Source organism: Carettochelys insculpta, chromosome 8 (genome assembly GCF_033958435.1).
Source record: "Carettochelys insculpta isolate YL-2023 chromosome 8, ASM3395843v1, whole genome shotgun sequence".
NCBI classification, from domain to species: Eukaryota; Metazoa; Chordata; order Testudines; family Carettochelyidae; genus Carettochelys; species Carettochelys insculpta.
Window position 1 is genome coordinate 34,348,397 of NC_134144.1, and position 144,179 is coordinate 34,492,575.

At 41.9% G+C, this 144,179-nt stretch overlaps 2 protein-coding genes across 3 annotated transcripts; one reads left to right on the plus strand and one right to left on the minus strand.

The window, feature by feature from the left end:
- Positions 1-16,422: 16,422 nt before the first annotated feature.
- LOC142016863 (zinc finger BED domain-containing protein 5-like) lies at positions 16,423-34,067 on the minus strand. Of its 2 annotated transcripts, none has more exons than XM_075001276.1 (2): positions 33,964-34,067; positions 16,423-18,727 (listed from the first exon to the last, which is right to left on the minus strand). In XM_075001276.1, the coding sequence occupies exon 2, from the start codon at positions 18,710-18,712 to the stop codon at positions 16,895-16,897; it is 1,818 nt and encodes a 605-aa protein (XP_074857377.1). In that variant the 5' UTR covers positions 18,713-18,727; positions 33,964-34,067; the 3' UTR covers positions 16,423-16,894. The 2 variants fall into 2 exon arrangements, with proteins under 2 accessions (XP_074857377.1, XP_074857376.1); XM_075001275.1 differs by lacking the exon at positions 33,964-34,067 and adding an exon at positions 33,334-33,601.
- On the plus strand, positions 33,054-77,812 carry SP3 (Sp3 transcription factor). The gene is made up of 7 exons (XM_075001274.1): positions 33,054-33,325; positions 33,622-33,746; positions 33,926-34,039; positions 45,520-46,882; positions 59,828-60,020; positions 74,339-74,535; positions 75,314-77,812. The coding sequence occupies exons 1-7, from the start codon at positions 33,319-33,321 to the stop codon at positions 75,628-75,630; spliced, it is 2,316 nt and encodes a 771-aa protein (XP_074857375.1). The 5' UTR covers positions 33,054-33,318; the 3' UTR covers positions 75,631-77,812.
- Positions 77,813-144,179: the final 66,367 nt, after the last annotated feature.

Below are 144,179 nucleotides of genomic sequence, written 5' to 3' on the forward strand. Positions count from 1 at the left end.
CTGGTTGAGTTTACCCCGTGTGTGGTCAGGCTTAATAGAATCCATTTTCAGACCTATTATCCAAAGCAGTGGATGCATTTTGTGAGTGCTCTCTTAACCGGTAATTTTAAAAAGTTGGTGATGACAGTAGAATGATGCTGTACATTGCTCCTAAATACGGTATATGTGTGTTGGAAGAGTCTTATCCTCCCCACCTTTATAGAAGACCAATGGCCTGGCTGACGTCCCACTAAAGGGCCGAGCAGCCCACCCCCCACTAGCCTTTTTCCACTAGAAGCTACTGTAGATATGTGATGGAAGGAGGTTTGTGAAAGGGTCATATGAACCTGTTGGGTCAAAGGAAATATATGGGGAAACTGGGACCCAAATTTGCTAGTTTGGGCCTATCTCCACTTTGTATCTATATGTGGAGTGATTGGTGAAGACATAACTAAAAGCAGTGTTTTCCAATTAGTTTTAAAGCAGAACGCCATTGGTGCCCTCCACTCGTGATCCTACAAAACCAAACTGGAAACTTAAGAGGAGAGCCATTCTGTCTACTGGCCCTGACCAGACAGCCTGGGCACAAATCACACTGCGCTGCCCGCTCTTGTTGTATCACTATCTGCATTTCACATTTTCTTTGCACTGTTGTAAATAGGCGCACAATGCAATAGTGCAACGTGCCTTCCTTTCTTGGGCTTGTGTACTAGGTGTGTCCACTTGGCAAATTTATAATTGGGGTCATTGTTTATGGATCATTCATTCTTGTCTAGGGGAAGAATGAAATTTTTTTCTGCTAGCAGCATCCATAGGGTTCAGGCAGATTAGGATTCCATTGTGCTGGCTTCTATACTGACCAAATTTAAGCAACAGTGCATGCCCTGAAGAGCTTAAAGTAAATGATTTCTCCATGCCACTTAAGTAAGAGAGAAGCAGAAAGTGAAACGTGACTTAGTTCACAGAAAGGTGTCCTCTCAGGGCCAGATTTTTTCTGCAATTACTTTCCATTTCAGTGGGCCCAGAGAGAACCAGGCCAGAGGAAAAGTTATATTGTGGTGATCTTGAAGCCTTTATGTGGTGACTCCCTGCCACCACTGTATATTGCAGGAAAAGGTGCATCTAGAGGAAAGAGGCTTGAATCTATGAGATCCCGGGCTGTGGCTTTGACCCATTGACTAACTTAGAAGAGTGGTGAGGCTACTTTAGCTCCATGGGGTAGGGAAAGGGAAACAAGCCCAGCAGAGAAACTCCAAGTCAGTCTGGAAGATTTGGTACCCTAATAGATCTCACCCCATATTCTGGCCTAGAGTAGCTTGATCTCGCCCTCTTTGTGCTGTACTATAGTCCATTCATTCTAACCCCACAAGTGTTCTCCCATACTTTCATATAGAAAAGCAATAAAAAGAAATATTAATTTTAATAAAATCAGCTCCCTTAAATCAATTAAAAAGCAACTCATTTCCCCATTTCCCTTTGTCTTCTTGTCTTTCATCCTGCAGCTTTCTTTCCCCTTTGTCCTGTGTTAGTCTGTAGGGAAATCTTTGCTACAGGCCCACACAGACATTCTATCCTTCTCTGCCTTTCTCAGTCACATAATATGTATCCAAAAGTGGGGGGGAAGGCTTTTCAGTGGAAAAGCAGCGAGGAGTGACAGCAACAAAATACAGAATAAAGAAAGTGAGACAAAGGCGAAACAAAACTCCTATAAATACCAGCCAGAGCTGAAGAGTAGGAAAAAACACAAAACTAGAAAACAATGAAAGACGTTTGAGGAAAAATTGATACATAGGATGAGCTAAAATATTTAAATTTTGTTCTGGCAACTTTGTGACCTACTGAGTGGGTTATCTGATAAATTGCTGTGATCAGTCATCCCGCACAAGTTCAAGTAAACACGTCTTTTTTGGGGGGGTCAGTGTTATATCATTTTATTCAAACACAAGATTCTTTTTCACGTAGATATGAGTCAGTAATCTAGTAGTTGTAGGACACCGAATGGGAGAGGGGCAGTTGACACCCTGAGGCTGTATCTACATATCAGCTGGGAGGTACGATTCCTAGCTTCCACAGACAGGCCACATTAGCTCTGCTGGAGCTAGAACAGGATTCCAACCTATGGGTCGGGACTGAGAATAGATTGTTAAGGGTTGCCAGCAGCTCAGTGCTGCAAAGGGCTCTTAAAGGGGCCATTTGCAGCTCCTTACCGCGGCCCCATCCAGCAGCTATATCAATAAAGAAGCAATTACCCATTGCAAAGACAGCTTCTCCACCTTTGATATGCGTAGACATCCCAGGCAAGCCACTTACTAGACTCTTGTAGTAAGTAATTGTCGCACCCCTCCACCCTTCCCCCTTTTTGACCCCCTCTGTTCTACTTAGCTGATTTGTCAGTTTTCACTGTTGACAAAAAAACTCTGTAGATGCTCCAGGGGCCCTTTTTGTCAACAGTGGATCAAAAGATCAATCTGCTTTCTCTTCCGACAGTAACTTCTGTAAATAGATGCTTCTAGTGTAGAGGTAGCTTTGCTGTAACACTTACATTGTTCTTCTAGGAATCTTCATCAGAGAACTAGGGGAAGAAGTGGTATGCAGCCAAATTTGTGAGAGGCATACTGTGTTCAGTGTGTATGTAAAATGAAGATACGATGGATTTTTGGTTCACCTGAGCTAGATCCAGAATTTTTACTTCCAGGATAATAGCATCAATGTGCTTACTTTTAATTCATCATCTTTCAGATTATATGACCTGCGTGTCAGCAAAAGAACAAAAGTGTGCAAAATACTGGCATAGAGAAGATAGTGTGTGTGTGTGTGTGTGTGTGTGTGTGTGTGGATCTGAGTCTGAAAAATATTACCACAATAATGTTTCAAGTGCAGTTCCTCATACAAGTATGGCCAGACCTTCGGTGCTCAAGCTGTAAAACAAATGGTTGCTTGTCTTCCTCTTCTTGGCTTTTTCCTCTATTCAGCCAAGCAGCATAACCACCTCTCTGTGCAGATTGCAAGTGTTGTCTTAAAAAAAACATACACAGCCAAAATGCCAGCAGATACTGGACATATGAATGCATTGTTATGATATCTCTTTTATTGTTGTTTTTCTAAGGAGCCTGTCTGTCTCTAGGAAGCGTGGCCATTTTGCAAGGTACAGTTCATACAAGCATGTATATGTTAGAGGAGATACACATTGTGGTGGATTGGGGGTCACGGTGTTATCTGTACACCTAGTGAGAGGGTGTCTTGCTTGTGATAAGTGGGTGTCAACTCCTGATGTTGCATAGGAGATACACACTATGATAGATTGGGAATCACTTTGTAGTAAAACAAAACTAGGCTTATTTAAGAGAGAATAAAGATTTAAGTAGAAATGAGAGAAACTGATGGCATCAATTGGCTACAACTCCATTTGGACCGATGGTTCTTATGCTCTCATACTGAAACCGTCTCTATTTCTAGTCAAAGCAATCTCCTGTCTGATGTAATGTTCCTTTTTGCTTCCATATTGGTTCAATGATTTGCACTTGTTTTATGGTTTTCCTCTGACTGTTCTAGACTGTGGCAAGGATAGACAATACAACCAGCATTACCTTACTGGCTGTGTAGGGAGTGTTGACAACACACTTTTGCTTGAGTGGGTCACCACAGAAACATATTGCCTCTGGGGACCAAGTCCCTTAAAGCAGTGATACTCAGCCTGAGCTTTGTTGAGCCATAAGGGGCTCTTTAATGTATCTCTTGTGGCTCTCTGTAGCACATATTAAAATACTGCATGATTTAATTACTAAATGATCTAAGCTATCACTCAATCAATTAATGTTATCAGGATGTTTTCACTATGATGATATCAAATTGTGGTTGATAAAATAACACTTGGTCAATCATTTTGCCATGAAAATAATTATATAGTAAAGGAAACAATGAATTCACACGACTATAGTTCTTTTAGAGAGTAATGTTGATTACCAGTATGGCCCCTGAACCACTGTGGTTTGAGTACTGCTGTTCTAAAGTATACTTTCTACATACAAGTATGATTTCTTACAAATTATCCATACTTTGAATCTTGGTAAGTTGAGCTTTCTGTAGATTCGTTGCTCTTTATGGGAAAGTAGACTGAGTGTAAGACGTGTCTGGTATAATGAATTTGTCAGGACTGCAATGAAAGTTATTTGGAAAGAACTGAGGACCTTTGAAAAATGGGTCTCTGTGTTCCAGGGCTCACTTACATAGATTTTGCTTCTTTACATTCTTGTTTTGTTTATTTCTAGTTCTATTTTCAGCCTGAATTACTCCTCATTCTGCTTCTGGATGGTGACTATTGTTCTGTGTTTATCTCAGAAAATTCACAATGGGCTAATTGACTCTCTTAATAACCTTTTTTAAATATTCAAGTGAATAAGGATAAAACACGCATTGCGTACGTTATGGCAAACAGTGTATTTTTTTCAAATATCTTATGTTAGGGAGAACTTTAACATGAATGCATTATGGACGGGAAGCAGTAAGGTGAAACTGACTGGAGTTGCAGATGCTGAAGCTTCTCAGGCCTGACCATCAACAGCAAAATTCTAAGAAATTTTGGTTTGCTGCTCTCCTGCCTGCACATACAAACACATGACAAGAAAAGTAACAGGTGAAAATTGCACAAGAACAGGAGGAAGAGCTGGAAGAAAGGGAAACTGCACAAAACAGACAGGGAGAGCAGAGAATATAAGCGAAGAAAAATCCTATGTTGGGAGGGCACTTGAACGTGGTTGTGGGTGCCAGGTGCCTAAAGACACTATTGAGCCTTTTTGATGATGTCATAGCAGTACTCCTGATTCCTAATGGTTCACAGCTGGGACATGGCTATGCAGTCTGAATGGCCATTCTGTCAGATAGCTGCAGAATGGGAATCGTGTTTATTCCTAGTTTATGTTTATCCCTATTCAGTCGGTTTCAAGTGGAATGCCACAAGGGTCGGTTCTGGGACCAGTGTTGTTCAACATCTTTATTAATGACTTGGATGATGGACTAGATTGCACCCTCAGCAAATTTGCAGATGACACTAAGCTAGGGGGAGAAGTGGCTACGTTGGAGGGTAGAGATAGGATCCAGAGTGATCTGGATAAATTGGAGGATTGGGCCAAAAGAAATCTGATGTGGTTCAACAAGGTGATGCGTAGAGTCCTGCACTTGGGATGGAACAATCCCAAGCATTGTTATAGGCTGGGGACCAACTGGCTAAACAGCAGGACAGAGGGAAGGGACCTAGGGGTTATGGTGGATGAAAGGCTGGATATGAGTAAACAGTGTGCCCTTGCAGCCAAGAAGGCTAATGACATATTAGGATGCATTAGGAGGAGCATTTTGAGCAGTTCTAGAGAGGTCGTTGTTCCCCTCTATTTGGCACTGGTGAGGCCACATCTGGAATATTGTGTCTGGTTTTGGGCCCCCCAATATAGAAAGGATGCGGATGCACTGGAGCAGATTCAACGGAGGGCAACAAAAATGATTAGGGGTCTGGAGCACATGACCAAGGAAGAGAGACTGAGGGATTTGGGCTTGTTTAGTTTACAGAAGAGAAGACTGAGGGGTTATTTAATAGCAGCCTTCAACTTCCTGAAGGGGAGCTCTTAAGAGGAGGATGAGAAACCATTCTCAGGGGTGTCAGACAGCAGAACAAGGAGCAATGGTCTGAAGTTACAGAAGGAGAGGAGTAGGTTGGATATTAGGTAAAACTAGTTCACCAGGAGAGTGAAGCATTGGAGTGCGTTGCCTAGAGAGGTGGTAGGTGCTCCATCCCTTGAGGTTTTTAAGTCTGGGCTTGACAAGGTCCTGGCTGGGATGACTTAGTTGGGGGTGATCCTGCTTGAAGCAGGGAGCTGGACTAGATGACCTCCTGAGATCCCTTCCAGCCCTATGATTCTGTGATTCTAAAGGGAGTCTGTGGAAAGATGTGAGGAGAAATGGTGAGACTGATAGGGAAGGACCAAAAGAGAGAGTGTCAGTTTTAAGCTCCCTGATCCCTCTCAGTGGCATTCCATGGGCCTCTAGTGCATGAAACTATAGGTTTCTTTTTATAGTAGAAAATGATATTAATATGGCTTTTAAGGCACAAAAAGCTGCTTAAAAATTCAACCTGGTTCCCAAGGCACTTAAGGAGGGGAAAGGGATCTTAATAATTCAGAAAATATAAAAAGAGTTAGTGACAGTGTCACTTTTCCTCCTTAGTCTGATTCTTTCCCAGCAAATGTTTTTTTTTTGTGGTGAAGAGGGGTTGTACTGGCCCTTCTGCAGGTGGAAGGGAGGCAGGTCAAATGGCTGGTGGCCCCCTGACCAGTTGCCTCTGGTTGAAGGTATACATAACACTTCCTTATTTAATTTTTCCACCTCATCCATGATTTTATAGACCTCTGTCATATCTCTTTTCCAAACTGAGAAGTCCCAGTCTCTTTAATATTTTCTCAAATGAATTTTATTCACTTCTCTGAATAATTTCTGTTGCCTTCTCTGTATCTTTTCTGAATTCAATATATCTTTTTTAATGAGGTGATCAAATCTGCAGAAGGTATAGGATATGTGGGCATACCATAGATGAATATAGACACTATGACATTTTCTGTCTCATTATCTGAGCCAATATTCTGGGTTTTTTTGGAATGTCGCTCAATATGGAGCAGATATTTTCACTCAGCTATTTGCAATGACTCCAATCTCTCTTTGATGGGCTCAACTAATTTAGACCCCTCTCATTTTGTAGGTACTTTTCAGATTATATTTTTCCATGTGCATAACTTTGCATTTATTAACATTGAATTTCATCTGCCAACGTGTTGCCAAGTCTCACAGTTCGTGAAATCCCTTTGTAATTTTTTGCAGTCTGCTTTGGCCTTTTCTGTCAAAATTTACAGGTAGTTAACTGTTTACCCTTCTTTTCAAGATCACTTATGAATGTGTTGAACCAGCACTGGTCCCAGTACAGACCCCAAGGGGACACCACTCTTTACTTCTCTCCATTCTCACCACTTATTTTCTCTGTTTCCTATCTTTTAACTGGAGCACCTGACATTGGTGCTTTCAGGAGCATCTAATTATCCTTATTTAATGTCAAGACTTTTGTTCTCTTAATCACCGTGGCCCTATTCATAAATAAACTCCTTGCAGAAAAGCTGTGCTGCTCCCAGCTTCTGAATTCATCACATCTCGCTCTCAGTCTGTGTTGTGAGCTCAATGCAGGGGTAGAGTGAATAGACCCCAGTACAGAATTGTGTGTGGCAGAGGGGACACACTTGGGGCTGCTACAGTGAATGCACAGAAAGATAGGCCTTGCCAAGAAGAGCCTTTATGCTAGGGCCCAAATCCGTAACCATGTACCTACCTGAATAACGGGGTTCATGGGAAAAATGTCATTGAAGCTGGTGGGACAACTCCGATTAGTACCCTTACTGTTGTTCGTGTGACTGTGGGATTAGGCCCTACCAGCACTTACAGTTTCTAATGTGGTACATGATTAAATTGTACCAGGCATTTTTCAGAATTATCTTTTGCCGCCTTTTTTTAGGTACCTCATGTGGAGAAAGTAGTATTTCTTGAAAGAATAGGTTCTCTATTTGGTAACGACTCAAGGCAAGAACATGTCTGTAAGAAAAAGACTTTTTAAGCAGCATGCTGCTGGCTCAAAGGTTCCTCAACAAATTCCATCATGTTCTGCCTCTCAGGCATGTTGCCCTCTTGCCAGCCTGAGGCATGAGGGATCAATTTGGGAACTGCTTGAGACTGCACAATATGCTTCAATGTACTCTTTCCTCTCTTGAAGAAAGATGCAGGAATATGTCAGAGAGAATTAGCAACTTAGATGGGCTGGGTGGTTAGAATTGAAAAACTGTACGGAGATGACTGAGAGCAGAACATTCTTGCAGAAGTCTTGTGGCACCTTACAGACTAACTCTAAGGTGCTACAAGAGTTCTTGTTGTTCTCAAAGCTACAGACTAACATGGCTACCTCTCTGATTCTTGTGGAAGAAAACAATGGTGGGGTTTAAACAACAGTGGTGGGGGTTTAAACATTTTTACACCATATTACAATGGTGGGCTTTAAACAACATTTTTCAAGTACTGCCATCCTGCCCCCACCAGAAGAAAAATGCAGAGTGCGCAAAACGCATTTTATACTGCCTTCACCCTTGTATTGCACTGCAAATGGCAAAAGTGTGTTAACATAGAAACTCTGCAATAAGAAGAGAAAATGTTTTAGTAAAACTGTAAAGAAACAGGTTGAAATAGGCCCCATATTTAGGCTGTATTAACAATGGAAATTTATACATAAAAATAAAGTATGTTAATGAAAGACCTTTAGGTAAAACCCATCACTGTTGATGAAACTAGTGTACTAAGGTGTATTTTTAGTATATGTATGTGTATTCTGAATGAATTTGCAGGGAATTAATTAATTTCATGCCTTGCTAGTTTTTATTTTATTTGGTGTAGGACATCTAACTATAGCAGCAGAAAGTTTTCATGAAAGGTGAAACAGAGTATTTAGTTTATTTTGAAATGTGTTTTATTAAACATAAAAAAGCCCAAATAGCAATGTAATTTCAAGTCCTCTAATTTGTCTCTGTGTGGGCTAAGAATAATGATCCAGTGAGTGACTTGGACTTGAGTGACCAGGGTTCAAGGGTCACAGAACTTCCTGAGTAACCTGAAGCAAGTCCCTTAAACTTCCCTTGTGCCTCAGTTCCCTATCTGTGAAATGGGGACAATACCCTCCCTACATCATGTGAGCATTTTGAGGATAAAATCCATAATGGGAATGAGGTGTTTAGCTACTATGGTAGTTTGTTATGAAAGCAATGACGTCAGATTTCAAGCGCTTCCAGAAAGCTAAAGTGTTGGTCTTGTTCAATAGTAATGTATTGTGAGAGATAAGAATATTTTATTTTGCCATCTGTACACATGAATGTAATTGTCTTCAAGCATGTTTAATTGCAACGGTGAAGAGCAGTTGGAAATGCTCAGATTTGTATCTCCTCATATCAGAAACAACTTCATATAAAATTGTAGTAAGTGATGTGAGATGCTCTACAAGCTTACTTACTTTCCCTAGGAAAATACTAGCCTAGAAGCAGTTTTGGGTATTTGCTGAAATGTCTTCTGTGTTCTCTTGATGGATTATACTGATGATCAAAGTGAATTTGGACAAATGATGGTTGATTGAATGAGAAAATGAAAGAGATGAATAGAACTTAGCTCATTATCATGCTGGCTTCCAATTATTTTGATGTGTGCTTGACTGGTACTAAATGAAGTGCTACAGTTAGCGTTACTCAGTATTTTCCACAGGAAGGCCAATTAACAATTTTAATTGTTATTGATGTCTATTTGACCAGAGCAATGGCTGATTTTTTTTTTCAGACGTTAGCTTGTACCATTAATTTTTTTTAAAAATTGTAAGTTTCCCCCAAATCAACGAAAAACAGTTGACAAGATTTTATGGAACATTTAGAAACTCAGATTGCTTTTCATCTGACTTACTGAAAGTTTCTCCTGGGTGCTGCTTTTTTATTTCTTGCAAATTAGTGATTAATCTCTTGACATGTACAACATGATGTAGCATAAGGCTCTGGACCCCAGTTCAGGAGAGCATTTAAGCATGGGTTTGACTTTGAAGTGCACACTGAGGTTCCACTGACCTAGGGCCTAAGCGCCTTGGAAGAAAGAAGCACTTCAAAAATACATTGTCCCTTTCTGCATCAAATTACCTAGCAGATTTAATTGACTTATTTTATTCTTGTTTGTCTTTCTAGTAATAATACTAGAATGGTTATCGGAGACTATAATGGCTCCAGTAACTAACCTTAGTGTCACTAAAAAAGTAATACTGCTAAATATCTAAGGCTTTATGGTAGTATTTAACTTAAAATGGCTTAAAATGAAAGTTCATTTGTTAAATTACATATCTACCTATTCAACAAGATCATTGACTATAATTTATTATATCCTTAACTGCAGAATTACAGAGTGGAAAGAAAAGACCTTCTATTCTAATTTATTTTAGGCCTGTTTTAAAACCTTCAAAAGACAGCTGCAATACAATGGAAAGGATAGATATTTATTTTTCTATAAAATTACAAAATGTAGCCAGTTTAGAAGACTGTAACTTAATGTCATTGCTTGGAGACATGAAGAGTCCTGTTCATGCCAGATCATTATTATTCTTTCAGCAACAGATTAAAGAAAAACAATCAAAAATTCATAAAAGCATCTCAGACTAACATCATACATGTTTAACAGCAAGAGTAGCAATAAGGCTACACCGTACTTACCTCTGGTGCATTGTCAAAAATGGATACGTCTTTTGTGTTAAAATTAATCTTTTTCATAAGAAGAGAGAAATAGTGAGATTTCGCTCTCAAATTCTTTCATTATTTCTTTCTTTTGTGCAGGGTATGAAGGACTGTGAATAAGAGCAGTGGTAGACATGGTGCTGACATCCAAGGGAGTATAGATGCATTGATTTCCTAAGCACCTAAGAGCCCAATTGCTGATCTTGAGAGGCGACTTTCTCTTCCACACAAAGTTTAAAAGAATAAAAAGTTCAGGGATAATATTTTTAGAGAGGCAAGCATACCAAACAAAGGGGGATCTGAAGTATGTAGTGTAGAAGATAGTTGTAGATAAAAGGTAAATTACTGTGGAGAGCGAAGGAGAAAGAAAGGCAGAGCCATCCAGAAGAGACTGCGAATATTGAAGTGCAATAGTTAAGACAGTTCCTTAGTCCTGTAAACTCTTGAAGGCAAAGCAAGAGTGCTGAAATTATCAAAATCAATCACCCCATCAAACATGCCCTGACTCAGGAAAAGCGTTGGGTATTATAAAAACCAAGCATTAAAGTAAGTGTGGGGGGACTGTGTGTACTTGGAAAACTAAGCTGTACAGTATGCAGTCTCAAGTGTGCATTTCTCAGTTTCCCTTCAGAAATCTCAGGTAGAACAGAGGCCAGCATAGAGGAACATGTGCTTAACTGCAGCTGAAAAGCACCTGTTAGTTCTGGTTTGTGTTGGAACCTGATGACAAAGAAGCAAGACAATGGTTTTTATTTAGGTTTATATATGCTGTAATAGAAGAGTCCTGGTAACCCTGACAACTTTAAGAATATGAAATAAACGAAACAGAACTTTCAGTTCCCAGAAAGCAACTCAAAAATCCCCTCACTTTGTCCCACACTCCCAATCCCAAATGCCCATTTCCTCAAAGAAATTCCATCCCTCGACAGCACTGGTATCTTTGGAAGTGCAGTCCAAGACAGGAGACTGCCTTATTCTGTGGTTCCAAAAGAGCATGACTGCTGCATCTTTCTGGGAGAGTCTCCACTTCTGATAGCTCAGCAGAGCACTGGTGCTGAGAGATGCATACTGCCCCCTGAAGAATGGGACATCCTCTAGGGCTTGGAAGCATGGGATGGCCCAGAGATGCATCCAAATTGCACACTACAGGAGCACAGGTCCAACATGGGAGTGTGCTGGGTGGTTTATCCCTGCCCACACCTTACTGTGGCAGTTCCTGAAGTCTAAGGGGCTCCTTTGCCATTTCCTAAGGCTGGAGGTTGAAGAGGTCATTGCATACATGAAAGTTATACACTAGAAATGTGGCCCACCCAACTTGTTAGCAAATACATAAAAGAGAAAGAGCACTATTTTTTGGGGCGGGGGGGGGGGGGGGAGGTGAACAGGATAGATTCATAGGCAGTTTGCCTTCAATATTTGGAGGGGCAGCTCCAGTCGGGATCGTGGGGCCCTTTGAGGGGGAGAGTGACAAATTCTGCATTTCCCTGAGACTTGCAGTTTGGGAAAGTAACACCTGCCCTGCCCCTCCCCAACTGAGCCAGATTAAACCATTCTAGGGAAACACTGTTAAACTGCCTTGTATAAAATTTGAACCTTAGGTGGAGCACTCCCAATCCTTTAAAGTGCAATTTATGCTGCTGAAAATCTGACCTGGAAGTGTCGAACAAAGGATGTATTGAAAAATGTGTCCTGATCCTTCCAATACTCATGCCAGTGTTTACCTTTAAGCACCCACAAGTAGTCCCATTGACTTTGCGTTACTTCTGCATGTGCCAAAATGTTGGTGGAATTTGGGTTCTGAGATAAAACCGTGTCCCCATTGAAGTCTATAGGTGGTCTGCAGAAGTCTGTTGGACCAGGATTTCACTTTAGTTTGCAATTAACTGATAACATAATCCTAGGAAGAATGATGTCATTTTAGAAAGGTGGGTTTTTTTTAATGAGAACAAAGTATCAATGATATACTTAAATAATGTAGACAATAACTGGCCATCATGAAAAAGAACTAATATACTGAACAGTGACAGAGAGGTAGCTGTTAGTTTATATCCTAACAAACCAGCAGTCATGTAGCTCTTTAAAGACTAACAAAATAATTTATTAGGTGATGAGCTTTCATGGGACAGATCCACTTCTTCAGAAAGCTCAGCACCTAATAAATTATTTCATTAGTGTTTAAAGTGCTACATGACTGCAATATATTTAACTCTTTAAAAATAATCCAGAATTGTGCTAATTCTTATTACAATAATTTTTGGAACAGAACACATGCAGAACATAGACATTTGAAAGTGATATTAAAGTGTGGAGGCTGGCTAATAATGCTGGAACAAGATCCATTTAAAAGGACTAGGATTAGAACATGGTCTGAGAAGTAGCACGAGCAACATAGTCAATGGTGGTCTGCAGAATGATAGGGGAGAAGTTGTTTTTATTGTATGTTTTTATGTAAGTGAGATACACAGAAGACCTGAGATTGTATAGGAGTTCTAATTCCATTTGCATTTTACTTTACTGAGGCCAGCGTGAGGTTTTTCTTGCTTTTCAAGTCTTTCAGATGTGATATTTTCAGTTCTTAAGGATGATGCTGTGTTTTCTTTGTCGTATTCAAAGAGAATTTTTTTTTGTTGCCATCCATTTAACTTTGACAAAACACTTTATTTTATGCAGTAAACTGAACTTGTCAACCTCTGTCAGGTACTTCTTGGCACCTGATGATTGTAAGCCTGGTAAACATATGAATTACTAAAATGTCTTCCATTTAAAAAACAGCACCACCAAAACACACACACACAGAGACACAGCCCACAAACAAAACAAGAAAACCGACTTCATTCCCTCCCCAAAACTTTCAGCTTACTTCATAAATCATAAAGCCACAAACAAACAAAAAACAAACAAAAAAACCCCACCAACCAACCTTATTCCTTTTCTTTTTGCTGGTCACGTTTAAAAGAAGAGTACTGAATAAAGTAGTAGTGAAAATAGCAAAAGGTTTATATATTAAGGTCTTACACCTGCAACAGGAGTAGACTTTTGTACCTGTGCAGATCAGATTGCAGTATCGAGGCGAAATGTTCACAAGCTTCAAAGAGCTGTTCAAGAACAGGAACTGTAGTTGGCATTGGACAGAAACTAAACCCCTCAGTTCACTATTCTGCACAGATAGGAAAATGTATAGAAAAATGGAATTTATAAATGGCAGGGGGAAAATTTATCAGAAAAAAAGATGTAAAAATGTTTGCTACATTTGCACAGAGGACACCGTGCACAACTTTCAATATAATTAGTGTCTGGGAGGAAAAATGAGGTAGTACAATGACTCTACGAGACATCATTTTGAGAGTTAACTAGTTTATTCATGACCAAAGAAGTCTCCAGCTGACTGGTAACCTTTGGTTCTTTGCTTTACCTACATGTCTCTTTCTGTTCTAACACCATGCTGTGGATTTGGAAAGATCGACTGTTTTAAAATGGAGGCCATGTCCTGTGAGTGGCCAGCCCTCAGTTGATTGTTCCACTCCAACATAGAAATGTATGTGTGTAAAGCACACACACACACAATTTCTTACAGTACCTATTGTGTACAAAGCTCCACTGGAAATGATTTAAAACTCCCAGAAACTTAGTGTTCAATCTTTCAGATTCTACTCCTTTCTGGGACCTACCGGATAAAATTCTCTTGCTAATATGTGTTTTGATTATTTTTGAATGAAGAGTCGTCTAACACATCAGGAAATGAGTATATGTCCTCCAGGGTGGGATGCAGAGATAAAATTTCTTGATACAAATGACTGCTTTTTGGAGGTCCTGGTTCAGGAACCCACAAAGGGAGAGGCAATTCTTGATTTAGTCCTAAGTGGAACACAGGATCTGGTCCAAGAGGTAAATATAACTTGACCACTTGGAAACAGTGACCACTATATAATAAAATTTAACATCCCAGCTGCCCAATACTGTGGAATTTAACTTCAGAAATGGGAACTACACAAAAATGAGGTTAGTTAAACAGAAATTAAAAGGTACAGTGCCAAAAGTAAAATCTCTGCAAGCGGCATGGAAACTTTTCAGAGACACTGTAACAGGGGCTCAACTTAAGTGTATACACAAATTGAAAAAAAAAAAACCACAGTAAGAGACCCCAAAAGTACTAGCATGGATTAACAACCACATAAAAGAAGCAGTGAGAGATAAAAAAGCATATTTTAAAAAGTGGAAGTTAAATCTCAGTGAGGAAAACAGAAAGGAGCATAAACTATCCAGTGTAAAAACATAATAATAAAAGCCAAAAAGGAGTTTGAAGAACAGCTTGCCAAAACCTCAAAATAGCAAAATGTTTATAACAGAAGCAGGAAGCCTGTAAAACAACGGGGGGTTGGGGTGGGGTGCCAATGGATGATCAAGATGCTAAAGGAGCTCTCAAAGCTAAGGTCACTGTGGAGAAACTAAATGAATTCTTTACTTTGGTCTTCATGGCTGAGGATGTTAGGGATATTCCCAAACCTGAGCCATTCTTTTTAGGTGACAAATCTGAGGAATTGTCCTGGATTCAGGTGTCATTAGAGCAGGCTCTGGAGTAAACTGATAAGTCTGATAGTAACAAGTCACAAGGACTGGATGGCATTCACCCTAGAGTTCTGAAAGAACAAAAATGTGAAATTGTGGAAATATTAACTGTGGTTTGTAACCAATCTTTTAAATCAGCTTATGCAGCTCATGACTGGAAGATATGTAATGTGATGACAATATTTAAAAGGGGCTCTAGAGGTGATCGTGGAAATCATAGACCGGTAAATCTAATGGCAGTGCCAGGCAAATCAGTTGAAACTATAGTAAAGAATAAAACAGTCAGACATGTAGATGAACGTAATTTGCTGGGGATAAGTCAACCTGGTTTCTGTAAATGGAAATCATGCCTTACTAATCTACTAAAATAACTTCTAATGGGATAAGAAGTCTCCTCATGGATTGATAACTGGTTAAAAGACAGGAAACAAAGGGTAGGAATAAATAATAAGTTTTCAGACTGGAGAGTAGTAACTAGTGCTGTCCTGCAAGGATCCGTACATATTGGGACCAATTCTATACAATGTATTTATAAATGATCTGGAGAAAGGAGTAAACAGGTGGCAAAATTTGCAGATAGATATTAAATTGCTCAACATAGTTTTAAGAACAAAGCGGACTGTGAAGAGCTTCAAACAGATCTCACAAAATTGTGGGCAACGAAGTGGCAAATGAAATAGACTGATAAATGTAAAGTAATGCACATTGGAAAAAATATTCCCAACTACACATACTAACTGATGGGCACTAATTTAGCTATAACCACTCGAGAGATCTTAGATCTTGGAGTGATTGTGGACAGTTCTCTGAAAACAACCACAATGTGTAGCAGCAGTCAAAAAAAGCGAAAAGTATGTTAGGAATCATTAAAAAAGGGATAGAGGCACCTGGAAGCACAGCAGCCAGGCTGCCCATTGTTCCGGCTACCACGTCTGTAGAGAGATGCCCCCCTCTCTGCGAGCATCCACGCAGCTTTTTTGTCGACAGAATCTGTCGACAGCAGAGTTATGCCTCATGGATGAGAGACAGCATGCTGCCAGCAAAAGTGATGAGTTTTGTCGACTGTTGACAAAATGCATTTTGTGTGTGAATGTTCTACCGGTTTTTGTCAGCAAAACTCACTAGTGTAACTGTAGTCACTAAGAATACAGTCATTTTGATAACTTTTGGAAGGTACAAATTGAAAAGGTATAGAGATATCAATATGGGTAATAAGGGGCTTAGTGGTTAACTTCTAGGAAGTTGGAAAAAACTAGATTTGTTAATTTACCGGCGATTACAAGGTAAAATAAAAGACGTGCAGTATCCTGACTTCTGTGATCTCATATGTCAAAATATAGAGGGTATTTTTTTTCATTTTTGCTCAATAAAATTTTCTTATTTCATCCAGGAAGTCAAAGGAGCATAAGATTACTTTCTTTTTGTAGAAATCAAATTGTTGCTTTGCTTTATCTGATAATGTTACTTTGGACAGTTTTTCCATCTATTTATAATAATAATAATAATAATAATAATAATAAAAGGCTGCTCAAGTTCAAGAAAATAAGTTATGCACTCTTTATTTACATGCATTCATACAGAATCAAAACCAAGCAACGGGATGAATAAAAAATTCAACTTTCTCCTTAACATCAATCATATGCAGCTTAACGGTAGGAAAGAATACTTTGGCAGCTACTAATGTTTACTTAGAGAAAGAGATGGTGCGCCAGTCAAATTAGGAAACAATCTACAGAATGTAAACCAGAGAAGCATAATTATTCCTCAATTTACTTAAAAAACCCTAGTAAATAAAAGGAACAAAACTTGTCCAGACTCAATAGTTTTAATACACTAAGGCAGTGCTCCCCAAACTTTTTCATCTCGTGGCACACTTTTAAGATCCCAAATTTTTTGTGGGACCCCAAAATTTAAAAAAGTCAGTATAAACTATTGCAAGAAATAACTTATTTAAGAACAAAACATACATATATTACAGTATTAATGAAAACAACGTATGACTTCACATTTTGACTAGAACTTTAATGTGAAACGTGGGCTTGTTTTAATGAACACAACTGTTTAATATTTGGCTCAATACTGGAAAGAGCTACACGGAGCTCCTGATCCACACTTTTTAAACATGACCTCTTCTCATTTTTTATAAGTGATAATGAAGAGAAGCAAAGTTCACATAGGTAGGTGGTTGAAAATGGCAGTAGAACAAGTATTGCTTGGTTTGAAATCAATGGATATTCATTTCTCACTTGTAGCCAAAATTGATCCAATGGAATCTCTCTAAATTTGAGCTCAAGGGTGCGATCGTTCCTAACATCCAAAAATTCTTCCTTTTCCTTCAAAGATAAACTCATTGTTGATTTTTCTGAAGATGGCGCAAAAGGATTTTGAATCCAATCAAACTGCTCTGTTCCAGATGATCTGAAATAATGCCCGAGCTTGTCCTGAAGCAAATTCAAATGTTGCTCTACAAGTGGGAGGAGCCTTTCATTTTGATCTGAGCTAGAAGCTCGCTTGAACATCTGGAGTGAACCATGACCTACTTCTTCTCTCCAAAGCTTAAGTTTTGATTGGAACCCCTTTAACTTGTCTGTGCATGTTAGTATGTTCTCGTTGCGTCCTTGGAGCTTCCGATTCAGTTCATTTAGGTGCTCAAATACATCAGCCAAGTAGGCCAGTTTTCCCAGCCAGTATTTATCTTTCAACAGATTCATATGCTGGATCTCACTGGGCATAAATTGCTTCAGTTCTTCCCTCAGTTCATAAACTCTTGACAGAACTTCGCCTCTTGAAAGCCAGCGAACTTCAGTATGAAGGAGAAGGGATTGATGTTCTGCTCCCATTTCTTCACATAAAATAGAAAAAAGGAGCGACTGAAGTGGTCTGGATTTGATGAAATTGACCATTTTCACAACTTCATTTAGTGTCAATCTCAGCTCAGCTGGCAAACTATTTGAAATGAGAGCCTCTCTACGTAGAAAGCAGTGAGTGATTTGGACCTCCGGATTTTCATGTTGTACTTTGGACACAAAGCCTTTTACATTCCCTGTCATTGCTGCCGCGCCATCTGTGCATACGCTTATGCAATTATTCCACGAAATTCCATTTATTTTGAAATACTCATCTGTCACCCTGAATATTTCCTCCCCTGTTGTTTTCTGTGGAAGTTCCTTGCAGAATAAATAATGCTCTCTCAAGCTGTCCTTCTCAGCAAGCCGAACAATTGCAATTAGCTGTGCACAACTGTCAATGTCCGTAGATTCATCAATTTGCAGGGAAAATTTTCCTGCCTCTTTGATTTTCTCAATCAAAGTTGTTTCTATATCCTTTGACATGTCTTCAATACATTTGCTGATGGTATTACTGGAAAGGGGAACTCTTGATACCTCGTTTGCTGCTTCTGGACCTATCATTGTGCAGATAATTTCTTGGCAGGCTGGCAAAATAAGAGTTTCCGCAATAGTATGTGGCTTTTTGGCTTTAGCAATCAATCTGGCAACATTGAAGCTGGCCTCTTGTGTTCTCATGAAACAGCTTTGTTTTGAATTTTGTTCTTGCAACCATTTAAAGTAATTGATGTCCTTTTGAAGGTAAGTTGGGTGCTTTGTGACGAGATGTCGTTTCAGTTTGCTTGGAACCATGGCTTGATTTGATAACTTAACCCGGCAAATAAGACATTCAGGCAGAGGAGCAGCAAGATCACCAAACCAAGTGAATCCAAATGCCAAGTAATTATCATGATACTGTCTGTTTAATATCCTAGTCTTCTTTTTTACAGGTTCATTATTTTGCAAATCCACCAGATCCTCTGATGGAATCTCTCTTTTCAAAAATTTGTCCATTGTCGGTGTGAATTTCTGCAAGAAAACGGCATTCAAACATTTAAACAAATAGACAAAGCATAATCACATTGCATTTTTAGTGTTTAAATATGGTAAAAAGTATATGAACTTAAAAGGAACAAAATTGAACAGAGGAAAAAAAATTGAGCTGTCACGCCCACCAATTAAATACAATTTAGTACAGGTGATAAATAAGTATAATTGTAACCGCTTCAAAGTGCCATGAAAGCTGGTATTTTCCCTGCGCTTGTGACTATACCTGTATTGCTCTTGGCAATACATTGACTGCACGTGCAGCTCAGGAACTGAGGTGACCCACGCATCCAGACAAACAGAACCCTATTTCTTGGGTAAATTATATATACACAACCAATAATATATAGATTGTAGCTGTTGTTTCATGCTTTATTAGAATATCTTTCTTTTAAGAGGAAAAGTAAGCCTCAGCTCTTGCTCTGAAATAAACTTTTCAGACCAAATGATATGAAATCAACTTTTCTTTACAAGCCACGTGTTGTGAAATTAAGTCAAACTAGCATCAGTCATGCATGTATATGTCATCAAACTACTCCCTGGTGCAAATTTTGACTTGTGAGGCTCAGTATGAGAGCACTGAAAAAAGGCAGAAATTACAAATGTATCTAGGAGAATCTTTAAAAAAAGAAATGAAATACAAAGAATCTAATTAATAAAAGATTTACTTTACTAAATAAAAGTTCTCTTAAATATGGCACAATTTCTGCGGCACACTTAAAACTCCTGGCGCACACAGTTTGGGGACCACTGCGCTAAGGAATACTTAGCTGCTGGGGCTGAAACAGTGTACCAGCTGATAATCAGACCTTTATTTGCAATATATAGTCTGAATCAGAGTCTCTGAAGGTCCTGGTCTCTGGAGATCTGTACTTTATGCTGCCAAAGGGTCAAAATCTCTTCTTTGCAGATAAGTATCAGACAGGTAGCTATGTTAGTCTGTAGCTTTGAGAACAGAACCACCCCCTCCCCCCACTCATGCATCTGATGAAGCGGGTCTTTGCCCACAAAAGCTTATGCTCCAAAATATCTGTTAGTCTATAAGGTGCCACAAGACTTCTTTGCAGATAGTATCCTGGGAATGAGTGTGATCCCATCTTATTCTGTAACAGCAACCAAGGGTCCTGTGGCATCTGATGAAGTGACTCTGTGCTCACGAAAGCTCACGCTCAAAACTTTTCTGTTAGTCTATGAGGTGCCACAGGACCCTTCATTGCTGTTACAGATCCAGACTAACATGGCTACCCCTCCAATACTCGACATCTTATTCTGGTTGCCAATTTTGATTTTTCCTACCTTCTGGCCAGCCCCTCACTGAGTCTGAATAGATGAAATGGGAAAATGTTGCTCTTAACTGACTGCATGGCTACTTGCTTGACACATGGGCCAACCTTGCCAGTGGCTTTCTCCAAATGCAAGAGTTCTCCTTGATCCACTTGCGAATACTAAGTCATGGCCCTTGTTCACTAGCAAGGGAGAGCAGTTAATGCTTTCACAACTGTCTTCTCCATTCAGAACAGCAAACTATCCTTCTAAAAAAGAAAAGTTTGATTACCCCGACTGGGATTTTCCTCTTGCAGAGAGAGCTCCTGTATGAGCTTTAATTAGCAACCTACTTTCTTTGGCTCCTTTCTGACATTCAGGTGTTTCTAGGATGGGTGGCATCCAAACACTTAGAGACTCAACGCACACTGAATACTGAGGTGGTGCTTTTTGACGTTTCAATATCATGATTACCTCAATTACTGTAGCATCCAGGACCCCACTATGCTAGATGGCACAGAAACACAACAAAAAATAGTCCGTGACTCTCAGTGCTGCCTTAATCTCAAATCTGCTCACTGATCACAAACTTTCTGCTCAAATAGTAACTTATCATTGGACACGTGGTTGACTTCTGGGGACCTATGTTATGGTCCTGACCGACAGTCCCCTCTGACTTCCTGACTCCCACCTCCAGAGGGATCTTTTCTGTTATTTCCTCAACTAAAACCAAATCTTAAGGCCACTGAAGTCAGTTGAAAGACCCCTATTTTTTTTTTAATTGGGTTGCTAAACTATTGGGTCATGCAGCTGCCTCAGACCACTTGCTGGCTTCAGGAAGCCTTTACAGTCAGTCTGGTTTTGGCCCCACCAATCTCTCTCTCTCTTTGGAAACTGGTCTTTCTCCAACTTTAGTATGCAAACAAGCTCCCATCTAATGTAGAAAGGGAGAATATTGAGAAAATGGTAGCTAAAGGCTTTCTCATTTACTACAACCAAAGGAAAAATATTGGGAGAAGGGAGGACTGAAATTCAGAGTTGGGCTCTGAAGTCTGCCTCTGAACAACATCGCTGCTTTGTTTTTTTAGTAGTGCCGACAGCGTACTTGGCAACACAAAAGAATGCACAGTCCTGAAATGCAGGCAGGTGACTGACAGTATTTAAAAAAAAAAAAAAAAGTCTTCATGTGGTATCTGTCCCTTCCTGCAATGAGAAACTTCTTTAAGCACACCATTTACATATCTTCTGCATTTTCACCTTTTAGTAGGAGCTGTGTGATTTATGGTGATAATGAATTGATTTCCTACTGATTCTTCAACTTCATCTTAACTTCCAGGCTTCAAAAGTAAGAGACCTGGAAGTCAGCTAAACAGCATATACCATCTCCAAATTTTTTTTCTTTCTCATCTTATCTGGTTGCATTGTAAGATGCTGCATGAAATGCACTCATCTTCACTGAGGTATAGGGTAACATGGATATCCCAAAAGTGTGAATTGAGCAAGTATTAAGTCTTTAGGAGGCATTTCTTTAAATAAATGTTCTGTAAGAATGGGCCACCAAAAGATAGCAACATAAGCTGCAAATGGGTTTCTGCAAAAAAGCTAGGTGCAGGTAGAAAGCCATTTTCAAAGTATTAAAGGTGGAAGAGTTAGATGGCTGCTTACTGGAAGTCATGTTAAGCGTTGCTCTTCTAGCTGAGTTAGTACTGAGCTAATGTTCTAGCACATCTACGCTTGCTTCGTTGATTTTCAGAAGGCATTTGACAGTATAGATCATAAAGTGACTTGGGTGGTGTTGGAGTCATTCAGAGTGAATAGCACACTGACAAAGTTGTTGAAGGATATCAACAACAACACAGAAGAAGCAGTGAGAAAATGCAGAGAGTTGGGAAGTTGGTTTAGAACGAGCAGAAGTATCTTCATCACTCATCTAGAGAGAGCGATGGACAAGACCAAGAAAGAGGTAGAAGGGATATCTGTGCAAGGGGTAAGAATTAACAACTTGAGGTTCACAGATGGTATAGTTATCACTGAAGATGAAGTGAAGCTCGCGAAAACAGTGCAGATGCTAAATGAGGTTTGGAAGCAGTATGGACTAATTATGAACATCGATAAAACAAAACCAATAGTATTTGGAGATAAGGAAATAGGAAGGAAGATCAGTGTAGATGGGATGGAACTACGGAACACAGAGAAGTTCACATACCTGGGGAGCAACTAATGTATGATCTAGACTGTAAGAAGGAAATATCAACTAGAATAGTGAAAGCAAGAGTGAGTTTGAAGGTGATGGATAAGATCTTGAAAAGCAAAGCCATTAGCCTAGGAATGAAAGTGAGCATCTTGAAAATGTGTGTATTCAGCAGCATGTTGTACGGATGTGAGACATGGGTGATAATGAAAGATTGTAATAGTGGCTTTCGAGAGGAGTTGTTATAGAAAGATCCTGAAAATAGGATGGCTAGAGAAGGTCACCAACAAGGAATTATATCAGAAAATACAGCCGAAAGAGAACCTACTGCAGAAGGTTACACAATGCAAGTTACAGCTATGTGGGCATATTTGCAGAATGAACAAGGAACGAAAAGTCAAGATACTGCTATGCAGCATAATGGGCAGTTTGAATAGGAGAGGCAGACCCCAAAGAGAATGGGGAGATGATATAGTAGATTGGTGCAGAGCTAGTCTACAAAAACTAAGCCACTCCACACTGGACACAGAGGAAGATGGAAGAAAATAGTGAGAGAGTCATCAGACAATAACAAGCGCTGAGCCCACAGTTGATGATGGTGATGATGATAATAATGTTCTAGTATGTTGTTATGCTGCTGTAAAAGCCATAGATTTGATGACGCTTAAATAATAAGCGTCCAGCATGTTGCTTTGAAGTGACACTTCTGTGAAAGTGGAGGTGTTTTTTGGGTCCTATGTATAATTCCATCTTACATAATTATGTTTGACTTTTCTAAGCTTCCTCTTTAGTTCAACGATATGCTTCACTTCCTGTCCTGAACTCACTGCAAAAGAGCTGCTCAGTTCACCCTAAAAATGCATGTATTTCAGAGATGAAGAACATGAAATCACATAGATATTTAATTCAGTCCTGAATTACATCTGCTTTCTCCTATGTTGTTGTAACCCGTTAGCAGAAAATCTTTTTCAGCCTATTGCAGGGGGCCTGCCATTGGCCAGAAACAGCTAGAAACAGAGGCACTAGTTAACTGGTTATGGCCAAGTTGTCTGGAGGACATGATGACTCACTATACCTATTGGGTAACCACTGTTGGCTTGATTCCTATGGACTCCAGTTTTCAATTCGTAGCTGCCCTTAGGAAGCTGTGGGTGAAAACACTACCTACCATTCACTGAGGATGAACCCCCCTATTAGACCACAGCAGCCCCTTCAGTCTTGGGAGCACTGCACTCCCTCTTTGTTCAGTGACTAAAACTCTTAGTATGTTAATGCCTTTTGGGGGGAAGGTCACTCTATAAATTGCTGTGTAACTCATTGTCTCTTCCTGGAATATACAGCTACAAGATATAAGAATTAGCAAAAGAACTTTTTCTTTTTTGAGCGTGATTTCCTTGTTTCCTTTTCTTGAATTGAAATTTGTCTTCTCCTGGTGTGACTATTATAGAAAATACTTAGAATTTAACAACAGCTGTTTATAATCAATACATTTTTCTCTTGCAATTTTTCCTTTTTAAAATACACTTGACACATTTCTTAGCAACTTTCCTTTCATTTCTCAACTTACCTTCTTTAACGCTCATTTATCCTTTCATATTTCCAACCCTGATTATCTGATTTTTTTTTGGGTATACTTCTATAGTGCCCCAGTAGTTTTGCTTGCTCTAATAGAAAAAGTTACTTCTATTCCTTAAATGGTCAGAAGACAATCTGAGGGAGATTGATCCCAGGACTGAACATTGATATGGGAATATTCCAGTTAGAGTTTAGTTTAGTTGATAGTCTGGCATTTGGGCTAAAGTTTTGAGAGGACATGAAGACTGATACAGTGAAAAGACAACATAATTGAAAGAGTAAAGAGAAAGCAACTCTTACAAGACAAGCAGGGAATCAAGCACTATAGTAGTGGAGAAAGAAGAAAGTCTAGAAGACTAGTTTACAGTTAGGTAAAATAAAAAGTAACTTAAAAATAAGTTTGACCTGTACTAAATCAAGCTGCTAAATAGAAAAAGAGCATGAACAATATACAGTTTTTATAATGAGCAGGACTACCCTGGGATCAGTAGCCCCATCAGCAAAATGGCAGCAAAGAGCCTGCCATTAATAAAACTTTTACCTGACAGGATTTAGTTTGCTGACTTTCTTTCTCTAAATTAACTTGAGCTAATATTGTTTTCTGTGACAAATATCTAGCCACCTTTGTGCTGACCTTTCATTTGTACAGCATCTTGAACAAGGAGAGAAAGGGGTCTCTAGGAACTACTGATGATATGTATATTAAATTACAGTCTGTAACCACTTTCTGACCAGTGTTATGAAGTCAGTTTGTATCTAATGAAGTCTAATACATACTCCATTAGGTACACATAGTAAATATTGCATACAGTGTCACTCACTTGCTGTAATCCTTATTTCAAAGAAAATTGGACTTCTGTGGGAGGAAGATACTTGAAACATTAATTGGACATAGACTATTGAGAATAATTTGGTTATCTGAAGGATACTAACCTAGATTATGACCTAGGATGATCATTTCTATCTTCAAGTGTGTTGCTTTGGTCAAGGAATACTTTTGCACTTCATCAGCAGAAAATGTGGTCATAATTTATTTTGGATTTCACACATTGTAAATTAGTTTGTATCAAAATATTTGCTGAACTCCTGTAGTTAAGCAATTGGATCTACAGCGGACCCTAATTTCACAGGGTCATCTGTGAATCTGATTGCAGGACCAATACCCTGTATATCAGAACTAGAATGGAACATGCTTTGGGATGGAAGGATTAGACCAGTGTTTCCCAAACTAATTTGGCCATGGAACACTTTTGGGCTTGGAATATATTGACAGAACACATTGATGGAACACACACATACTGGTCAGGTGGGGACAGGGTGGAGGGTTTCATACTGAAAAATTGCTGCGCATAATTCTCAAAAGCTGATTTAGAAGATTTAGATTTTTTGAGATGTTTTTTATTTTATGGAGAACAAAAAATAATAAGAGAAAATCCTCTGGATGAACAAATAATGTCCTTCTGAAAGGAGGACGGTTCGCAACCCTGTAACTAAGTATAAAAATTAAGTACAAACCCAAAAGAAAACATCAATATAACAGCCGAAAGGAGGATGGTTAGTGTCGTTCTTTTGTACAAAAACAGAAAGGATAATAATGTTCAAAAAAGGATTGTCCTTCCTTAAAGCTTAAAAAATTGTTTTGTGAAAAAAATGAAAAACAAATTAGGTGTGAAAAATATTTTTAAATTGTGTTTTTATAATTTTTTTACAGAAAATTACTGGAAAATAAAAATAACATTTGACTGTTGTTTTAAATGGGAAGAGTGTTTATTGCATAATTTGCTCAGAAATCTGCTTAATATTAGGAACGATGCTGGAGAGTTGGATCCTCATATCAGGTGCAGCATCACATGATTTCTCTGAACTGGACTTGTGCCAAACAATCCAAATTAACTCTGATTTGTTTGGCAGAAGTTGCATAATAACAAGTATACTATTATGAATATGGTATAAATATTCATATACCTACAATCTAAATACTATTCAAATACCTTAGTATTTTAGATACACACTATTTCATATTTATTTTAGAAAGAAAAATATCACTAGCATCAACATTTTTTCACAGAACACCTATTCACATTACGTGAAATACTAGTGTTTCATGGAACATAGTTTGGGAAATGTTGGATTAGACCATCAGCCTAAAGATCATCAATGAAAGAGCATACAACAAACATAACAGGGGGTAGGAACAGGCAATAAAAAGGAAAAATTAAATGACTTGAGTAAACTAGCAACATATAAAAAATATGGGTAACAACATAAACAAATAGAGTAAGTATAAGGGAGGGACAGGGCAAACAAAACAAAAATATTCTAAATGGAAGAAAGTATGCAAATACCATGTAACAAGTCATGAACTGGAACATTATTTAAATTAGAAGTAACCTGAAAAAGGAGAAACGTTTGGGCTTGTTCCTTTCTTTTCTGTCTTATGATACAGGGCAATCATTTAAAACCATTTCAGACTATTGTTCCCCTTTCAGGAACCCAATTTGTCTTGCATATCTCCAGTTTCACCTCTCTTAAAAACTACAGTAAACTCTTTCATATCCGGCAGCGCCGGTACTGGGAGGTTGCCACCTGTTAAAATATTCTGGATAATAGAGAGATATACGTAGCAGCGCATAAAACTAAAGTAAAATAAGATTAAGTATTAAGAAACAACCAAATGTATACAGAGGACTTTATTTACCAACAACAGTAGTATGGTACACTGTGAACTTATTCTGTATTTACTGTACACTCATCGCTCGCTATACAAGCACAATTGGTTCCCAACTTTCTGCTTGTAGGCAAAAACTTGTAAGAGGGACATTAAATTACCATTAAAATACATGTAAAAGTGTCTGATTGGTTCCTAATGCTCCAAACTCAGCGAAGGACGGGCAGCAGGTGTTGCTGTTTTGGAAAGGTAAGTTAACCTTGGGTTGTGGAGGGAAAGGGGAGGTGTTGGAGAGGGTTAAAGGCTGGGAGCAGTTTGGGGCCATGAGTGGGAGGGAGGGTGAAAACCTGAAGGTGGCTCCTGTGGAGGAGGTGATGGCTTGTTCCTCCCAGCTGCAGCAGAGGTACCTGGGGGAAGGGGGGGGTGCATAGCAGGCAGGGAGGTTTGGAAGGGGACGGGGTGGGTGTTGGGAGTGGGCTGGGGAGGGCGATGTGTGGGGAGCTGGGGGAATGTTAGGACCGGGTGGGGCGGGGCGGGGCGGGGAGTTGCCACAGGAGGAGTGTTGGGATTGGGCTGGGCGGGACTAAGGATCTCCCTGTGCCCCGGCCAGGGACCCTGGAGCTGCCTCAGCTCCAGCTGTGGGTCTCCCCGCCCCCTGGCCAGCTCAGTTCCAGCCACGGGGCTGCAGGTCTCCCCGCCCCCTGGCCAGGAACCCCACAGCAGGCTTGTATGAGTGGAGGAAGTTCACTTGGATAGTGAACGTTGGAAAGTATACGCATCCCTCGTTTTAGTGACTACTCGGAAATAGAGTACTCGTTAAACAAGGAATGAGTATTTATTTGTATTTACTTTTACTATATTCTACTTACAGAAAACATAACTAAAATTTACTTACGGTTAAAATGCCAGTTATTTAAGAGTTCCGAATGATAGAATGATGGACATGAGTTTATTGCACTTGCTTACAAGAGCAGATTTAAAAATACAGAAGTGTCATAGTACACTTTTTGAAAAATTACTCTCATTTTACCATCTAGTTTTGAAATTAATCAACTGCAATATAAATATTATACTTACATTTCAGTGTATAGTATATAGAAAAAGTACACTCATCCCTCGCTATACAAATTTCTGCTTGTAGGCAAAAACTCAGAAGAGCAACACTATATTCCCATTAAAATACATGTAAAAATCTCCAATTCATTCCAAGTGCTTTTAACTGGACATAAACCAGTTGAGTTTAGGTACTCTTCTGATGTGTTCGAATAGTTTGGCACCAGAAATAGGATATAGTGTATGTATGTAGAGCAGGGATTCCCAATCTATGGGTCGGGACACAAACATGAGTCCCATTAGATTTGTTAAAGGTTGCCAGCTGGGCAGTTCCCAGCTGCATGTGGCTGTGAAAGAAGCCATTTGCAGTTTCTTAACACGGTTCCCTCAGACAGATATTTATCAGCAGAGATAGCTGCTGGAGATGGCAGCTATCTCCATCACCAGGGATAGCAGTTATGCCTAGGTGCTGAAACACTTGAGTTAATTGCTGGGGGCAGGAGGAGCCACGCAGCCTAGCAGCCCGGGTGAAGAAGCTGTGGGAAGAGGAGGAGTGTCTGAGGCTGGGGCTGTTTAGGGATGCAGGGGGCGGGTCTAAGACTGTGGGAAGTTTGGGGCTCATATAAGAGGGAGAAGGTCACTCATTTAGTGACTAAAGGAAGGTATATATGTTCCTTGTTTTATTGAGTACTTGTTAGTAAAGTACTCGTTAAATGAGGGATGAGTGTAATTGTCTGAAATTTTAGTTTGTACTGACTGTGCTGTCCCTTTTTACATAGTGGCCATGTCTACACATGCCCCTCCCTTTTGGAAAGGGCATGTTAAGTTAATGAGGCACTTTGGAACAGGTTAATGAGACGCTGACATACATATTCAGCACCTCATTAGCATAATGGGGGCCAGTCATGCTTCCAAAGTGCTGCTTTAGAAACCCAGACTGGTTGTACAGATGCGGGCGCTTTGAAATAAGCGCCACACTTTGAAATTTCCTTATGCCCAAAATGACCTGGGAATAAGGGAATTTTGAAGTGTGGTGCATATTTCAAAGCGCCCGCATCTATACAGCCAGCCTGTGTTTTGAAAGCAGCACTTTCGAAGCGCGACTGGCTCCCATTATGCTAATGAGGCACTGAATATGCATGTCAGCGCCTTATTAACCTGTTCCGAACTGTCTCATTAATCTGCCCCTTCTGAAAGGGAGGGGCACGTGTAGACAAGGCCAGCCTGTTGTAAAACTAGGCAAATATGTAGATGAGTTGATATATCCCACTGAAGACCTCTGATCCCAGGAATATATGCACTGCAGGCTGAGAACTCTCTCTCTCTCTATATATACAGGTATGGTACTTTTCTCCCTTCGCTTGTGTCTTAAATAAGAAATTCAGGTCCTGTCCAGGCTAGTAGAGCGTACACTGTCTACACTGCAAAAATAATTATAGTTTGACAATGGGGCTGTACCTACATTAGCACCCCCCTTTCGAAAGGGGGATGCTAACGGGACATGTTGGGATATACTAATGAGGCACTGCAATGAGTATTAGCATAATGGCTAATATCGCGTGCAGCTCATCTGCACAGGGTCCTTTTTTGGTTGTAGAAATAAGGGGATTTCAACATTTGCAGGGTCCTTTCAAAAAGGACCCCGTGTAGATGAGGCATGCATGATCGAAAGCAGCACTTTCAAAGTGCTGCAGCTGCTATTATGCTAATGAGGTGCTGCATATTCATTGCATCTCATTAGCATCCCAGGAGATGATAGCGTAGACATATTCTGAGTGTCAGAAAAATGTGATGACGAACTGTAGCTGAACACTAAGTACAGACAAATACAACAGCTCAACTCCAAATCACACGTCAGCATTAGTGTGAAGTTTCCTAATTTCAACTGATTTCCAAGAATGTTCTATTCAGAAGCTATAAAAAATATTTACTCAAAATCATTTTATCTAATTATATACTGAATGTGTTTTTTTAACTTTCCAACAACAGAGTCAAGTAGCAAATTCCCACAGAAAAAGCAAAACAATTAAAAATTCAAAATGGGAAATGTTGCTTGTGTCTGCATTTGAGAAAAATGAATTGTGAAACATGGTTTTGGAGTTTAACTGCTTACTAGTAAAATATGAAACAAGTACAGAAGGAATTCTCAGCATGATGACTGTGAAGACAGTAAAGACTGGAAATATTTTTTTAAATGCAGGTGGAAGGTGGAGATGTGGGGAATAAGGCTATTTTCTCTGATTTTAAAGTGAAGTTTATCTCAGTGGCCATGGCCACACTAGCCCCTCATTTTGGAAAGGCCATGGTAATGTAGCACTTCAGAATACACCAATGAGGTGCTGCCAAGCATATGCGGCACCTCATTAACATAATGGTAGACAAGCGGGCTTCGGAACTGACAGTTTCAAAACACATAATGACCGTGTAGCTAGGGCCCTTTCGAAACAGCCCCCTTATTTTGAAAGACCCTTCTTCCCATGGGGTTTTGGGGAGAAGGGGCTTTTGAAATCAGGGGGGATTGTTTCAAAAGGCCCCCGGCTACATGGTCACTGTGCTTTTTGAAACCAGCAGTTTCAAAGCCCACGTAGCTGCCATTATGCTAATGGAGGTGCTGCATATCCTGGCAGCGCCTCATTAGCATATTTTGAAGCACCATGTTACCACAGTCTTTCCGAAACAAAGGGCTACTGTGACCATGGACAGTAAGTTGCCTTGGGTAGAAACTACTATAGAAGCTAAGCCTTTCCATAAAATGAGGACTAAAATCTCCAAGAAAATGATGTTTGGTCTCTTTAAAAAAAAAAAAAAAAAAAAAGTCAAGAAGTATGTCTACATTGCTGGAAACCAAACACCCACGTTTCAATTTTATAGCCCTGCAGCCTGAGCCAGTTGACATGGGCCAACTGTGGTTGTTATTACAAAGGTGTAGACGTAGCCCATATCTCAAGATTCTGACCAGGTTTCTGGACTTGCTAATAACCTGTTTTTTCAGGGATTTTCTCAGTATGACTCCGGACCTTTAGAAACTGCATGCACAGATTCTAGGTCTCTGCTCTGTACACCCTGTATCTTCAAGCTAATTAATTATCTGTGGTTTACATTATGTCAAAGTCCAGAACAGTTTTGGGCCTCCAAGTGTATATAATTAGTTTTGCTGGCCTTTCAGGCTGGTTTGTTCCCAATAAGAAATATTTATGTGTAGGGGGGAGATGATGTATTGAGGTGTCCACCTTCCACATCAAATGCCTATGAATCTCTGAGCGTAATCAAGAGCTAAGCATTATTTTTAACACGTTACCGTATCCTTATATGGTGGCTTATGGAGTAAAACACATTCCCTGAGTTCATAATCTAAGATCTCTAAAAAGGATAAGCTTGTTCTAGAATCACAGAACTGGAAGGGATCTCAAGAGGACATCAAGTCTAATTCTCTGCATGCATGGACAGTGTTGCTTCTCCCTTTTTTCTCCATGTACAAAATAAATTCTATGTACACCAACATGTGCATTTTGCACCACCAGTACAAACACATGCTGATGGCTGTGGGTGCTATGCTAACCAGCTGGTAGCATTTGACTGTCTCCTGGGTGGCCGGCCACGTGAACACTCAGCTTATAGAGAGCACCATTCCTGGCAAGACCAAGCACCATCTAAACCATCCCCAACAGATGTTTATCTAACCTGCTCTTAAAAATCTCCAATGACAGAGATTCCACAACCTTCCTAGGCAATTTATTTCATTGCTTCGCCACCCCGACAGGATTTTTCCTTATGTCCAACCTAAATCTCTCAAGCTGCAATTTAAGCCCATTCCTGCTTTTCCTATCCTCAGAAGTAGAGAACAATTTTTTCCTGCTCCTTTGTAACAACCTTTTATGTATTTGAACATGGCATATTAACACATGGTAATGTGTTAATAATGCTTGTTCTTGTCTTTTCATTTCTAGACTAAGCTATCTTTTCAACCTTGTCTCCCAGGTAACGTTTTCTAGACCTTTAATCATTTTTGTTGCTCTTCTCTGGACTTTCTCCAGTTCTTCCTACATCTTTCCTGAAAATGAAAACCCACAATGGGACAATATTCCAGGCCTAATCAGCACAGCCTCCAGTTTAAGTATCACTTCTCATGTTTTGCTTATGACACTCCTGTTACTACATGTCAGAAGTTTTGTTTTTTTAGCAACAGTGTTATACTTTTGACTGCTATTTATCTTGTAGTCCACTGACTCCTAGATCCCTTTCCACAATACTCCTGAGACAGTCATGTTATATTGCAGCTGATAGCTACACCAAGAATAATACATGATCAGTGTCAAGAGTGTTTATGTAAATAATCTTGACAAAGGATATAAACTTGAAAAGGCATAACATAATCCAGTACTTCTACAGAATCTAGCAAATGATAGTGGCATTAAAGAGAATACTAAACATTTAATGCTTTATTATGCTTAACAAATTCCCATACAGTTATCAAATCCTATTCAGAATTGTTTTGAATGGGCTGTATTTTACAGAAGCAACAGATTGGCTAGCCTCAAGTACCTTGACTGGATCTTTTTGGAGTCAGAACTAGTATATGTCAACCAGATCCAATCAGATGTGGGTTTGTTACAAGATACACAATTTGTGGCAAAGTAAGAATTCGTCTGCCTACTGTGATTCCTCTGTGAAATCTACCTTGACTTTGAAATTCAGTTGTTCTACAGAATAAGGTGTAATCCTTTGGGAGCATGTCTAAACTTAAGAGGAGGATGAGCAAATGAGGCATTTATGACCAACAAAGTTTCCCCCAACATCATGGCGTTTGAACGCTACAACAAAGAGGAAATGCCCAGACGGGGCTTGTCTGTTTGGGCCCAGCCATTTTTAAACGCGTGCGACTGCCACGTTAGGAGTCACTAGCCTGACGCTTGAATGAATCCGCTCCGGCGCTAACAACGCTCCTGCTGCATTTCAACTGCACTAAGTTCCTTGCGGGTTTTTGTAAGGCGCTGCCTGCCGCCGCCTCATGGGACCCGCTGTCACGAGCTGTGAGTGACAACGCGAACGAGGGAGATTTCAAACCCTGCTACGGGAGAGCGGAAACGTCTCCCCTGAAACGCGCGCCCGAGCCCCGCGGGGAAGGCAGCGGCCCGGAGCCTCCGGGGCCTGCCAAGTGCCCCCGGCGAGCAGCAGCCGGAGCGGGGGCAGCAGCGGCGGCAGCCACCCGCCCGGAGCGCTGGCTCCGAGGCGAGAGGCCGCCAGGCGCCTCCTGCCCCGAGGGAGCACGGGGCAGGCTCGGGGATCGCGGCCCGAAGCCGACCCCCGCCCTCAGAAACGTTCCCCGAGCGGCCGCGGGCGCTGAGCGCGCCTGGGGCCGGGACAGGCCGGGGCCTAACCGCCCAGACCTCTCCGAGGAGCCCGCTCATTGTTTCTCACACAAACCCAGGCAAACAGGAAGCCACCTCGGCATGGGGGGGCCCCCCCGGCCGGGTGAGCGACAGGCCTGTTGGCCAGTGAGAGTGGCGATGCTGGCACGGCGCAGCCAATGGGAGCCTGCGAGCGGGGGTAGGCGGGAGTTCCGGGCTTGCAGGCGGGCGGGCGGTGGTGGTGTCGGCCGGGCCCCCTCTCCCGCTGCAAGCCCCACCTTTCGGCTTTCCCGCACCGTCAATCAAAATAGGAAAAAAAACCCGGAGTGGGCTCGGGCCGCCGCCGCCGCCGCCGCTTCAGCCCGTGAGCACAATAAGCATGTCCCCGTTGGCGGCCGCCTAGCCCCGGCCGGCGGGGCCTGTGTGCGCGCCAGCCAGCCTGCCTCCCGCCCAGCCAGCCGCTCGCACTCACACCATGACCGGTACGTACGCGCAGAGCGAGCCGCCAGCGGGACTCCCTGCCGCTCCTGGTCCGGCCCTGCGCTCCCCTCCGGCCCTGGCGCGTCTGCGTGCGAGCGAGGCGAGAGCGGCACTGAGAGCAGCAGGAGGAGCAGGGGGAGGAGGGAGAAGAGGGGCAGGGGCAGCAGCGCGGGGAGGAGGAGGAGGAGGAGGAGGGCTCCGTGCGGGAGGGCGGGGGGAGCGCTGGGGTTAGGGGGGAAGGGAGGGGGCGATCTCTCCCGTCAGTGACTCTCCCCTCCCCCTCCCCGCTCGCCCGCAGCTCCCGAGAAGCCCGTGAAACAAGAGGAAATGGCTGCCTTAGACGTGGACAGCAGCAGCCACAGCGACTATCTCCAGCACGGCAACGGCGCGGCCGCGGCCTCCGCCGGGGCGGCCGCCTCCCAGGTAAGCGCAGGCCCGGCCGGGCCCCCTCCCTTCCCCCCGGGTGACACGTTGGGAACGAGCGAGCGCGGGACCCGGTGCCGCCGCTTCCTGTGCGCGAGTCCAAGGACGGGAGCCCCGAGCCGCTGCCCCGCACTAACCGCCACCCACTTTCTCCCTTTGAACCCGCCCACTGTGGGTAGGACGCTCAGCCGTCACCGCTCGCTCTGTTGGCGGCCACCTGCAGCAAGATCGGCCCGCCGTCGCCGGAGGAGGATGAGGCCGCCGCCACCGCCGCCGCTCACTCTGCCGGAGCGGTAAGTGCCCGCCCCGCCGCGCTCGCACGGCCTGCCGGGGGGAGAGACCGCGCAGCTAGCCCGCCCGCCTGGGGGGAGGGACGGGACACACGGCACTGCCCGCCCGGGGGAGGGACGATGGCAAGGCCGACCTGCCAAGCGAGGGGTCCCCAGGCTCCCCTGCCTCTCCAGGAGGAGTCCGGCTCGCTCGGGGAGGCGGGAGAGCGACTACCCCGCCTCATCTCTGAAACCGGCTCCTTCTACTTTAAACGGGGGGAGGCGGGAAATCAGCCCCCCCTCCACGAGACCGGCACAATCCCGCCCTTTCCTCCCCACAAAACAGAGAGGAATCTCCCCTACACCTGAGCGCAGCCAACCCCTTTTTCAGCTGTCAGCCTGGAACCCTTCACGGAACAATGCTACAAAATGAAGGCTGGTTGAAAGGGAGGATGCAGTTTAAGACTAAGATGGCTGTTTAGAAATGATCTGAGCAGTGGAAGCTACCTGTTTATATCAACTCTTGTAGTGTACTTATCACACACCTTGAATTATAGACCAAGTTTGTGGTCTTATCTCTTTCCTGTGCTGGCTGTTCTGAAAAGAGGCTTGGTGACCTTGGATCCCCAAATGATGAGCTGGAGATCTGGTTGTAGACAAGAAAGGCACTCCTATAACACCTTTAGCATCTAAATAGCAAGAGGTGGGGCGGGGGGGGACGGACAGGATGGACAAGACTTTATAGCTTGTTTTTTAGTTGGCCAGACTGAAAGAGTGACTTGAGTGTCTTCAATTTTTTTCTGATTTTTTTAATGTATATTAAGAAATATATGCTTCAGCAGTTGTACATTGTACATAGGCATAGGACATCTGTTACCTTTAGGTAAGGAGAGTTACTCAGGACTGGAACTGATTTAACACAAATATTAGTGTAAGGATGTATTTTCCAGTCTTTAGGGAATAACAAGCACTTGGTGAGTAAGTAGGATTACCAGACTTTTAAAAGACTTGATACCAATATGTTAATGGTATCAAGCTTTTATTAATTATTTAAACGGTAAAGCATTAATTTTAATACTTTGATGTTTTATTAATACATTTCAAAAGCCAGTGAACATTATTTCTTCTTTACACAAGAAGAAACTGAGTCCCAGCAGGTTCCTAGTGGCTGAACTTGTAATAGATCAAAATTCTTCTAGACGTTTGGCTTTTTAACCTCTGTGTACTTAACAGCCTCTTTTAAATATAGGCTAATTTGCAGCACAATGTATTATACAGGATTTAATTTAAGTTTTTTTTTTTAATTTAACTAGTTTTACAAATCTGATTGGTAGTTTCAAATGTACATAGTGTTTTGCAACAGGACTGCCATGAAGATATATATTTGAAATGTGATGGTGCTAATATAACTTTTCTCTGTTTGTCTACTTTAACAAGTCTGTCACTGTTTTATTTTTCTGGAGCAGGTACTGTTTGTGGAGTGGTATTGGTATAGTACTTAGTCATACAGACCTGATTTCTGATTGGCACTTTAGGGGTACTCCTGCGGTATAGATAATACTAATATAACTAACCTAAAATCAATATTCATTTTTCAGTCTTTTGTTATTTCCCTTTTATGTGCATGTTTTTCTGGTAGGTAGACTTCCTGATCAAGAAGATCCACCAGTTTAGGAGGGACTTAAGTCTTGATTGCAAACAAAAAAAAAACAAAAAAAAATACTCGCCTGCAATGTTTTCCAAGATTAAAGATAAACCATGCAATGGAGAGGATATAGCCATTATTTGACACCCAAGGTTTCAATTTAGGAGTGATGGGGAAAGGGGCCTGGTTAGATTTCTGCTTCCTTCTGGGTGAAAAAGCAAAAAGCAACAGAGCCCAGTTGTTGGTACTGTGGTGTTTTTTTTGTGGTGTTTTTCCTTTTGTTTTTTTTTAAATGTGCATCACTGGGCAGTTGTGATCATTACATAAGCTTTGTTACTGGCATTTATGCTGGTTTCACCTCTAGATTAGATTTCTGCCATGCGTTGTATAGGGGGCCACACCTTAAATTCAGTCAAAAGATGAAGTAAATGTAGAAGGAGGCAGCTCACTTGCTAATTGGAGTGTTTTACTGCCGTGCTTATGGACACCAGCACTTTGTGATCTACCTGTTGCTTTCTGGGCTGGGTTTGTGTGGTTTGGCTTTTAACATACAGTGCCCTGAATAGCCTGACTTGGTTACCTGAGCATCTTTCTCCCTGTGTCATCCAGCTACAACTGTGGCTAGCTGAGACATTTGAGTTGGTACCCCTTCCATATAAGCTGTCTTCAAGGTCTGAGAGAGCCTCTCAGTTTGGGTGTTAAAAGATCTCTGTGTGGTCCAAAACAGCCAGATTGTTTTTACCATCCTGGCACCCTGAAAAGGCTTTCTTCCCTTCTTTTGGGAATGAGAGGTGTGGGAAACTTGCAGTGTAGTTCCTGACCCAGTGAACACTTCACACACCTGTTTAAGCTCCTGAGTGGTCCCAGTGAAGTTATGGCATGATGTGGATCCTTGAAGTTGAGCATCTACGTTAATGGCCTGTTTTTGTTCCACATTAGTTTTCGTATTTGTTACTTGATGCCAAGAATGCGTACAGCCCGGGACAGGTTCTTTAACTTTGCTTCTTAGCATTGAAATAAACCTGTAGTGAGAGTGCAGGGAGTATGTCACTTTTGTGGACCTCAAATGGCACATAGGTTTGCCAAATTAAAATCCCTTCTGTGCCTCCCTGCCATATCCCTTTATCCCAGCTGCTGCTTCCTTCAAAGTATGTTATTGGCCCCCTGCCCAGTGAATGCCTCTGGGACATGTCTAGAAGGGAATTTTTGAAAAGGCATGACTAATATGGCAAATTAAGGCAATATGATGGGAGGTAGAATGAGTACTTGGTTGGTGGAAATAAGAATGTTGGCTGAATTAGAGATTTGTTGGTTTTGACCTTGGTCAAATGATAGAAGATGTCAGAGTTGTGTGCCCCATTTTGTACTTGTGAGTTGCATCATTTGTACGGGTTCAAGTCATGCTAGTTCTTCCTTCCACAAACTTTCAAGATTGTTCTCCAGCAGTATTTTTCCACATACTCAAGGGCTTGAAAATTAGTGTAACTTCTATAGTGTAGACACGGCCTTTGGTTTTTGGCTTCCTCTGACAACGGGGAAGAGAGCAGCTTCCTGAAAAATAGTGTTGCGAGTAAGATTACTAAGGGATAGGTTGATCCATAGAACTGGCCTTCAGTGCTTAATGCTGACTGAAAATCTAGATATGTTAACTTCAAACTATGAGACAACATTTAAAATTGTGTTGGAATGAATTTGAGTAAAAGAACTGGTGGGGGAAGAACATCAATAGAAATTTAAATGAAAGAATTTTAAAGCTCAGTATTTTGCAGCCTAACAGGAAATGCATGCTTTAAACCATTGGAAAGGTGAAAGTTCCTCTTTTACGATTCAGTAAATAATTCACTTCTCTCCTAGGTACCATAGAAGAAATCAGATTGTAAAATGCCCCTTGATTCCTTTCCTTTATATACTTGTCCAGAACCAAGTATAGAAAACCTGGAGCTACAGCCTTGTGTAACTTGCATTCCTTTTCTTTTAAAGATGGCTTGTCATAGACTAAGTCTTGTTGCTTCTTTTGATTTTTTTTTTTTTAAAAGATCATTGGGGTTTTAAAGGTTTTCTGTTTTTATTAAATTTCTAAATGTAAAATGCGCAAAGACTGATCTTCTCTTGTAGTATTGAAGCACGAGCATGGAGGTATGTAATGTGAGTTCTTCATACCTGAAATGAAGGGCTCATACTATTGAATCTTATAACAAAAGATTCCAAGGCTATTTCAGAAGAATTCTTCCATCAACCCAGCACCATCTACAGTGGGGATTAGTTTGACCTACCTATGTCATGCAGGAGGTGAAATTTTTCATAGCTCTGAGTAACTTAACTAGGTAGACCGGAGATCAGGCCAGAGCTTAGATGGACCTGAATGTCATTTTTTAAAGCTAAAAAACCTCCTAGCTTGTCCTGTATTTCAAGCAAAAAAAAAAAAAAGGGGGGGGCACAAATCAGCCTTTACCTGGATGTACAGGTGACTTTTTAAAGGAGATGGATCACTTCAATTATGTGTTCTGAAACACAGTGTATAAAATTGGAATTTCTTCTTTTAAAAAAAATTGAACAATTCAGGATGGAATTTTTCCTTTTAAAATGTTAAACAAGTGAGCAATGTATTAAGTTTGACTGTACTTTATGGCAAAAAATGAGAATTAGGTTAAGTGGTTTTTCTTGGCCATTTATATATTATTTTAAACATTTAGGGTATCTTGACTGATTTCCTCTCTCTCCCTTATATTTTGCCCAGATAGTTACAACAGTATACAAAGGAGGGCCAATGGGGGCAAAAATGGCTGTCTGAAGTGGCTGCAGCAGAAGACTGGCCTGACTGGGGTGGATTTGGGTTGGAGCAGAGAAAGGATGGCTTTGTCCAAGGAGAGCCTGCACAGCTATCTGGAGGAATGCGAAGGAGTGGATACATAGGGAGGGCTAGGAGATCATCCACCAAGGAACTAAGAGCACTTATGGGGATAAGAGGGAAACCTGTCAGTCCCTCCAGCACACAGAACTGCCCCCAGATAATTGGGCAAATTTAGAATCAGCATATGATGCCAATCTTCCATCCTCCATTGGAAGCTGGAGCAACATTGGAATTAAGCAAAATGAGTGTTAGTTATTAGTCCCGAGTGCTTAGCTTCTGCTGCCATCACTTGTGAGATCTGCTAGTGGCCCCACTGTAGTAAACCCTCCACCCTGTCAAAGGGCAACACAGTGTAGTGGGAGTGCTCCTGGACCAGTGATTCCCAACCTATGGGGTCGTGACCCAAATACATGAGTCACAATTAAGTTTGTTAAGGGTTGCCAGCTGGGCCAGCTCCAAGCTGCATGTGACTCTTAAAGAAGCCATTTGCAGTTTCTTAATGCTGCCATTTTTGGCAGCTATCTATCAATAGAGATAACTGCCCTCTCCAGCAGCTGTCTTTATCATTAGAGATAGCAATTACCTTATGCCTAGGTGCTGAACGTTGCACACTTGAATTAATTGGTTTTAATGACTATTACCTGCTTGGGAGCTGGAGGGCTGGGGGAGCTGTCCAGCTTAGCAGCCAGGGTGAAGAAGCTGCAGGGGTGGGGATTGTCCAAGGCTTAGGCTGTTTAGGGCTGTGGGGAGGGGGTCCTAAGGCTGGGGGTGGTTTAGGGCTGGGGGGGGGGTTCTAAAGTTGGGGGTGGTTTTGGGTTGCTGGGAGAGTTTAAAGCTGGGGGTGGGTTGGGGGGGCAAATGCTACGGGTGGGTTGGGGCTGCAGGCAGGGTTTAAGACTGGGGGCGTGCTGGGGCTGCAGGGGGGGGTCTACGACTGGGGTCTGTTTGGGGTTGTGGGGAGGGGGTCTAACGCTGGGGGACATTTGGGGCTGCAGGGGAGATCTGAGGCTGGGGAGTGGGGTTGTGGTTTGGGGCTATTTTTGTGTTCATCCCCTAGAACATTTAAAAAATTGCTGTGTTGCCTCCAGTGGGGGGAAAAAATGGATACCCCTGCTGTACGCATTACGAAGACTGCTTCCATGTCTTTCAGATTTGAAGTGATCCCAGGCAAGACACTTAATAGTTTCTGGCAGTAATTTTCACCCCTGTTTTTCTCTTTTCTTCCATGTAGCTGATTTCTCGGTTTTCATTTTTTTTGTTTGTGACTCCCCCTCCAGCGTCAGAGTGTGGGGTTTAAGTTGCGGGGTGGGGCAAGGAGCAGTTTGAGGGTGAATGTTTCCCTCACCACAACTCAGATTAAGTATAATAAAATAAACTAAAATAAATGAAGTGTTATTTTATTGATCTATTTTCCCTTTTTTGTTTTTATGGAATAACTGTTTATATATAAATGTGAGGGGGCACAGTTTTATATTCTTGCCTCAGGTGCAAAATTAGCTAGTTATGACACTGCTTTCCTCCCACCCCTGTTTTTGAATTGCCTTGGGCCACCAGGTCTTCCTGAATTGTCAGAATGGGTCCCCATCTGGAAGAGGCCAGGAACTACTGTTCTAGACAGAACTACCAGGAGAGTGCTCAGGGCTCTGCCTGCTGTCTTTTCTGAATTCCATGCTCATGTGCATCCCTCTTATTGTAGCTTTTCATGTGGGGGAGGGTATTAGTCCATCAGCTCTCGCCCCACAACTATTCTAGGTCACCTCTTGGGGCTAGAGGCCCCTATTCTAATCTTGTACACCCCACTCCAATTGATTTAGGATTGGTGCAGTCTCTATTTAAAAAAAAAAGTTATTCTGACCATTATGTAATGAGAACATCACCTCAGTGAAGAACATCTTTCTGTAACAAGCTTGTTGCAATTTCTAGTACATAAAATGAGTAATCAGAAAACAGCAGGCAGCAGTTATAGTGTGTTTCCTTCCTGCAGTATAGGAAATAATAATAGCCCCCACTTTTTCAGGTCGGTTTACTTTTTGGTTCTTCCTTTTCTGCCACATTGTCCCTGGTTGCTGCTTTTGTTTCCCAATTTGTTCTCATTTCTGTGCTTCATTTCACTTCCTGATGTTGAACTTAAAAACTTTCACCAGCTTCCCATTAATGTACCTTATGCCCTGTTCCTTCCTCCCAGGAGATGGGTTCTGCTGTGGACGCTGCACTTTCCACAGTCTCTTATTCCTTCCTCTCTCTCAACTGATGTGGAATCTTTGGCTGCCGACAGTCTGCACCTTCCCCTCTGAAAGGCCAACCCTTGCTGAGTAGAAGTTGATAGAGAAAAGATTATTACTCTCTGAGCCCTGTTACATTGAGCTCTGATGCCTTTAACAGCTTGAAAGCAAATAGTGCATTATTTAGGTTGAACCTTTGAGATCAATAGTAGTTGGAGTCCATATTACAGTTGCTTTTTTAGGTCAGTTGTAGGATTTAGAATTAACATAGCTTAGCCCCTGCACTGCTTGGGAGCGCAGTTAGGAGTGGTTACCTCCAAAACAGATGGCAAAGTACAGTTCCAAGAACTGCCATACTAACTCTGTGCTCTGTAAGAAAAAAGGAAAACAGTAAAGCTTATTGTAACAGGAAGAGCAGAGGCTAGTCAAGGGTGGGGAAAGCTGTCAAACATCCGTCTCCATCGTGGAAGCCCAGTCTGCTGATGTGATATTACCAAATTGGGGTAGTAGCCAGACGTTCCTTTTTTCTGCCCCTCCTTCCTTATGGTTCTTGTAGTAGTTGGTGATAGACACTGTTGCGGGAGCAATACATATGGCTAGCAGGTATTTCCAGGAAGCATCTGCCAGCCAACCATGTGCCGTATATGGCAGCACTGCTTCAAAGCCACCTTGCCTGGAGATCCTAATTTAGTCTAAGGGGCAGACAGTAGACTTTTTAAGTGGAATGAGAAGCATTGAGAACAAAAACACTTGGAGAGAGGAAAGCGGGGAAGGATTGCAAGGGACTGTGAAAATGTGGGGAGCTTGTGCAAGGAGTGCCCTTAGTATACAGAGAAGGACAAAAGTCACTGGACATGGTGAGGGGAAAGGAAAGGTGTTTGGGGCATGGCACGCCTGTATTGCACAGGGGGCGGGTCTGGTTTGAATTGTACTGGAGGAGAGGTTTTCATGTGTAGGTATACTACTGTTAGAGATGTAAAACCCCCATTAATTGGTTAACTGGTTAAACGGTAGGTAAACCTAATGTTTAACCGGTTAACAAATTAATTTGGGTTGGCTGGGGAGGCTGCTGCATCCCTTTCCTACCCCCAGCCCTTGGGACACCAGGGACCTGGGTTGCTCCAGCCCATCTTGGAGCTGCCCTGCCTGCTGTGCTGCTGTGGGTGGAAACACTCCAGTGTAACTGGAGCAGCCTGAGTGCACCACGGGCAGGGATGCTCCATCCAGGCTGGAGCAGCTGCTGCCCACATGAGTGGGGACCTGCTCTGGCTTGGCTGGGCTGAACGAGGCTTACCAGTTAACATCGCTATCTACTGCTTGTAAAGCTCAGACCTATTTGTAGCCTGGTAAGTATACTAGAACCTCAAATTCATGAACTGACTGGTAAGTTCACACATCATTTGGAATTGAAAGTACATGATCATGCAGTAGCAAAGATGACAATAAAAGAGTAAATCAGTGTAGTACTGTGTTAAACATAAACTACTGAAAAAAGAATGAAGGGAAAGCTTAAAAAAGATAAGGGTAAAGAAACTGACTGCTTGTTTCATTTAAATTAAGGTGGTTAAAAGCAACATTTTTCTTCTGCATAGTAAAGTTTCAAAGCAGATTAAGTCACGTTTTGAAAGTTTTTGAAAGAACAACCATAATGTTTTGTTCAGTTATGGACAACTGCCATTCCTGAACTGGTCATAACTCTGAAGTTCTGTGATAGTGCTGTTCTTTGTGCAACTTTGTTGTTGATATGTTTAAGTTGCTAGTTTAGGGTTCACTGCAGCCTCAGTCTTTGTTTGTTTTCCCATCTTCCAAATGATTGTAAAAGTGAATAACAGCATGATTATTACAGACCAGATGAGCTCTGTGCTTCTCTTAATATGGAGATTTACCCATAGCTTTTCTCATATCTTATGTTGTTTACTGTACCTTTAGCTGGAGTAGATACCCTCTCTACACCTTGAGGGTCTTGTCTCTTCTTAGAATAATTTGTATATTTTTCATAGGATTTCAGCAACCAAGGATTCTGTTAAAATGATAATACAAAATTATGGGTCTAACTAGAAAGTAGAGGAGAGCTGACTGTGATATGAGTGTTACAGGAGGGTGATACATTACTGGATAGAAAATTATCTGTTCTTTCTCAACATCACTACTTAAAAGATTGAAGCAGTTTAAATCTTGTCCTTTTGACACAAAAGGATTGCATCTAATGCTGAAAAACCAGTAAAAGTTTAAAGCGGGGGGCAGGGGGTAGGAAATCTGAACACTGGATCTTCCTTTTTTTCTCCTTCTTGCTCCCTAAAGCCTTACAATGATGGAAGGTTTGCTTCTGGGAATAATATCTATGCTTTTAAGTAGAAATGTCCAAGTAGTTCCTAGTATTTCTACTAAGGGAAAATGACAAGTTTGATTTTTGTGTAAAAAATTATTCTCTAAAATTAACATTGCAAGGCAGTTTAGGTCAAAATTGTAGGTTTCATTATTGGGAAGGAGGCGTACAAAAATCGAATAAAGGTACATCTATTAGGACTGTCACAACTCAAAACAATTGATCAATTAACTGAGCAAATCAGTTTTGAATTTTTTCTACATTTTCAAATATTTTGATTTCAATTACAATACTAAGTAAGTTCTCACTTGGTAGTTTTATTGCAAATATGTCTACTGTAAATAATAAAACAGCAGTTTTCAGTTCACCTCCCACAAGTATTGTAATATGGTCTTTATCATGAAAGTGCAACTTACAAATGTAGAATTTTCTTGTTATATAACTGCACTCAACTAAAACAATGTAAAAGTTTTGTGCCTACAAGTCTACTCAGTTCTATTTCCTGTTCAGTCAATCACCAAGACAAACATGGTTAATATTTTTGTGTAATAAGGTTTAGAGCTCTGCACAGATATGAAATTTATATCCGTGTCTGCATCCTTAAATGAGCTGCCAGTATCTGCATCCACATCTGTGGGTGCATATACTGCAGATGTAAAGCAGATATCTGGAAATGTGTAGGATTCTAATGATGTTACCTGCCTCTTATTTATAGTGTTAGCTGAAGGTGAGAACAGTTATTGGCATTGCATTAATAGCCACCATTGCAAGGTATTTATGTGCCAGATACGCTAAACATTACTACATGCCTTCATGCTTCAGCCACCATTCTAGAAGACATGCTTCCAAACTGATGATACTTAACTAAAAAATGGTGGTGTTGAATTTTGTGACTGAACTTCTCCGGGGAGGATTGTATGTGCCCTTCTTCATGATTTTACCTGCAATGTGTTATATATTTTGTCTTATGGCATCTTGGGTGGTGATCCAGCATATGTTGTTTGATTTAAGAATGCTTTCATTGTAAATTTGACAAAATGTAAAGAAAGTACCAATGTGAGAAAGCCAAAGCACTTAATCCAAGGTTTGAGAACTTTACAAAAGAACTTAAGAACTTTCCAAAGCCTGAGAAGGACAGGACGTGGTGTGTGCTTTCAGAAGTCTTAAAAGAGGAACACTCCAGTTGAGCAATTGCACAACTTAAATCACCAACAAAGAAAAGCAATCATCTGTTGGTGACATCTGACTCACATGATAAAAATAAATGTTTGTCAGTCTGCACTGCTGGGTATTGTTATCAAGTGGACTCCATCATCAGCATGGAAGCATGTCCTCAGGAATGATGGTCAAACATGAAGCCTTGTACAAATGTTTAGTGTATCTGGCATATAAATATGTTCCAATGCAGGTTAAAACTGCCATGCAAATGTCTGTTCTCGCTTTCAGGTAACGTTGTAAATAAGAGGGTAACATTATCACCTGCAAAGTTAAACAACTTTGTCTCAGCAGTTGGCTGAACAAGAAGTAGGACTGAGTGGATTTGTAGGCTGCAAAGTTTTACAGTGTTTTTTTTCTGAGCAGTTACTTAAAAAAATCCTGCATTTTTCAATTGTAATTTTAAAATAGAGACTAAACAACAGTACTTGTATCACATGAATTGAAAAACATGTTTTTACAGTGCAAATATGAGCACTGTACATTTTGTACTCTATTACTGAAATTGATTGAAAACGTAGACAATATCCAAAAATATTTAGCTTAATTGAACTGTTAAGCAAGATATAATTTATTACAATTTTTTTAATCTTACAATTTTTAAAATCATTTGACAGCCCTGTTTTGTGTTTGAAAAAAATCACTTTGCAGTACTTCCATCCAAACGGTCTGGCATTATTGCTAGTATGGGAGTCAGGAAGCGAAACTGTAGAGGATATCAGAATAGTTTTATTATTCAAACTGAGGTAAGTTGGAAAACGTCATCAGCATAAATAGTGAAAAGTAAACTATCATTCAAGTAATTACATTAATCTACTGTAGTGGTAGTAGCATGGGTAAGGAGGAATTTGAGTATATGACTTCTAAACTGATAAGTTATATTTTAACGATCAGAAATTCAAATGAATATACAAATATGTAAGTGTTATGGATGTTACCCATAACTCTTAATATTGCATTTTGAAAAAGCTCTTCTTATTCTCTGTCTAATGAAAGAGTAATTTATATAGTCTTTTCATTTGCAGGAGTTGCTTTTGAGGTATATTTAGGCATTTGCTGTCTTACAGAGCTGTATATTTTATAGTTCTGATTCAGGTCCTGATGTTCATTGGGTTACATTGCATGTATGTCAGCAACATACCAACCTCTGGTACAGTTTGGTATAGTATATAATGCATGCTTGGTTTAGCATATATGGTCTGTATATCATATTTTAAATGTTTTTCCTTTTTTGTTTTTGCTCAGACAGGGGACTTGGCTTCTGTACAATTAGCAGGAACTCCAAATAGATGGGAGGTTCTGTCTGCAGCTCCCACTGCTATAAAGGATGAAGCTGGTAATATAGTACAGATTCCAGGTGCTGCCACAGTAACTTCAAGTGGACAATACGTCCTTCCCATTCAGAGTTTGCAAAATCAACAAATATTTTCTGTTGCACCAGGATCAGATTCATCAAATGGTACCGTGTCTAATGTACAATACCAGGTAATACCCCAGATCCAGACAGCGGATGGTCAGCAGGTTCAGCTTGGCTTTGCAGCCTCTTCTGATAATGGTGGTATCAATCAAGAAAGTGGTCAAATTCAGATCATTCCTGGCTCTAATCAAACCATAATTGCCTCTGGAACACCTTCATCTAATATTCAGAATCTCTTATCACAGACTGGTCAAGTTCAGGTTCAGGGAGTTGCAATTGGTGGTTCTTCATTTCCTGGTCAAGCACAAGTAGTTGCTAATGTCCCTCTTGGACTACCAGGAAATATCACTTTTGTACCGATCAATAGTGTTGATCTAGATTCTCTGGGACTCAACAGTGGTTCTCAAACCATGACTGCAGGCATTAATGCAGATGGACATTTGATAAGTACTGGACAGGCCATGGATAGTTCAGATACTTCTGAAAGGACTGGTGAACAAGTTTCTCCTGAAATTACAGAAAATACCAGTGATAATGACTTATTTGTGCCAACATCATCTTCATCACAACTGCCTGTTACCATAGACAGTACAAGTATATTGGAACAAAATGCAAACAGTTTGACCACAAGTAGTGGGCAAGTACACAGTTCTGACCTTCAGGGAAATTACATCCAGACATCAGTCTCTGATGACACACAGGCTCAGAATATTCAGGTCTCCACAGCACAGCCCATTGTACAACACATACAACTTCAGGAGTCTCAGCAGCCAACCAGTCAGGCCCAAATTGTACAAGGTATTGCGCAGCAGACAATCCATGGTGTGCAAGCAAGTCAAGGTATATCGCAACAGGCTCTACAAAATCTTCAGCTGCAGCTCAATCCTGGAACTTTTTTAATTCAGGCACAAACAGTGACCCCATCTGGACAGATCACTTGGCAGACATTTCAAGTGCAAGGTGTCCAAAACTTGCAAAACTTGCAGATTCAGAATGCACCTGGCCAACAGATAACTCTAACACCTGTGCAGACTCTTACTCTTGGTCAAGTTGCAGCAAGTGGGGCCTTGACTTCAACTCCAGTTAGTCTGAGTACTGCTCAGTTGCCAAATCTACAGACAGTTACAGTAAACTCTATAGATTCTGCTGGTATTCAGCTGCACCCAGGAGAAAATGCTGACAGTCCTGCAGGTATTTATCTTACTCTACCTCTTTGTGGAAAATGACTTTTTTGAACTGTGTATATAAGTTGTATAAATAGTGATAGTCATAACTACATTGTTTAACTGTGTATGCTTACAAAATACAGACCAACCTGTAATAGTTCTTCGAACAACTGATTCACCAGAAACAATTGTTACAGAATGTAGTCAAATTCACTCTTAAATTTAAGTTACTATGACTTTTCAACTGCTCACATTAAAGTAGTCAACATTAGCACCTTCTAAAATGGTGTCTCTGTGCTTCTAAGTTTTCTGAAGCAGAGCATCTCTCTTCAAAATTGAGGAAACTCTGGGTTTTACAGAGCACGAGTGCCATTACCTTACCTCTCTCTAGCAGGGACCTTCACCCTATTATCTATCAAGTTTTATAGAAAAAACTCAAATGCTTTTGAGGCTACTACCCCTACTTTTCTGAAAACAATCTTGAGCCATGAGCTTGAGAACCTCTGCCATTATTGATCTGCTGTTTTTTAAAATTTGTGACCTACCAATTTAATTTGAACAAAAGTATGGTTACAGAACTAGTACAGGCAGAAATGAAACAAATATGCAAACATCTGCATGGTAGTTATGTTTAAGAATGGGTGCCTTTTACTTTCTAGTACCATGGTGTCCAGTACGCTTCCCGTTTGCCACATGTGACAAACGGGAAACCGCAGTGTGGCAAATGGAGTAGGTGAAAGGTGCTCCGTGCACATTTCCCTCCACTTGGTGAGGGTGGAACAAGCATGTAGTGGTAATGGCAGAGGTGGCCCTGAGCTGCAGGCTCTTGTGGACCACTACATGGCTTGCTGGCACATTTGGCAATTCCAGCTGCGGCTGGGATGGCTCTGGTGAGTAATCTCGGGGGGTGGGTGTGGCTGGAGGAGTGTGTGTGGCAATTTTGAAATTTCTTTTGGACACCACTGTTCTGGTACAATGAGTTTGCATAAAGCTTCTAGATGTCAAAAGTTAGAATGTTTGACATTTATTTCCATAGGTAAGATAAGAATTGTAATTATTTAAGAAAAATGTCTTTCCATCAGTGAATTAAAAATCCAAACTTGAAGACCATTTACTGTTAGCATATTTGATTTAAGATAATTATGTTAAGGCTCCAGTTCATCATAGTACTTAGGCATGAGTAGGTCCAAATAAATCAGTAGGACTTCACAGGCTTAAAGGTCAACTTATGCTAAAGTACCATGTTGAATCAGGGTCCAAGTGTGAAAGACTTGGTAGCTTTGATTTTGAATGGTTATTACTATTGTGCATCCAGCAATTTTGCTTTCTGTTCAGAAACCAAATTTTCATTCTAAAGTATTAAAGCCATAATGCTTTTTTTTCTGATTCTTTACCTTGTCAGCTCCATGTTCTCTTGCACATATAAGTTACTAGGGAACATTGTCTAGACCAGCAATAGCAAAGTAAAGTATAGCCCTCATCCATGATCTTAGAGTTAATTTCAAAAAGCCTTTTTGGTACTCTTTGGAAAATAGACTTGGAATGTGAATTTCAAAAAGGGATCAAAACTGCTTTATTTCTATGAAGTATTAAATTTGGCACAGGATCACGTAGACTATGCTGCAGCTTCTGCAATGCACTAGAAACATGATTGTGGGTGAAAGGGAAGACATGAAAAAGGGAAGCATACAGAAGCAAACAGAGTATGCACACAAGGAGAGAAAAAGGAAGATTTCCATGATTTAGTGTCAGTTAGTTTAGCCCCACGCTTTCTGGACCATTTCAGAAGGGGAATGGCTTGCACCACAAAGTTTGAATGGCTGCATGGACACCAATCAAGCCTTCCCTGATAGTGTTTCTGCTATGTCCAGGGAAGGAAGGTAAGTGAAGGGTGGACAGACAATGTAGACAAAACTCACAGAAGTAATGTATTATGGGAGAAGGACATTGTATGTCAACCAGTGGATCAGCAAAATTTGATAATTGAGATTGAATGGAGATTATAGTTGTTTTTTTGCTCTGTCCGATAATGGTAAATGGGTTGTTTGTTTGTGGTGGTGTTTTTTTTTAAAGTCCCTCCCCTAGGCTTTTTGGGAACTTAACCTGTCTCTTTTGCAGATGTCATACCACTCATTTTTCTCCAAAATCACAAATAAAAAAATTACATCTGTATTTGGTGGTGGTCTCTACAGGTCTGATATTCTATATGAAAATGTCTGAACAACATCTCCATTCACAACAGTCTTCTACTGCTGTTAGTATATTGTTCCATTCCTCCCTTTTAATTTACAGCTACAGATTTCACAATATGGCTTTCCTCTATTTTAGATGATGTGCACATGAAACAATAAGATCTAAAGTGATCTAGATCTGAGGAAGCGTGCAGAATAAAGCACTGCAAATTTCCAAATTGTAGATACTGGCAAAAAGGTCTTTTGCTCACCTAGTTTCTGGTTCCAGTTCCTGGTGATCTTTCTACAAACTAACGTTAATGAAAGATGTCTAATAGTGTTCTCCTTTTGGGCATTGATCAATGACCTGTTGTATGCACACACTAATTGGAGGTGAGGAACACACAACTTGCATTTGAAGGTTATATTACTGCTTAGCCAGTCCCAAAGTATTCAGTTACAGACACATAATGTATTTTTCCCTTATCCAAACGTAGACTTTGTTATGTTGCTTTTAGAGACACTTAACAAAAAAAAAAAAAAAAAAAGAAAGGCAATGTACACCAACTCTCCTGAAGACTTTTCTGTCGATAATTGATGATGAGTTGCTGACTGTATTCGGATATGAAGGTCCAAGGGTTTCCCTCAGCTATAATTTCAAAGCCAAGAAGACAATGTAAAGCTTGTCTTAGTAAGATCTATTGAAGAAGCAAAGTCCTGCTTTTCCTCTGAAGGCCTAGTACTTTTTATCTCCCAGCTGTATAAATCTACAGGAAGACACATTTGCCTGCTGTCAGTGAAGCTCAGCGTTCCTACATGCTAACCAACTCATGCTGCTTAGTACTCAAGAGCAGAAGTGGTGATCTGTTTGTGAAGGAGTTGTAATTCTATCCATGTCAGAGCCTGAGAGCCTTATCTTGTTGACATAAATGTAGCATAATCTAGTGCTGTTACTTGCCCAACTGATGAAGTGTAATATCTTGGGATGTATCTTTCATGTCCAAGATGACTATATGACATTATGAATATAAAACTTTTCTGGCGTCTTTCTTGCATACATCAGCTGAAACAAATAAGGGTTTGAGGGCTGACATTTGTTATATGAAATGTAGTTTTCAGAACAACAAAAATTAACATCTTGAACAGAATTCACACATTTGAAGTCCAAGTTGGTTCTCATTTTAATATTTCTGGTGATATGCAGACCATTGGTTATAAAGAAGCTGTCTGTATGAATTTTTAATATTTAACTAGTTTAACAACTGTTTTTCTGGTCCCATGTTTAGAAGAGTTTTGGGGGCATGGGCCTCAGACCAGTAGTGCCAAATTAGCTTAGCCTTAACTCATTGACTGTTCTCTTCTTTATGTTTATGCTGCTGCTTGCTACTATTAAGTTTTACTTTCAGTTTTGTTACTGCCATGAAGAGCCACCTTGACAAGTTAGAGCTCGTTCTAGGGGCCGCTCTGGTTGCTTGGGTAATTTCCCCACATCAGAGATACTGAAACAGCAGTGTAGAGCTTGAGCCATACTTTTACCTCTCGCTTATTTCTGGGTGCATGAATGTTTGTTTTAATAGGGTAGTTGTACAAAACTTTTCAAGCATGCCTTTGTTCACTCTCATTTTAGCACTGGTAGCATTGCTTAATGGTCACCAAGAATTGAATCTGTGTAGACAGTCAATTGAAGAAGAGAGAATGATTATGTACTTTACGGTATGATCCTTTTAAGGTGTTTTGTTCATATTGATTCTATGACCTGTTTTTGATTCCTGCTGATCAGAGCCGTTTTCCTATGGGATTTTATTGGGGGGGGAATAGTGAGTTGTGATCACACTGCTTTTTTTATGCCTTCAGTTTTGAGGCATTAGAGTGTGTTAGTGAAACAGGTAAGGCTCAGTGGATCTAACATACACGCCAAGAGTGAAATCTGTAAGGATAACCCATCTCAAAGAACCATACTTTACTGTATGTTAAATATTTTTCCCAGTTAATATATGTTGTGATAGTGGCTTAAGTGGTACTGATTGAACCTCTCTAATCCAGAATGCTCTCGTCTGGCAAACTCCGTAATCCAACATGATTTTAGTTATCTGGAGAGCCAGTTATGTGTGTGGCCAAGTTTGTCTTGGTCCCATAAAGTTTGCTTACAGCTACCAATCCTGGATCTCAGTGTTCAGTCGTGTTACTTAGCTGTAATTTACCCCTAAATGTCTTCTAAGAACCCATAAGCAGTGGAAGTGTTGGCAGTGTGCTAGAAAATATTGACCTCCCATCATCCAACAGATTCTCTCATCTGCCACTGATCAGGTTATAAGGGTGCCAGACGAGAGAGGCTCAACCTGTATGAGGACTGTTTTTAAATGATGGATTCATAACGTGGTCCTTTAAAGCAAACATGTTGTGGTAGGCTTTACAAAAATAATTTTAACTGCCTTTTTGCTATCTTGATTATTGATATACTATGTTACTATGAAAGATTTTCCCTACCAAAATTTTAGTTTATTCTTCTGAATTTCTATTCTTCGTGTCACAGCTCTTTGATTTTAATAAAGTAGGGCCTGTTTTAAAGCCAGTTAATGACAGTGGTAGACTTTCCATTGAGTCCACTGGGCATTATAACAGACTGTGGAGTATTGCAGGAGTAGTATCAGAGGGGTAGCCGTGTTAGTCTGGATCTGTGACAGCAACGAAGGGTCCTGTGGCACCTTATAGACTAACAGAAAAGTTTTGAGCATGAGCTTTCGTGAGCAAAGACTCACTTCATCAGATGCTGCACATCTGTACCAGCATCTGATGAAGTCAGTCTTTGCTCATGAAAGCTCATGCTCAGAATTTTTCTGTTAGTCTATAAGGTGCCACAGGACCCTTTGTTGCTATTGCAGGAATGACACCCTGAAATTTGTTCCTTTGGTTTAGGACTTAGTGTTGTAAGGGAAATGTAGATTCATGAACAAAGGTCATGGCAGGAAAATCAAGGTGGAAATTACTTAAACCTGCTTTGTTTTTTAAAGAAATGTGTTCTGAGCATCTAAGAGTCAAAGAGGAGGAGTGCTAAGATGGTTTAGGTCACATTTGCACCCTTCTGATGGACTGCTTAAGAGGCCTGAGTAGCTTGTGATGTGACTTAAGCAGCTCTAGAAGGCCTCATGAGTTATGGCAGTATGTTATCGGCTGCCAAAGGGCCACCATGCTGCCTGGAATATCTGGCTTCATCAATTCCTGTTAGACTGTGCTGAAATTTGCAACAAGGTCTTCAGAAGACAGCCAGGTTCTGTGGCTGGGAGGAATGTTCCACCAGTTACAGCTGGGGCTTTTGGTTTCCCATTATTTCATCAAGTGCTTCAGTCTCAACTTTGATAGCATGAAGCTAGAGGATCAGGTGCCCAATAAAGTTCTTGACTAATTTTATAATGAGATGAACACTAAGTATTCTGCTTGAACCTGATTATAGGCTTTCCTGGTCATCAGCAAGTTGAAATCATTTTCAGTAGGGATTCCTGAAAGATGATCCCTGTTAGACGCTGACAGTATACATGCCACTTGACAAGACACAAAGATTTCCTGGTCTGAAGGGTTTAATCTTAGAGATACAGAAAACTGCTGCTGTTGGAAGAGTTAGAGGAGGAACTTAGTTTAGATTAGCACAAAAAATAACCATACCCAAGAAATCTTGACTCTCATCTTGTACGATTCAGCAGAGTTCCTTTCCATCCAAAAATATAAAGAAGGAAAACTATGATATTGAGAAGAGCTGTATTATGCATATCCATTTGTAAACATCTAGAAGGTAAGGTGGTAAGTTAGTGTGGATTTGTCAAGAATAAATCACGTCAAACCAATCCAATAGCTTTTTCTGACAGCATTACAAGCCTGATGGATGACAGGGAGGTGGTAAATGTGGCTTATCTGAACTGTAGTAAGGTATTTGGTGCCATCTCCTGTGACCTCATTAACAAATTAGAGAAATACAACCTAGATAGATCTACTCTAAGGTGGATCCATGACTGGTTGGATAACTTCTCAGAGAGTAATTATTAGTGGATCACAGTCGTTGCTGGAAAGCCATAACGAGGGGGGTTCAACAGGGATTTGTTTTGCAATTGATCTGTTCCGTATCTTCATCAGTGATTCAGATAATGGCATACAGATTATACTTATAGGATATGTCTACCCTGGCCCCTTTCTTTTAAAAAGGGGCATGCAAAAATGAGCAATTGAAAAGGCAACGGAGGCGCTGATTTGCATATTCAGTGCCTCATTTGCATATTGACAACCACTCACCATACCAGAAGTTTTTTTTTTTGAAAGTCAAAACAGATATATAGACAAGGTTCCTTCAAAAGGAATTTTTTTCAGACATAAAGGCTCTTTTTAAAGTGGGGCTTTCTTTCAAAGGAACCCCATCTACACGGCTATTTTGGCTTAAGAAAACAGCACTTCTGGAATGGGGAGTGGTTGCCATAATGCAAATGAGGTGCTGAATATGAAAATCAGTGCCTCATTTGCATGCCCCTTTTGAAAGGGAGGGGCCAGTGTAAACATAGCCATAAGGTTTGTGGATTATACTAAGTTGGGAGGGGTTGCAAGTGCTTTTCAGGATAGGGTTACGATGTAAGATGGTCTGCACAAACTGGAGAAATGGTCTGAAGTAAATAAGATGAAATTTAAAAAAGGGCAATACAAACTACTCCACTTGGGAAGGAATAATGAGTTCGACATATACAAAATTGAAATTACTGCATAGGATGGATTACAGCAGAAAGGGATCTAATCGTCTTGGTGGATGACAAGCTAAATATGCATCAACAGTGTGATTCTAGTGGTGTGGGGGGAAAGGCATACCTTGTTATCAAATGTATTACCAGGATACCAGAAGTAATTCTTCCACCCTACTTTGCGTTAATTAAACCTCAGCTGAAGTATTGTATCTGGTTCTGGATGCCGCATTTCAGGAAGGCCGTAGATAAACTGGAAGAAGTCCTAAGAAGAGCAAAAGAAATGATTAAAGGTCTTGAAAACATGAGGGAAGTTTGAGGGGAAAAAAATCAGATTGTTTAGTCTGGAAAAGAGAAGAACTGAGATGGACATACCAGCTTTCAAGTACCTTTCAAAATTGTTATAAGAATGAAGGAGGAAAAATTATTCTCCTTAACCTCTAATAATGGGACAAGAAGCAATGGGCTTAAATAGCAGCAAGGGAGGTTTAGGTTAGACATTAGTGGAAAAGCTTTCTGTTTTGGGGTGGGGTGGGGAATAAATTGCCTAAAAGAGGTTTTGGAATCCACCATCACTGGAGATTTTTAAGAGCGGCTTAGACAAACACCTGCCATGGGTGGTCTAGATTGGGGTCAGCAACCTTTTGGAGGCAGAGGCTTGAAATTTGACCTTTAGACCTCTATGCATGGTTCAAGTGCCAGTGATAACTTTTTTAAAGTCACCAAGAGTCCTACTTACAATAAATAAAAACGTAGTGCTTTCCCATGTAGGTGGTGGTTAGTAGCATTAGCTGATCTTTTGTTGTTGTGCAGGTGGCATGGTTTTGAGCAAGTTCCTGGCTGCATGGGGGAGGAGAGGTGAGGCTGAGCTCCCTCCTTGAATGCTGAAGAAAATTGAATCATGGGCCACTCTTGGCACCCCTGCCAGGGGTTGCTGACACTTGGTCTAAATGGTACTTGGTACTACAATGCATATGAGGGACTGGACCTGACCTCTCAAGGTTTCTTCCTGTTGTGTCATTTTATGATTCTGTGTGGTGGCCATTTCTGCATTGTAGAAAAAGAGAGAAGCAAAACCACACAGGCCTCAGATCCTTTAGGAGGACAAGGTGGGGCCTTTTATCTCCCTTATTTTTCAAAGTTCAGTCATTCATAACGTCCTAAATATATATAGATATAATTAGGAGGAATTGCAAATTAAATGCCTACATTTTTAAGCTCTCTATATAACTTAACTGTGATAGCCCTGAAGAAGTTGACTTAAATATATTATAGCGTAACTGCAGAATCTATGTGGTGTCTGGAAACCTAATTTTGCCTCTCTTTTGGGAGACATGGATGAGCAGGTAGAGGGGCTGATTTTGGTGCCCAAAGGAAGAAACTGGATTTGTTTCAATAACTGCAGTTCTACAGCTCATCACATCCATGGATGCTTTGTTGAAAGCATTTGTGGATGGATGGATTGCATCAACTATGTGGGGGTTCCTCCTTGTTCCCTACAATAGTCCATCATATGACCTCCCCATTAAAATGACCACGTAAATTCTTAAGTTGTTGAACAGTTTGCATAAAAAGTACTGAAGCAGAACCCATAATGTAGATTGGTTCTTCCTCTCAGTGTTTTCTGAGACTTAAGAGCGTGTCTGCGATGGAGTACTACGGAAAAGCAGCAGATCTAGCCCTCTGACCACAGCACTTTCAGGTAAAGGTCCCATGCATACTTAAATATGAGGACAATGCCAGATATGAGGATAGGGTGGAGAAAGTTTAAAAACTATCACTTAATTAACTTAGAATTGCAGTGCTCAGCACACGAGCCACGTATGGCTATTTGGCCAGTTATGTGTGTCTAATTGGCTCGAACAGTATATTTTCGGAATAATGTGTCTTGTTTGCTATAGAAGTAGCCACTATTGTAGCTACTGTTGCAGAACTGGTTGGCATTAGAAGATACAGAGGCATAGGAAGACATTGAAGGGTGGAGTGGGGGAAGAAAGTGAAAAGAACTATGGGCTGGTAGAGCCAGGGCCAAAAGAAATCTCTCCTTTGGTGGGCTCAGGAGCCTTAGAGCTCCAGATTATTGTTAAAGTTGCTTCACAATTTATAGAGTTGATAGGGAAACATTTTTTTGTAAATAAATCACTGAATGTTTTGCCTGAAGAACATCTTTGAATAGATTGTCAGGAAAGATGCAGGAATACAGCACATCTCTGTCTCAGTGTGCCAGGTACTGACTGGATCAGAAGCCTCAGTAGGCGGGGAGATAGTAAATAAATGTTGGGCGCAAATAAATGTCAGGGGTGGTGCTTGGTCCTGCTAAGAGGTAAGGGGACTGGACTAGATGACCTCCTGAGGTCCCTTCCAGTTCTAGATGTGTATTTCCAATTATACATAAAGGATTGGATTAGAAATTCTGTTGCAAATATTTAACAACTCTTCATGCACTTCTACAGGCAGGCTGTCATTGCTAATGCTCTCAGTAGAGCTAAAAGACCTGGTCCTGATGGTTGAGTTAAAAGGTTTAATATAGCTGTGTTCTGGGAAGCGGGTAGCTAATTTACTCATCTTAATATTGAGAAGGCTGGTTGGAGGAGGTAGCTTATACCCATAATGTTATAAAAGCCTTAGTTTTGAGACAGACTGCTTTTAGCCCGAATTACCAAGAAATTAGTAAGTGTTCAGAATTTCACTTCAAAATTCTTCTGAACCTCTGGACAAATTCAACAAATCTTAAAAACCACAGATATCCTTGAGAGAGTTTCAGTTGACAGTTGTCTGGGGACAGGAGAGGTAGATAAACCAAAAATTAGTTGAAGAATTTTCTCCAAGTTAAAGAATTTCCTTTTTTTCAGTCATTGGTGAACTTCTTTCTCTTCTCTGCTCTTTGTGTTCCTCCCCTCTCCTTTCTTCACTTAAGAGCATGCTACTTCGAATACAGTTGATGATGCAAAGCAGAAATGGGAATTTAGGAGATGTGGCTATAGCCTTTTGCCTTAATTGTGGTCCGGTTTGGCTGATACTTCAGTCGTGTGATATGAGAAGGAAGGGGCCCAGCAGTACTATAGTGGTATACTAGAAATTTTAGAAAATTTTTTTCCATGGTAGGCTGTGTCTATGCTACCGGATAAATTCGAGTTTATAATGCAGGGTTTTATAGATTTGATATTGGGTGTGCTCACTTCCACACAAAGTTGAGTTAGTGCTGCCACACTGAATGGCCAGACATCAACTGTTGCAGTAGTGTGTTGTAAGAACCTATCCCACAGTTCCCTCAGCCCCTCATTCTGTGCCCTGCTGCACCCCTGCTGACAGCAGTGCTCATCCTGCTGCATGATTCCTTGGCCCCCGTAGCTTGGGGGAGCCAGGAAACTGATCAGCGCTGCTGCACCTGACTCACTGGAGCCGGGAGCCAGGGGGAGCAGTGCTAGTCAGTTTCCTGGCTCCCTGCCCCTCATGGGAGCCAGGAAGCTGACCAGTGGTGCTGTGCTGGTCAATTTCGCTGGTCCTATGAATGGTGGGGAGCTGGGAAACTGACTGGAACCAGGAACCAGGTGCAGCAGCACCAGTCAGGTTCCCAGCTCCTGCGAGTGGAGGGGAGCTGGGAGCCAGGTGCAGCAGTGCTACTCAGCCTCTGGAGGCAAATGAATTCAGTTCAAAGACATGGTGCTTCCACACCAGCCTTCATTCAAACTTCACGCTATGCCCAGCTGGTTTCAGTGGTGGTAAGATATAGATAGTAATGTTCCCTAAGTCGAGCTATGGGTATTTACAGTGAAGATGGTCACTTGGTACCATTGCACTAACTGCTTTAAATTTGAATTTATCTGGTATTGTAGCTGTAGCCGTAGATCACACAGTGACGATACCTGTTTATGAATAGTTTTCAAACATGGCATTTGCATTTGCTCAGTTTCACCCATTTACAGACTTCGTGCAGTCTCAAAGTCCCTTTCAGTACTATGATTACTATCAGAGTATTCCTTTCATAAGTTTACTTCTCTGAAGCATTGTTTCTTGCTCATTCTCTTGTCCATTAAGTATTTGTAAACTCAGATTGAAGGTTTTAGTCAGGGTTTGTATCTTGCAATCCTCGAGGCTGAATTGTACATCAGAAGATCAGCTTTTATCTTGTCCCCTTCCCCTTCTCTCCCAAAGAGAGAGAAACCCTTCCGCATATTCACACTTGTATCTAGCCCCACAGCTGACATGAAGAACTTGAAAAGGTGAACAGAATGGAAGACATTTCAGTGAGACTTCATGAACTTGAAGAAAACCTGAAACCGTGTTCAAGTTTGACTTGCCCGTACATGGCATTTTGAAACTGAAAGTGAGGGGACAATGTGCAGTAGAGTATGAACGTGAAAAGTGCGGTAGATCAGATTGCTTGTACTATTTGTTTCATGCTTAATAAAAATGTGTATATTAAAAATAAAGTCCCGTATGTTTAAAAATGTATCTGAAACAGCTACAGAATTTCCAACAGTTTTCCACAGAATCAAGGGACCTTGCCACAGAGTTTAGGTTCCTATTGTTGAAAAGTACAAGGAGACCTTGTCCATCCATCAGGCCTTAGAGCACTAGTTCAGTAGGACACCAGAAGACAGATATAGAAATGCAATACCCACTTTGTTGTACGTGATCTTCAGCGTGAAAATTGTTGCATACTAAAACACAAAGGAAGCCATTGCGAATAAGTTTTAGATGTCTGATTGTTTCCTGCCTGGTCTCCTTGTTCTTCTTCATGATCCTTGAAGCACAATTACCCTGAATTTAAAAACAATCAGAAAAACCCCACCTGAATGCGAGTTACATTTTTAAGTTTTAACCATTTCCCTTGGATCTTTTCAGGAGTGATTCAGGAGACTGAAGATCAGTTTATGTGGCAAGGAATTTTCTTTTGAAAACATCTTTATTTTGAGCATTAGAGTTTTAGAAAGTTTTTTTTATTGTGTATGCCTGCTTGTAAATTATACTTTGAATGTGTGCTCAGAACTGAGGACGGTTTTGTTCTTAAAAATCTAAAGAAATGGTAATAAATTAGGAGTAGTACAAAAATGCAAATAATTCTGAAATACTTGTTATGACTTTAATTTTATAGGAGTTTTGTTTTAGCTGACTCGAGTAACTTAAACTCCAAGATAAGTAAATTATTTCAAGTTCATGGGAATTTTTATTGTTTCCCTGCATTGATAGCACTTTCAGATTGCCCTTTGGGGGCATTTTTGCAAATAAAAAGTATTGCAATAAATTACTTAAACATAGCAGTTAATTTAAAGAATTTAGAACTTTGCTGTATAGGTTTAATTAAAAATAAACATGTAACTGAAAAAGTCTTCAAATGCACAAAACTGCTATTCTGAAAGTTTCCCCCATTCCTCGCTTACTTGCCACTACTCAGGCTCAGGTTTGTGCTTTTTTATTTGTACTTATTGAAATTATAAGGTAAGGCAATATTAGGAATGTAGTTCCATTTTGTGATGCACTTCTGAGGATGGTGTCTGTCATACAAAAGCTCTGAACTTGTTTCTCATAGATGTATAAGAAACACTGAATGTTTTAGTTTACCTTTAAAGCATGTTAACTAAAATGTCAACTGCATGAATTCAGATAATATAACCTTTTTAATAGATTTTTATTTATTTTTCAAGTCTCTTCATTTACTCTTTATCACTCACCAACCTTCTGAATTAAGTGTAACATGAGTATTTTTTTTAGCTTTAAGCTTTGTGTGGGGCAAGTACCAATTTAACTGAAATCTGTTTTTAAACTGATATTTAAAGCTGTTCATCCCCTTTAAGGACTCTGTTCCCCAAGCCCCAACCAAGAGAGATGGCATTCTCTACCCAGAAGAGTTCAAACTGTTTTTATGCAGTCTAGTTTTGGCTTATTCTTTGAATTTATAATTAAATACACTTCAAATATGGAATGGCTGCCTAGAAGAACATAGCAGCAATATTATGATGTGCCATATATGGTTGATTTTAAAATGACACAGTGCTCTTTGCAGTAGAGATTTGAACATTATGGTTCCCTTCTCTCTGTTGATTGGTTTACTTATGGATCCATGTTTGTTCTTTTCCTTAGATATTAGGATTAAAGAAGAGGAGCCTGATCCAGAAGAGTGGCAGCTAAGTGGTGATTCTACACTGAATACCAATGATCTAACACATTTGAGAGTACAGGTGGTAGACGAGGAAGGGGACCAACCACATCAAGAAGGAAAAAGATTACGACGAGTTGCTTGTACCTGTCCCAACTGTAAAGAAGGTGGTGGGAGGTATGGATCTGTTTAGGGCAGTGTAATACTTGTTATGTGGAAAACAAATAATGAAAAAGTAAGAGTCTTGGTTATAAACTTCTTGAACATAGCTATGGGAGATCAACAGGCACTGATCATATGCAGTGAAACATCTACTGCCTTTGTTTGATGTTTACAGCGGGAGGGGTCAGATTCTGCGCTCTAGTGAGTCATGTTTTACTCCATGCTTGAGTTATCCTAATGAAATGAATGGGACTACTCTGGGACTACTCCAACTTGAATAAGGGTGGCAGAACATGGCTCTGAGTAATATGAAAGCGTGTTGAGCTATATATACATATATATGCAGATCTGAGATTGGCTTCCTCCCTTATCTCTGTTTTCAAGTTCTTGATTATGTCCTTTCCTCCATGTATTTTCTGATTAAGTGGAGGCTTCCATGTCTGTGTCTGATAGTGAAGGGAATGATACCAAAATATTAGCCTGATTTATTTATTTATTTATTCTAGTTTGTAAACATTTTCAGTAAAAGGCCTTGTTATGGGAATGAGAAACTGTAGGTGGAGGGAAGAAATTGTCGTGTGTCCCCAACCCCACCCCGCCGCTGTCCATCTGCTCCCCTGGGAAAGGGAATGAGCCCCTCTGCCCTCCACCCTTGTAGTCTGCCCCAGGGCAGGAAATTTTTAGTCTTTCTGCCCCACCTGTGCCCATTGTCCGGGATGGGGGCTGAGTCCTCTTGCTTTCCATTTCGGCTCTGACTTATTACCTCGTCAGTCACTACCACCATCCTTCAGGCAGGCAGTTAAGTCCAGCCAGGTGTTTGGAGGTCCTGCTTCCCCAGGGCTGCCCAGTTCCCTCCCCCTCAGCTCACATGCCTCCAGCATATGCCAGCCCCCTTCTGTGCACCAGGGCTCTCCCTCCTGCCACTACCACTATTGCTTCTTGCAGCTGTTGGAAGGGAGGCTCTAAGGGGGGTGTGGGAGTCAGTGTGAGAGAGAAGAGGGGATTGATGATATTCCATTCCTGGCAGAAAATTGGAAACATGGAGCTGCACACAGCAGCAGCTACGCTGGGGCTGCCAAGGATGCGACGCCAAGGCATGCCTCTTGGCTGCGTTGCATCATATGTTATTTTTGAGCAGTGTCTGTTCTCCCTAGCTCAGAAACTGAAACTATCCGTACATCTTTGACACAGGTGAGCGTAGAAGGCCACCATTTTTCTGTGCAAAGAGGGGTGAAAGTAAATTAAAGTAACTTGAAAGAGGTGTCAGGGCAGGGAGCTGGGTGAGAGTTGCAATAGGGCAGTAAGTGTAAGACATTTAAGTGTGGGATGGAGTGCTGGGGGCTCATGGCAGGGTGCTGGGTTATGGAGGGTACTGAACTCAGGACAAGGGAGTTAGGTAATGGGGGCTGAAAGTAGAGAGGTGGGGAGGCTGAGGCAGGGCATTGGAGGGTATAGAAGTCAGGGTATAGATGTAGGGTGTGTGGGGAACCTTGCAGCCCAGTCGCCCAACAGACAGGACTGGAGGGGGACCACAGCTGCCCAACTGTTTGAGCACTGAAATTGGAGCCTGGATGTGCTGTGGCCATGCAACACAGGGTGCCGGAAACATCCCTGCACTCAGCTGGCCAGTCTATTATCAGTGCCTTGCAGCAGGATGCACTGGTTTTCTTTCACCTCTGGGGAAGAGGGAGACCTGGGCATATAAAATCCATTAAATTCACAAGTATTTACTCGGACTGCTTGTGCAAATTAAGAAAGCATGTCTGCGAACAGCTGTTTAGATACCTAAGTAGCCACCTGCTAAAAGAGTTATACAATCTACTTCTCAGATTGTGGCAATGTGCATGTGAGTATTGGTACAACTTTTACTGTGGCTTTACAAAGCTGGTCTCTACTTGGAAAATTCTGACATTTGCCTGTGGCAAACCAAACAAAAACAAGTATGCATTGTGTAGTAATGGCAGGTGTATTTGATAAACTGTAAAGCTCTGCATCTTTGTTTATTAATGAAGCTGTTGTAAGTAGAACTGTTAGTGACTTTAAAAATCATACATAGAGGTTAAAAGGTCAAATTTCAGCACTCCGCCTCAGAAAGGTTGCTGACCTCTGCTCTGGAAGATGGAATTTGGACTTTGCTCTTGTAAAAACTTAGAAAAATACATTTTTTAAAACTGTTAAATGTTAGGGTTGCAAAGTCAACTGCTCAAAAATTAGACATGCTAGAAGTAAACTTGGCCTCTTATGTGCATGCATTATCGTACGGTATTCAATACATAATCATATAATATCTTTTCCGCAGGACCCTTACCTTATTCAGAGGGTATTAATTGTTAGTGAAGGAGATTATTGTCTGCGAGACCCCTTTTTCAGAAGTTGGAGGGTGTGTCGTTAATGAAACAAGATAGTGAAGGAAGAAGGAAGAGAAAAGATGGTGTCGTGATTAAAACAATTTAATGCCTTAAAATTGAATTTGTCCCTGCCTCTGCTAAGAAGCTGCTACATGTACAGGGCAAGCCTCTTAAACCAGACTTTTCATGAATATCCTCTAATTATCTATACCCAAGTTGAGATGTATGAGGCCTGCTTCTCGGAAGTGCTTAGCACTGAAACTGAACTGCAATTGAAGTCAGTTGGAGCTGTGCTTTGGACACATGAAATAGTCTAAAAATGTCTTTTTAATCTCAAGCTAGGCATCCAAAATCAGGGGATAGTTGACAGTTTTGTCTTTAATTTTCCTGTCTGTACAACAGGGACATTAATATCAATTTACTTGTTTGAAATGCTTAGTTAATACAACAAGAAGTCCTGTGGCACCTTATAGACTAACATATTTTGGAGCATAAGCTTTTGTGGGCAAAGACCCATTTCTTCAGATGCATGGGGGGGCATCCAGAGGGGTATTTAAAGAAGTGGGGTCCCAGTAAAAGGGAGGGCCAGAGCTGACAAGGTCTATTCAGCAAGGTGAAAATGGTCCATTATCAGTAGTGTGCATCAAGAGGAAAAATACAAGTCAGATCAGATGGGGGATGTGGCACATTGTCAATGACTAATGGGGAGATATTAACACCCAGGGCAGACAAGCTGCTTTTGTAAGGGGCTAGCCACTCCCAGTCTGTTTAATCCTTGGTTGATGGAGTCAAATTTGCAAATAAATTGCAGCTCAGAGACTTCTCTCTCCATTTGATTTCTGAAGTTTAGTTAATACAGTGATGGATGTGTATGATGAACAAAGCCCATGAGGAAATATATTATTTAACATGGTGCATAAGCATTTAAAACCTAAGTAAGGTATGGAACCACACCTGGAATGGTAACTATGAAGAAGGCTTCCCCTTCAAGGAATACTGTCCATCCTGTACACTGAATGAGATATGGATCCAGTGGAAAAGATAGAATGTTAATATGTAATTACAAATTGTATATAGTACATATCCTTGTTCATATTAAGGTTGATGCTGGCATTCTCTGTCTTTGTTCCCTGAGGTTCTTAGGTATCTGGTGCCCATCATATGTTGTCCCTATCATATGTCCTGTAGTTTCTCAGTCTTTATTATATTTAATGAGGAACTGTTTATCCATATTTAACAGATGGAGACTGAGCCATAGAGAGAGAGAGAGAGGCCCAGGTTCTCTCTGGTATTTGTGCATCTAATTCCCATTTGATTTCAGATGAATTTCATGAAATCAAATGGGAGTTAAATACCTGTGAGACTGGGGCTACATGACTGGCCATGGGCCACACAAGATGTTTGGCATAGCAGGAACTGATCTCATGTTTTCCACTGTCCAGGCTTCTAACCCCTGGACCATCCTTCCTCTCATGCTTCTAAGTGTTTAACTTTGTAATTTTAATTGTTTTGGGGATTAAGTATTTTTCGATGCAGTTTTATGTATCTTACACAATCTGTCTCCCAAAATGCTTCAGTGTTAAATACAAGATCTATGGCCCCTTTTCGTCTGCAGAGCCGGTGGTTAGCAGCAGCGAGGATCTATGGGCAGTGTTTTGAGTCTGCAGTTTCTCTCTTGGCGTATCTGTCCAATATTGGATTTCCACAGTCGATTGCAGTAACTGCATGTTAGTCTATTTCTGAATTTTTGAGTCTGAGAGTTTTTTCCTTCTAAGATGAAGTTCTTTTGCATGGCTTGCACATATACTATCGAAGGATGATGTGCCCTGTCATCGCAGTCGTCACCAGTTATTTTGATCTGATGATGTAGATTCCCAGGATTTTTAGACTGATATTGAATTTTTTCATGGCATTGTTGCATGTATCCTTGAATCTTAGCTTTGGTCTTCCTCTTGTTCTCAACCTACATGACAGCTCACTGAAGAGGATTTCTTTGGGAAGACGTTCGTCACCCATTCTTCTCACATGACCAAGCCATTGTAGTCTTCTGCTGTTGAGAATCACTGTGAGGCTGGGTATACCAGATCTTGACAGGACATCTTCATTTGAAACTTTATCTTGCCAGGTGGTATTCATAATTCTGCTGAGGTAGCGAAGATGGAAGCTGTTCAGTTTTTTCTCCTGGTTCGAGTAGGTGGTCCGTATCTCAGAACTATATAGCAGGATACTCAATGCACATGCCTGGTAGAGTCGTATCTTTGTTTTTGCTATCAGTTTAGGATTGTTCCATGCCCATTTCATAAGTCTGCCAAAAATAGTAGCTGCCTTCGCAATTCTAATGTTCAGTTCTTTGTCCATGGGTAGGTGGTGGTGACAGTAGATCCAAGGTAACAGAATTGTTGAAACACATCTAGTGGGCTGTTATCCAGAATTACATTGGGTTGCTGGGACATACCTTGAGTGAATACAACAGTTTTTTCTTCATGCTTATGTCAAGGGAAAACAACTTGCAGGCTCTGGACAGAATCCATCAGTGACTGTGGCGTGTCTTCATTATGAGCAATGAAAGCTGTATCATCTGCTAAGAGGAGTTCCTTAACGAGGACTTTCTTGACCTTAGTTTTGGCCTTGAATCTTGCCAGGTTGTAGAGAGAGCCATCTGATCTTGGGTGGAGAAATACATTGCTGTGTGAGTTTTGAAATGCGCAATTTAGTAGAAATGAGAAGGATATGCTGAAGAGGGTTGGGGCAAGAACTCACCCTTGTTTGACTTTAGTGTTCATTGCAGATGGTTTCGATGTAGATTCATCATATTGCACCGTGGCTTTCATGTTTTCGTGAAAGGATGTAATGAGCTTGAGTAGGGTCGGTGGGCAGCCAACCTTGGTTAATACTCTCCATGAGTCCTAATCTACTAACTGTGTCAAAGGCCTTTTTTAAGTCCACAAATGCTATGAATAATGGCTTTCCTTGTTCTCTGCATTTTTCTTGTTGCTGTTGAAGTGAAAAAATCATGTCCATTGTTGACCTGCCAGCCCTGAAGCCATATCATGTTTCTGGATAGACTCATTTTGCAAGTTTTTGCAGGTGTTTGGGAATGATGTGGGCAAATGCTTGACCTGTGATGCTCAGTAACGAGATGCCTCTGTAGTTGTTGCAGTCACCCTTGTGGCCTTTGTTTTTATAGCAAGTGATGTTTGCATCCTTCATGTCACGTGGGACATCATCTGCTCTCCAACATTTAGGAGCAAATCATAGAGGAAGGGGAAGAGCACAGCCTTGTTTGCCTTCAGGACTTCAGCTGGGACTCTGTCATTTCCTGGTGTTTTCCATTGGAGAAAGCATCAAGAGCTTGAGAAAGTTCCTTCTTCGTAGGCTGTGCATCTAGCTCAGACATTTCTGGAAGAGTTGGGATGAGGTTGTCAAGTTCAGGTTGTATTGTACGCTTGTGGGAATAAAGACTTGAGTAGCGTTTCGCCTGTCTGAACATCTGCAGCTTTTTGTCTGTGATCACCTGTCCATTTAAATGTTTGACAGGGGCGACTTTAGTAATGTTTGGTCCAAGTGCTTTCTTCAGTCCATCATACGTGGTTTTCAGGTCGCCCAAATCAGTTGTCTTTTGAATATTAGAACGTAGATCGGCCCAGTACTTGTTTGCACACTTTCTGGGTTCTGAAGAACAGGTCTTGCTTGTTGAAGTTCATCTCCTGTGCTTTGAAATGGGTTCTTTATGTTGTTGAGAAGTGCTTTGTGTTTTTCTTCAAGAAGAGACCTAAGAATGTCAGCATTTTCATTGATCAGGTCTTTGTTAGAGAACTTACATGTTCCAAAGGCAGATTTGGCACATTCATATATTGAATATGTCAGCATGGACCATGTTTCATCAATGGTTTGTTGGTCAGGTTTGTGTTCCACTTTGTGAGTGAGATCATCTACGAAGACAGCATTTCAGCGCATCTCTGGTATTGAGGGTATTGATTTTTGGCTTATTGCATTCCTTTGTCATATTGAGTTTCTTTGGGATGATTTTCACTCTGCTGATGATCAAGGAGTGATCAGTGTCACAGTCTGCAATGTGACATTTACATGTAAATTCAACAGCGTTGAGCTGTTTCCTGTGTACCCGTACAAAGTCAAGTTGATGTCAATGACCTGGTCTGGGGTGACACCGTTAAACCTTGTGACATTCTTTCAAATTAAAGAAAGCATTGGTGATGCAGAGCTGATTCTGAGAGCTGAATTTGAGAAACCTTTGATCATTTTCCCATTACTGTGATGACCGAGGCAGATGGGCCAGAACTGATGCTCCCATCCAGTTCTTGCATTGAAGTCGCCGAGGATATACAGTTGTTAGCCAGTTGGAAGGGAGTCAGCAACTTTCTGAAGGTTAAAATAAAAGTGTTCCTTGTCTTTGGCGCGTGATGCCAACGTGGGTTCTTATGCACTGATGATGATGACGTATACTGACTTGGTGCAGAGCTTCAAGGTTATAATGCGTTCCGATTCAGCTGCAGTCATATTGATAAATTACAGCAGAGGCGGTTCCTCTGAACTCAAGCCCTTCCACTTTCCAGAAGAAAGTGTAGTTGGTTTCTTTAACTGACCCAGCATCTTCCAGCCTGGATTCCTGGAGAGCAGCAATGTTGACATTCCATTTGTGTAGCTGTTGATCTATGGCTGCTGTTTTGTGTATCGAGTCAGTGTTCGTAAGGTCATGGGTCGATTCAAGTCCTGGACACATGGTCTGCACATTCCAGCTATGGAGCCGGAGGCAAGTTGATGAGAGGGTATACCGCGAATCGCAGTGCGGATTCCGCGCAGAGAGGTCTACCGTTGATATGGTCTTCTCTCTAAGGCAGCTGCAGGAGAAGTGCAGGGAGCAGAGAAAGCCACTCCACATAGCCTTCATCGACTTGACCAAGGCTTTTGACTTGGTCAGCAGGGATGGTCTGTTCAAACTGCTCCACAAGATAGGCTGTCCTCCACGGTTACTGAAGATGATCCAGTCGTTCCACGAAAACATGAGAGGAACCATCCAATATGACGGCGTATTATCAGATGCTTTCAGAATCAGGAGCGGCGTCAAACAAGGATGTGTGCTTGCTCTGACATTGTTCGGGATCTTCTTCGCACTCCTCCTGAAGCATGCCTTTGGATCTTCAACAGAGGGCATCTTGCTGCACACAAGATCTGATGGGAAACTGTTTAACCTTGCAAGGCTGAAAGCTAAGTCTAAGGTGCGAGAAGTCCTCATCAGAGACATGCTGTTCGCAGACGATGCTGCTGTAGTGTCTCACACAGAAGACCAGCTTCAAAAACTGCTGGATCGGTTCTCCAAAGCGTGCAAGGACTTTGGGCTTACCATCAGCCTAACGAAGACGAACGTACTCGGTCAGGATGTTGCTGAATCCCCATCAATCAGCACTGATAACTATACGTTAGAGGTTGTCCACGAGTTCGTTTACCTCGGGTCCACCATCACTGACGTGCTGTCGTTGGACACTGAGCTAAATAGGAGGATCGGAAAAGCGTCCACAACTCTGTCCAGACTCAGCAAGAGAGTGTGGAATAACAACAAGCTGTACACTCACACCAAAATGCAAGTCTACAGAGCCTGCATCCTCAGCACCCTCCTTTATGGCAGCGAGACTTGGACCCTGTATGCCCGCCAGGAAAAGAGGCTGAACGTCTTCCACTTGCGCTGCCTCAGGCGCATCCTTGGAATATTATGGAAGGACAGAGTGACCAACACTGCCGTCCTCGAGCAAGCTGGAATCCCAACCATGCACACCCTCCTCAGGCAGCGTCAACTCCGCTGGCTTGGCCACGTCCACAGGATGAATGATGGAAGGATTCCAAAAGACATCCTGTATGGTGAGCTAGCCTCTGGCAAAAGACCTCCTGGACGCCCCCAGTTGCGTTACAAAGATGTCTGCAAGAGAGACCTCAGAGAGGTAGACATCGAGCTGGACAACTGGGAAGATCTAGCAGACGACCGCAGCAGATGGAGGCAGGGGTTACACAAGGGCCTTCAGAAGGGCAAGTTGAAGATCAGACAGCTAGCAGAGGAGAAGCGAGCGCACAGAAAGCACAATAAGGACTTGCCAGACACCCACTACATCTGCAAGAGATGCAGCAAGGTCTGTCACTCTCGTGTGGGTCTTTATAGTCACAACAGACGCTGTAAATGAAGTCCTCAATTGAAACTTTAAAGGGCACGATCCATAGTCTATGCAGAGTGAAGGATGCCTACCTACTTTTGGTGAGTATGTCGTTTACATCCACTTCTTGATTTTTGGTCTATCCCCGTGCACCCAGTGAGGAAAGCAGATGTGTTGGGTCAGCACCTTATTGAGAGGGAGTTGCCCAGCTTGAGGTGTGTGGTAGCTGATCAGTGGAGTGCGATGACTCCTCCCACCAACGAAAGTGACCTGTAGCAGTGTCCTCTTCTCCAGTTGAGGAGGGCTTGTAACCCATAACTGCCACTTCCGGTATTGTTTCCATGCCATCAGCAAGGATGGAGTGTTTCTCCATTTGGCACCTTCTTACATGCTGCATTGCCTGGGGTAATGTATGGAGCAAGTGCATTGCCCAAGCAGTACTCTCCCCCTCTCGGGCTCCCCAGCTGAACACAAAGGAAAGAAAGAAGTCAGTACGTTTGGAACTGAGGTGTCTGCAAGGAGATGCTGCTGGAAAGCAGGTTTGATGAATTTTCCCTGCTAACCACCTGAGGGTCTCCACTCCGGATTTTCTGTCTGGGTTTACTCCCGTAGCCTTTGGATACCCCAAACCTACCCACAAGGCAGTGAGGAATTTTCTGACAGGGTTGGCTTTCCTGGAGTGAAATAAGGAGTCATGCTCCCTTGGATGCTGGTGACCAAAGCATCGTTTATACTCAATTTTGATTAACCAAAATAATCCAGGGACCCAAGTATCCCAGACCCTCATCTGATGCAGAATGAGGGAGCAGAAGATGCTCAATCCAACTGCCTGCAGTAATGTTCAGGGGTCCACGCTGCCCACCCAGTGCCTGTGGGCGCTGCTGCTGCTTCTTCCCCTGCTTGGGCCTCGCGGAGGACCATGTGAGCAAGAAGTAGTAACACATGGCAAATACACAAGATACGGAGATAAAATACAACATAATGCTGAAAGGTGGTATAAAGATTAATGTATCAAACTGTTGGATTATAAGATCAATAAATAGCGTGGAGGACACAAGCAAGGGACAAACGTTTTCTGATTATATAAAATGAGGATGATGACTGTATGACAAGAGCATTCAAAGAATTCTTCCACTTGCCACAACAGTACTTTAGGAGTGAGGGAGAGAAAAGAGAACACATACAAAAGGCAAGTACTAGATACTCAGCAGACCAGCACTTAGGGGAGAAAAGAAAGACTGGAGAAAGTGCAGCATAAGGGGTTTCAAAACAGACTGTCTTGAACTAGATACTGAAATGAAGGTGGAATCCATGGAGTTGAGGATTGGGGGATTGTGTTCACATTAAAAGATGAGGAGGAGTAGATTCGGTCTCTTTCATGGAGACAGGTTACTCTCAGCTGGTGATGGGCCAGTTTGTTGCAGGCAGCTTAAGTTACTCACACTGGGCAACTGATTTCCATCCATGTGCCGAATTTGGACTATTTTTTTAAAATTAGGTTTCTAAATCCCCTTGGAAGCAGCTGAGCATTCAACACTGTTGAAAGTTGGTCTGTTTGTTTGGGTGACTTAATATGGATTTGGACGCCTGTCTTCTGATGCTTTTTTAACAATCTTGACTAGAGAGGCAGGAGAAAGTAGTGACCTCAGGTTATGTCTTCATGGTAAAATCACCCCACAGCAGCAAGTCTCTGAGTCTGGTTTAACTGAGTCAGCCTTATAGGATTTCATGCTGCGCAGGTAAAAATAGGAGTGTAGATGTTTGGACTTGGGCTGGAACCCAGGGTGTGCAACACTGCACAGATGGTGGTGAAGTCCTGAGCCTGGACTGCAGTTTGAACCCAAACATCTTCACTGCTATTTTTAATCCCTCGGTGTGAACCTAAGTCAGCCGACCCAAATCCTTAGGCTTGCTACTGATGTAGATGTATTCTAGTAGCCAAAGTTGAACGTAAAATGAGGGGCAACTGGAAGGACTCTGAGATTTGAAGTAGAAGAGAGCTCTTCCTGGTGGCCTCTTGTGAACGAGGCAGGGAATGTTAATCTCGTCCCAAGGCAACTTGAGCACAGCTGAGCCAATGGGAGTGGAGTGACTTTTTTTGAACTGAGAACAATTGCAGTTTAAGGGGTCTTTTGTCTGCTGGAGAGGCAGAGGGAGGATGGAAGGAGAAAGATGTCTCCCACACAACTAAAATGAATCCCATAAATATCTTGGCCCTCTCAAAGTCAGCCATAGAGATGTAAGTAAAAGGGAAATGTGTAGTTAGATGCAATCAGATTATGGTTATTTTGATTTTGGTTGGACTGGCTATCTGTTTTCTTGTTGCCTTGTTTTGTTGCTCTTTGGTGTGGGTGTGGGCGGGGGGTTTGCTTTGACTTGACTTGATGTTTTCCCCCTGAAACTGTTAAGCTGAATCCCAGAGAAATATTTGCTCTGTGTGCAACTCCATGATCTATTTTCTCTTGTTTTGTGAATAAACTACTGTTTTTAAATAATTGACTTGATACCTGTGTGCTCACCAGGGTCTGTGTATGTATATGCCTTGGGCTAGAAGGCTAGCTAGTAAATTAGTCTTTTGTTCTAAGCTCTCTCCAGAGGGAGTATTAAGAGCTCAGGAATACCCCCGTGGGAAGAACAAGAAGTCTTGTAGCACCTTATAGACTAACAGATATTTGGGAGCATAAGCTTTTGTGGGTGAAGACCCGCTTCATCAGATGCATAAGTAGGGGGTGGTGGTTTCAGAGGGGTATTTAAAGAGTGGGGTCCCAGTAGGAGGGAGGGCCAGAGCTGACAAGGTCTATTCAGCAAGGTGGAAATGGCCCAGTATCAATAGTGCTTATCAAAAGAGGAAAAAACAAGTCAGATCAGACAGGGGGATGTGAGCCTTTGTCAGAGTCTAATGGGGAGCTATTAGCACCCAGAGCAGAGAAACTGCCTTTGTAAGATGCGAGCCACTCCCAGTCTCTGTTTAATCCATGGACTAAACAGACTAAACTAAACATGGATTAAACAGAGACTGGGAGTGGCTCGCATCTTACAAAGGCAGTTTCTCTGCTCTGGGTGCTATCATCTCCCGATTACACTCTGACAAAGGCTCACATCCCCCTGTCTGATCTGACTTGTTTTTTCCTCTTTTGATAAGCACTATTGATACTGGGCCATTTCCACCTTGCTGAATAGACCTTGTCAGCTCTGGCCCTCCCTCTTACTGGGACCCCACTCTTTAAATACCCCTCTGAAACCCCTCCCCCTCCATGCATCTGATGAAGCGGGTCTTTGTCCATGAAAGTTTATGTCCAAAATATCTGTTAGTCTATAAGGTGCCACAAGACTTCTTGTTGTTCTCAAAGCTACAGACTAACATGGCTACCTCTCTGATACTTGCCCCCATGGGAAGATATTCCCAGGTTTGTCTTCCTGGGTTAAGGGGGTTTTGTTTTACCTGGGTGCTGGCAGCATACTCTCCAGGATCCAGGGGCTCTGTAGCTTTGAAGTTTTAAGGTAAACCCTGCATAGAGGCAAGGTGTGTTAAATTTTTTTTGTGGGTGCCCACTTTATGCACTCAGAGTGCCAGAGTGGAGACAGAGCCCTGACATGGCCAAAAAAAGGACATTTCCTTGGGGATGTTTACTTGAAAAATGAAATGAAGATGTATACGTGGTCAAAAGTCGTGGTGATGAGTCAGTGCTATTCAAAGAGAGATACCACTGGGTATCATCAGCATAAAAATAGTAAGTTGGTCTAATAGGGGCAAAGTATAAAAGAAGGAACAGTCCTCATGGATTTGTCAGGAACAAATCATGTCAAATCAACCTGATAGCTTTTTTTGGTAGGATAACAAGCCTTCTGGATAAAGGGGAAGCTGAGGACGTGGTATACCCAGACTTTAATAAAGCATTTGATACAGTATCGAATTACCTTCTTATCAGTAAACTAAGGAAATGCAACCTGTCAGGTGGGGGCATAGCTGGTTGGATAACCTTTCACAGAGAGTTGTTATTAATGGTTCACAGTCAGGCTGGAAGGGAATAACAAGTAGGGTTAAGCAGGGGATCAGGGCCAGTTCTGTTCAATATACTCATCAGTGATTTAGATAATGACAGAGAGAGAATTTTACCAAGTTTGCAGAGGATACAAAGTTGGAAGGGGTTGCAAGTGCTGTGGAAGATAGATTCAGAATTCAAAATGACCTGGAGAAACGGTCTGAGGCAAATAGAATGAAGTTCAGTAAGGACAAATGCAAAGTACTGCACTTAGGGAGGAATGATGAGAAGTGACTCCCTGAGATGGAGTACTGCAGAAAGGGATTTACGGGTCATAGTGGACCACAAGCTGAGTATGAGTCAACAGTGTGACACTGTTTTTTTTTTTTTTTTTTTTTTTTTTTTGGTTAAAGGCAAACTTGATTCTGGAATGCAATGATAGGAGTGAAGAGAACTAGTTCTTCTGCTCTATCCTGCACTGATTAGGCCTCAGTTGGACTACTCTGTCCAGGCCTGGGTCCCACATATTGGGGGAAAAATGTGGAGAAATTGGGGGGGGGGGGTCCACAGAAGAGCAACTGAAATGATTAAAGGTCTAGAAAATAAGACTTATGAGAGAAGATTGCATGAAATGGGTTTGTTTAGTTTGGAAATGAGAAGGCCAAGAGGGGACATGATAGCCGCTTTCAAGTGCCTAAAAGGTTTTATAAGGAAGAGGAAGAAAAATTACTCTCCTTGGCCTCTGAAAGTAGGAGAAGAAGCAATGATCTTAAATTGCAGCAAAGAAGTTATAGATTGGACATTAGGAAAATGTCATGTCAGCATGGTTAGCTACTGGAATAAATTGCCTAGAGTGGTTGTAGAATCTCCATCATTGGAGATATTTAAGAACAGGTTAGATAAATATCTAATAGGGATGATATAGATGGTGCTTGGTCCTGCCGTGAGGATGAGGGATGGGGTTTGATGACCTCTTGAGGTCCCTTCCAGTGCTAGTATTCTATGATTCTAAGGCAGAGAACTGAGCTTCATATGATGCTGAAAGAATTAAAGGTGCTACCACCAAAAGTGGAAGCGGGGATAGGGAATTAAATAGGACCATATGGCTATGGAATTGATTCAGGAACACAGTAATGCCGTTTTCCCTTTGACTGAATTGCTGTAATGCATCACATTATGAGTCCTCTATATTCTGTAGTTTTTGCAACTGTGGGATTTATGTAGTAAATTAGTCTTTAAGGTGCTTGTTTTTAGGTGTTTGATTCATTTATCTTAGCTGGCTTTATCTGACAGTTTGTGTCAACATCAACTACTACACTGCTGCTCATTTTAGTAGAAGCATTCTTCTAATTGCTTCATAATCTGAAATTGCATTCCATGGTTCCTTAAGGTGCCAAAAGCCCTATCTGTCTACTTCGCAGATGCCAAAATCTCCAGCTTCCTTTTTCACAACTTAAACAGTGCTGCTGTTCTTTGCAAATACACAAGTCTGTGCAATATTAAAATCTGGAAAATGGGGGGTTTATAAATGAAATGTACTTCCTGCTATCTATTTTGATATTGGAATACTATAATGGTGTTTTATTTTTAAATTTCATATTACACTTTTTCATTTCAATAAAGTGTCTCCTGAATTTCCAGTCATACAGCATCAAAGTGCTGCAGAATTTAAGTCCCACTTCCTGTGGAGTACACAATGCGTTTGTTATATGTGAAGTTGCTATGAAAACCACTCAGATTAATATACAGAATTACTAAATCTTGAAAAAATATATATTGTTTATGGGAAATAACTTATTTGCTGACTAATTTTTGGTTTTTTGTTTTGTTTTTTTGAACAGAGGCTCCAATTTGGGAAAAAAGAAACAACACATCTGTCACATCCCAGGTTGTGGGAAAGTATATGGGAAGACTTCACATTTGAGAGCTCATCTCCGCTGGCATTCTGGAGAGCGCCCATTTGTTTGTACTTGGATGTTCTGTGGTAAAAGATTCACTCGCAGTGATGAGTTACAGCGACACAGAAGAACACACACAGGTTATCAATATTTCATTTTGGTAGATTTGATTAGAGGAATGTGAAGGATAAAAATGTCTTAAATATGCCATTTTTTTTGGCCTTTGTTTCCTCTTCCACTGGCCTCATGGAAGTTGTGCTGGTAAATATGAGAGCGAAGTTGGTGTGTAATGTGCTTCTCTTGTAATAATATGAGGTGTTCCTCTCCCCATATTCAGTACCAGATATTTAAAATTGAAACATGTTGTTTCTAATTTAAAAAACAACTTGTCTTCTAAAGTATTTTAAGGCATCATGAAGTGATAGAGGCTTCAGAACTCTTAAAGCTTAAAGGGACATTTGACAGTAATTTTTGTGTGTAATTAACGCACCCCATTAGCCATATGGATCCATCTCAAGCACAGATCTGGGGAAACTCATCTGCACTCAGTTCTTAATACTCCACAGGAGATTACAGCATCAAGAAAATGGAAGAGGCAGCAGATGAATCCAGGCATGTTGGATGATGCCAAAAAAACCTTTGTGATCTCAGAAAGGGAACAGAAAAACACTTCAAGATTTTTAAGTGTGGAGGGGAGAAGGATGTTCATGTGTTGAAAGAGAGTCATGTCCTCTTTTTTTTTTTAAAAGAAAAAAAAAAAGCGAGTCAAATGTGTCCCAGTAGTGCTTTCTCATCAATATTAAGGATAATGGAAATCGTAGCTTTTCAGGACTCACAGGTTAAATTTTTTTCCTGATCTATGGATATATAATTTATTGTTCAAAAAAATAATTTCTCTTTTGTTATCTTTTGTGACAGGGGAAAAGAAGTTTGTCTGTCCGGAATGTTCAAAACGCTTTATGAGGAGTGATCACCTTGCCAAACACATTAAAACACATCAGAATAAAAAAGGTATTCACTCTAGCAGTACAGTGTTGGCATCAGTAGAAGCAACACCTGATGATACTTTGATTACTGCAGGCGGAACAACACTTATCCTTGCAAATATTCAACAAGGGTCTGTGTCGGGAATTGGAACTGTTAATACATCAGGCACCAGCAATCAAGATATTCTTACCAACACTGAAATCCCTTTACAGCTTGTCACAGTTTCTGGAAATGAGACAATGGAGTAAATATTACACAAAATACCTATTAATTGTGGTTATTTTTATACAGTAGTGAAAAAATATTGTTCCTGAGTTCTTAGATATCTTTTTATTGATGTGCAAAAATTTTTGGATTGACAGTAACTTGGTTATACATGACACTGAAATGCCTTACTTTGTATGATATTCCATAGTATATTAAAATGGTAAAATTGCATGGGTTTTGTAGGTACTTTTGGAATCTAGAAGAGATGAAATTTTACCAAGTTATATTAAAAAAAAAAAATGAATTTAACGATGGGAATGGTAGTCTAACCAAATGCATCAATCCTGTGTGGTTTAGTGTAAAAAATGAGAACATGTTGGTATTTATCTATTGTAAGATAAAAAAGAAGTTGATGGGTAAAAAGAAATCATGTTATGATAAAAGAAATTTTGTAATTTTCTTGATGACTGGAATTTTTATTATGCATAACTGACAAATCAAGTTTCCAAGCAAATGTTACATAGTGTAGGCTTTACTTAGCTCATCAGCTTGTCATTTTGAAGCTAATTATTTTAATTAGGTTAACTATGTACAATATTTTAAGCATTACTCTTGTAAGATTTTGAAAACTACATTTTAACATGGAACTCTAGGGATAGTCACCTTTTAAATCCTATTGAAAAGCCATGTTTAAGATTTAATTTGCCAAAATGATGTCTTGTTAATATTCTTTCAATAACCAAGTTGGGCAATATAACCAATGTTTAAAAAATGTTTAAAATGTTTGAAAAGTGTATAGGTTGAGGCATTTGGGTGGTAAGACAAATGTTATTGTGAAAGATATCCCTTTTCTTGAACATTGGAGGACCAAAAAATTAGGTGTATTGCATCTTAGCAGTGATTTTTATCAAATCTTGTTTCCAAAAACATCCGTCTGCCAGGGCCTTAAAAGCCATCATGTAATTTACCAGTAAAAATATAACATATGCAAATATAACAGAAAATCACTTCCATAGTGACAATACTCCCACCATATGGATATTAGTCATAGTGAACTAGGGGTTTTACAAGATTTTTTTTTTTGTTTGTTTAGCTTTTGGTTAGTCAACCTGCATTTAAATATCAACCATCTTTCCTTTTTCACTTACTCCCCTAAATTGTATGTATCCAGTACATTTAACTGATAAACCTATATGTTTTTTATTATGCTGAATTTTCTTTTTATTTTTAATTACTGTTTATATTTTCAATTATAGAAAAATGTACAAAATAAAGTTACATAGCCAGTCTGTAAGTTCTATACCATTTTTCAGAAATGTACAACAATAATTACAGCAGTTCACCTATTTACAAACCTTTGGAAATCTGTTCATTATTCTTAAAACCACCTCAACTTTAAAGGCTACCTTATTGTACGTTTAAAGTGTATTATAACAGTGTGGTAGTTAATAAAACACTATTTTTTTTTTCTTTTGACTTGGTGTTTACTGAATTCCTTTGTACTATATACTAGCACATTTTAATCCAGTTTTTCTTAAACAAATTTCATAATTGAATTGACCTTTCTATGATATAGCTGACCTTTTGAAATTCCTGATGTGCAGTGGAAAGAGGATGTGGCAGTGGTCTTGATGTAGGGCAGGAGGAATTTCAATGGAATACTGAGTTTTGGTTCTGGGTAACAGAAGATTTCAGCTGCGCTAAGGAGGTAGAGAGCTCATAGGACTATGTTGTGTGATTTGGTGGCAGGACGTGCAAGAAGATCTATCTCAATCAGCAGTGCATGACTAGACAGGAGAGTTGAGGTGCTAAGATAAATTACAGCTGTGTTCCACAGGATGTAAATAGGTGTTCTGTGAAAAAAATTTGATGCTAGTGATATTTTTCCTTCTAAAATACTAAATGTGAAATTGTGTGTGCCAAAAATACTAAAGTATTTGAGTAGTATTCATTAATATGTATAACACATTCAATTATAGCATAGTTATGCAACTTGTGCCGAAACAATCAGTCCATTCGGATTTTCAGCATGAGTTGTGTTTTGAGAAATCACGTGATACTGCACGTGCTCCAACTCTCCAGTATTGTTCCTAATATTAAGTGGATATGTGATTGAAAGATGCAAAAACACTCTTTTCATGAAAAAACTGTCAGATGTTCTTTTATTTTCCAGAAGTTGTCTGTAAAAATAACAAAATTATAAAAGCACAAAATTTAAAAATATTTTTCAGTACCTCATTTGTTTTGCATTTTTTTAATGAAAATGTTTTTTAAGCTTTAAAGGACAAACTTTTTTGCGGGGGGGACGACAAATATTGTCCTTTCTATTTTCGTACAAAAGAACGACACTAACCATCCTATTTTTGGCTGTTATATTGATGGAGGGTTTTTTTTTGCTGGGGGGGGTGGTAGGGCTTAATTTTTAATTTTTATACTAAATTATAGGGTTGCTAACCTTCCTTCTGTCAGAAGGACATTAGTTCATTCAACTGATTTTTCTCCTGTTGTTGTTTGTTCTTTGTAAAATAAGACCTCTTAAAAACTAACTCTTCTATAACAACTTTGATGCATTAGGTGCGGCTTTTTTTTTTTTTGTATGAAACACTCAGTGGCACCCCCCACCACCAGTGGGTATGTGTTCCGTCAATATATTCTAAGCCCAAAAGTGTTTCATGTCCTAATTAGGGTGGGTAATGCTGAATTAGAGATTCTGATCTCAGAGTCATGGAAGTGAGAGTGTAGAAGGAGAAAAAGGATAGAAGCGTGAGACTCAGAGTAGGAGATGAGAGACTGTGGAGACTGGAAAAGGTGGTGGAGACAGTATTTTTGAGTCCAGGAAGCCAACAGAGGTGTGAAGTTTAGCAGGAGAGAAAACTGTGGTGTCAAAAGTAGCATGACCATGAAGAGTCCCTGGATTTGGCTAGAAGCAGATCATTTGTGACTTTTTAAGGTAGTTTTGGTGGTGTCGATTTGGGCAAAAGTCAAAGTGCTGTGAGTGACACTGAAAAATGTACTTTAAAATGACATTTTGGATAACTTTGTAACTTGTGCATCGAATCTGTTTCAGTTTAAAAGTAAAAAATGTTGTCTGCCAGGCCTGTAAAGTCAACCTGTAATTTAGTTGTTGTTCTGGTTTCTTTCTATTTTTTTTTTTACTTCAACAGCATTAAAGATTCTGCATTTGGGGCTTAATATTAATTGGTTTTTGGTACTTGAGTTAGAATAAAATCCAGTTCTCTTCCCTAGTGGTATTGGGTTTGTAACAAAAATGTATTTTAATTATTCAACAGGTATGACTTACTACACACATGGAACAGATCTACTGAGTAAGAAGGTGCCATACTTACAGAACCATTTTTCAGAGAAGAACTTCATATCCGAATGTGACTTTGTAGACCAAACATCTTTGGGGACTGATATATCACTTCCATGTGCCTGAAAGGCCCAGGAGTGCATTGAGTCCAAAGCAGTATTGATCAGAGGGTGGTGTAGGCTATAAAAGATCTTTGTAGAAGATTCTTCACTGTGTTTTTAGGACAGCCATCAAAGCGCATGAGCCAGAATTTTCAAAATTTAATTTTTGTGAGTGGGTGGAGGGGACAGTTTTAATATTACTGATATCATAGTTTGTACTGTAATTTTACTTCTATTGTTAATGCGTCCCGATTGCCCAAACCTGAAGAGGTACCAGTTCATTTATGTGTTTCTCAGGATGGTGGTGGATCATGTTCCTGGCAGATGAAACGAGGATTGTGAATCAGAAGACATCTCAATGGCTGAGTTCCTGTTGTGTTTCACGTAATGTAAAACGTAGATTTCTGTGAACAGTACGGTAAAGAACCATATACAGCCAAGCTATTTGATCTGAGGCTGTAATTTATATTTTCTAAAGATGCTGTCTGTGCAGGATTCTCATTCTTGTGTCTACCTTGCAATTCATGTGGGAAACGTCCTCCCCCCCACACCCAACTTGTAAGATTTTTGGCTGTCAGACATCTGTACCTCTGTGTGAGGGGTTCTGACTTTTGGAGTATACCCTATTAAATCCCAGGAAAATTCTAGACAATTGTCTGAAGACTGTAGTCGGCACAGGCACTTTCCACAAAAGTTGATTTATATAGCTTTTGTTCTTCTACTGGCTTTTTTCAGCACGTACTTATGTTCTCTTCCATTTCCTCTGCAGGTCCCTATCAGGTGTCATCACTGCAACCAAAGATTGCCTGGATATAACTTGAGTTCCAAGCTGCAGCCTGTTAGAACATTTTGTTCATGCATCATTATTTACAGAGCTGGATGAAAATTTTCCATCAAAACTGTTTTTAATGAGAAAATTTGGTATTGAACTAAAGAATTTTTATCTAAGTAACTTTTCAGTAAAAACTGAAATGATTCTATTGAAAAAATGAACTATGCTAGTGACAATTTGTATATTTTGATTAAAAATGCCACTCCATTCTCCTCTGTGGACAGAGTTCTGTGGCTAGACTCCCATGATGCACTGTGGTCAGGGACTCCAATGCAGCACCCTCTCTTATTCACCACGAGGGGAGACATTGCATTAAAGGAAATATGATTTGATGAGGTAGACAGACCCATAGAGGAGAATGAGAGCATAAGTCACTAGAACCACAGCTCTCAAGAAGCATTGCAGCAAGAGTATGAATCAAAATATTTTGGGATTTAGCCAAAATATTTAGCTATGAAGTCAAAATTGGTGTCTTAGCACCTGACCCAGGGAAAGCAAGGCTACGAGGAAAACAGTTGAAGACAATTGGCAATTTTTCAAACGGGTATTACTAAGAGCATAAGAGCAAGCTATTCTTCTGTGTGGGAAAGATAGGAAGTGTGGCAAGAGACCCGCTTGGCTTAACCAGGATATCTTGAATGATCTATTGATCATCTTAAGTATTGACGACTTAGTGGGGGTTGATCCTGCTTGAAGCAGGAGGCTGGACTAGATGACCTCCTGAGGTCCCTTCCAGCCCTGTGATTCTGTGATCTAAATATCAAAAAGAAATTGAATAAAAAGCGGAAACTTGGTGAAAGTACAAAGGAGAAATATTAAAAACACAGGGATATAGGGGCAAAATTAGAAAGGGGAAAGCACAAAATGAGCTTCATCTATCTTGAGACATAAAGGGAAACAAGAAAACACTCTGTAAGTATATTAGAAGCAAGAAGACGACCAAGGACAGGGTAAGGGTTTCTCTCTTTGCTCAATGAAAAGGGAGAAACAATGACAGAAAACATGGAGATGGTGGAGGTACTTAATGATTTCTTCGTTTCTTTTTCACCAAGTAGGATCGTGGAGACTGGATGGCTAACATAATGAATGATAATGGAAATGGGGTAGGTCAAGAAGTTAAAATAGGGAAAGAAAAAGTTAAAAATGACTTAGAAAAGTTGGATGTCGTCAAGTCATTATGTCCTGATAAATAGCATCCTAGAATACTCGAGGAGCTGATAAAGGAAAAGGGAAAGAAGGACAATGCAGGAAATTACAGACCAGTCAGCTTAATGTCAGTGCCAGGAAAGATGATGGAGGAAATAATTAAGGAATCCATCTGAAAGACAATAAGGTGATGGGTAACAATGGATTAGTCAAGAGCAAATTATGTCAAACCAATATGGTATCTTTCTCTGATAGGACTACTGGCTTTGTGGATAAAGGGAAAGCAGTAGATGCGGTAGATCTAGACTTCAGTAAAGCATTTGATACAGTATCATATAACTTCATTAGCAAACTAAGGAAATGCTACCTAGATGGAGCTACTATCAGGTGAGTGCCTAACTGGTTGGATAACCCTTCACAGAGAGTATTTATTAATGGTTCACAGTCACGCTTGAGGGGAATAACAAGTGGGTCTCCACGTGAGTCAGTTTTGGGACCACTTCTGTTCAATAGCCTCATCAGTGCTTTAGATAATGGCATAGAGAGAATGCTTATCAAGTGTGCAGACAATACCAAGCTGAGGGGTTGCAAGTGCTTTGGAGGATAGGATCAGGTAGAATTCAAAATGATCTGGACAAACTGGAGAAATGTCTGAGGCAAAAATAGGGTGAAGTTCAGTAAGGAAAAATGCAAAGTACTGCACTTAAGGAGAAAGAATTTCACACGTACAAAATGGGAAGTGATTCCCTAAGATGGAGTACTGCAGAAAGGTATCTGGAGGTCATAGAGGACCACATGCTGGGTGTGAGTCAACAGTGTGACACTTGCGGGAAAAAAAAAAACAAAAAACCCAAACAAACATGATTCTGGGATGAATTAACAGGGATGTTGTGGGCAAGATAGGAGAGGTAATTCCTCCACTCTACTCTGCACTGATTAGGCCTCAACTGGAGTATTGTGTCCAGCTCTGGGCACCACATTTTAGGAAGGATATGGAGAAATTGGAGGAGGGTCCAGAGAAGAGCAACTAAAGGTCTAGAAAACGACATATGAGAGAAGATTAAAAGAAATGGGTTTGTTTAGTTTGGAAGAGAGAAGCCTGAGTGGGGACATGACAGCAGCTTTCAAGTACCAAAAAAGATATTACAAGGAGGCAGGAGAAAAATTATTCTCCTTAGCCTCTGATAAGACAAGAAGCAATGGGCTTAAATTGCATTGAGGGAGGTTTAGGTTGGACGTTAGGAAAACATCCTAATTGTCAGGGTGGTTAAGTACTGGAATACGTTGCCTATGATGCTTGTAGAATCTCCATCGTTGGTGATATTTGAGAACAGGTTGGATAAGTACCTAACGGGGATGATGCACATAGTGCTTGGTCCTCTGGAGGTCCCTTCCAGTCCTGGTATTCTATGATTCTCCGTAATGTATAAGTCCTTCTGCATGCTTCCATTTGCAAAAGTCAATATTCTGCTAAAGTAGGCCCACTTGCCAGTTACTACAGAGTGGAGGTATAAAGTATAAACCCTTTGCCCCTCAGGATGTGTTGCTGAGAATACTGTAGGATGCAGAAACAGGGAAGCATTGTTATGCCTGCTGAGAAAGATGTCTTGAGCACCTTTTCCTGTTTCCTTCTACTCAAAATGAGTTTTTCTTCCTCTGAAGATGACTGGGTATCACTTTTTATTCTAAATATGCAAGTTTTTTTTCCTCTGCCATCCCAGCATCAAATCACCTCTTGATTCTTCTTGCACTCTCTATTTGTGAATATTCATCTTTATCCTGTTGTACTCTGAAGTAGTTTCTGGCTCTTAAGATACTTAAAATTAGACATCTCCCATAGAGGGAAGTGGCAAGATTATTTTTGTGTTTTGCCTCTTCAACTGCCATCACTACGGTGGTCTCACAAAGGGTGTGGCCTAGCCTATCTGCACAAACTTGCCTGTTGGACTGTTCATTGACTAAACAACATCACTTTGCGGTTTGTTGCAAATGTGCTGGTATTTAGCATGGTATATTATCATATTATGATTTCTCAACTGAGAGTATGGAGGTACAAGATTCTTCCATTGTCTTAGAAGTATAAAGGTGACGTAGGTTTCATATCTGGGTTGCAGTTTACAATAATCTCTAATAAGATTCCCTGAGACTGCCCTTAAAACTGGTTGGTCTGGAGAGAAGGTCTATAAACTTGGGATGAAAGAGATGGGACTAAGGTTCAACACCCAAGGTGCTTATTTTCAATAAGTATAAGGCCTGTATGCCCATGTGCTTGTATCTTGGCATTCTTGAATGTACTAATGACGTGGAATGCTGTCGGATTCCAAGCTTTGTGTAATTATCTCAAGAGAAAAGGAGGTTCTAGATGGCATTTCAGGTAGCTGTTTGCCTGGTAGAGAGGAATCAATCTTTTGCTCAAGTCATTTAGAAAAGTTAGTTTAAACAAGTTATGCTTCAAGTAGCGTCCCTGTGGGTGCTCTTTGGTAGGTGTGCTTATGTCCCTGAACTGCTGCTCAGAGAACTGTTGTAGCAGTGTCCATTAAGTCCGCACATAGGCTAGTTGGCGTGGTCGGCTTAACCTCTACTCAGTTCCTTTGCAAGTATTCCTGGCTAGAGACAGAGCTATTTGCAGTCTGTTACCATTGTTTTTGATTTTGCAGTTCTGTAGTTAGCTAGCTTTCTAGTATAGTTACAATCATAGTTTTTCCTTTTCTTGTTTTCTCTTACAAAATAACTAAATACAAAATAAAATTATTTTTCCTGTTTTTCCCCTCATCCCCTAATGAGGCATGCCCAGTTCACTGGGATTCAAGAAGTACCTTTCTTTCAAAGAGGTGGTCCCTGCATATGTAATCCCTCCAAGTGCAGAACGTCCTCCCGTTGAGCCCTGAGATGGCTTCAAATGATCTCTGGCACTCCTGTTACCAGCCTGGTACCACGGCTCATGGGGAATCTACAGAATCAGGTATCATTGGCCAGTTTGTGGACCTGATGGAGATGGGCGTCAGGTCAGTGACACTGAGGCATCAGGACAGTAGTATGTTCCACTAAGAAGGCATTGCTCTAACATGTTTTCCTATCAGTATTTTTATCAGTGCATCACCTGGCAACAGACCTACTGGTATGGATAATGGCACTGCTCTGGTCAATACTACCTGACTTCCAGAACTTGAGGGACCTCTGTGTATCTGACGTGTTTCTCTGCACCAGGCCCACCTCACTGAGTCATCACTTGGCATAGGAGTCTTTCTAATGGCCTTGCCACGCTCCCTCATTCTTTAGTGAGCGTTGGAGGAAGAGGCATTACGTTACTCCCCTCCAGCTCTTCATGTGCCCAATATCAACAGGGTCCTTTAGCATACCCTTAACGCCGCCATTTTGGTACAGCCACACAGGCAGTACTTCTAAGCTGTATGCCATGGGCTGAATATCACTATCATGTCTCCTGAGCATATAGTTCCCTCACCTCCCTGCTCCAAGATTCTTTGAGGCATGCCTCTTTGGATGTGGTATCCAGAGCTTCAGAACCTCAGAAAAAACTGTGGTACTGAGGAAGAGGGGAACCCAAGGTCCATATCCTCTTCCTCCATTTCTAGCTGATGATTTTTGCCTCTTCCTGGACTTAGTTAGATACTTTCCAGCTACCACCAGAAGACCCATTAACATGGCCGTTCTGAACCTCGCAAAAATAATTTGGTAGATTTCAACATTAGAGGCCCTAACTGCAAGTGTCTCAAGACTTATCTGTATTAAAAATGCCTCCAACCACTGGCCCTGGAGCAGCCCTCCACCAAGAAACTGGCATGGAAGACAAAGAGTACGGGTTTCTTGGGTCCCTCTACTTCTGTCAGCACCCCATCCGTGAAAGTAGGCCCTTCTCTGGCATGTTCCTGGTCTCCAGCACCATCCTCACAGGCTGTGCCAGTTGAAAAGACTGCCGCAATATTCTCGGCACCACTGAAGCGGGAGTGCTCTGAGCCAAGCCACCAACATTTGGTGCCTCTGGTGCAGTTGGCACCATCAGCACCACTGGCTTCAGCTGCCTCTACCCCTGAGCACGAGAAGTCTTCAAAAACAAAGACCCAGCCCTCGGTGCAGGACTTGGAACACAAGCAGCACCATTCCATCTTCATGCCACTCGCATGAGGCACTGGACTCAAAACCATCCATATCCAGGGCCTAGGCATCACCCCTCTCTTTCACGGCACCGAAGAAGGCACTAAAGAAGCACTGAGACACTGCTTTGCCAAAGCCTCGCACTGGAGCGCAACATGGCATCTGAATGGCATCATGAAGACTCGCCACCAAGAACACACACAGCACTGGCACTACCCAGCTCACTGTGTGACCCCTGTCCTTGTGTTCATCTAGATACTTGGGGTTTTCACATGGCTCAGAGGCCAAGCAGCCTACCCTAGGAGGTGCTGGTTCTGACCGGAGGCGTGTCTTCTCATCACAGCAGTCCAGCCCCAAGCACTCCAATTGGGAAGGTGTACTGTCTACCATTGCTTACCCACCGTTGCCCCCACAATGGTTTGCACACCACTACCCGTTCCTTCAAGAATCAGCTCCTCAATGGTCACTTTGGCAGATGCAGTCTCCCCACTCCCTTTCTCCACCAGCACCATCCGCATTGTCCCTTTCAGAATCATAGAATATTAGGACTGGAAGGGACCTCGAGAGGCCATCAAGTCTAGCCCCCTGCCCCAATGGCAGGACCAAGTACTGTTTAAACCATACCTGATAGACAGTTATCTCACCTGCTCTTAAATATCGTCAGTGATGGAGATTCCACAACCTCTCTTGGCAATTTATTCCACTGTTCGACCACCGTGACAGTTAGGAACTTTTTTGTAATGTCCAGCCTAAACCTCCCTTCCTGCAGTTTGTCCATTGCCTCTTGCTCTATCCTCAGAGGCCAAGAAGAACAAGTTTTCTTCTTCGAGTGGTCCCCGTGGGTGCTCCACAATAGGTGTCGGGCTCGCCCGGCGCCGCAGATCGGAAATCTTCCAGCAGTTTCTCCTGGATCGCGCATGTGCCAGCGCGCGCCGCCCCCCTGCGCGCCCCCGGCCACGTGCATGATCCGGTCCTCACCAGTTCCTTCTCAACCGCCATCGGCTGCAGACGGAATCCGCTCAGGCTAAGGCCAGAGTCGGATTACTTAGTGGTTTTTTCCCACGTGTAATTTGTTGTTTTTTGGTTATTAAAACAAAACAAAAAAAACAAAACAAAACAAAAAACCGCCTTCTCCGTTCCTCCAACCGATGTCACCACAGCTTGGGCCACCTTCACCATTTTCTGGGATTGGATCCCCCTGGAGTACTGTCACAAGCCAGTTTCACCTCTATCAGTGTCACCGTGGAGGTCTTGCTCTCCCAGACATCGGGGGTACACACCCCGTGAGTGGTTCAGGTCTCCATCTCCGGACCCTTGCCATGGTCGTCCCTATCAGGCTGGACACAGATAAACCACAGGCCTGCACCCAGGGGCAGGTCCCCACCCCTGGCCGCTCAGTACCCTCGTGCGGTGGAAAGAGTGCCGGAATAATTCCAGGGGAAGGTTTTTATTCATGCTACTGCCTATCGGAGAAGAAAACGGGACACCGGAGGCCCATCTTAGAATCTTCGGGGCCTCAACCGTTACTTGCGCAAGCAACGGTTTCAGATGATCACAGTGGCCTTGATACTCATGGCACTGGACGATGGAGACTGGGTTGCAGCACTCGACTTACGAGATGCTTACTTTCATATAACAATCCACCCAGCACACAGACGCTTCCTCCGCTTCACGGTCGGCCAGGAGCGCTTCTAGCACAGGGTTCTTCCGTTTGGCCTCTCCTCGGCCCCCAGAGTCTTACCAAAATCCTGGCAGTGGTGTCAACCTACCTGCACAGACAGGGGGTGTTTATTTTTCCCGTATCTGGGTGACTGCCTGCTAAAAGGGACCTCGAAGGCAGAGGTCTCACGCATGATATGCGTCACAGCGGACATGTTTCTTCGCTGGGCCTAGTCATCAACCTCGCAAGTCGAAGTCCGAACCCACACAACATATAGAATTCATAGGGGCACGCATAACCTCTATCACAGCAAGGGGGTACCTACCCAACGCCCACTTCCGGGCAATCAGTTCGCTGGTGCAAGTTATTACATACAGCCCCACGGTGCCGATCTTACCGGGCCTACAGCTGCTGGGCCATATGGCGGCAGCGACGTTTGTGGTACAGAATGCCAGGTTGCACATGTCAAGCCCATAGCATTGGCTGGCGAGTGTTTACAAACCGGCATCCCACACTGTCCACAGGCTGGTGTCGCCCACAACAGAGGTGCGCAGATCCCTGGCATGGTGGGAAAACTCCGAGAATCTACTAGTGGGGGTGCCTTTTCACCAACCACAAATTTCTACTTTTCTTACTACCGATGCCTCCCACATAGGATGGGGAGCGCATATCGGTGACAAGGTAACGCGAGGGCTATGGTTCCCTGCGGAGCAGACACTGCACATATCCATACTGGAGCTCAGAGCAGTGTTCAATGCCTGCAAACATTTTCAAGATTACCTGCATGGCAAAGTAGTCGGGATTCAATACCGACAATACCTCCACTATGGTCTACATCAATTGATAAGGAGGAGCACTTTCACGTGCCCTATGTGCGGAAGCACTCCGATTGTGGAATCGGTGCATTGCCAACAACATAACGTTGAAAGCCTCGTACTTGCCGGGCGCGCACAACGTGAATGCAGACCAGCTGAGCAGGCACTTTGCAATCACGCACGAATGGCAGATCCGCTCCGATCTGCTACAGCGCATTTTTCGTACATGGGGGTTTCCCCAGATCGACATGTTTGCCACCCAATACAACAAAAAAAAAAAAAAAAAAGTGTCCCCAGCACTGCTCCAGAGCAGGAGTGGGGCGGGGGTCCCTGGGGGACGCTTTCATGTTTTTCATGGAAGGGCTCCCTACTTTACGCGTTTCCCCTGCAGTGCTTATGCGCAAGGTCTTGCACAAAGTCGGAAGGGAGACAGCTCGCACGTTACTCATAGTCCCGCTTGGGATCGGCAGCAATTGTTTCCCTTGCTTCTGCGCATGTCGGACCGCCCACCGCTCCCTCTACCGGTGGCGCCGGACTTACTCCCGCGGGCTCAAGGGTCCATAGTGCACCCGCACCCTTAAGGTCTGCACCTACAAGCATGGCTAATTCATGGCTCAGCTCCTTAAAGAGCACATGTACGGAGGGAGCACAACAAGTCTTGGAATGTAGCCGAAGGACCTCCACCAGGAGGACTTACAAGCACAAATGGACTTGTTTCACAGCCTGGTGTTCTGCCAAGCAGTTAGCTCCCCTTGACATTCCTATACCTGTAATATTAGAATACTTATTGGACCTCAAGAGAGGCGGGCTTTCTCTATCCTCGCTAAGGTCCACCTCGCCGCTATATCAGCCTTTTCGGCATACAGAGGAAGGGCCCATGGTATTCGCCCATCCTATTGTTACCAGGTTCTTGAAGGGGCTGGTAAACCTGTACCCCCTCGGAAACCGCTTCCACCATCGTGGAATTTGGGCTTGGTGCTCAGCACGCTATTGGGTCCACCTTTTGAACCATTAGCCACAGTTCCCATACGTCCCCTTACGATAAAAACAACCTTCCTCCTTGCAACTATGTCAGCCAGCAGGGTAAGTGAGCTCGTGGCAGTGATGGCAACGCCGCACTGCACAGTATTCTCAAAGGAGGCGGTAACCTTAAGGCTGTACCCAGCCTTTGTTCCAAAAAGTCTCTCCAGAGTCCAATCTTAACGAGCCAATAGTTTTACTCTCGTTTTACCCGAAGCCTCACAGCTCCGGCAAGGAGGCACGCCTGCATCTCCTAAATGTGAGGAGCGCGTTGGCCTTCCACACAGACAGAACTAAGTCCTTCTGCAAAACGGACAGGCTTCTAGTCTGTCTCGCTCCTGGGTCAAAAGGAGAAGGTCTCTCTTCCCGGAGAATCTCAAAGCACATTGTGCCCTGTATAACAATGTGCTTCGAACTTCAAAAGACTCCTTTGCTGGCCCTGCCCACGGCTCACTCCACCAGGGCGGTGGCGGCGTCAACAGCCTTATTCAAGGGCATCGCGTTAACAGACATCTGTAGAGCGGCGACCTGGTCATCCTATGACACCTTCGCCGAGCATTATGCCCTGCCTTGGGTATTCTGAGAGGATACCTGTCTGTCGACGACAGTCCTCTCGGGGGCAAGCTGCACATAAACCGATTACCCACCTCCTTACTTGGGTTACTGCTGGGTAGTCACTTATTGTGGAGCACCCACGGGGACCACTCAAAGAAGAAAGAGAAGTTACTCACCTGTAGTAACAATGATTCTTCGAGATGTGTCCCCGTGGGTGTTCCACCACCTGCCCATCCTCCCCACTTCGGATCTCTGTCTAGTGTTTTTCAGGAGCATCCGAGGCAGTTGGTCAAGGAACTGGCGGGAACCGGATCGTGCACGCGGTCGGGGGCGCGCAGGGGGGCGGCGCGCGCTGGCGCATGCGCGATCCAGGAGAAATTGCTGGAAGATTTCCGATCTGCAGCGCCGGGCGAGCCCGACACCTATTGTGGAGCACCCACGGGGACACATCTCAAAGAACCATTGTTACTACAGGTGAGTAACTTCTCTTTCTCCCTCCTCCTTATGACATCCTTTTAGATACCTGAAAACCGCTATCATGTTGCCTTTCAATCTTCTCTTTTCCAAACTAAACAGGCCCAAGTCTTTCAGCCTTTTTTCATAGGTCACATTCTCTAGACCTTTAATCATTCTTGTCAGTCTTTTCTGGACCCTCTCTAATTTCTCCACATGTTTCTTGAACTGCAGTGCCCAGAACTGGACACAATACTCCAGCTGAGGCCTAACCAGTGCAGAGTAGAGCGGAAGAATGACTTCTCGTGTCTTGTTCACAACACACCTGTTAATGCATCCCAGAATCATGTTTGCTTTTTTTGCAACTGCATCACACTGTTGACTCATATTTAGCTTGTGGTCCACTATAACCCCTAGATCCCTTTCTGCTGTAGTCATTCCTAGATAGCCTCTTCCCATTCTGTATGACTTTGATTCTGAAGGTGAGGCTAGATCCCCGTTGCATCACTCCTTGTCTTCACCAGCCTCGGGGCTTTCAGTTTCACCTCCCCCTGCAGACGACTCATGCTTTCCGGGAGCTCTTTTGCTGGGTGGCTCACACCCAGGAAAAAGACCTGCACTAGGTGCTGCTAAAACAGTACAGACTTCTCTGCACCCTGCAGCCACACGCTTCCTCCAGAATTGCGATGTCCATGGATGAGGCCATTATGGACCTTACCAACATCATTTGGCAGATACCAGCATCCACTCCTCCCACTAACAAGAGGGCCGACAAATGATACTTTGTGGCCTCAAAGGACACGGAGTTTCTGGTTTACCCATCCGCAGCCAAACTTGTTAGTGGTGGAGGTCTTCTGCAATAAGAGCAAATCCTTTCATTCCACTCCTCAGGACAAAATGAATAAGAATTGAGAAATCATGGAGCACAAAGTTGCTCCTGCAGGCATTGAACTATGCGGCCATGTTGGCTGACTACGACCATCTCCAAACTGCAGGAGTTGATTCCTGCCTTGCCCGAACAGCAATACCCAACCTCATGAATGTGATCCACAAAGGGCACATCATTGACCGCAGGGCAGTCCAGTCCTTGATGGATGGTCGTGGACACAGCAGCTAGGGTCACGGCCTCTGCCTCGGTCATGAGATGGATGTCGTGGCTCTAGACCTTGGGGGTCCCCAAAGATCTGCAGCAGAAGGTGGAGGACCTTCCCTTTGACAAAATAATCTGTTCATGGAGAAGACAGACAAGGTCCTTCGCTCTATAAAGGGTTCTGACACGATGCCTGCGTACCCTGGGGATGCACCTCCCCCACATTCAAATGGCCCTGGTGTGCTCCCTATCAGAGACCATAGGAGCAGTTCCAGCACCAACCACAGTTCTTCAAACTTCACCAATGGCACGGATCCCAGTGGCGAAGACCTCACTGGCAACTGCACCAACAGCCTGCAGCATCCCACCCTCAACAACCTAAGTGGCAGTTTTGAGAGTGTGGTCAGGAGCCTAAGCACACAAATCAGACATCAGAAATGGCAATATACAAAAACCCGTAGGAGAGCACTTCAATCTCCCAGGACACACAGTAGCAGATTTAAAAGTAGCTATCCTGCAGCAAAGAAATTTCAAGAGCAGACTCCAAAGAGAAATTGCTGAGCTACAATTCATCTGCAAATTCAATACCCTCAGCTCAGGATTAAACAAAGACTGTGAATGGCTGACTAAATACAAAAGCAGCTTCCCCTCTCTTGGAGTTCACACCTCCAGATCTACTGATGACAATACAACTCAGCCTGCGGAGTCTGTTCTGGTATGGCTATGGTCTGAAGAAGTGGGTCTGTCCCACGAAAGCTCACCTAATAAACTATTTTGCTAGTCTTTTTAAAGTGCTACTTGACTGCTTTTTGTTTTGATAGTATCTAGACTAGCACGGCTTCCTCTCTGTTACTATTCAGCCTGCCTGACTGAGCTAACCTCGTTATCCCCAGCCTTGCTCTGGCCTATTTATACCTGGCCTTGCAGATTTCCAGGACCAGCATCTGAAGAAGTGAGTTAACTCACGAAAGCTCATGCTCTAAACTTTTCTGTTGGTCTATAAGGTGCCACAGGACCCTTCGTTGCTGCTACAGATCCAGACTAACATGGCTACCCCTCTGATACTTCAGATATCTTACTGCTTCAGCTGTCACACAGTATAGCCACCATCTGTTCTACCACCTCACTTTTTAACATCACTGGGTCGCCATTACCTCAGACGTATGGGTTCAGGAGCTAGTGGCTCAGGGTACTCTATTTAGCTGTACTCCCCTGTCCCTGTACCCTGTCCCTTTTCAGGGACCCCTCTCATGAGCATCTCCTTGAGCAAGAGGAACAGCACCTCTTCCGTCTGGGTGCCATTGAGCTGGTTCCTGTGAAGATTTGGGGCAGTGGGCTTTACTCCATGTACTTTCTAACTCAGAAGAAAAATGGTGGGGAGGGGGTGTGGAGGCACATCCTCGATCTCAGGAGGCTCAACAAATACGTTCTATATTGGTGGTTCAAGATGGTGTTTTTCATAACCATTATTCTGGCACTGGACAGAAATGAGTGGCTCTCAGCTCTCAATCTACAAGATGCCTATTTCCACATCACTATCCATCCGGCATACAGGTGTTTCCTTTGCTTATGGTGGGGTCCCACCATTATCAATACCAGCTCCTCCCATTTGGGCTCTCCACTGCACCCAGGGTGTTCTCCAAAACTCTGGTGTCAGGGCCACCCACCTGCATCATCACAGGGTCGTCATGTTCCCTTATCTGGATGATTGTCTCATAAAAAGGCCATCATTCTCGGAGGCCTTTTGCATAGTGACGGCCACCACAGATCTTCTGCTAAACCTGGGATTTCACATACACTACGAGAAGTCCACACTTCAACCCATGCAGTTCCTAGGGCTCACTGGCGCTCACACAAACACTACCACCGCCAGAGTCATTTTCCCACTTCAAAGATTCCAGGCCCTGTGCGATCTCATCCTGGTGGTGTAACTGTCTCATTGTAACAGTGCACATTTGCCTTATGCTGCTGGGTCAGATGGCCACCACCATGTACAAGGTCAAGCTGGCCAGACTTCACAAGTGGGGCCTCCAGTTCTGGCTGGCCACATGCTCTGCCCCAGCCAGGGACCTGCTGTCCAAAACCAGGGTCATACGGCAGTGCGTTCTTGTCTCCCTTCAGTGATGGGCATGTCCAGACAACATTCTCAGCTGGGTGCTGTTCCGCCAACTGCCTCCCGTCTATTGTCTTTACTGTGGGTGCCTCCCTTATGGGATGGGGGCCCATGTGGGTTCTCATGTGGTCCAGGGCAAATGGTCACTTAGCAAGCGCTCCACATAAACCTCCTGGAACTCAGAGTGGTCTGCTATGCCTGCTGGCGTTGCCAATGGCACCTTGCACACAGGTCAGTCAGCATGCTCTCAGACACCACCACCTGCTTGTATTACATCAACTATCAGGATGGGGTTTGTCCCTATGCGCAGAGGCCATAAAACTGGACTTGGTGCCTTCAGCACCACATTACTCCAATGGCCCCATATGTCCCCGGGATACTGAAAGTGACCATGGACGTCCTCAGCTGCTTGTTCAGTGATCACCACAAGGGGGAAATCGACACAGTGGGCATCAATCATGTGTACCAGCTTTGGGGCCAACCATGCATAGACCTGTTTGTGACCCAAGTCAACGGACAGTATCACTAATGTTGCTCCACACTGAGTCCGGGGAGATGCTCCCTCAGGGACACCTTCTCTATCAAATAGGATGTGCCTCTTCTCTATGTGTTTCCTCCCCATGGGTGCTCCACTTCCCTCCTTATCCTGCTTTGGAGTCTCCTGCTCTATTTGTTAGGGTACACGCACGCCAGATCCAGATAGCATGAGTAGGCACTACTGTATGTGGTCCTCCTGACCCATATAAAACATCCTGTGTTGACTTTCATGATATTCTCTTTCTTTCCAAAGGGTTGATCTTTTTACCAGATCATTGTCCTCAGGTTTTTCTAAAGCAAAATGATTTTTCACCTATGTAGTGTTTCTCAAGAGTCTCCATTGTCATGCTATTTACATGTGTTTGTATTAATATCCCATTTATGAAGCAGCAGTTTCACATGCTATCATAGCAACACAAAACAGCAGTAATATAGCACTTTAAAGGCTAACAAGATGATGCTGTTAGAATACAGATTAACACAGCTACCTCTCTGATGCTATCATAGGTGGCACGTGGTGGTGGGGGGGCTTGAGAGATCAGGTGCCACTGTCAATGGGTCGTGTGCCCCTTCGATTTTAATTGCTGAATTTGGGTACTCTCTCTCTGCCCCTTTCCATGCCTGCCTCCCCTGCTGGGTGCATGTCTCGTCTGCATGCTGTAGAATGAATCTAGGCTTTTAGTTTTCAATTACACTGGGTTGTTTTCTGGAGAGGGCAAAGGTGTTAATTATGCTACAGGGCTTGCACTGTGATGGTGCTCCTTAGTTTTCTACTCAGTTGCTTTCCTATAGATGACTAGTTCTATTCAATAAGAATGTCATTAACAACATCCTCATGGTCATGGTTCATTCTCTGACTTGTGTATTGTGCCCTCCAACCAGCAGTCTCACTTTTTTCCCACAGGCCACCATGTGCTAGCTCCATTTCTTGAACAGTGTTTGTGTATGTGTGCTGGATGCCTTGTATTCTGATGTTCAGCCTTGCCTCTATATTTTAGACCTGAAATTCTCCATGTGAATGTCTCTAATGTGCTGGAGTTTGCTCTTCTCCAGGTGGGGGATTTCCTGTCCTCTTTTTAATCTGCTACAGTGGCTAAACTGGTTTGAAGGTTTGTATGTTATTGTCTATGGAGATAGTTTTTCTCACTTATGCTTGGATATCAAACAGATTCTTCCACAAGATGTGTTAATGCATTTTTGGCCTCTGCCCAGTGAAAAAATATGGCAAGTGATTAGTCCGTGATACATAGTCCAACTACATCTTCCTCTCTGTTACTATAGTCCAACTGTTTTTGATACTTTAAAATAACAATGAAATGACCCAGTTTGGGTTGTTAATTAGCTACCATGTTGCATAGTACATTTTCCCATGTATTTTTATACAAATTTTCACTATAGGTAGTGTGTCCTAAATACATAATGAACAGCTAGGATTACCTCCAAAGGAGTCGTTTAAGCCATTTCTGTAAATAACATGCCTTATTTCAGCAGTCATTTTGATCTTGCTGCTACATTTCTCTTTAAAAGATGACTTAGCTATTTACCTGAGGGTCTGGAACGGCCTCATTTTCAGTCAGGGTATTAATGCTAACGTTATTTCAAAATATCCAATTATATGTTTACTCATCTTGGAGAGCTAGTAAGTGCGTGGCGCAGGGTTTTGTTTTGGGGTTGCTCTTAAGCCATCCTTGAAAACATAGCATCTTCAAAGGAATGACTATGAAAAGTATTTAAAATGCAGTAGACTAATAATGGTCTATTTTTTTTTCCTTTACTTTTTACCTCCTTCCTGTTGTTTATTACTGTTCATATAGGGATGCAAAAAACAAATCAATGTTAACTACCAGGTATATTAAAAAAAATATCTGACTTTAAAGTCAGGGTAATGAAGTTGAATTGTGATCTCCCTTCCTTAATCTCATCCCAAGTGTTCTGCATTGTCTTCAGTCTCTCTCCTCTGCCATCTTGTCCTCTGCATTTAAACGCATTGTTGTCTCCATAATCTTTAAAAGCCTCTTGACCAATAATAATACATTCTGGTCTGAAGGTTTCTTGGGATAAGGAATTTTTCCACATTATAGATGAGCTGCAGAAGACACAATCTTGGACCAGTGACCTGGACAGTGCACTGGTTATCAAGATATATGAATTCTATTCTGGTCCATGCCCTTGAATTGCTGTGTGATCTTAGATGAATTCCTGTGCCTCTTTGCCTCAGTTTCCCCATCCATAAAGGGGAAATTAGTTTTACTTTTCTTTGTAAATGGCTTTGAAATCTATGAACACGCACAAAGTGCTGTATAAGAGCTAAGCATGAGTATTTCTCTGAGAGATTATTTCTTTCACAGATGTCTATTATGTTCTATTTAGGTTCTTATACTGTGCTCAACCTTGCGGTATTGAAGTGCCTTTCCAGCTAACAGTGTATTCTTATCTACTCTCTACTCTTTACCCTCTTATTTCTTAACAGCAGGAGCTGAGGGAACAATGTCTGCCCCAGCTTGAGTTTCATGGGGTTCTTTGTTGGGTTTAAGACGACAGCACTGATCTAATTAGCCAGACATTCTTTATTGTACAAGCCTTATGATAACTGCTTCATGCATTGCCTGAGTTTCCTCCGAAGCATCGAGACTGCCACTCACTAAACTTTGTGTCAGAAAATGTAATTTAATGTGGCTTTTGGTACTTAATAGTGCTCTATAATAGATATAATTTGCCCTCTGGTAGCACACAAGGCCTTTACCCACACCCTGGTTTTCCTTTTGGCTGTGAGGATCTTACAATTACTAAGGCCTTGTCTACATTAGAAAGGATTTGCTATACTGGTATAGACAGATCAGCGAATGCTTCTAGCAGTTGCAGTTTGTGCGGGTCAAAGAATTTTCTTTGCTGGAACAACTCATAGCTGAAAAAAATGCTACACCACAAAAGTGCTTTTTTGTTGACATGACTGTCTACATCAAGGCATTTTTGTCAACATAAAAAAATAAATCACACCCCCAAACCTCATTAGTTTAGAAAATCTTTCCACAACCTATGTGCAAATGTAGGTGTCAAGAAAAGTCATGAAAGAAAATGCAGTGCAACCCAACTTGAGGTTGCAGTTAGAGATGGTGTCGCATTACTTCACTGCCATTGTTCAGACACAGGTAGCTCAGTTGACTGCTGTCAGTTCCTAGAAGCAGGTGATGCTCGTGGCAGAGTCGGGTTGGTGCTCAGTCCTTTCTCAGGGAACTTGAGCAGTAGCATTAAAGCTGTAGTTGCTACAGTGAAATATTGCCAGCCAGCATTCCTCTCTGTGTTGCTTTCAATTCTCGGCTGCCCCATCTCCAAATGCCATGGAAGCCTGGTACTTTGGCTGGTAAGCAAGGAGTGATGAATGTTCTCTCTTCCCGTTGACCAGAGGACCAAGCTGCAACTGTCCAGCATTTTGGGCTCTACCTCCCTCATCTTTAAACTACTACCCTGGAGAAAGCCACTGCTCCCACCAACCCTAACTTAAGCACACAGACTATTTACAGAAGCAAGCCCGGCAGGCTCTCAGACTGAAGGTGGAGGAATGGAAATGCTTTATCTTGGTTGAAGAAAGCCTAAGGCGCCTCCTGGATATTTTGGATAATGGCCAGAAACAGCAGCTTGTCATTACTGTCAGTGGTTTCTGCCTATCAGCCTCTGTCCAGGTCATGGGCAGATACCAATGCTAGGTGATGGGAATCTGAGTGTGAAATCCTGACCCTCCATCACTGACTTCAGGTGAGGTAGGATTTTGCAAGTCAGGTAAGGGATGGGTTTGTGTGTTCATTTTAGCATTTGTTAAGCGCATTACTCTTTTTGACCCTGATCAACGGTCTTTTGGCCAAGCAGTTAGGCAATATTTGGGATCTTGTGAATTGTTTGCTTTAAGAGAAAGAAGGATGATAAAATGAGGTATGTCTTTGATTCAACCGTATTTATTTACAAAAAATGTATAAAACCCTGTCTCTGTGCATAACGTGGGAGTCAGAAGAGAGTTTTTTGCTCAATATTTCAAGCCTCATTTTTCACCTTTCACTCTACCCAAAAAAACTCTTTCTCAGCTTTTTCTTTGGATCATGCCACCAGAGCTGCTTGGGCGATCCTTGACTTTCTGTTGCCTCCTCTGATTGTTTCTGCACATGTGTTCAACACACATCTGCCAAAAGGGTATCCTACCCTCTGTGTTTGCACTCAGCCCACAATGGAAACCTTCCACTTACATAGCTCAGCTCCTGAGTCCTGACTTGCCTTGCAGGTTGTCTGTGTTTTGGGCAGCAACTCCTACTGTTTCAGCTCCCTCACAAGAGCTTACCTGCCACTGTTACATCCACCAGCTTCATTGACGTTTCATCCAACCTCTAGCATAACAAAATAACACTACAGTTAGACTCAAAATGGTGTCCATTTTTGTAATCCCTGTTTTTGCTCACTCATTGCTTTCAGAGAAAATATTCCCTGGAGCTGAATCTTATGATGCTTTCTTGGCTCCCAATGTGAATATTTTTGTTTGCATCTCCTGCTTGTTTGTAGGTTTTGGTTATTCTTTCCCACACAATTTATTGGCTCACAGTCAATTAATTAATGAGTTCTCCTTTTATTTATACACGTTTTTCTTTTGTATGCATTTCTTTTGCCCGAAGGCAGAGAGAAGTGGAGGAGACTTGTAAACGGCCTATGCTCCACGCAGAGTACAAGGGTTAAGTAGTATTAGTAATAGTGTTTTTCACATAGCTCCTGTAGAATTACAATTTCTGTCCATTTCTGTAGTTTTACAAACAGGCTCAAGGATGGGGGTATTATTTCACAGGGTGTTGGATTTCTTAAATATTTGTGAAAGTATTATTATTTATTATTTTTATTATAGCAGCTGGAAGCCCTAGTTACGGAGCGGGTTACTTTGTACTAGGCACTGCACTCATAGACTATATATAGACAGAGGGTTTTGTCAAAACCTGGGGCGCATCCAACTTCCCTAGGCATTCCGTCAACAGTATATTGACCGAACACAGCACTTCTGTCAACAGTCTTATTCTGCTCCCCACAAGGCATAATGCCTCTGGCAGAGGTCTGTCAACAGAAAGCAGGTCTTGGATGTTCCAAGGGGCCCTCTGTGAGACAGGGCTTTTGGGACACCAGCCATCCATGTCTGTTGTGCTTCTGGCTGGCCATTTGTTGAGAGAGTGGCAGGGCAGTCCAGCCGCTCTGTTGACTGTTGGAAGATCTCTTCTAACAAAAACTTCTGTTGACAAATTGCTGTATTGTAGACATTGCCTTACAGATGAAATAAAAGGGGCCCATGCATCAAAAAGCTTACAGTCTAAACAGAAAAGACAGACACAGGGTGGAATACACCTGCCGAATGAACAATGTCGTGGTAGTAAACATGTTAATTCTGCAGTTTTCTCTCTCTAAGTGGGTGAAGGTAGGAGAGCTATTCTAAAAGGGAAGGCAGTGGGGACACGGGAGAGGAGCTTGTTAGAGAGGCAGGTGTGGAGTGATGCTGAGGTGAAGATATTTGTGAGGGAGGAGCAAGATTGGAGCAATCAGCCCAAGCCAGAGAAAGTCCAATCAAAACTAGGGAAAATTCTCCAAGGACCGGTAGGCCTTAGCTGCTTCTGCTCCACCAGCTGATGTCTTTGGCTGGCTCCTTTTTTCAGGTTCTTTCTTGCCAAGTCCTTATAGGGCAAGGAAGGAAGGTGATATGTCAGTCATGATGCCTCACCACGCCTGAGTGGCTCAGGCACAGCTATGGGTTCAAGGAGTTGTGGAGGGACCCACATTTTCCACGCTCAGTACAACGGTCTGTTTTGGCTGACTCTGTCCCTCCTGGCTGGTGTCTCTGGTAGAAGCAGCTATACAAATGAGAGAGATTATCTGTCACCCTAGATTTCAGTTTATCGAAAATCTCAAGTTTTGGCACATCTTGAAGAAACTGAAGATAATGCTGATATCCCAGAGTGCTTACAAGGAGGAAACTGTGTGAGAAGAGGTCTCTTACCAGCTACTTTGTACAAGTCACCATTCTCTTCAGCCAGGCAGTGATAAACATACTTTTGTATGAAATTGATTTCTTTCAGACCTTTTATCATGAATGAATGCAGGGAAAGGATTAACCCTCACAGAGACAACTCTCTGCAGGGGGTGGCCATGTAAGCCAATGGGAGGAAGATAAACTCTTTTGGACTGAGAACAATTGCCTCTCCTATCCTCAAAACACTATCACTCTCCCATTTCTTTCTCCTCTTAGCATTTCATTTTTTCCTTCTGGTTTACTTTTTCCCTTCTCCTCTTCCTCTTTCTTTGCTCCTTTCCTCCTATGTCATTCTTCTTTTGTTGAATGGGAAAGAGAAGATGCAAAATGTACATATTTCAGTCTTTCAGGCAAGTTTTAACTCCTAAGGCATGCCAGAATGTTTAACCATATTGTACCTTTACTGTAGACAGCCCCTCCTCCGCCCCCACCAACATCATGGACTATTACAAAAGTGAAAAAAAAATAATCTGTTTATTTCTTTTAAAATGGATTTTTGAATGCTGGAGTATCACAAACTTACGGTATGTCAGGCTTCAGATCTGACTGATATCACTGTAAATCAGAAGTAACACTAGTGGCAGATCATTATTCCAACATTACTCAATTATGTGAAAAACTAATTTCTTCAAATATTGTTATCCATGCAGAAAGAAATCTGGCTTTTTAGTGGTCATCAAAATTTAGTGCCGAAAATGTAACAAAAAGAAATATTGGATTGAGTAATCTACAAAGACAACTCCAAACCTGTCTCTTCTGCTAACAAGGTTTATTTTAATACCCTAAAAGCATATCTGCAGAGGTTGCAGATGCATTTACATACTGGACCAAGAACTGAGTAGAATCAGTAGAGGAATGCCTCTCTCAATTGGAGAGTGCAATGATTAGTCTGTTTATCTTGAAAATAGAAATAAAACACAAGTTGGTAGAATGTCATCAAGATTCTTTTATATTGGTGGCTGTCTTAAAGGAAATAGTTCTAGATTTGTAGTTTTCCCTGACAGACTGAAGGAAGAAAAAGTGGTTTATTTTGTGGTAATTATCGATATAAATATGGGGCAGCTTGTTCCATTGGTAGTAGGCAGACAATGAGAGAGCAAAACTTTTGCCAAGAGGAAAAAAAAATGTGGCAAGAGAGGTTCAAATTCTGTACTGAACCCTCCATGCTCGGCCCTGAGAGACGTTTAGGTGGTTATTCATATTGACAGGGACTATTACAAGAGGTGGCAAATTCCTGTAGAGAGCTTATCCCTTATCTAGATTAAATAGTTTGGTCAGCCCATGAAGCTATTATGATGACTCTCTGTCAGACTGGGTTTATGGTGACATTTAGAAAATCTTGTGACTATGTGATATGCTAAGATGTTACCGTATTAGCCTGTGAAAAAGACTGTGCTACCTGAAAAATGGAGATTCTAAAATGACGCTGTTGGTGAGATGCTTATAAAGAAATAATGAAAGAGAAACTCTTCAACTCTGCCTTTGGCAATGGAAGAGAAGGGAGGGGAAAGCTGATCAACGCAAATTGCTAGATGAAATTTAAATAAACCAACAACTTGGCAGAGGAGCAGATTCTGCAAGAACCCTCAAGCAGCATATTGCCCTTAGAGGCCAATTAAACTTGAATTAGTCAGGAAAGATAGCAAGAGCCCTCCTTAGGCCTAATGAAAATTTATATGAGGGGGAGATAAAGCTTCCAGATCATTGGCATATAAATACAGCCCCAGCCCCAGCCAGGCTGCCAGTGCATTCATGGCCCCACAGGCATCGGGTGCAGCCTGGTCTTGCGGAGGCCTGCTCCTGCCGGCTGATGCCTCTGGTCAGGGATGCAAGCCGTGTCTCTGGTCCAGTAACATCCATTGTTAGATGAGTGAGTGGCAGTTTTGTGGGGTTCAACCTGTATAATTTTTCCTCATGTTTATCCACAATCATTACTGAATTATTTGATGGTTTTTTTCATACTGAAAAATATTAATTTTGTTTCTCCTCAGATTTTCATTTCCAGAACCTCAGCTTTGATGCACTTAAACTTGTTGGCAGGTCCTAGTTATGGTTCTTTCCAACACAAACAATTCCAACGGTTAGGTAACAAAATGCTGAAGGAGGCAAGGAAGTATGCTGAATGACTGATAAGCAAAGCTTTTGTTCTGCAAGGACTGATAGAAGGAGGAACTTACTTTCCCCTGTGCATATATACAGAAAACCTCTATGAAACTGGTGTGTAAGTATGCTTTGTGTATATGATAATTTATATAAATTGCAGCTTCACTTAATAAAACAAGTCTATGACTAGACTATACATGCAAAATTCTCATTATACAGTACTTTTTAAAAGAGAAACCAAAGATTTCTTTTATAAAGGCACTGCAGTTTTTTCCTGGATTTAGTCTCTTGATGATGCATAAACCATGTTTCAAGATGGCAACGACAATGCTCCTGCTGCTACTTCATATGAATAGGTATTACAATCATACAAAGAAGGTATTTTAATACCAAGTAGTAATGAGAGGTTGCTGATTCTTTTTATTTTGGATGGTGGATGCTAATTTTTTTCCTCAAAGATAAATTCCAAATAGATGTGAAAATGCTGTTTATGATCTAGTTTTATTTTACATCTGGAATTAAAATATCTTATGGTTATAAAATATTAAAACTGAGATCATTCTTCATTATCATCATATTTTTCACCCCAGTAGACTTCCTGTGTGTAACCTAGAGAAAGAAGTCCCCAAATTAAGACTAATTGTTGTTGTTCTGTGTAACTTAAACACCTAAAATAGGACTGTTGATTAATTTCAGTAAACTCATCTGATTAAGTAAAAAAAAAATTAATCATGGTTAAAAAATTGACTAAATTGCAATCGCACTATTCAACAATAGAATCCCCATTGAAATTTATTAAATATTTTGTATGTTTTTGCACATTTTCAAATATATTGGCCTCAGTTGCGATGCAGAATACAAAGCGTACGGTGCTCACTTTATTATTATTATTATTTTTTACAAATATTTGCGTTACAAAACAGTATTTTTCAATTCACTTCAAACAAGAGCTGTAGTGCAATTTTTGTCTTGAAAGTACAACTTACAAATTTAGATTTGTTGTTATGTAACTACTCTCAAAAGTAAAACTCTAGAACCTACAAGCCCATTCAGTCTTACTTCTTGTTCAGCCGTTCACTGAGATGAACAAGTTTGTTTACATTTACAGAGATAATGCTGCCTGGTTCTTACTTAAAATGTCATCTGAAAGTTGGACCAGGCATTTATGACACCTTTGTAGCCAACATTGCAATGTGCTTACATGCCAAATATGCTAAATATTTGTATCCCCCTTCATGCTTCAGCCACCATTTCAGAGGATGTTTCCATGCTGCTGATGCTTGTTTAAAAAAACTGTAAATTAAATTTGTGACAGAACTGCTTGGAGAAGAATTATATGCTTCCTGCTCTGTTTTACCTGTATTCTGCTATTCTTTTCATGTTCACCCAGAACATGTTTGTTCATTTTAAGATCCCTGCAGATCTGATAAAATCCAAAGAAGGCATCAATGTGAGATTTCTAAAGAGAGCTACAGCACTCCACCCAAGGTTTAAGACTCTGAAGTGCCTTCCAAAATCACAGTGTACATCTGCCCTTACTGAAAGATTGACGCAGTGGCAGTCAGTCTTGTGGGGTTCAGTTTAGTTCACCTGGAGACGCTGTGCTACATTGTACCATTAGGGCTCCACCATTGACCCTGGTACTCCTTGCTGTTGCAAGGAGTAAGGGAAGTTGATGGGAGAGTTTCTCCCATTGACCTTCCACAGTGGGAACAGCAGAAAAAATCGATTTCAGATTTGTCAACTCCAGCAATTCACATAGCTGGACTTGTGTACCTTAAATTGATTTTTCCTGCTAGTGTAGACCTAGCCTAAGCGGCATAAGGTGCGAAGCATGCTTTCAGATGTCTTAAAGGAGAACACCCTGATGTGGAAACTACAGAAAAAGAAACACAACCTTCTGCTGGTGGCGTGTGTCTTGGATGAGAAAAACGAGCCTGCATTGGTCTGCACAGTTTGTTCATTATCAAGCAGAACCCACCACCAGCATGACATGCACTCTGGAATGGTGGTTGAAACATGAAGGGGTGTATGAATCTTTAGCATATCTGGCCTGTAAATGTCTTGTGATGCTGGGTATAACAGTGCAATGTGAATGCCTGCTCTCATTTTCAGGTGACATGTAAGCAGGAAGCTTTATCTCCTGCACATGTAAACAGGCTTGTTTGTCTGAGTGATTGGTTGTTGAAGAAGAAAAAGAAGAACTGAGTGGACTTTGTTTTAGTTTTGAATGTAGTTTTTAGTACATAATTTTGCATTGGTAAGTTCATCTTTCATGATAAAGAAAATGCACTGCAGTGCTTATAATAGGAGGAATGGAAAAATACCATTTCTTCGTTTTTACAGTTCAAATATTTGTAATAAAAATAAAATGAGCACTGTACACGTCATATTTCATGCCGTAATTGAAATAATATATTTTAAAATGTAGAAAACATCCGAATATTTAAATAAATGGTATTCTATTATTAACAGCGTGATTAATTGTATGATCATGCTTTTTTTAATCTCACAATTAATTGTTTATTTTTTTAATTGCTTGACAGCCCTAATCCAAACATTTTACCTTTTTTTTCTCATGTGGCTGTATATTAGGGGTGTTTTGCCTATATGCATCCTCTATGGCCCAGGGTAGTAGAAAAGCCCCAGGGTTAAGTTGTATATGGGGAAGCAAAGGTTATCCAGTTAGACTGAAACAGCTGCAGTGTTAGCCATATAGGATGCCCATCAGCTTGGAGAGTGCAAACTATCAGTGGGGGTCTGGGAATGGCTAAGTGATGGAACTGGAGATCTGTGCTTCCCATTGGGGCCAGGCGCTTCAGCATAACTTTCTTTTACTTGAAAATCCAAAGCCCGTTGACGTGAATCTGAATCTTTGCATTGACTAGAAGTTCTGGATCAGGCCCTGTGTGGCTTTTGAGGCTGCTTTTGTTTACTGTCTTCTTTAAAAGTTTTACTTTCTACTTGCTCTGAAGAGGAAAAGGACTGTGGTGCTTTATGGCTATTTGAAGGCATTCTCATAACTCAGTCCCAAAGTTAGTAAGTCGGCTTTGCTTTGCTTTGCTGAGCAAGAGGAAACAGTCTTAGGATGACAAACAAGTGTGAGGAGCAAGAGTGTGACTGGGTTTCTCTGTCATCAGTGCTGAGGGACTGCTGAGATTCTACTCAGGAACCAGGGTGGAGAGCAATTGCTGCTATTAAAAAAAGTTTTATCAAATTTGATTTAAAAAAAATTAAGTACAGGTGTATTTTTTAAAAAACAACTAAATTTGAAACTGAAAACCTATGCTAAAGGCATAAATGTATCTATTAAAATAATTTCAGTTGAATAAAAAAATATTTAGTTCTAGCTTGCCTCCAAGTTTTAAGGAAAGTCAGATCACTAAACTGATGGACATCACTGACTAGGCACCTGGAGCCAGATTTGTTTTTTTAGAAGCTCAACTGTCAAATTGACATCAGGAGCTGCTTCGGTAGATGCTGCAAGAATACTTTCTTCACATCTGTTCAACTAGTTTGGGTCAATTAATAGTTTGTTCAAAATTAAGAAACCAGTTGGGAGTTAAAAAGCAACAAAGCTTATTTTCCTCTTACAGTCTATGAATCAAAAGTAGGTACAGGTTGCATCTCTCTGATACAGAACTCTCTCATCCAGCAACATCTGTAATCTGACATGATTTTAGTTAGGCAGCCAACCACTTATTGTGGGTGTGACCAAGTTTCCCATGCTCCCATAAAGATTGTTCACAGCCATCAGTCCTGGCTCATAGTGTTCTGTACTCTTGTTTAGCAGTAATTTACCCCTAAATGTCTTCAAAGAACCCAGTAAGCAGTGGAAGTGTGCTAGACAACACTGACCCCCCATGGTCCGGCAAATTCTCTTGTTTGGTTGTGGTTGGGTCCCAAGGATGCTGGAAGAGAGAGGTTCAACCTGTGTGGAAGTTGGACATAGTGACCAGAACCAATCAGTTCAATTCATTAACTACATATAGTACTTTCTTGGTCTAATGCATCATTAGTTTTAAATGCAAAATATATTTTGATAAATGTGTTTTCTTGTGTACTCAATACTTAAGGTAGTTTTATTTAATAAAAAAATGCTGTGTTTGTGCATTTTGATTGAATGTGAATTTCCACATAAATAGAGCTTTGGGGAAAAAATCACAAGCAAAATGTTAATCTTCAGCTGGTAAATAAGAAATGCATTATACATCATTTTGTAACAAAATGTAAAAATGAATCTGAATAAATGTAAGCTAAGCTACATAATTGCTTCAGAAGTGTATAGATAGTGTGTCCTCCTGGTTAGCAAAACAAAGAACCAAAATTAGGACTTCTCTACGCAAGCTTGTAATCTGTGGCAAGTTTCTCAGAGAGGTAGCTGTGTTAGTCCATATCTTCACGAAACAAAAACGAGCAGTCCTATAGCACCTTAAGGACTAACAATATTGTTTATTAGGTAATGAGCTTTCGTGGGACACACCCACTTCTTCAGATCTGGAGAAGGATGTGGCAAGTGCATTCTGAACCTATCCTGTACTAGCTTGCTGCGTAGTAAGAGAGGGAGCCGTGCTAGTCTATATACTATCAAAACAAAAAGCAGTCAAGTAGCACTTTAAAGACTAGCAAAATAATTTATTAGGTGAGCTTTTGTGGGGCAGACCCACTTCTTCAGACCATGGCTTTTATATTCAAATTTGTCACATTAACACGTGGTTTGAACCAGGATGGAAATTTTCTGAGTCGCTATAGGGGCTCATCTGCATTCTTGGCTCAACCTAATTCTTGACCTCCCCCCACCCCTCCACTCTCTGATTTGCTCACCTTGATCATTTTTTTTCTGATTTGTCCTCCTCGATTACTGTTTTTGGTTCTCTGTGCCTTAAATATTGAGTCTGTTCTGGTCTGGCTGTGGTCTGAAGAAGTGGGTCTGTCCCATGAAAGCTCACCTAATAAATTATTTTGCTAGTCTTTAAAGTGCTACTGGACTGCTTTTTGTTTTGATAGCTTGCTGCAGACTGACTATCCATGTGGACCCTACTGATATGCATTAACAGTTTGCTTAAAAAACAAAAAAGCAGTCCAGTAGCACTTTAAAGACTAACAGAATAATTTATTAGGTGATGAGCTTTCATGGGGCAGACCCACTTCTTCAGATCAGTTTGCTTAAAGGAGTAGATGAAAGCACATTAATCAACTGTTAATGTGTCTCAGCAGGTTCATGCAGGTAGTTTAGTCCAAGGGCGGCTAGTGCTGGGACAGACATTCCAGCTTTGTGTGAATTAATTGTTCAGGGAGATAAGCCATGAGTGTCATAAAGGCTATGTTTTTTTGCAAATGAACATGATTTGACTGTTACCAGTGAAAGAGACTCAACACTTCAGGAAAATAACTAAAAATCTACAAATCATGATTATTTAAATCAAAGTTTTCTACTTGCTGATTTAAATCAATCAGCCCTTCTTGGAACTGGCTGCTGTATATACATACCACAGCTCCATCAGAAATAGGCCAGAACACTAGGTCTAAATGCTGAACCACAGAAAAATTATTTTTTTTATATGGATCCAAATTTCCTTCATGAGTTAAAAGTTAAATTTTAGGGGTGGCTGTGGTTTCTGAAACTTGGCTTAGTTAACATGTGAAATATTTTAGATCCATTATGTCTGTGTCCGAGTGAGAATTCATAAATCTGTTTTGCTAACTCAGTACTATTTGTTTTATGACAATGTAATCGGTGGCAAGAAATCCAAAATCTGTTTATAACAATATGTAATAGAAAAATAAGGTTAAATTATTTATTTCCAATATGAATCTGGTATTTTTGTACCAGATTACTTCCCGTAAAACTCATGCCATTATATTCTATTGACACCTTGTAATCCAATGGATTAAACAGATAATTTGTGCTGATTCTTGTTTTAAAATACCAACTATGTTAAAGGGAGAACCCCCTGGATCTTCTACAGAAAGAGAATTTTGGCAAATAAAAAAGGAAAACTTACTTGGTTTTTACGATCAGCTAAAATATCACTTCAAAAGTCACACGTGGATAATGAACTTGCAGTCTGCTTTAGAGCTTTCATGAGCATAAAATAATAAACTGACAGGACTTAATTGGCTTGATTTGAATAGCAAATATGCCAAATTACCAACCTGATCAACTTGTTGGTTGAAACTAAAAGAAAAAACCTATTAGCTCTTACCACCAATAACTTTATTGTCCAGGATTACAGGGTTAGTACTCTCAAATAACAAGCAGTCCTGTAGCACTTTAAAGACTAATACATGTATTAGGTCATGAGCTTTCGTGGGTTATACCCACTTCTTCAGATGATTGGATGCAATTAGAAGTACTTAATTATCTAGTACTGTAAATCTTTTTAATTGTTTTAGCCATGGGTGGCCAACTCACCAGCTCTACATCATTGGGCACTTAAACAACCATCTGCGTTTCATCCAGTAGGTTTCTGTTTGATCTTTTTATTTTCACTCTCAAAGTCCAGATAAAAACAGTTGTCTAATATAATCCCCAAACGAAAATGACTTGCACAGTTGGAATCAGGTTGCCTAGTCCAAGGAGCTGTCTGAGCTGAGCTGGGGCCCAATCCTGCAAACATTTATGCACAGGCCTGACTTTGACGTGTATATGCTGGGGTAGGGCCTCAGAAAGTAGGTCTGTGAAATGTCTCTCGCCAATCAATGGTCCCCGTTGCTCTGCACAAGATAATTAGGTTTCAGTAGTGCCTGCCAGCTTGTTCTGTATCAGCAGATTCTTCCTGCCACACGTTTAGTTCTCTATATTGCATTATACTGCATAAAGCAATAAGAATAATAGTGTTATGTCTGTATGTTTGTATCTCAGTTACTGTGTGCAAGACTTCATGGCATACAGCAAAGTGACATGCGAAGTAATGGTTTGTATCTGTTGCTCTGCTATACTAAATGTCTTTTAACATTTTTACCATAGTTAAATAATCTGAAGATCCATAAGGTAATAGAGAGAGTAAAAAAAGATCAAGAAGCAGCTATTACTTCAGTTTCAAACAATTTATCTTAAAGATTGAAGAAGATACAAGGCATTGATTTTTATACATGCTCATTTGCAATGCATGCAGAGGAATTTAGATTACATATTAAGAATTGATGTATTTTCATGCTAAAGTTCATTAACCTTTCTCGATAATACATTTATCTGAATCAATTTAGAAAAATATTTTCAGCCCTATTATTTCTTTCTAAATCTTTTAGCAGTTTCAGAGGCTTGGGATATTGACTTGTATCTTGGCCCTTTAAAATATTACCTTCTTGGAAGAATCCAGCTTCCTAGATATTGAAAGTCTTAAGAACCCTTTTGCCCTGCCATCTGTCTGTTCTGGACCCATTCCAAATACTGCTTTCCTGACAGAATGGTTGTCTTGCCACAAGAGTTTTGCAGTCTTCTAATTGACAAGGTAAGGAAAACACACTTTGTTTCCACTAACAAGTAATATCTTTCTTTGATGGAGGATTTAAATACTGACATATGGCCACATAAATTTGCAGTTTATGGATCCCATGTTGCACACTCAACATAGCTAATCTCTTGCTGTTCATCAGCAATTCCAAATAGTGGTTTAGCTCATTGAAAATTTGACATTCATTGTTTAAAAAGTTAATATTTTCTGTCAGTATACTACTTTGTTTATGATCACAATGACTTTATTATGTTATCTGTTCTTACAGTACATGTTTTGAAATATGGTTGGCTGATTAAAGAAAATTCCCATTCCAAATCATGTGCAGTCTGGTAAAACAGTTAATTAAATACAAAGACTAGTGGCTGCAATTTTCAAAAGTGAAGAATAAATTTGGGATCTCAACTTGAAATACATTAAGGATGATTGATACTCAGAAACGGAGGAGCACCTGGCCTTTCAAAACTTGAACGCTTTCCATGTGTTTCCAGCTGGGTACCCAAAATCACTAACTTTTAAGAAACTTAGCCAACATCTTGTTGTTCATCAAGAAACTTTAGTCTTACTTAAATAGTAATAAAGTCGGCTATATGTCACCCTGAGTTGATGTGCAGCTTTTCTTTAGATATTCAGGGGAGATGTATGAAGGGAGAAAGGCTAGCACCATGGATCTAAAAGAAGGGATTGCATCATTAAAAACCTGCGTCACGAGTTACTGGCGCTTTAAGTAAACCCATTATATTTTTACATGTACAAAATTATGAACTGCTCAAAAGACGAAGTCCTGTTCACATGCCGGCCTCTTAATTTAAATAGCTTCCTTACTACACTTAGAACCTTTCTAGTCTGGCACCCTTAAGACCTGACCAATGCTGCTCCAGAAAATTTGCTGAACCCTGGGAGGTCAATATTGTCTAGCAGCATTCCCAACATTTCTTTTACCTACTGGGCTCTGAGAAGACATTTAGGGGTAAATTAGAGCTAAATAACAGCACAGAACACTGAGAGCCAGGACTGATGGCTGTAAACAAACTTTATGGGACTGCAGGAAACTAGGGCACACCCGTGATAAGTGGACATCTGGCTAACTAAAATCATGCAGGATCAGACAGTGCCAGACTAGGGAATTTCTACCCGTAGTAATTAAATGGTGCATCTTTACAATGAACAACTGTAACATATGCCTATCAGACATACACTATTTCCAGTAACAAAACAAAAAGCAGTCAAGTAGCACTTTAAAGACTAGCAAAATAGTTTATTAGGTGAGCTTTCGTGGGACAGACCCACTTCTTCAGACCATAGCGAGACCAGAACAGACTCAATATTTAAGGCACAGAGAACCAAAAACAGTAAGCTTACTGGAGAGTACTGTGTGCGGCGCTAAATCCTCACCCGCAGACTGTGTACTGGTGGTAGCCATGCTACTCAATAGCTATTATTACAGCCTACATCCAACCCCATATGGGGAATTCAACATGGTTCCAGTGCTTATCTCCCCACTCCAAACACATAGCTCAGTCAATTGTTGGGCTGAACAGGACCTCAGGAGGTCATTGAATCCAACCCCAAGGAACCAGCTGGCCTGCTGGGGTGGGATTTCAACCCATGCACCTAGGGGAGACCATGACCTTAACACAGCACCTTAGACTGCTCAGCCACTCTGACTGAACACAGTGCACTCTGTTCCCAAGTATACACCACAACATTGTCCCAGTCATGCAAACACACGGGAATATACATTAGGCATGTGAGTAGCCCCACTGAAGTCAACAGGACTGCTCACAACACACACAGGCAAACTTGGGTAAGTGCTCGCAGGGTCAGGATTTTCTTTTTGAAAAGCCAGCCGTGCTGAGGTTTGGTTTGGATTCCTGGGAGCTCTTAGAGAGGAATGCCCCTCTCAGTTAGAATCGCTGCTGTGTCTCATCTGCAAAGCAAGGGTAGCACAGCACGTTAATGCTGCTGCTGTGTGAACATTTCATATTTAAGCAAGCTTGGAAGGGCAGAATCTAGCTGTAGTACTCTCCATACTTTTTCTTTTTCCTCCTCCCTTGCCTTCGTTAGCTGTCATTGGTAAAATAACATTTAATGAAAATTTGAAACAACGGGAAGGGGGCAGGCTTAAACTGACAAACTCACTGTGAAACTCTGTCTTTATCTCTCTATATGTGCGGGAAATGGAGCACGTATGGCATGTTAAATTGCCTCGTGTTGGTGATCTCTGGTGTGCTTTGGCGCAGCAGAAAAGGGCAGAGATCCAGATCAAATAGGATCTGTCCCGTATTGAATGGGATGGTCCTGTATTTGGGATGCCAAAAAGGCATCACTACTAATTTTAGAAAAGGGACTAATTGTCCCATATTTCTGTCCTCAGGAGGTGGAGGTGGCAGTGCCTGCAGCTGCTGCTTCCCTGGGGTTCCAGCCTGAGAGCTCCCATGGCTGCTGCTTCCCCGGGGCCACCAGTGGGGAGCGCCAGCTCCCCAGGGCTTGGTGCAGGCGGGAGGAGCCAACCCTCACCCCGATGTCTCCCTGTCCCATATTTCGGACAGGGAAATATAGTCACCCTAAGATCAAACCATTCAGTTGTCTGGCATATATTAGTTTTAAACCAGATCCTGAAAGCTAATTTACATTTTACAGTGGAAAAATATTTTTTTTAAAAACAGGATTTCTATCATTTGCTCTCATGTTAATAGAAAATGTATTTTTGCTCTGGAAGGAATTACTGTGATGTCAAATGAGCACTGTAGTATAAAGAAGAAAGATGCAGTGATATAATATTTCCCACAACAAGCAAAATCAAATTCTGTTTAGGGACACATAGCTACATCTAGCTCTTGGCTAAAGATGTTTTTTATATACTTCGACTTTGCACTGATCACTGTAACAGAGTGGCTGGCCTGCGGGCTGGAAAGCCTGGGGCTAAGCCATCCCTGATTACAGACAGAGTTAATCTGAGTTAGATCGGCAGCTGTAAAGACAAGACAGTTGGAGTAAAGGGGGAAAGTCCAGAAGACTGTAGCTATAGACAATGCAGGGAGCAAGAAGGATCCTTTAGGGAGAAAGGTGGAGAAAGCACTTCAGGTGGGGGTGGGAAGAGGGAGGAATCCTGTCCAAGCATGGAGAGAGACTACAAAGCCTGAGATGGAAAGGCCTGTGCTGAAAGACAAACTCCAGGCAGAAGCTACTGAGAAGCAGACAGGCCCAGGCACCAGATTTGCATAATTTCTTGGACCAAAATGGGTCCAAGGAGAGTTGTCTGATCCATAGGTGGGGGCATTTGGGGAGGACATGGGGTTAGAAACTTGGGGTTAATGGGAGGCCTGGCACCAGCAGCAGTGGAAAAACCTGGCCCCAGCCCTCTGTACTTGACTGCCCCCCTAACTCCCAGGTCATTTGACAGAGGGGGTGGAAGTCAGAAAGAGATGGGGGCAGGGGCTTGAGAGATGGGATGGAAGGTGTGTGGGGCAGAGGTGGAGTGGGCTGTGGCCGGGTTGTCCAACGCGACACCCCGCACTAAGTCCCCATGCTCCCCTGAAGCATGGGGCCAATCCTGGTGGCTCTGGCCCTGAAAGTATGAGTACACACTGGTGAGGCCAAGCACAGGGTCTGGAATATTCGTGGAGCTTGGACCTCTGCAGCCCCTCAGCCAGGCAGCCCCTCAGGAAGGAGGGGCTGGGCCCATCTGAAATGGGGGAAAAGACTATGAGAGTTTGTTTTAGTTTCAAAGACTTTGTCTTATTTTGGATCCCTGGAGAAGGGGAGAGTGAGCCAGGGTTGGGTCCTGGAGAGCCAGTGGGCTCAATAAACGGACCCCTTTGTGGGGACTATTTGAATTATTTTTGAACTGCGAGTTCTTAGAAGGCCCTGAAGAGGAGAAAAGCAGAGGCAGGATGTCTTGAGCTCCGTGGTTTACAACCTTTTTTATTCACAGACCCCTAAATATTTTGAATGGCGGTGTGGACTCCTTTGGAAATCTCAGATGTACTCTTCAAACCCCCAGTAGTTCATGGGCCACAGGCTGAAAACCACTGCTGTAGAGTAAGTCTGCTTACAAGTGCATTTGTGGAGATATTGAGGGGAATGGGGGGTGGGGGGGACACTGCTGCACCACTACAGACATTCTTTCAAGTGAGTCTCTGGGTTTTAGTTAAGCTTCACAGCATCCTTTGAAGATCCTTTGCCTTCTGCATTAGCATCTGAACACTGATGCTTGAACAGTCCATAACATGCAAATCATAAAAAGCACATCACTTGCACTTTCAAGAGACAGAGGGGAAAAAATCCAGAATATTTTTTTATACTGGGGTTAGAACTAGTAGATTTTTTTTAATACTGAAAATAAAGCTATTTTAGTGAATTTTGGTCAGTTGGGAGGTGGGGCGGGAGCAAAGGGCAGCTGAAAACTGCAAAGTTTTGGATTGTTAAAGGAATATTTTGGTGTCTTAAATTTTATTTTTTTGTTGTCAGAAACCGAAAAATAAAACCAAACCACTTTTCATTGAAAAGTGAAATACTGCACTTGGAGAAGCAATTTTTTTCTTTTTATCAAAATTCTTTATTTTCACTAAAATTCTTTTACCAGGAGCAATAAATCATTTCCTGACCAATTGTAATCATAGTATTTAACACGATGCCTATTACTGATATGTAAAAAATTATGAAGTGGTACATACATAAGTAGGAATAAGTAACAATATGGAAGTGCATTAAGATGCCAGAAGTCCCTGGATATTAATGAGGGGTGGGGGTGGTGAGTTATGGAGCCCTTGGGTGAAATCCTGGCTTCACTGAAGTTACTAGGAGTTCTGCCATTAGTTATATGTGGTCAGGATTTCACCCCTTGATTCCAAGACAAAACTCTAGCCTCAGTTATGAAACAGTTCAAGTTATCCACAAGTAATAAACCTGAAACCCCTGTCTGACTCCCAGTGTGGGGCTGAAAGGAAAAGATTCAATGTGGAGAAATTTCAGCATGAATCAGATTTCATGAAAACTTATCTTGGAGGACCATGCAAGAAAGTCAATACAACCCACTGGATTAGAGCAATATGGCTAATTCACATGTGTAATACTTGAAGATGCTGCTTTTTGTATTAGTATTGTACTAATTATGTAATTATAAAACGTAACTGCTTTTGATACCCTTTGTGTGGTCATCTTGCTTTGCAAACATTAATTAAGGTTCTTTGAGGTAAATAAAATCATTCCAAAAGAGTAAGGCTAAATAAGATTTCAGAAAATCTGAAACACGGAACAAGTCAGTCACTTCCACGGTAGGATTAGAACTATGCTTAGAAGACTAGGCTGTGGCCTTCTCAATGATAAACCTCTCATCTCTTAGGACTTGTAATACATTTATAATTAATGCCACTTCTTTACCTCGCAAGGGTTTTGAGAATTAAGAGGACCCCACTAACTCCCAAGGAGCTCACATGGCAAAACTCAAAGGGAGTCAGACCAGGCTAATTCATCAGTTTTTGAAAAACACTTTGGGGTCCTCAGATGGAAGGCTGTATCTTAGTGAATGGATGCTGATGTTAGCTGTACATAGATAATCTCTGTGCGCTGGGGTGAAAATGTAATACAAAGGTGTTTTTAAACCTCTTGATTCCAGGATTTGGATTTTCTCAGATGGCAATCTGTTGCAGATGGGAAATTAGTCTGGACACAGGGAGCTGAAATAGTTTTCTCTTTGAAGGCATAAACATTTCTGCCATGTTTGTTAAATACCCACATAATAGTGTAAAAGGTTAAATACAATTTGCCTTTGGCAATAGACTTGTCAATCATACAACATATACTGGCATGAAGAAATAAGCTTCCGTACCTGAGCACTTTTATATAATTCATTACTTCTATTCTAACAAATTCAAGGGAGTAGTTTGGCAGATAAATACAAGCTAAATACTTTGGTTTCATCGCTGGCAGTATTTCATAACTCTGAATTAGAGTGAGAGGAAGAGCGTTACATTTTACAACCTCCCTTCTTCACCATTGAAGTAATTACGCTAGAGAAATCTTGTTTGGAGGGAAAGTAAAGTATCAAAATATTTCCTTAAGACAAAGATCTCCCTCTAGAAAGAGACCAGTAAGATTTCTGTGCATTTTTCAATTTTCTGTAATGACATCCTAGCTGGCAAGCCAGTAGTGAAATTGATTAGGTGTGGTGTGTGTTTGGCTCTACAATACTACACAAATTAATACTAGCCCACAGGTGAAAGTTTCAGAAGTGAGGAAAAAGTGCAATACTACTTCATTGTATGCATTCTAATATTAGCATGTCTGCTTTTTCCCCACCAACATATTTTGTGATACCAGTTTGCATGTAAAACCCTTAACCACAATCCTCTATGGTAAAAGAGTTCAAACATTTCAATACTGAGTGCTGCATAGGCATATTGCCAGGACTCCAAGAGGCACACTGAATTTTCATATTTATTTGCATATTGCTTGTATCACAGATTCATGCACAGGAGCATATTTGTTTGTACTTGGGTATTTACTAAACAATGAAGAGAAATTAGTTTTTCACGAGCAAAAAGAGCCTGCTGTTGATTTTTTTTTTTTTTTTTTTTTTTTTTTTGCCCCCTCTCTTTCATTTACAGGGAAAGGTTTTTAGGATTCTGTGGGACTGTTGGACTACCGTGCCAGTACTTGTGTCCCTTTATACTTGTACAATCTGTAAAATAATCCAAAATCAATCTGAAAGCTAAATTTTCATCTTTTGTACCAAGACCCTTTTGGGTATACTTTACTTCACAAGTTATTGACATAATTGATGTAAGTTCACTTTGATTCACTTTTATTCTGTAGATTTTTATCTATGTAGCTTTGTAACAACTCCTATGAAGCTGTCGCACAATCTGTTGTATCAAAACTTACTTACAGGCACTGTCGTTCAGGGATCATTGAAATGATATACTGTTATGGTCTTTCCTGGTAATGTGAGCTGAGGGAGTCCTTCATTTACATGATACACTTACACAATTTTTGGTGAAAAGTAGTTATTAATCCTGCACAGAAGACACATTTTCAATTTAGGCAAGGCTTGCTTTTTTAAACAAAATGTCTATAAGGTAATTTATCCATCTCAGGGTGGCTGTATGCAGTACAGCGTTCATCCTTAAAAACTTGCCAATTGTATTAACACCTTAGGAAAATTAAGTACCTTTATCTCAGTGTTTGAAATATTGAAAGTACTCTTTATAGGACTAGACTGTGGAGTCACTGCGAGACCTGAGTAAGGAGCAGCTTAGAAGCAGACAAGGACTGAAGAGCAGCAGAGTTGTGATTGTCTTTGATTCTCCTATATGCTTGTGTATAGGAAATGAGTTGTGACAGCTCTGTGCTGAGTGCCAATTACTGCCCTTTCTGTACCAGCTCAGGTTTTTGGCTCTGTCCACTTATGTGCGAAAGGGAGTCCTGGGTTCTTGTTGGCAGCTCTGTTTTCTCAAATAAGTGGTATCTTCTGAGCACTGTTGCCTCCCAATTTGGGTTGATAACCCAGGTTATGATGATAAAGAATAAATCTTGTCAAACTAATCTGATGGCTTTCTTTGATAGGATAACGAGCCTTGTGGATAGGGGAGAAGCGGTAGATGTGGTCTACCTAGACTTTAGTAAAGCATTTGATATGGTCTCTCATGATATTCTTATCAAAAAACTAGGCAAATACAATTTAGATGAGGCTACTAAAGGTGGGTGCATAACTGGCTGGATAACCGTACCCAGAGAGTAGTTCTTAATGGTTCTCAATCCTGCTGGAAAAGTATAAAAGGTGGGGTTCCCCAGGGCTTTGTGTTAGGACCAGTTCTGTTCAATGTCTTCATCAATGATTTAGATATTGGCATAGAAAGTACGGTTATTAAGTTTGCAGATGATACCAAGCTGGGAGGGGTTGCGACTACTTTGGAGGATAGGGTCATAATTCAAAATGATCTGGATAAATTGGAGAAATGGTCTGAGGTAAACAGGATGAAGTTTAATAAGGACAAATGCAAAGTGCTCCACTTAGGAAGGAACAATCAGTTTCACACATACAGAATGGGGAGAGACTGTCGAGGAACAACTACAGCAGAAAGGGATCTAGGGATTATAGTGGACCACAAGCTAAATATGAGTCAATAGTGTGATGCTGTTGCAAAAAAAGCAAACATGATTCTGGGATGCATTAACAGGTGTGTTGTGAACAAGACACAAGAAGTCATTCTTCCGCTCTACTCTGCGCTGGTTAGGCCTCAGCTAGAGTATTGTGTCCAGTTCTGGGCATCGCCGTTCGAAAAAGATGTGGAGAAACTAGAGAGGGTCCAGAGAACAGCGACAAGAATGATTAAATGTCTAGAGAATGTGACCTATGAAAAAAGGTTGAAAGAACTGGGCTTGTTTAGTTTGGAAAAGAGAAGATTGAGGGGAGACATGATAGCAGTTTTCAGGTATCTAAAAGGGAGTCATAAGGAGGAAGGAGAAAACTTGTTCTTCTTGGCCTCTGAGGATAGAACAAGAGGCAACAGGCTTAAACTGCAGCAAGGGAGGTTTTAGGTTGGACATGAGGAAAAAGTTTCTAACTGTCAGGGCGGTCAAACCGTGGAATAAATTGCCAAGGGAGGTTGTGGAATCTCCATCGCTGGAGATATTTAAGAACAGGTTAGATAGATGTCTATCAGGGATGGTTTAGATAGTACTTGGTCCTGCCATTGGGGCAGGGGGCTGGACTTGATGGCCTCTCGAGGTCCCTTTCAGTGCTAGTGCTCTATGATTCTATGAGTAATAGATATAAAACTGCATAGGTTTATAGTGGAAGCAGCTGACAACATATGGCAGATGTAGCTTCCAGGACAGTGCCACTCTTATTGGACCAGCCAGTATTTTCAGTTAACACCCTTTCCAAGGGTATATTGGTTACAACTACGCAGTGCTGGTAAAAGAGCCCATTTCTGAGAGACACTGAGGATCCTCTACATCCATCAAAGTCTTTAAGAGCTGAGGGTGGTTGCACATTTGACCTTGATCCATAATGATGTTCCCACTATGTTACAGAATTATAGAACACTGGAAGTGGAAGGGACTTCGAGAGGTCATTGAGTCCAGTCCCCTGCCCTTGTGGGAGGAGCAAGCACTGTCTAGATCATACCTGATTGGTGTCTGTCTAACCTGCTCTTAAATATCTCCAGTGATGGAGCTTCCACAGGCTCTCTAGGCAATTTGTTCTCCTTCGAGTGTCCCAGTGGGTGCTCCACCTTCGGTGCCAGGCTTGCCCTGGCAGCACAGATCGGAGACCTTCTTCATAGCTGTTTTCAGCCAGACTGCACATGCCTGGACTCCAATGTGCCGTTTTGTGTCCTTTCTATCATGTGCGTAGTCCAGACTCAGCCAGTTCCTCTCAACTGGCAGCAGCTGCAGAATGAGCTTATACCTTCTCCTCAGCCTTGACTATTGTTCCGCTTCTTCTCGTCTCATTTCATCCTGGTTTGTTTACCTAAAATAGAGACTCTTATAGTTAAAAGTTTGTTAGATTTAAAGTTTGAAGTTCTTGAGTTTGAAGTTGCTATCTAAGTTAATGGCAGTTAAGCCTCGTTGGCAACTCCTTTGGAGCAAACATATTTAAGTGACCTCAGTTTGCAAGTGAAAGAAACTGTCACAACCATGTCCACCACAGCCGGTTTTACGAATTGCAACACTTACCGTGAGGCAATGCCTGACTCGGATGGCCATTCCAAATGTATTCGGTGTTTGGGAGAAGGGCACGTTCCTCAGAAGTGCCCGCATTGTTCAAAGCTTACCTCACAGCTCAGAGGGACAGGGAAATGTGGTTGCGCATGACCCTGTTCAACAAAGCCCTCCAGCCTTCTTCCCTCGAAAGTGCTGAGCCTTCCCAAGATAGCCAGCACAAGCGCAGAGCTCTTTCATCTGAAGCTGCCGAGCACAAGTGACCACGAGCCTCCCTGATTCGATTGTTGCCTAATTTACTCAGAGGAGTGACGAGTGAGGCTGAGAGCACTGCTGAAATGGTCTCTGGAATGTCTAAAAAGGCCAAGACCAAGAAAACAATTCCGCCAATGGCACCGGGATATGAAACACAGCTGGATGGTAGATCATTTCTGGGCTATTCAAAGGTGGCACCGACAGTCCCTCTACTGCAACATTCAGCACCAATGGCCCAGAGTCCAGTGGCACCATTGGCTCCAGTGCCAACTATGGCACTGATGAAGATACCAACTTGTGTGGTACCATTGCTGGCACTGACTCTCATAGCACCAGCTGCACCGGCATGTGAGTGTGAATCATCGGCACTGACCGTACCGGCACCAATTATCCTGCAGTCTACTACAGAACTGACTGAAACAACAGACAAAAAGACTCCAAGCATATGATAGCTAAGTCTAAATCAAAGCACAGGTGCACTCCTGAGCCTTCACTGCACCGCACTTTGTCACCGCCTGTCTCTGTTACCTCGCGCCTGTCTCTGGGACAGTGTTCGATTCCATCACCGTTCCTACGTCCCTTGTCGCTTTCAACATTTTTACCACAATCTCCTCCTTTGTACGAGGTCAAATCACAGCCAGCCCTCCATATTGACACCTCCTTCATCCAGGCACTTATAATCTTACTCCTCTCACAGGCTTGGTTATAGGTTCCATTCCCCATACAGATGCTATTTGCCTGCAAGGCATCATTGCCATCCTTGCTGTGCTAGAGCTCAAGACTCAGACACATTATTGTCGAGAACGGCACATGAATGAGCAATCAGAGTCACCAGAAAGATACTCCATGGTGTCCTGGTCTCCAAGCCCATCTCTGGTAATTCTGCCACCATTGGAGCCTCAACCTCCATCTCCTTCCCCTCAGTCAGGGGAAGAGGAGGCTCACTTTTTTGACCCTGACATGCCTCCCAGACCTTCTACAACTGATGTTTCTTCATCTTCAGCAGAGCAGGCTGTCATCCCTGGCAATACATCTCCCTCGATGATCTGAGGGAGTTTCAGGACCTGTTCCGCGGAGTGTCCAGTATACAAGGTGTTAAATTGGTAGAAATCCAAGAGAGGAAACAAGGGCTGTTAAAGAACTTGAGACCCCCAGTTTTCTCAAAGATTACCATCCCCTTGGATGAGGTTATTGTGGAAGCAGCTGACAACACATGGCAGACATAGTTCCTGCTATGTCCTGCTCCTGCTACCAATAAAAGGGCGGATGAGAAATACTTTGTCCCGTCCACTGTTATGGAGTATTTGTTCACCCACACCCAGCCCAACTCGCTGGTGGTGGAGTCCTCTCATCAGAGAGCTAAAGCCCCACAGTGTAAGTCCACTGACAAGGACTTTAAGCGTCTTCACCTTTTTTGTCAAAAGATTTACTCCTTCACGCTACTGCTATGAGTGGCCAATTATGTGGTGCATTTGTCCAATCATAATTTTGAGAACTACTCCAAGTTTACATCCTTGATGGAGTACTTACCTGACTCAAAGAAACCATTGCTAAAAGCTATCAACCCAGAAGGCTATGCTGCTTCCAGGACCAGTGTCCAGATTGCCCTTGATGTGGCTGATACAGTGGCTTGATCTATGGCCACGGCTATTGTTATGAGGAGAGCATCTTGGCTCTGAACTTCGGGCATCCCCAAAGAGCTCCAGAGCAAAGTGGAGGACTTGCCTTTTGACAAGCAAAAGCTTTTTGCTAAATCTATGGATATGGTGTTACTTGCCAGCAAAGACTCCCATACTACCCTGAGAACTCTAGGTTTGTACTTCCCATCATTTAGATGCAGACAGTTTGGCCTGTATCAAAGAAGGTACTCCCAACCATTTCAAAGGCAGTACCAACCGAGGCAAGACGACCGATCCAGGCCTCCTCAGAGACCCACCAAGATATATGAATAACCAGCCTTATGGCCAACATCAACAACAAGCAAGACAGCAATTTTGACAGTGCTGTCAAGAGCCAAATTCCCATCAAGGCACCAGTCGCATCTCCTTCCCCGAAGTTGTTCCATCCCTGCCTGTGACCATATCTCAATTAACGGTCCCGAGTAACAGCGGACAGGTGGGTGTTGGAAATAGTGTCTTCAGGTTATGTCGTCCTTCTCCGAGCTGTCCCACCCCCCTACTGTCTCTCTTCAGGGACCCCTATCATGAGATTATGCTTCGACAAGAGGTGATACCTTGCCATGGTGGCGATGGAACCAGTACAAGATGAGGCCAGAAGGAAAGACTTCTGTTCCCAATACTTCCTCATCCAAAAGAAGTAGGGGGTTGGAGGCCCATAATGGACCTTCAAAATTTGAACCATCACCTCCAAAAACAGTGTTTCAAGATGGTTACGTTGACCTCCATAATTCCTGTGCTAGATCACGAGGATTGGTTTGTGGCTCTCAACCTACAGGATGCCTACTTTCATATAACCATCCATCCCACTCAGACGATTTCTACAGTTTGTGGTGGGCGACAAACATTTCCGGTACTAGGTCCTACCCTTTGGCCTTGCCACAGCTCCCAGGGTATCCTCCAAGACCCTCGCAGTGGTTGCAGTGCACCTTTGACAGATAGATATTATCTTCCTGTATCTACATGATTGCCTTATCAAAGGGGCATCTCAGGCAGAGGTCGAAACTACGATACAGGTTATGAAAGCCACCTTTCTGTCATTGGCCCTCGTCATAAATGACCAGAAATTGACTCTGGAGCCCACACAAAACAAAACATTTATTGATACAAGACTAGACTCTGTCACAGCTCAAGCATACTTCCCGCTCCAACGTTATTGTGCTATTCAAGACATCATCCACATGGTCTCCATGAGCCTGAAGGTGCAGATCATAACTTGCTTGCAACTCATCAGGCACATGGTTGCCACCACCTATGTTGTTAAAAATGCACGCCTGCGGTTTCAATGCATCCAGCATTGGATAGCAACTATATACATATCCATAAATCACGATCTTCACAAGTGGGTCATGGTGCCAAACAGTTTCCTTTAATCCTTGTGGTGGTTGACGATGCCAGGCAACCTACTCTTGGGAGTTCTGCTTCATCAGCCACAGCCGACAGTACTGATAACGACAAACACTTCCCTACTGGGATGAGGAGCTCACCTCAATGGCCAGTCTGTACAGGGCCAGTGGTCTACCACAGAAGCGTCTCTCCACATAAACCTGTTGGAGCTCAGAGCAGTGCACAATACTTGCAGACACTTGCTGCCATGCCTTCGTGGCAAGCCTGTCAAAATACTTAAAGACAATATGGTTATGATGTACATCAATCACCAAGGAGGAGCACGTGCCCAGTCTCTCTGTGCAGAGGCGATCCGCTTATGGAACTGGTGCATTTGCAATGACATAACTCTAACTTTGTACTTACCAGGCGTCAACAATGCGTAAGCGGAGGCCTTGAGCGAGCGCTTCACACCAGACCGTGACTAGGAGATTTGCTGTGACATTCTTCACCCCATGTTCCAATGATGGGGTTTTCCCGGTCATAGACTTATTTGCTACCCATCTGAATTGCCAATGCAAATGATACTGCTCCGGAGCGGGTCTGGGGCCAAACTCCCTTGTCGATGCATTCTTAATCAATTGGAGGGGTCTGCCACTCGATGTGTTCCCCCAACAGTGCTAATTCCCAGAGTGCTAGAGAAAGTCAACAGGGACGGAGCCAAGCTCAGACTGATAGCGCCTGCATGGGCACACCAGCATTGGTTCCCTATCCTGTGCAGAAAGTCGTTGCACATGCCGCAGCTCCTGCCTTCTCCCATATATCTATTGACTCAGAATCAGGAGGTGATCATGCACCCACAGCCTCGCACTCTTCAGTTAATGGCCTGGCTCATTGCTGGTTCAACAGTGCCAAGGACCTCTGCTCGGGTCAAGTAAAAGAGGTCCTTGTGCATAGCTAATGACAAAATACATGTCAGGCTCACCTTTTTAAGTGGAAGCAATTCACGATCTGCTGTTCCTCCAGGCAACTGTCTCTGATTGAAGCGCACATCCATTCTATTCTGGACTACTTGCTGGACCTAAAACAACAAGGTCTAGCACTGGCATCTTTGAAAGTGTACCTGGCTGCCATATCAGCATTCAGGCACACAATTGACAGCACATCAGCCTTTGCTCGCACAATTACGGCACGTTACCTTAAAGAGCTGGCTAATCTTAACCCCCCGAGGTGGTCTGTTGTGCCTCTGTGGATTTTGGACTAGGGTCTAGAGACACCGACGAGAGGCCCACTCAAGCCTATGATACCATGGCCCTGCTCAGATTGTTAATGTTAAAGACTGTGTTCTTCCTGGCGATTACATCCACCCAAAGGGTGCGCAAGCTGTCCACCCTGAGGACGACCCCACCATATACAATTTTAAACAAGGACGTGGTGATACTCAGATTCCATCCCTGATTCATTCCTAAGCACGCCTCAGAATTCCATTTTAACGAGCCACTAGTGCTGCCTGCATTTTACCCTAAACCGCATGCCTTGGAACGTGATTTGCAACTGCACTCATTGGATGTTAGAAGGGCTCTAGCCTTCTACATCGACAGAACCAAACCCTTTCAGAGGACCGAGAGGTTGATGGTGTCCGTAGCCTGTCACTCTAAAGGCGAGGTGATATCTTCACAGAGACTATCTAACCTTATCATGTCCCACATCACAACTTGCTACTCCCTGTGGGGCATGTCTTTACCATGTCAACCAAGGGCATACTCGACCAGAGCGATGGCAGCGTTGACAGCATTCTTCAAGGAATCCTCCTTCGTGACATCTGCAGGGTGGCGGCCTGAGCATCCTACGACACGTTCGTCAGGCACTATGCCGTCTACTGACAGAAGACTGAGGATGCCTCCTTGTCCATAATGGTGCTGTCTGTCCTGGACAAGACTTGAATCCAGTACCTGTCTCTTTGTTTATTTGGGGCGGGAGGCGGGGGAATATTGCTACACAGTCACCTAATGTGGAGTACCTACGGGGATGCTTGAAAAAGAAAAAGAATTTGCTCACCTTTGTACAGAAATGATGAATCTTTGAGATGTGTCCCTGTGTGTGCTCCACCTTCTTCCCAGCTTCAGATTCATCTCTGTGTTTTTCTGTTTCAGTTTTGAAGTTGTTTCAAGGAACTGTCTGAGTCCAGACCATGCACATGATAGAAGGGGCATGAAACGGCATATCAGAGCCGGCGCATGCACGGTCTCACTGAAAACAGCTATGAAGATCTCCGATCTGTGGCGCCAGGGCAAGCCTGACACGTAAGGTGGAGCACCCACTGGGACCATCTCAAAGAATCATTGTTACTACACGAAGGTGAATAGCTTCTTTTTCCAGTGTTTAACCACCCTGACAGGAAATTTTTCCCTAATGTCCAACCTAAACCTCCCTTGGTGCAGTTTAAGCTCGTTGCTTCTTGTCCTGTCCTAAGTCACTTGTAAAAAAGAAACTTTGGGCCTGATTTTGCAAGCCCTTTCTCATGCAAGTCCCCCTTACTGAAGCCGATAGTCCTTTTGCCTTTAATGAGACCACTTGCTGAGTCAGCACCAGTACGATGAAGTTATTACCACTAAACAAAGATATTTATTAATTGGTTTAGTAGACATAGCATCTTTCTGCTGCTCCCCGATGTCTTAACCAGTGCTTTTTTTGTACTGGAATGACATACCAGCACCTTTTTTTCAGAGTGCCCTGGCCAGGGATCCTGTGGCTGGAGCTGTTGACAGAGCTCCGTGCCCCAGGCAGCTCCCAGCTGCAGCATTTCCCACAGCTATTCAGTTTTAATTTCTTACCAAAATTTTAGGTTTTCTTTATGTAACTTAAATATTTGCAAGGATGGCATTTTCTTCTAAAAATTCAATTGAAATTCACAGCTAGACAGATCTTCTAGCTCAGTCCTTTTGCTAGAATCAGAGTGAATTTGTGTCTCAGACTTCAAACCCTATTTAACGTAGTTAGATTGGCACATGACTGGGAACAAATGAAGAGAGTGACAGACATCTGGAATTCTGTCCAAACCGCTACAACTGATTTATCAGTAACTCAAACAGGATAACTCCTGGAGGGCAGCTTGTGCAGACAGCAGAAGGGGAAGAGGACAGTGGACGCTGCCCAAACCACCCTTGACCCTCCTCCGTAGAGGCTTGAATTCAGAACCTGTCACATTCCACGGGAATAAGCAATCCACCTTAACATTGGCTTATGCAAGCTGGCTTACTCTGGGTCTTCCTGACTAGCAACTTGATTAGGCTGCTAGCCAGAAAACATCACTAAGGCCTGTGAAAGTACTTGTGTATCTCTCTGACGCCAATCTACTCCTCCCCAACCTCTTTGGTGACAGAGGTCCTTCATCTCTCACCCTTTGCCTCATGTACTACGTGTTACCTGATTTGCCTGTGTTAGGTAAAAGATGATTTAATATGTTGAGTTATAAATGTTGTTCTAAAATGGTGTCAGGGTTGTATTGTAAATGTCACCTCAGGCTAAAAATGTAAGCCTGGGAAGGAGAACGCTTTAGTACCACCTGTTGATGGCTAATGGACGTAGTGGACAAATGGACCTAATTGAGAACTGTGATTTTGCACACGGCACTAAAATCTATGCACATGGCACTCAACCATCTAAGGGCCTATATAAAGCATGGACTCTCTCCCACATACGAAGAGGAAACAAATACAAGACAGTAGAGAGGATCAGAAGAGAAGCAGATTCAGGAGAAAGCCGTCTCTGGAAGCAGAGCTGGATGCAACTGAGCTGAGCCAGAGCTGCTTGCGCGCATAAGCGCTGTTGCCACTGTCAGTGCTAATCAGGGCCTGACAAACACACATGGGCATCTCTTTGGCATATTTGACTAGCATGAAGGTACAGTCATAATCACTGAGCTGAATCTCTGAGCTAAACCACTGAGCTGAACCACTTCTCCAAGACGCTATTCAGTTTCAGGTTTAGTGGTGCCGTGAAAGCTGCCATCTTTACCTACTCCACCAGGAAGACAAAACCGACATCTCAACCGCTCATTCACTACCTTGCCCAGCAACTGCAAGTTATCACTGTAGACATCAGCATCGAGGGATCTCCTCACTGTTCCTTCTCCTAAGCTCCAAGGAGCCATGGAGTAGAAGGTTGTGAGCATCAATTGTAAACTGCGGCGTGTAAGGTTGAACTTAATGCCTCCAAAGTTTCAAATGTTTGTTTAAACTCCTTGCTTTGTTCCTAAAATTATATGCAAATATATGGTTTGGCCCTAAATTTGTGTGGATGCTAATTGACTATCCGTGATTAGGTACAGGGTGGGGGGATCAAAACGCAATCTCTCTGCACTGAGGATAGTCAAAGTCATCGGATTATTTCATCTGCTGGCTCCTCAGTCCAACACCTGGAAAAGGGGAAAGTCTCTAAAACTTCATTGTCTGACTCTATCATAGCAGTTTATGAGGTGATAAATGCATAATGTCCAATATATTATCCTTCAGGAATTTCTCTCCAACTGTGAGCTATCTTTAGTGGAAGAATGACTTTGATCTGCACTCAGAACAATATTAAATCTTCTGTTTCAAGGGCCAAAGGAACTGGAATCTGCTTTGTAAGATAAAATATTTAATTCATTTTCTTTCTGAATGCTTAAATTACTGTAGTCAGAGGTGTCTTCTCTGAGAAACATTTCAAATGTTTGAGTGTAAAATGATTAATTTGTATTTTAACTGCGTTTTATCTAGTAAAATTGACTTCAGTGGTCAACTTAAGAGTAAGCCCCAATCCTGAAAACTGCTTCATGGGCGCTGACTTCCAGTTTTCAGGACTGAGAGCTAAAGTACTTAAAGTGAGAGGAAGACTGGCAGAATGATAGTAAATCTATCTTCTGGCAACCTAGTTTCCATGCCTACAACTTCAGAAATATTAATGTTTTTTCCTGTTTGTACATATGATGCTGGAATTTCTTTTTGCCCTTGGTCACCTGGTTTTAACACTTATATAATTGCATAAAAAATCAAGGAAAACATTACTTCAGGAGATATTCCCTCTTCCAGTCCACAAGCCCTTGGTTAAGCATAAAAGCGCTCAGCGTTTAAGAAGGTAGAACGTTCTCATGTGAGTATCCCCTGAGACCAGAAAAATTACAAAGCAGGAAAAGAAAATCTGAAAAATACGACCAGACACATGAAGTATCTCTCTTAAAAATGTGAAACTTATGGTACCAGCTGAAAAATGTTCTGCATAACGGCTATATGGAACTCGTAGCATTAACGCAAGATGGAGGTAGCATAATACATATCAGTCAGGAGAAGTGCATTGTTAATGAATAATCACTTCTGTTTACTTCAAGGGGTATTGACTTCAGTTTAATTCTGTTTGAGTAAGACCTTGGTAAAAATGGAGGGCTAGATCACGTTGTTGGCACATAGAACATAAGAATGATGCGTAGATGGGCAAACCACCCCCAGAGGAACACACATTTCCTTCTTGGGCATCTGTGTGCTACACCCATTTATGGAGAGCTAGTACGTGCTCTCCTTCATGGCCATGCAGCTTTCGAGGTCAGCATATAGAAGGAGAAACTGTTGCTCAACCTAATCTCTGCTCTTCCGTACTCAGTCAGTCCTGGGGATGGAACATCAGGTCTGCAATTTTATCATGTTATGGAGTAAATCCCTGCTAGTTCCTATTGCCCTGTACTGATGCCTAAGGGCTTGTCATGATCATGCCCCAAATGAGGCCTGATGGGTTTGACCTGCACCGAATATGGAATTTTGTATTAGAAATATTCAGTGACCATTTGGCTTAATCCAAGAAATAGCTAAATACTATTGCTCTTGTAAGGAATGTGCCAGCAGCAGCTCAATACTGCTGAAAGAGTTGGGGAATGTGTCCCAGAGAGATCATTTGCATGAACATGCAAAAGTGTGCATATGTAATGCCTTGTAAAGAAAGCCTGATGGGAGCAGGGAAAGCAATAAAGTTTTGTCTCTTCTAAACAGCAAGATGTGTAAGAATTGTGGAGTCTCAACAATGCTTGAAGTTTTGTGGGGGTACAAGGCAGTCATCGCTACTGTGTAAGATATGGATTGCAGAGGGCCCCCTCCCTCAAAGCATTGTGTGGGTGAAAGCCGGGAGGAATAGTGGTTGAACCAGCTGGCTGGAAGCCTTTTGGCTATACAGTTGTAAGACTGGTTTGACTAGTTCTCCCCTGCACTGTCCAAAGGTAGACCTAAAGATGGATCTCTAGTTATTCTATAAGAATCTAACTTGGTGGATACTGAGGTGCTGTGGCTAGGCCCAGAGCTGAAATCACTGAGCGCTGGAATCACAGGGTTTTGCCTTCAGCAAAAACCTACAAGACAGTGGCAGGTGACCAGTGGCCAGCTGGTAGGATGAGCAGCAGGCGGCTGGCAGGCGTGACTGGCGGTTGGCTGGTAGGAGAAGCAGTGGGTGGTTGGCAGGAGTGACTGGCAGGCATCCGGTGGGGCCGCTGTCAGGGAGCAAGTGGAGTGCTGGACTCGTGCAAAGGTAGCATTGCCTCAAGTTCAATGAGGGAATGCATCAGGGTGTTGTGTCAGGGCCTCCACAGACTGGACCAAATTGTAAGTGGGACATTTGAAAGGGAGGGTGTGAAGAAAGTTTGGGTGTGTGGATTGGCTGGTTACAGTATTGGACTGGTAAGTCTGAGAGGCCAAGGACACTGCTCAATCCATTTGAGCTGGGACAGTTACTTGACGATTGGTTACGAACTCTGGGTGTGGTATTTTCCCAAGCTTGCGCCATATGACTTTTGTGCCTCTTTCATTAAACGTTTCTTTTCTATGCTCAGACTCTGTGCTTGCAAGTGGGGAAGCATTGCCTTTCTGAGGTGCCCAGGGGTGCGTGAATTTCCCAGGCGACTGGGTGGGGGCTTGAGCCATTTCTGTGTGCCGTGGGTGAAAAGGAACCCCTAGATGTTGAACTCGGCCCTGGTTGCTGCTGACTCCTTCTGGCAGAAGGGTTGCACTCAATTCTAGTGGCTTACTCAAATCCATAGTAAAAGAATAGTTTGTGTTGAATGAACAGATACTAAAAATCAATAGGTTTGAAGATGCTACCTTTGGGTTTGAAGCAGACTAATTTGTAGCTTAAAACTGCTACTAGGAGAAAGCAGATTGCTTAGCTGACTAAGTACACCAATTGATTATAGTTATGATTGGAAAAAATTGAACAACATTATGATAATCATTAGTGGAAATTATGGAAATAATGTTTGACACTTTGTAGTAAAAATGGGAATTTTCTCTTGAATGAATTAGTCAGTCTGGCAGACTTAGATGATAGGCTTGGCTTCATTATTGATTTGTTAAAGAGAATTTAGAGAATTGAAATTGATATGTCCAAATGTTGTAACAAAGAACTAGACTTACATATTTTTCACAGCAAAGTCAGTCTTCAAGATTTGTGCTCAGCATCAGAAGGCAGGAGATCACCATGCATGTAAAGATAAAACTAAGGGTAAAATCTGGCCAGGATTCAAGGCAGAAAAATGACTAATCCTTCTCTATTTCTTAAGAGACAGGAAACCGAGGACTCTCATGCTCAAGCTTATATGAGCATCTGTCTCGCCAGACAGTTGAAGCCATAATAGTGAGAGATTACTGAAGAAAGAGTTTAGTCTTAAATATATTCTTTTAAAGAACAGATTCTAAATTCTAGAATAAAGAAGAAACAAAATACAATAGCCATGTGATCCTAAATTATCAGCATTGCCTTGGATTTAGCTATACAACTCTCATTAAAATCAGCGGGAGTTAATAAAGTTTATGTGCGAACTATGAAAATTTAGACCAAAATGACAATCCAGATAGTGGAAAATAATAAATAGAAAGTAGCAGACAATAACATGAGAAATTGAGCAAAATATCTAACAATGAAAAAGCTGATGGGAAATAGACGATGGATGGAAAAGAGATGGTTGAATACGCTGAGTTATGTAAGATTGTGAGAGTTCATAGGGTTTTGGAAAATACAATTTCATCAAAAGCTGAAGGAAAATGAAAAGGAAGACAGCAGGTGTAATTGCTGTGAGGAGGAGTTTCCTGCTGAGACAGGAGAGTTTTGCCATCAGCTCTACAAGAACACAGCCAAGCAAATACAACAAACATAGCAAAAAATGTATAACAAAATCAAGAAGGTAGGACACAAAGGGCACAAGCAGACATGTCATATACACTGAAGAAGAGGTAGAGCAAAGGGTGACTAGAATGACAGTAGGAAGAGATGTGAGAAAATGACCTTTTCTCAGTACAGTAGCAGAGAAAGAAGACACATAGAAGATCCTTAGACTGCACAAGGATAAAGAATATGGTGAAATATGTAATATATATGTGCACAAGAAAAATTATGCTGGAGTACTAGTCAGCATGAACTCCACAGTTTATATTTTTTTGCCAAAGCATCAAGAACTTTTGGTTGCAGCTTTTCATTTTAACCAATAATGAGCCTTTCCTATCACCCTACAAATTCTGTTAATGGGCGAATTTGACCCACTCTCTTAAATGACAAGAGGGAAAATTAAACACGAGAGAGAACATGGAGTATCAAAAGTTAGGGAATACGACACTTCGCAAAGTGAAGATGTGGAATTGCTATCACTGAGGGTGTTCAAAAGCAGTCTTGACATTCAGCATTTCATCGAGATTAGGAGCAGTGAAACCAGTGCTGCTCTAATGCTGATGTCTGGACTAGAGGACCTTCCAGAGTTCCATTCTGACCCAGTGATTCTATTTTTCAAAGAATATCTGAAGAAACCAGTAACAAAGATATTATGTGTAGTAAATGGGAAGTAGATGAACCACAGACCAGTTAAATTACAAAGACATTGGACTACTTTTAGGCAACATATGCATAAGCAGGGACATGTTATACCTGAAGAGTAGGTCTGTGGAGCTCAATAACTTTTCTCTTGCACCAGCATAAACTGGCTCAGTAAAAGATATTCTCTCCCCCACCTCAGGTCTCATGTTTTATTGACTAATTTTACCACTGTGTTAAACTGGTCTTAGATTATAATGAGCAACTACACAAGTCGTGCTTCACAGGTAACTAAAAACTGGTGGTTTATGGCTGTGTTTGTCATTGGCAGTTATCCTCTGGGTCAGAGAGGCCATTCATCAAGAAAATAAGAAATAATTTGGTGTCACTTGGCAATGGCAAAATAATTGTTACATAATAGCCTACCTCTCTAAACTAATGCATTCTGTAGCAGAACAAAATGAGAGATTGCTCCGGTTATAAGGCAAAACAAAACTGCAAAAGACACAGAACGGTTTGCGGGAAGGACAAACAGCAGGGGACACAGGTAAAGGTTTTGAATAGATGCCAGAAACTAGTAGGCACAACAGAGATAAATAAAACACACAGCGAAGGTGCAATATAATAAAATACAGTAATTTGGACTGTCAGCGTGAAGATAGAGAGCTCAGAATAGAGGAGACTGAGTTAGCCTTTATGGGGTATTTAACCATCAACTGCCAGAAGCAGAAGCTGCTGCACCTAATACATATTCAAATAAACATAGTATTGGCAGAAATGTTATGAAATCACCCCATAAACGCTTTGGCTGAGTTTGTGGAATTTATCCACAAGGTATCTGCACTTTAGTTTTTGAAGACTGCGTTTATTGACGTCAGAAAGAGTGGTAGCTGGTATGCTGTGCCTCACGATATCCCAGACAAGAACTCTACTTGTTCCTACTTAGTAAGGCATGTTGTTTGACCTGTATATGCTGACATATAAGTGGATTATGATAGGGCCCCTACAATGGAAAGACTAGCACAACAATCAAGAAGCTCTCTGAATAGTCCTTGCAATGCTTTGTCTAAATTGTCCTATTTAGGACCGAGGTTAACAGTGTCCTCAGAAAGAGATGTCATTCTGCTCTCTGAACCCATCAAGATTTCTCATGATTCATGTGGATCTCAGGGAGAGGCACGATCTGTAGATGCCCAGTGCCTGAACATAGCTGCCCTGCTGGCTCCGTTCTTCCCCTGCCAGCACAATTTCTTTTGCAGCCAGGCTGATGTTGGCTGGCTGCCGCCATGGTTATGGAATAGCAATCCACCGAGTAACTGGAGGTCCAGTTAATGCAGTCTGAAGCTGCTTTAATTCCTGATCAAATATCCAATTTGAGAGCCTCAGGGCAAGTGAAAGATGCTGCTGTCAATTGTTTTTTTGCTCCTCTAGTCCACAGCTTCACTGTGAAGACACTGATAATAATAGGAGCGTGAGGCTGCAAAAGATCCTCTATTCCAGTCAGTGAAGACCTGCAATCTCCACTCTAATAATGTACTCCATGCAAATCAGAGATGGGCAACATTCTACAGCCATAGTCTATTTTCCCATTTCTCCAATAAGGGTAGACTTGCTCTCTGTCATGTGTGTCTTTGAATGTTTTGTTGCCTGAGGCTTTCCCCATTGCCATTCAAAACTATTCTGCTATTGAGAGACCCTACTGAAAATCTGCCATAATTCTTTCATTGCTCAATTTGCTCCTGTTATGCTTAATAATATACACTTCTAGCCAAGGTATCAATGTTTTCCATTATTTTTGCTTTAATATAGTGGCTTTGCAATAATTGATCTATTTAATTTCATTCTATAGTTAAACTTTTGTGAAAAATTCTGGATTGTAGTGTCTGCAACCATTTATAAAACACATTCATCAGACTGTAAGGAGGCAATACATTTGGTTATAAAAACAGGATGCCCCATAGAACCTATGAAAATAATCCCATTTGCCTTTCAAAGGTGCATATCAAAAATACTTTTCATGGTGCATGCACTCTCTCCCACACGTTTTTCATTAACAGAATTAAAATTGTTTTCATTTTAAATTTATATAACACCATCTAAATGTCCAGCCTCCTTTCCACAAAGGCCAATGCAACTGAATGTGTTCCTTAATGAGTTCTATATAGGTGTTACCGATATTTAGTACTCTTCTGCAAAGCTCTGTCACAATTTCTGACCTTTAGCCAAACTTTGCTGCTGTTCTTTCAATATCTGAAGAGGTGATTACTTCTTTGACAAAGAGGTGAACACATCTTTGACAAAGAGGAAAAAAATGGGTGCTCTTCTATGCTCTCAATTGTTATTATGTAAGGAGGGTGGATGTGTCTAATTTTTTTCTTGGGGATGAGTATCATAATTTTATTCTGTTGGTGCTTTACAGAGGTATATGCCACTAATGATGCACTTACACTTTTTTACAAGTAGGTTTTATGCTCTCTGTAGTTTGAAGTGCAGTTTCAGAAACTTCCTTCATGAACTGGAACCCAGTTTTGTAGACCGCAAGTATTGGAAAGGGGATTGGGTTCATTTTACTTGCATTGTAAGAAATTTCCAAAATGAAGTTATTTCTTCTAACAGAAGTCTCCATCCCTCTTGGTGGCAAGGCAGTGCTTAGAGCACTCTCTTGTTCCCCAGTCGTTCAGCAGTTCACTTATGTCCTCCTTAGTGTTCATCATCCATTCCACTTTGTCATCCACAAATGTGTTCATGGTTCAATCCATGCCAAAGAAACGCCCAATGAGACTTAGAGCAGTATTTAGGCTTCAGAGGTGGGTTTGCTTTTTTTTTTTTTTTTCCACTTCAGCTGGCCAAAATAGCTTCTGCAGGCTCAAAGAGAGCCCCATACTGGCCTATAGCCAGCAGACAGCCTCCCTGCTTCACCACTGTCACAAAGGCAGCTCCATGAACCAAGTGGACCACACAGTGAGAACCATTCAGGGGCCAAATTTGTCTTTGAAGCCAATGGGATTTTTGCTGTTGCCTATAATTTTGGGCCCGTGTTCCCACTGAGGTCAATGCAGGGGTTTAAACTGAGTTCAATGGGTGTAGATGTGATGCTTTATTTGCAGATTCAATGCAGTATGTGCGTTGTGCCAGATTGTGCTCCATGGCACTGTTCCAGTACTACTTTTTGGAGCCAGGGCAGTGTTCTGGGACTTCTGATAACGGCAAAGTAGAACCCAGGATTAGCTACTTTAAAAAATCTGTCCTCCCCAATTCAAATGTTCATATTGAAATTGTTATTCCTCAACAATTCTTTTTCTAGGGCTCAAGTGCTGGTTCTGTAAGGCTTTCAGTATGAACTGGTAACTTGAGGAACAACAAAGATAACTCTCAAAAATCCAGATGTTTATCAATAAATACCTTCATAAAATGCTCTGGATCCTGTAGCCATACACCATCAACAGCCAACTACTGTGGCAACTGACTCATCAACTTCCTGCTGAAGAAGAAATCAGAAAGAGAAGATGGCGATGGATTGGACATGCCCTCAGCAAACCAAACATCACAAGGCAAACCTTAACCACAAGGAAAAAGGAAGAGAGGGGGCCCAAGAAACACCTGGTGTAGGGACCTCTGAAGGCAGATGCTAAAAAGACAAGATACACCTGGTCAGAACTGAAAAAGACCACCCAGGATAAGAGTGCTGGCAAATGGTCATCAATGGTCTGTGCTTTAAGATGTAGGAGTAGAAGAGGCTTGCTTGCTTGCTTACATGTGCTTTCTGATGTTATGGACGCTCCACATACCTAGAAACGCCATTGAGTTGAAATCCTTGCTGTGTTTCTGAAATTCTGCAGATGGCAGAAACCATTTTTGTTTTCACAAAATATTACAGCATAATACAATGTTTGGATAGATATGATGAAGAAATGTGCATCTCATGGGCACAAGATCTGAATCTTTTCTGTGTTCACAACTTATTCAATCCATTCTCAAAAGTATTGAGTAAATATTAGTCTGAAGGTGACACAGTGATAAATCTTCAGTGCTGATTTAACATTTATTTTTAACAGCTATCATTTGTGTTGTAGCAAAAATTTCTATGGCGTTACAGATGAGAGCGCCACAGTGTGGCTCAGACTTTAGGATTTTGACCGCAAAATATAAACAATAATATACATTTCATGAGCCACATACATATGGAAATACTTACTCCTTTGGAGATATTTGCAGATTTAGTTTAAAATTAGAGAAGCATTGTGTGTTTTCCTTTTAAAATGCACAGTATACGTGCAATTATAAAATGTGAATAAATATTAAGTACACCAAGGGCCAATTTTTGCTTCCTCACTGTGGGAAAACTTCTGTTGAAATATATGGGAACTTTGCCTAAATAAATCCTGTAATATTTTACTCATGCACTGTAATCTGAAACAGGTCCTTTCTTTATTGTTAGCTATATTTTGAATAATAAGACATCAAATCTTAAATGAAGATCTCTGTTATTCTTTGAGAGATGAAATATATTTGAGATTTTGAGACATCCATTTGTACCAAAAAGTTGCTAGGCGCTTGTTAGCCGGTGGCCGGGTAATGTGCGGTGAGGTACTCCCCTGGGTCCTAAGCAACCCCGTTTTTTTACTGTTAGAGCAGGCAGCTCCTAGCACTCTCACCCACGGCCAGGCTGTAGTAACCAAACGGTTAAAGTTCTTTTTGTTGTGCCGGCTGTGTTGTAGTGACAAAAGGATAACCAGGTCAGGCTCAGAGCTTAACTAGTTACAAGTTTATTAAGCTACAGTTATAAGCGTGTGGTTACAAAAGGCTATTGTCTACTTCTTATATGCTAGCAAAGTACAGATGTTAACAAGTTACGTTACAATCCAATACAAAGATATCTGTTACCATCTAACACAATGATATCTTGACACAACGACATCTAGTTACAGAGCTCTAATTCTTTAGCTGTGCACAAAAAAGTCGGAGACCTAGCATCGGTGTATCTTACCCTCTCTGCATCTCTCGATACCAGCATAGCCAAGCTGGATCGGTCACTCAATTCCGCGGAAAGACGAATACGAGGTTGGGCGTCCCCAGTTGTGGACCTCGGGAGGCAATCACCTGACCCGACCAGCAGGTAGTTGGTGCAATGCGCTCAAAGTTAGAGTTCTGCTGGGCCCATTTTTTATACCCCTTTGGGTTACGTATTCTCTTTCTTATCTATGGTGCCAGATCATACTGGTCTGTCTTTGTGACGCCAGTTTGTTACAAGGGCATTTCTTACTTAATTTGCACTTGTAAGACAGGAGATAAGCAATTTGAGAGTACAGGACATTCTTTTGTGTGGGCGGGGCACTTCCCCTCCTGGGATGGTTGTGTGGTCATCATATCCATCAATGCCAGCTGGGGTGATTTCTTGAGGGTCCCCCACCCCCCTCTCATGTTGACAGTTTGGCCTGTTAGCCTTCTATCTGTACTTTCTGCTTCTCAGGGTCACGATAAGCTAGCACATCTGGGCCTCAATGAGGGCATCAAAGACTGCGCTGTCAGCAGCCGTTTCCGTGCCCTGTGTGCTCCTCAGTGGGGGGGGGCAGCGAGCAAGCTGGCTTGTAAGGGGGAGACTTTGTCTGGCTACAGCGCTTATATTCCAAGAGAGGAAACCGTTTACAAAGTAAACACTGAAGATACTATGTGTGAGAAATGTATGTGAATATAATATGGAAGAAAATTGACAAAACAACAGTAGTTTTATTTAAGTCTTCAAGTCCCTTCAATCAAAACCAAAGTGTGCTCAACTCTTTTTCCAGATTAGGTCTGTTGGGTAGTTGTTACATTATAGTTTGTAGCTAATCTGATATTCTAGTCTTAACTGTATTTTGGTATGCTGCTTCTGAATATAAACAGGCCCGTTTGCTCCTTGATGTGTTAGCTTGTGGATGTATTGGCAGGGCAGGCTTCTCAAATCAGGAATTTCCAAAGCTGAGGGAGCAGATGGCTTATGGCAGCACTTCTCAGCCAGAGGTCTGGAGCCCCCGGGGGGGCCATAAGTAAGTTTGAGGTGGTCCAACAAAACAAACCAGAGAGCAGAGCCAATGTTAGAATCACTGGGCCCAGGGAAGAAAGCCAAATCCCAAGCTATGCTGTTAGGAACTGAAGCCAACTCCCAAGCCCCTCCTCCATGGGCTGAGGCTGACCAAGCAACTTTGCTTTTTGGGGGTCCTCTTTTGGCATGAGATCCTGGTCAATTGCTCTGCTTGCTGCCTCTAATGCTGTCCCTGGCTTTTTATCTACTGAAAACCCCCTGTGGCATGAGTAGGCCATGGGATTATTATAGGCTGTTGGGGAAGGGAGAGGGGCTCAGAGGGAAAAAAAGCTGGAAACCTCGAACTTATGGGACTTGATAATGGGTGAAGAAGCCAGTTTCCATCACTAGTTAACTTTGGTCATGGTGACCTAGACCAAATGTAATCACTGAAAGGCTGGTTAGTGGTCTGTGTGGAATAGATTGTCCTCTTAGAGGTGAGCTAAAACCATCACACATTCACATGACAATAACCACTTTTATAGCGAGTAGAAACAGGCTACCTTGCTGGCAACTTTTGCTGATATCAAAAATATGACATTTCTTTTCTTATGTCTACACTGCAAACTTGTGTTAGGATAGCTTATGTAGCTTGGAGTTGGGGAAAGTTGGAGATATACTGACTCCTAATTCTGTGTAGTCAGGACTGTGTTGACAGGAGGACTTCTGTTGACACAGTTATGGCATCTCAAAGAGATGAGGATGCTATGCCACTGACAGAAGCTCTCGTGGGCATAGGTTGCATCTTCCGTAAGCTACAGCTGCTGCAGTTCTGTAAGTGAAGGCAAGTCCTTAGAACTTTTCTAATTGTGGAAGTAGCCGCTCAGAGTCAGGTTAAAGACACCTTGGTTAAGCACACAAGACTGCACCATTTTAAGTGAAGGTGTAGTTTTTGTATTTATTTTGCTTGAACTGATGCAGCCTTTGTATATGGACACCATTACATAGGTTTAAACCTTTGATTCGGGAACAAGCTAAACTGGTGTAAGTCCAGTGTAAACCAATGTGTAGCGTCTGCATGTTGTGCAACACTGGTTTGTCTAAATTGGTGCAACAGCACATCTTTAAAGTGTTGCCTACTTCTGTGCAGACCATGCCATTGATGGGGCAATGTGGGGAAACTTACAGTGATAACTTGTGCAAAAGCTGGGTCTTGTACATATGCAGAAGTCTTCACTTCCCAAGCTGTCAATTTACCTTTTTCTGCTACCATTTAAGGTCTGATTCTTAACTCTTGTAAATAGGTGTATCTTTGTTGATTTAACTGGAGCTATGCTGCTTTACACTAGTTGAGAGTCTGGCTCTACATTATTTTAAAAAACAGGCTGAAGTGTGTTTGATTCTTGCCTGCTTTGTGATTTTGGAAGATATAAAACACAGTATATTAAAACATTGTTTGTGAATCTACATTTCAAAGAGCAATGGAATTGGTGGTCAGAAACATTTCTGATGAATTTATAAAGAATATATTTCTCCCCTCAATATATTGGAAACTTAAATTTAGTTACCAAGAGGGTACAATAGGTTATAGAAAATAATTCTGCCAGCTGGTCTTGAATTTCAGTATATTGACCAACAGCTGAAGCTTAACTTGGCAGAATGAATAACTGTGGGATTTTACTGAGCAGACTAGAATGCAACCGAATCCAATAATCCAAGTGTATTTAAGTGACTGTTGTCCATACTGAGTGTAGGATGGAAATCCCACTAAGCAAGACTTCTTTTTATCGGAGGGAAAATTATGGAAATTCTTCCTTTATTTGATGATAAAAAGCTATTTCCTAAGTTTCACTGGATGGTTCAAGAAACAGGGTCTACCCAGCTAGTTCACGTGATAATTTTCATAAACCCAGTACGTGATTTGCACTGGGAGAACCAATTGTTAATAGTCTCAGAAGGGCAGCCGTGTTAGTCTGTATCTGCAAAAACAATGAGGAGTCCTATTGCACTTTCTAGACTAATAGATAAACCTGGGCATACACTTTTGTGGATAAAAACTACTTCACCAGGTGAACATAGTGGAGATCAGTCCGGATGGATGTGGCTCATTCCTAGCAGCTGATGGGGATGCATGAATACCAAGAGAGGGAAAATTGCCATTGCAGTGAGCTGACTATTCTGTTTCTCCAGCTGCATATCTGCTACGGTGATATATGCCATCCTGTGGTAGCAGTGGCCCTCTGCCATGCATACTGGCCAAAGTAGCCAGTCTCTCCATCAAAGGATAAATGCACATGAATCAGACATCAGGACTGGTAACACACAAAAGAAGGGAGTTACTTATTAAGTGTAGTAGCAGTGTTAATGAGGGCAATTCAGTCAGGGTGGATGTAGCTCATTAACACTCGTACTACACTTAACAAGTAACTCTCTTCTTTGTGCATGTGTGTGGGGGGAGGAGGGGGATATAGGTATGTATAGATACCTCCTCCTCATCTTCTGGGAGTCAGCCACATTCACCCTGATTGAATTGGCCTCCCTAACGCTGATCCTATGCTTGATAAATTACTCCCTTCTTTCACTATCCCAGCATATATCCCCTCCTCTTTAATTTCCACTCCAGGCACCTGATGAAGTGGTTTTTACCGCAAAAGCTTATGCCCAAATAAATCTGTTGGTTTTGAAAGTGCCACAGGACTCCTTATTGATTTTGTTAGTACGTAGGTTGAGACAACTGGGAAAGCTGGGATTCAGTAGTTTACAAAACCCAAATGTTTTAAAATATATTTGGCTAAGGCAAATTCACATCTAAAAGGAAATAGCTTTTAGCAATTGGTTCCAGATGTGCTTGTAAAAGTTACAATGAAAAGATAATTATGTTGTAAATAATGGGAAAGCTTTTCTTCATCAAAGTGAGAGTTCCTTTACTACTGAACTGATCAATTAGCAGGGATAAGAAATCCACATAGGGAAGAGCAATTCTAAACCCTGTTGCCCATTCTGTAAATTACCTGTTCCAGGACAATCAGTCCTAGCTCCAGGCAGATCCTTTTTCTGATGAATGGAAAGCTTACACTGAGTACATAGACCGCATGCTTTTAGATGGGCTGATCAAAGCTATCAAGTATTCTCTTAAGTATCTGATTGAAAGCCCCAAGACATCATTTAAATCCACTCCTTTATTTGAAGTGCAGCTTGTCCATAATAGCACCAAAACTACTTTTAAATCTTCTTTGGACCCCAATGTCAATGGCAATTCCTCTAACGTGGAGGGACTAATCAGAAACATTTAGACAATCACATCATGTATTTAACAGAGTTCTAAATACCTTGGAAAGAACACTTACGAGGTATTATTACTAGCTAATATAACTTCCTGAAAAACCCAAACAGTCGACCCTTCCCCCCCCCGGGATATTTAAGTGAGTGTTTTCTCCACACAAGTTACGTGCATTCAACGACCTCCTCTGGAGGAATGATAGGCTTTTTACATGTTTATTATGAGCTGTCATTTTCTACATGCCTTAACCTCTTCCTCTTTCCTTCTTGTATTAGTGCATCCTGTACTGTCCTTCAACCAGCAGAAGCTGTGCTTGAAATTATGTTGTGCGTGTTTTTTTAACCTCCTTGAGTTTGCTTACCCAACAGTTCACAGCAGTCTGGAGAGGGCTGACCTATTTGCAGAGGATAGTTTCTTTGATACATTTAGTCTCAACATGTGTGTGTTAAAACTTTCTTTAGCAGTCTTGGGCTATGTCTAGATTTCAGGGATTTGTCAGCAAAATGGCTGTTTTGTCGACAAAATGTCTGGAGTGTCCAGATTCCCAAGGGCGTTTTCTTCCTGTCGACAGAACGCAGCACTTTTGTTGACAGCCGTGCCCCCTCACCACGAGGAAGAATGCTGCTGTTGACAGACATCTGTCAACAAAACGCTGGTGTGGACTTTCTGGGGGGCCTTCTGTCAACAGAAAAGGCTTCCAGAATGCAGCACTACCCTGTCTGCGGTGGCTGTTTTGCTGGTAGAGTGGCTGGGCAGTCCAGCCACTCTTCGTCAACAGAGCAGATCACTCTTTTGATTTGCTCTGCAGTCTGGACATGATCTGTCGACAGAAGATTTGTTGCAAGAGACCTTCCAACAAAAACTTTTGCCAACAAATCCCTCTAGTCGAGACATAGCCTTGGTGTTTACAAGTGGGTTAATTAATTAGACTTCTGTGAACAATGTTTTTAATGCAATTAAGTTTCAGTCTGGAAAGTCTGTGTGAGTCTTTGGAAGTATTTGCTTTGTTCCTGCGATTGGAGTGTGGGTGTGCTTTTGTGCACGTATGCACGCAATGTGCTGTGTGATTGGTTGCATAGGTTGTCGGATGTTTCTACACTGTGCTGTACATGATCCTTATTAGTATGTATATTCACCACAATTTTTCTTCCTACAGACAGATAGGTTTGTGTGAATGTTCCCAGGCAATAAACCAAAGTGGTCTGCAAATAATATTAAAGCCATTTTGTAGTTTTAACATTGCAGATCTCTTTTGCCCACCTCAACTCTGTTGACAAAGGAAGCAAGAGTCTTGATTTGACTTCATTTCCCTTTTTCCAAAATTTATTTATGGCAGGCATAAGCAAGAGTTAAAATCCAATCTCAGATGTACAGGATATGGAGGGAAAAAAACTGATCAAAAGAAATGGTCACAGTTGTATAAAGTGTACAGAAATGTACATGAGTTATAGTTAAACAAAGACCATTTTTAAAGCAACTGTATCAGGCAAAGCAGATGGGAACTGATATTTTAGGAACTAACCCTTGGTTGCTTGGAAGGTGCATCACAGTTCAGGTTGAGCTGGGGATATGCAAAGGTGGAATAATGCTTACCTCTGTATTCCTCTAGTCCTGGCTCAACAGTGTGCTGGGCCAGTCCGACGAGTAAGGTAAAATAGCCTGTTTGGAGGCTGTTTGCGTAAGCTGTACTCAGGTTGGAATGTATAAGGAATTAGTGGAATTTAGAGAAGATCTGGCCACATCTTTCGTTCTGCCACAACAATCCTCATCAGGAAGGATAAATAGCATAAGAACCACTCTAAAAACTGTACCACCAGAGGATCCCTCACGTTGTGGCCAGCTCCACAAATGGATCCTGTTTGTTGAACAGTACAAAGAAGTTGTATGGAATCCAAGAACAGCACTTTTCATTAAATTGTCCTTATATCCTTTGCTGATTAACGTGGGATCTATATAAATAGCTGCCCAGAGGGGCAGTGTTTACTTAAATTTTTCCCCGCCACTGAGCAGAATTAATTTTCTTATGTGTCCATCATCTTCATATTGGTGCACATAACAAAATGCATGTGGCGGGGATAGAGCCAAGGACTTCTGAGTGTGACAGGGTGTTCAGGCCTGGGACAGAGGTTTGGGGTGCAGGGGTATGAGGCCTCTGGCTGAGAGCGCAGGCTGTAGGATGAAGCTGGAGTTGAGCTGCTCAGGCCTAGGACAGAGGGCTGGAGGGTAATGGCTTTAGCTGTAGGTGCAGGCCCTGGGGTGGGACTGAGGATGAGGGGCTTGGGGTGCATGAGGGGGTGTGTATTTGGGGAGGGATTCAGGGCTGTGGAGTTGCTATGTAGGAGGGGTACAGGTTCTGGACTGTGGGGTCTGGGTGCAAAAGTTTCCTCAGGGCTAAAGGGGACTCATGGTGGGGCAGTGGATTGGGACTCAGGCTTAGCTGGGTGGCTCCTTTCTGGGGCTGGTAACTGTGCAGATGTCTTTTTCCCTAGCCATGGTAGTTCTGTGCTGGGGCTGGCAGGGAGGAGCCCCTCTCCTCCAGTCTCATCAGGTCAGAGCTGGGAGCAGTGGGGTGGGGGCGGGTTGCACCAGCTGTGGCAGCTTCAGGGCTTGGGGTGATCTCTCCCCTTTGCAGGCCTGACCCCTGTGTGGAGTATAATGGGAAGCCACCCAGCAGCTCAGCTCAGGGGAACTTAGCTGTGGAGCCTGATGAGAATAAGGCCACATTGTGCTAGTCATTGGCTGAAGAGCCTTACAATCTAAATAGATAAAACCAGTGTTGCTAATCCCCACATTCAGAAATCATGAGTCAGACCTCAAAAGTTGAGAGACTGGCAAAAAAACAAAACAAAAAAAATTGATTTTTGACAAAACCCTGCATGTTAGGTTCTTTTGCTATCTGGTTTCTCAGCCTTTAGAGGGCACTTGGTCACATTTTCAAGGGTGTCTCTGTAACGATGAAGGCTTGAAACTTCTCAGGTAATCTCCTACCCACAGCTGGGGCTTTAAGAAAAGCGATAAATGTAAAGAGAAGCACTTTATTCGGGCACGCGGCACTGTCTAAGCATACCACTTGCTGAAATCATCTATTTTGAGGCTAGGGTGCTGTGTAGGCAGCCCAAGAGGGAGACAGAGTGGGGGAAGGCACACAACACACAAGCAGAGTAAACAACAGGGCAGGGTCATTAGGTCTGAGGGCGTTTTGGAGGCTTCTGAGGTTTTAATTTGTTAGGGGGGAGTTTTGTTCGGAGAAGGTTAGGAAATGAGGGAGAAGAAAGAAAAGGACAAGAAGGGAAGGGAGGAAGAAGAAAGGGAGAGCAGCTGGAGAGTGAGCCTGAGGAGAAGAGGTGGTGAGGGAAGGGGCTTGAATGCAGGTTGCAGAAGCCAGTGACTGGGAGGAGCCTACATAACAGACTGAGCTTTAGCGTGTTCATTGTACCTCACATGAGACAAAATAATTTCTCACCCTGGTGATATCCCACCCACTTTTGCTCTCTGTTTGCAGGAACATGAACCCTGCACTTGGGCAGCAGGGAATTCTTGGTGTGGGGCCTGGGGACTCTGTCTCTGGAATTCCATCTCTTTAGATCCTACAGAGGCTGACTGTGGTGGTATTTAGGACTTTATTGTAATAAGGATTACTGTCTAGTAAGACTTTTTATGTTTGATACAGGTCAACAGTTTGGTGTGTGATTGCTCAGTGGATATTGGCAATGCTATGTTTTGTGGTCAGCTGATAACATCAGGTCAGTCAGTGTTTATTTGTATTTGTAAGGGTGCCAAGATAGTAGCATGATGGATAAACCAGAAATGATTAAAGTCCAAGCAATCAAATTCAGCTTATTCAAGCAGCAAACCACCACCATGATTATTAACAGGCATGTTAGGTTACACACTTGCCACTGGGCTAACTTGGGTCCTTGCATTTGTCTCATGGTTTGGCTTCCAGCCTACCTCTTCTTAATTTAAATTAAATCACTGGCTCCACTCACCCATCAGTTTTATTTGCACTTTAGTGAGATGTGGATCAGATGGAGACCCTGGAAGAAAACATGAGCAGAGTGCAATTGATCACATTTAATATACAGGAGAATCAAAGCCACTTTAACAAATACAGCTACTTATGGATGGATGATAAATCTGAATTTATGGAGTGATTCTTGTTCTATGGAAGATTTCTTCATACCAAAGTGCTGGAATTGTATGTAGAATATG

What these genes read in the sequence shown, in the direction of transcription:
- LOC142016863 (XM_075001276.1), bottom strand. Translation starts at nt 18,712, where the DNA reads ATGGACAAATTTTTGAAAAGAGAGATTCCATCAGAGGATCTGGTGGAT.
- SP3 (XM_075001274.1), top strand. An exon ending in CCGGGGCGGCCGCCTCCCAG is followed by an intron (nt 33,747 to 33,925) that starts GTAAGCGCAGGC and finishes CACTGTGGGTAG; the next exon opens with GACGCTCAGCCGTCACCGCT. An exon ending in TGTAAAGAAGGTGGTGGGAG is followed by an intron (nt 60,021 to 74,338) that starts GTATGGATCTGT and finishes TTTTTTGAACAG; the next exon opens with AGGCTCCAATTTGGGAAAAA.